The 139,139-nt window shown below is 50.6% G+C and overlaps 7 protein-coding genes across 9 annotated transcripts in view; 3 read left to right on the forward strand and 4 right to left on the reverse strand.

Moving 5' to 3' along the window:
- The window catches only part of Rasa4b (RAS p21 protein activator 4B), a 16,872-nt gene extending 6,389 nt beyond the window's left edge, over positions 1–10,483 (forward strand). Inside the window, exons 6-17 of the mRNA XM_035444188.1 lie at positions 1–23; positions 264–328; positions 578–690; positions 878–1,070; positions 1,185–1,322; positions 1,963–2,107; positions 2,590–2,759; positions 3,270–3,407; positions 4,494–4,629; positions 5,993–6,113; positions 9,842–9,906; positions 10,025–10,483. The exon at positions 1–23 is cut by the window's left edge and continues 128 nt beyond it. Of these exons, the coding sequence (XP_035300079.1) occupies positions 1–23; positions 264–328; positions 578–690; positions 878–1,070; positions 1,185–1,322; positions 1,963–2,107; positions 2,590–2,759; positions 3,270–3,407; positions 4,494–4,629; positions 5,993–6,113; positions 9,842–9,906; positions 10,025–10,140 (1,423 nt within the window). The 3' untranslated portion in view covers positions 10,141–10,483. The remainder of the gene's footprint in view (positions 24–263; positions 329–577; positions 691–877; positions 1,071–1,184; positions 1,323–1,962; positions 2,108–2,589; positions 2,760–3,269; positions 3,408–4,493; positions 4,630–5,992; positions 6,114–9,841; positions 9,907–10,024) is intronic.
- A 3,285-nt stretch (positions 10,484–13,768) lies between these two features.
- LOC100766101 (RNA polymerase II subunit J) lies at positions 13,769–18,400 on the forward strand. Its single transcript, XM_027416208.2, has 4 exons — positions 13,769–13,925; positions 15,524–15,613; positions 17,509–17,683; positions 18,203–18,400. Exons 1-4 carry the CDS (start codon positions 13,873–13,875, stop codon positions 18,236–18,238), a joined length of 354 nt encoding a protein of 117 aa, XP_027272009.1. The 5' UTR covers positions 13,769–13,872; the 3' UTR covers positions 18,239–18,400.
- Lrwd1 (leucine rich repeats and WD repeat domain containing 1) lies at positions 17,378–26,238 on the reverse strand. The gene is made up of 15 exons (XM_027416204.2): positions 26,063–26,238; positions 24,458–24,692; positions 23,896–24,012; positions 23,045–23,185; positions 22,691–22,795; positions 22,050–22,172; positions 21,855–21,969; positions 21,067–21,176; positions 20,642–20,849; positions 20,076–20,148; positions 19,844–19,984; positions 19,389–19,480; positions 19,096–19,251; positions 18,901–19,013; positions 17,378–18,806 (listed from the first exon to the last, which is right to left on the reverse strand). The coding sequence occupies exons 1-15, from the start codon at positions 26,140–26,142 to the stop codon at positions 18,666–18,668; spliced, it is 1,950 nt and encodes a 649-aa protein (XP_027272005.1). The 5' UTR covers positions 26,143–26,238; the 3' UTR covers positions 17,378–18,665.
- An 87-nt stretch (positions 26,239–26,325) lies between these two features.
- Positions 26,326–33,122, forward strand: Alkbh4 (alkB homolog 4, lysine demethylase). Of its 2 annotated transcripts, none has more exons than XM_027416205.2 (3): positions 26,326–26,496; positions 30,434–30,631; positions 31,478–33,122. In XM_027416205.2, the coding sequence occupies exons 1-3, from the start codon at positions 26,362–26,364 to the stop codon at positions 32,063–32,065; spliced, it is 921 nt and encodes a 306-aa protein (XP_027272006.1). In that variant the 5' UTR covers positions 26,326–26,361; the 3' UTR covers positions 32,066–33,122. The 2 variants fall into 2 exon arrangements, with proteins under 2 accessions (XP_027272006.1, XP_027272007.1); XM_027416206.2 differs by lacking the exon at positions 26,326–26,496 and adding an exon at positions 26,616–26,993.
- A 2,948-nt stretch (positions 33,123–36,070) lies between these two features.
- Positions 36,071–44,870, reverse strand: Orai2 (ORAI calcium release-activated calcium modulator 2). Its single transcript, XM_035443395.1, has 2 exons — positions 44,151–44,870; positions 36,071–38,921 (listed from the first exon to the last, which is right to left on the reverse strand). The coding sequence occupies exons 1-2, from the start codon at positions 44,373–44,375 to the stop codon at positions 38,394–38,396; spliced, it is 753 nt and encodes a 250-aa protein (XP_035299286.1). The 5' UTR covers positions 44,376–44,870; the 3' UTR covers positions 36,071–38,393.
- A 16,702-nt stretch (positions 44,871–61,572) lies between these two features.
- On the reverse strand, positions 61,573–79,723 carry Prkrip1 (PRKR interacting protein 1). The gene is made up of 6 exons (XM_027416210.2): positions 79,549–79,723; positions 78,403–78,481; positions 76,406–76,506; positions 73,688–73,773; positions 72,141–72,208; positions 61,573–62,621 (listed from the first exon to the last, which is right to left on the reverse strand). Exons 1-6 carry the CDS (start codon positions 79,672–79,674, stop codon positions 62,524–62,526), a joined length of 558 nt encoding a protein of 185 aa, XP_027272011.1. The 5' UTR covers positions 79,675–79,723; the 3' UTR covers positions 61,573–62,523.
- Positions 79,724–94,107: 14,384 nt separating this feature from the next.
- Sh2b2 (SH2B adaptor protein 2) lies at positions 94,108–119,335 on the reverse strand. 2 transcript variants are annotated; one of them, XM_035443396.1, is made up of 9 exons: positions 119,027–119,335; positions 106,974–107,707; positions 102,955–103,056; positions 101,245–101,336; positions 99,873–99,964; positions 99,617–99,784; positions 97,633–97,841; positions 95,522–95,693; positions 94,108–95,086 (listed from the first exon to the last, which is right to left on the reverse strand). In XM_035443396.1, the coding sequence occupies exons 2-9, from the start codon at positions 107,679–107,681 to the stop codon at positions 94,776–94,778; spliced, it is 1,854 nt and encodes a 617-aa protein (XP_035299287.1). In that variant the 5' UTR covers positions 107,682–107,707; positions 119,027–119,335; the 3' UTR covers positions 94,108–94,775. The 2 variants fall into 2 exon arrangements, with proteins under 2 accessions (XP_035299287.1, XP_027272012.1); XM_027416211.2 differs by having other exon boundaries at positions 99,617–99,787.
- Between the last annotated feature and the right edge of the window lie 19,804 nt (positions 119,336–139,139).

Genomic DNA, 139,139 nt, shown 5'->3' on the forward strand with positions numbered 1-139,139 from the left:
CCGGCTGGAGCTGGGCCGAACCAGTGAGGCCTGAGAGGACTTGCCCCAGGCAGGGTGGAGGAGACCCTCTTTAGCACATTGACTGCCCCCTCCCTAAAAAGAACACGTAGAAGGGTGGGGCAGGTGGGAAGTGCTGAAAAGTCCATTTACTGAGGGACCACTTAGAGACCCCACCCAGTGGTCCTTTGTTCTCCTGCCTGCGGGGGTGTAGGGGGGAGCTGGGACTTGCCGAGGTCTATACCCACTAGAACTTGTGCTTGCAGGTGAGGCCAACACCCTCTTCCGGAGCAATTCTCTGGCCTCAAAATCCATGGAGTCTTTTCTGAAGGTGAGGTTGCACGGTCATTTTAGAATGAAGACCATCAGATCCACAGAGGGTAGTTCTGTTTGTGGCTAGGCCTCGTGAAAGCCAGAAATTTCCATCATCTATTTATTAATTCATCTATACATGCATTTATTCATGCATGCATGAAATACATGAGTCACTCTAATTGTGCATCTGGCCTGAAGCTGAATCAATGCTCCTGTCAGATGGTACACAGGATGGTTAACTAGTGTGGTTTATGGTTGCCTCCAGGTGGCAGGGATGCGCTATCTGCATGGCATCCTGGGCCCAGTCATTGACAGAGTGTTCGAGGAGAAGAAGTACGTGGAGCTGGACCCCAGCAAAGTGGAAGTTAAGGATGTAGGGTGAGGCTGGGTTATTCGCTGGGCGCATAATTGTGTGGAATCAGGCCCTGTGTGCAAGGGTTTATAGTCCCTTCTGTCTGGGTTCACCTGTCCTTTCTCTGTGTCTGACGTCCGAGGGGGCCCCTGCTGCCACGTTTTCACAAGTGCTGACCATGATCCCTCTGTTGGTTAATTCCTGCCCATACAGGTGCTCTGGGCTGCACCGCCCACAGACGGAGGCTGAGGTGTTGGAGCAGAGCGCACGGACGCTGCGTGCCCACGTGGTGGCGCTGCTGAGCGCAATATGCCGCTCAGTTCGAGCATGTCCAGTTGTGGTTCGCGCCACTTTCCGGCAATTGTTCCAGCGTGTGCAGGAGCGCTTCCCCAGCGCCCAGCACCAGGTGCGCCCCCTGTGCAGATCGGAAGGCCGAGAGAGAAAGGGAATCCTGCAGGATGTAGGCCTTGGAAGACAGACCAGTCTTATAGACCAGTCTCTACTCTCTGCACCCTTCCAGAATGTACCATTCATCGCTGTCACGAGCTTCCTGTGCTTGCGTTTCTTCTCTCCTGCCATCATGTCGCCCAAGCTCTTCCATCTGCGAGAGCGGCACGCAGATGCCCGCACCAGCCGCACGCTACTTCTACTGGCCAAGGTGTGGACCTGCAGACTGGAGTGGGAAGGCCAGTTAGGTTGCTCCGCCAGTGCTGCACCAATTGGCACTAGGAAGGCTTTGGGCCAGGCCACAGCATTCCCATGACCCCCTCTTGAGAGTCCCAAACATACATAAGGAGACAAATCCCAGAGCCTGTCTAGTGAACTGGTATCTTCCAACGCAGGTTTTATCCCCAGGCCTGCATATATCTGCCTGCACTACAGCAGTCTGATATTACTATGAAACTCGAAGGGCCAGCAAGATGGCTCAGTAGGTAAGGTGCTTGCTGCCAAGCCTGATGTCCTGAGTTCCATCCTTGGAGCTCACATGATGGAAGGAGAGAAGCAACTCCCACAAGTCTTCAACTGACTTCCACACATGCCCAAGCACTCCCAACAAAAGCACAATGATAATAAAATTAAGCAGATGTGCAGACAAAAGCAGAAAGGTTGGTTTCAACTTACCAGGTGCCCAAAGTCTCAAAATGCTGTGACCCAGTCATCCCTCGTCCCCACATAGGACCGTGGTAAGGCCTCTGCCGCCTTGGCTTCCACTGCTGCTGCTAGGTTGAGGTAGGCAGCCATGGAAGAACTGTTGTCTCTTCTCCACAAAGCTCTGTTGTTTTTGCTGTCACCCCTAGGTGGTTCAGAATGTAGGCAATATGGACACGCCGGTCTCCAGGGCCAAAGAGGCATGGATGGAACCACTACAGCCCACTGTGCGCCAGGGTGTGGTGCAGCTGAAGGACTTCATCGCCAAGCTCGTGGACATAGAAGAGAAGGAAGGCAAGGACTTCCCCGCAGCACTGTGCCCAAGGCCTGCTACAACTTTCTTACTTGGCCCTCCCTCCTGCCCTGCCCACCGAAACTAAGCCAATTCTCTCCTCCCACCCACCTTTTTGTTGGTCTGTTTTAGAACAGGTTCCATGTAACCCAAGGCTGGCCTCGAATGCACTTCCAAGGATAACCTTAAACCTCTTACCTCTACCTCCCAAGGGCTGAGATTACTGGCATGTGCCACCCCGCCGGGCCTTATGTGGTGCTGGGGATAGAACCCAGGGCCTTGTCCATGCTGTGCCAACCTCCCTGAATGTAGTTTCATCCCCAGCCCATTTTTACACATCCCTGCCCACTGCTAGTCACAGCATCCAGGTTGCCTTTGCTCCTCCCCCAGTTTAAAGCTACTCTAGTGGGTCTAAGCTCCTCCTCTAATCTCCCTGGCCACTTTGCTCCTAAAGCTCTCCTCCCACCGTTTTGCCTGCTTTCAGAGCTGGATCTGCAGCGGGCATTGAACTTGCAGGTGCAGCCTGTGAAGGAGGGCCCACTGTTCATCCACAGGACCAAAGGCAAAGGGCCGCTGGCGTCCTCCTCCTTCAAGAAACTCTACTTCTCCCTCACCACTGAAGCCCTTAGTTTCTCCAAGACATCCGGATCCAAGGTGGGTGAGGAGGGAGGCTGTCTAGGATGGTGCGTGGCCGGAATCCCAGCAAGTGGGGGTGGATGCAGAGAGCTTCAACTATGTAGGGAGTTCAAAGCAAGCTAACAACAAATAAGACTATAGCTTATTGGACAGAGTGCTTACAGGTACCGTGTTTTAGCGTACCGCCTACTTTGCAGTCTTCCTGGATACAAACCCTAAAAGCAGGTTTAGCCTCAACACCTGGGCCTTGGTCATCCACAGAAGGGGGTGTCTCCATGAAAGCCTGATGCTCAGCACCCCTCCCACTCCCGGGCATCAGGTGTCCTCCTCTCAGGGCCTTGGGGTTTGGTCACAGTCAACCCTGTGCTTGACTCTAGCTGGGATCCTGGGAATGGGAGCCGTGGGTTGTTCAGATCCCTCACTGGGAGTCCCAATGTCTCCTGTTGAAGGGGGTGTGGAGGGCAGAGAAGAAAGTAGATCACCCTGCCTTGTTGGGCCCATTCAGCCTCCTTTTTCTGGCTGCTCCAGAAAAGCGCCTTTATCAAGCTGGCCAGCATCCGGGCTGCGGAGAAGGTGGAGGAAAAAAGCTTCGGCAGCTCCCATGTCATGCAGGTCATCTATGCAGATGAGGCTGGCCGGGCCCAGACTGTCTACCTGCAGTGCAAGGTGCAGCCTGTGGAGGGAGCTCTGGGGAGGGGGCTGCAGGAGTGTGCTGCGTGCTGGATGTGGACTAAGTCTCTGGCTTCCCCTGTTGACCACATTAGGTTCTAGAGGCTGTGTGTGTATATTGTCCTGGGGGTCTCATGCCCATATAGACGGTCCATGTTTGCCTATGGGCCCCCATATGTAGGTATGTGGGTGGCTACATGGATAGACAGCCAGGTCCCTGTGGCTCAGAGCTTGCTGTTTCCTTTTCTGGTCTGGATTTTTTTTTTTTCCTAAAGATTTTCAGTGGTTAATATTTAAAATGTCAGGTGATATTCTGGGGAATGATTTGAGCAATGGAGCACACGCCTGGAGTCTCCTAATGAGGGCGCGGCTCAGAGGTAGAGCGTCTGCCTAGAATCCTCCATTGAGGGACTGCCGATTTGTGTCTTAGGTTTCTATGCTGTGATAAAGACTGTTACCAAGAGCAACTTGGGGAGGAAAGGGTTTACGTGCTTACAGCTTACAGTCGTCATCAGGGGAAGCCAGGCAGGATCCCAGGACAGGAACCTGGAGGCAGGAACTGCAGCAGAGCCCATAGAGAAATGCTGCTGTCCAAGCCGGGTGTTGGTGGCCCACGCCTTTAATCCCAGCACTCGGGAGGCAGAGGCAGGCAGATCTCTGTGAGTTCGAGACCAGCCTGGTCTACAAGAGCTAGTTCCAGGACAGCCTCCAAAGCCACAGAGAAACCCTGTCTCGAAAAACCAAAAAAAAAAAAAAAAAAAAAAGAAAGAAAAAGAAATGCTGCTGCCCTTGCTCCCGGGGTGGGGGGTGGGGTGGGGGGTGTGTGTGTGTCTGCTCCTCCTGCTTCCAGCGCATGGTTGGCTCCGCCCACAGTGGTTTGGGCCCAACCCCTTCACATCAGTCATCAGTTGAAAATGCCCCACAGGCTCCCTACAGGTTAATCTGACGGAGGCAGTTCCTCTTTTGACTTCCCTCTTGCCAGATTGCTCTAGTTTGGTGCCTGTGAGGGGCTAGGGAGGTGGCTCAAAAAAGGGTATCTGCCTACTACGGGGAAGAAGCAGCTGCCGAGCGCTGTCCCTGCAGTGTGTGAACGAGTTGAACCAGTGGCTGTCTGCACTGCGTAAAGTGAGCACCAACAACACTAGCCTCCTGGGATCCTACCACCCTGGCGTCTTCCGTGGGGACAAGTGGAGCTGCTGTCACCAGAAGGACAAGACAGGTGGGAGTGCTGCCCGGGTCCCTGCAGGTCACAGGGGGGAAGGGTTTCCTGAGACTTGCTGTGCCAGCCTGGCTGGGAAGCTGCCCAAGGGAAGGAAGGGAGCCCTGGAGATGCTCTGGGCACAGAAAGATCTGTGACCAGGTAGTTTGGTAAATGCCATGCAAACTGTGTGATACATGGGAGTGAGTTTATTGGCTATTCTGACAAAGCCTGAAAACTCATTAGTATCTCTAAAGATTTATAATTATTTTTAATAGAGATTTAGTTTATGTATAGATATGCACGTGTGTCTGTGTGAGTGCCACATGTGTGTGAGGGGGTCCCTGTAGAGGGTCAGAAGAGTTTGTTGGTCCCCTAGAACTGGAGTTATAGATGGTTGTGAGCCACCACGTGGGTGTTGGGAATCAAACCCTGATTTCTCTGGAAGAGCAGCCAGTGCTCTTGACTGTGGAGCCATTATCTTTCCAGCCCTCCTGAGTTGTGGTATTATAGTCATGTGACATGGTGTCCATTGATTCTGGAAATTTCAAGACCTTGCCCACTCACAGACTTGATGGAAAACTTGGACCCTCTGTCCTCAGGGCCTCAGCCCCTAGACCTGGCGTGGGAAAAGCCTTCCACCACGAATGCACTGACTGCACCTACTCTGCCCTGGCTTTACATTGATGGCTCTTTGTGGCCATTGAAGCTGTTCCCTCATTAAAGCTGACGTGGGGCTCACTGTGGTCCATGAGACAACCAGAGACCCCATTTTACTGGGAAGGACCTATGGCTTAGAGTGTGTGGCAGGCATATGGTGTGTGTGTGTGTGTGTGTGTGTGTGTGTGTGTGTGTGTCTACATATGGAACTCAGGTCTACATGCATGCTAGGTAAGCACTCTACCACCAAGTCACACCCAGCCTTCACTGGGGGATTCTAAGTGACAGCTCTACTGCTGAGTCACGCCCACCATCTACAAGTGAGGGTTACAGGAGGCAGGTAGTGGGCAAAGGTGGCAAGGCTGGGAAGTAGCAGGACCAGTTCATCCCAGTACAGGAAGCTCAGGCCCATCCTACCATGATCATGTAGTTCAGGGCAACCTCCAGACAGACCTTCCAGAAAGCCACCAGCTCCCCTGACCTGAATGCCGCAAAACATTCACACTCCACAGTATATACTCTGTGCTCTAGCAGTTGAAGCCAAGATGATCTACCACAACCAAAAGTGTGGCTAGTAACAGGCAGAACGAGGGCCATTTTACCACCCCTAGGGACCCCTTCATCAATCCTTCTCTCCCTCCCAGCCTCAATGCCCCTCTTTCTGTGCTACTGGGAAGATGGGCATAGCATTTCCCTTGTAACTCTGCCCTGTCTCTACCTCCAGATCTGGGCTGTGACAAGACCCACTCTCGGGTGACCCTGCAGGAATGGAATGACCCACTGGACCACGACCTCGAGGCTCAGCTCATCTACAGGCACCTGCTAGGTGTGGAGGCTGCACTTCGGTGAGGGGCCTCATGGAGGGGATGTGTGGGCTGGAGGGCTGCAACCGGATTGGACCTGAGGGTGGCTATGTAACTGCCCCTGTCTTTTGTTTCTGTTTTGCTTTGTTTGCCTTTGATTCTGTCTTTCTTTTTCTGCATGAGTGGGTGTGCACATGTGTGCAGAGGCCAAATGACAGCCTTAGGTGTCATTCCTCAAGTGCTGTCCACTTTCTTATGTTCTTTTTTTAATTTAAAAATTTTTTAAAGATTGTATTTAGTTATTATGTATACAGTCTTCTGCCTGCATGCCAGCAGAGAGCACCAGATTTCATTCAAGGTGGTTGTGAGCCACCATGTGGTGCTGGGAATTGAACTCAGGACCTCTGGAAGAACAGTCAGTGCTCTTAACCACTGAGCCATCTCTCCAGCCCTTAATTTAAATTTTTTAAAGATATACTTTTATCCAGGTATGGTGTGCACCCCTTTAATCCCAGCACTTGGGAGGCAGAGGCAGGAGGATTTCTATGAGTTGGAGGTCAACCTGGTCTACATGGCAAATTCTAGGCCAGCCAAGGCTTCACAGTGAGAACTTGTTTCAAACAAACAAAACACACTTTTATTTTCATGTATGTCTCTGGGTGTGCACATGTGTGCAGTGCCTGTGGAGGCCAGAGGAAGGCACCAGATACCCTGGAGCTGGAGTTTCAGGTGTTTGTGAGTCACCTCATAAGGGTGCTGGGACTACAACCTGGCCCTCTGCAAGAGAAGTACAGTTTATAACCACCGAGACGTCCCTCCTGTGTTTGTATTGTTGTGAGACTTCTCTGAATAGTCTTGAGCTCACTGCTTAGACAAAATTGCCTCCCCAGCTCTGGGATTACAAGCATGCACTATGGTGCCTGGCTCTTTTACATGGATCAAACTATGGTTACCCAGAGAGCTATCTCCCTGGTCCTTAGGATGGCTTTGAACTTGTGATCCTCCTGTCTCAGTCTCTGAAGTAGCTGAAGTGACAGGCCTGCATGATCCTTTATTACTGTTTTGTGCGTATATAATGGGTACATGGGGACGGGTGCTTCTACATCGTACACAGGGAGTTAGGACAACTTTGCCGAGTCAGTTCTCTCCTTATGTGACCTCAGGGATTGACTTGTACAGCAAGCTCCTTTTGTACCAGGCTTTTTCTTTTGGGCCACCATTAGTTTTGGATGCTCTACCTAGCTTAGGCATGTTTCTGGTTAGCTCTTTTGACTTAAAATAATGTTTCTCTTTGTCTATCTTTTGCCTTGGGGCTTGTTGCCTTTTTTACTTCTGTGTATCTTATATACACTGCTTCTCTATGGCTGGCGTCTTGTCCTAGGCGTCTCTCTTGTTGTCCCCTCCTCTTTCTCTCATTCTTCCCTTTTCTTTCCCAGTCTAGATTTCTCTTCCTATTTACTCTTTCTCCCTGCCAGCCCCACTTATCCTTTCTCTGCCTAACTATTGGCCGTTCAGCTCTTTATTAGACCAATCAGGTGCCTTAGGCAGGTGAGGTAAAACAGATGCAATACATCCTTACATCATGAAACACAAGTGCAGCATAAACAAAAGTGGCAACACACCTTTACACAGTTAAAGTCATCTTCTCCAGCATAAACAATGTAACACACCTTTACACAGTTAAAGTCATCTTCTCCAGCATAAACAAATGTAACACACCTTTACACAGTTAAAGTCGTCTTCTCCAGCATAAACAAATGTAACACACCTTTACACAGTTAAAGTCATCTTCTCCAGCATAAACAAATGTAACACATCTTTGCCTAGTTAAAATAATGTTCCATAATATCCTTTACTTACTGGGGCTAGAGAGATGGCTCAGAGGTTAAGAGCACCGACTGCTCTTCCAGAGGTCCTGAGTTCAATTCCCAGCAACCACATGGTGGCTCACAACCATCCATTATGAGATCTGGTGCCCTCTTCTGGTGTGCAGATAGATATACATGGAAGCAGAATTTTGTATACATAATAAATAAATAAGCCGAGCTATCTTGCTGGCCCTGCATTGCTGCATCACGAGGTCATCTCCTATTAGGGTGCTAGGGGTCATGGCCACACTGCTTCCTGTGCTAATTTGACCCCCATCTCCGCATTCGTCCAGCCTTCTGGAGATGGCATCAGAACATTGGCTTTGCCCTCAGCTAATGTCTTGCTAATTAAGGTTTTTAGACTTGACTAGGCCCTTAGAAAATGCCAGGCATGTTATGCATGCTCTTGCTTTTTTTTTTTTTTTTCCTTTGTTTTTGTTTTCCGGGACAGGGTTTCTCTGTGTAGACCTGGCTGTCCTGGAACCAGCTCTGTAGACCAGTCTGGCCTCCAACTCAGAGATCCACCTGCCTCTGGGTGTGCACCACCATGGCCAGGCTCCATGATGCTTTCTAAAACAATTTAGCAAAACAGGAAGTGTGGGCCCCCTCAGCTCTGAACAACTGGGTGGGGCAGGCTGGAGGATACTCCAAGGCCATCTTGGCTCCCTAGAGCCTTCTCCTGGGCCACACAAAAGGAACTGCATGACTGCATCACACAGCATTCTGGACCCCAGGCAGGAAATTAAAAGGTCCTTCTTGGTACTCGGTGATCTTCCAGGGTTTTGGTCTTCCCTCCAAAACCTGGCCAGGAGAGATGACTCAGCAGTTAAGAGCTGATGACTCACAACTGTTTCTCCAGTTCCAGGAGGTGTGGCCTGGCCTCTGTGGGTTCCCAGCACACATGTGGCACACAGATATGTACATGCATACAGACACTTACATGCATAAAATAAGTTTTTGAGATTTTTTTTAAAAACTGGGCATGATGGTGCATGACTTTAATCCCAGCATTTGGGAGGCAAAGGCAGTTTAAGGCTGGCCTGGTTCTTCAGAGCCAGTTACAAGACAGCCAAAGCTACACAATGAAACCCCATCTCAAAAAATAAAAACAAAAACAAACGAAAAAGCCCTGAGCTGGGCACAGTGCTCGTACTATAATCCCAGTATCCCAGAGGGGAAAGCAGGAGGGTGAGAGTTCTAGGTTTTTCTCTGTTGTATAGTGAATTTAAGACCAGCCTGGGCCACATAAGACTTTGTCTCAAACCAAAACAGCTAAGTGTGGTTGGTGGCTTATGCTTTTAACCCCAGAACTCAAAAGATAGAGGACATATAAGCATGGTCTGCATAGTGAGACCCCATAGCAAAAGAACCCCACAAAAACAAGAACAATACAAAAAAAGAAACATCAAAATGCCAAGGCAGTGTAGCACAGAATGAGTGTCCAGCCCAAGTAAGACTGGGTTCCGCCTTTGCGGCTCTGCCCCGAATCCCTCCCATAGCCTGCTGGCAGGGCAGAACTTCAGGGCCCAGCTGACTGATTTCCCATAGGCCCTGCAACACCAGAGGGACATGGTTTTGCTTGGTTTGCCACTGACCTTCTGTCCAGGCATGGTTCTCACACCTGTACCCCTAGCACGAGGGAGGCTGAGGCAGGAGGATTGCAATTTCAAGGTCGGCTTGGCAGTATGGTGAGAACAGCGTTGAAAGTGGGGGAGTGGGGTGGGGGACTTTGGTGTTGGAAGGGTGGGCTACACAGGATGAAGGCTGGAAGGGGGAAAGTGGACTGAAAGCATCTGTCTGGATCCCGAGCACCACCTCCAGGTCAGGGAGCCCACGTGACATCTCTAGCCTTCCCAGCAAGGTAGGTATGGCTGCTGGCCCTCATTCTGCCTTCCTCGGCAGGGAGAAGCACCGGCTACTGAGTGGGGAAACGGAAGCAGATATCTCACCCACAGGCAGTGGTGGAGGTAGGTCCCTCCTGTCTGGGACTCGGGTTTGGTGGCCTCCAGGGACGCATGGGTGGAGGCTGTCAGGTCCTTGAAGCCATACCTGCCCTCCCTGCAATGTTTCTGCATCTACCTCCAGAGGACACACTGGCCCAGCTGCTTTGTGTGCTGCAAAACCTCCAAGAAGCCCACAGCTCTATCCTGGCTGGCCCGCCGTCCAGAGAGCCCCATCACCTTCTAGAGCTACAGACGTGACCTGTACACAGGGCCCCTGACAGGTGTTTGGAGATCCCTGACATGCTGTCACAGTCATCCTTTCTGGGGAGGGCCATGGCCCAACATGGTCTTCTCTGTGTCTATGGGGGACAATGGTAGCTCCTGTTTCTTTGGGAGACCTGACTGCTCCTGTGGTCTCCACAGCCCAGATTCTTCACCCAGGCCAGACCCAACCCTGGGAAGCGTGGAACCAGGAGACCAGGTTGCCCACCTTGCACTGCCTCCCTGCCGGCCACCATATCAGCCCTGCCACTATCTGACCCCTCTGTGTTGGGTGTCTTGGTGCTCTGCTGTCATTAATAAACCTGCCGTGACTGCTGAGGCTCTGAGAAAGAGTGAATCCAGGGGACCCTTGATGGGGCTGGGGTTTGACCAAGGACTAGGGCCACCAGCATGTCCTCTCTGCAGTGCCTTCCCTTGTTAGTTGTTTAAACTCCCAACTGCAGCCCCAGTACTGCTCCCCACACTCCTCCATCCTATAAGCTTGGAGCCTGATGACTCTTTCCAGCTGGAAGCAGCCACCGCACAGAGCCCCTGTGCTTGGGTGTCCTTCCAGACCACACAGCAGAGCAGAGCTGGGTCACAGTGTCCCTGTCCATCTTCTAAGGGATAGCAGGTCACATTGCCTGTGACTCTGCTCAGGATTGGAGAGGGGTGTGGGACTGTGATGGGAAGTTGATTGGGAGTGGGGTGAGTAGGACGTGAGTGGGTAGCCCTCCTGTCACGTCCTTCCTTTCCTCAGGACACCCAGGCCACATGTTGTGTTTCCATGGCTGAAGCTTTCGGGTGTAGCGTGGGCAGGGCCTTCAGGCTTTTGAAGAAAGAGCCTAGGAGGTATTTATCTAGACTAGCAGCTCTCAAACTATGGGTGGCGACCTCTGGGGGTTGAATGACACCTTCACAGGGGTCTCCTAAGACCATCGGAAATATCAGATATTTACATTATGATTCGTAATAGTAGAAAAATTAGTTATGAAATAGCAATGAAAATAATTTTACAGTTGGGGGGTCACCACAACATGAGGAACTGTGTTAAAGGGTCCAGCATCTGGAAGGTGGTTGAGAACCACTGGTCTAGACAGATTCAACCGAGGTCTTCACTCCCAGGATGCATCTAAATGAGAATCCTCTCCACAGCCACGCCCCCTGGCTGCAGTTCTGCTCTTGCCACACAGGGAAGAACAGAGGGCATTCAGCTCCTAATTCAAGCTGTGTGTAATTCGTATTTTTCCCCGGAAGAGTTAAGACAGGATTTGTCTTATAGCCTCAAATTCATTATATAGCCAAGGATGACCTTAAAATCTTGATTTTAGCCGGGTGTTGGTGGCGCACGCCTTTAATCCCAGCACTTGGGAGGCAGAGGCAGGCAGATCTCTGTGAGTTCGAGGCCAGCCTGGTCTCCAGAGCAAGTGCCAGGATAGGCTCCAAAGCTACACAGAGAAACCTTATCTCAACCCCCCCCCCAAAAAAAAGGAGAAGAAAAAAAAGAAAGAAATCCTGATCTTCCTGCCTCCACCTCCAAGTTCTGGGGTTACAGGTATGAGCCCTGCAGAGTTTGTGTAGAGGTGGGCATTAAACCTAAGGCTCCATGTGGATGCAGCAAGCACTTTGCAAGAGAGCCACACCTCTAGCCCCTTTATTTCTGAGACAGTGTCTCTTGTGGTCCAGGCTGGCCTCAAACTCAACTCTCTAGCTGAGGATGGCCTTGAACTCCTGATCCTCCTGACTCCATCCCCACAGTGTTGACATTACAGGTCTGAGCCACCACACCTGAATTTAAAGCATATGCTCAAAATTGCACTTGGGCTGGCGGTGCAGTTCAGTGGTAGGACACTTGCCTGGCTGGCGGTGCAGTTCAGTGGTAGGACACTTGCCTGGCATACATAAGGCCCTACGTCATAAACGGTTCGACCAACACAAACAATAATTAAGTGGTACTGGTCAAGGCATGGCCTGATTTCTCATTGTCTCAGCTCTGGTTTGAAGAGTCAAGCTCCTTCCCATGAGATAACTCCTCCTCCTCATGGGGTAATCTGCCTTCAAAGCTCTGCTTTTCCTAGAATCAAAGGTGACTACAAGCTTAGGGCTGTGACTGGAGAACCTTGGATGACTTCCTGCTCTTCCTCCCCCTTCTTCTTCTGAGTTTGAAAGGAGACATAAAAGCCGAGGAAGATGCCTGCATTATCTTTGTGCCTTCTGCCTTGAAGGAGGATGAGCTGGGCTAGGTATCAATGGTCCTTAGGTAGACACTCCAGGGATAACAAGTCAATATGCAGAGCAAGGGGGAGCATGATGTGATTGGTGTTTGAAGGGTTCCAAAGCCCTCTGGCACCTGGCATTGTCTTCACTTGTCCCCTGGTGGCACTGCCATCTTCCATGTTATACAGTGAAGTTTTAGTGCTCATGTACCAATGGCTAGGCTGGCTCATACCTGTTACTCCAAAGACTAGGAGACTGAGTTATTGTTCCTGTTGCTGTGTCTACAAACCCGACAGAAGCATCCTCAGGAAGGGTTGGGATGTCATAGCAACAGGAGTGCCAGGCAGCTGATCACATTGCCACCTGCATCCAGGAAGCAGAACAAGATGGTTTCCTTTCCTCTTTTATTCAGTCTGAGGGCTTAGCCTCTAGGATGGCATCATGCACGTGGTGAGTCCTTAATGGTGAGTCCTTAATGGTGAGTCCTTCCTTCCTCAGTTAAACCTGTCTAGAATCTCACCAACACACTCAGAAGTTTTTGTTTTGTTTTGTTTGTATATACATTGTGTGTACACAGGGAGGTCAGAGGAATTGGTTCTCAACTTCTCCCACATGGGTCCTGGGGATTGAACTCATGTAGTCAGGCTTGGTGACACTATCTTTACCCACTGGACTGTCCTGCTGGCCCACTTGTCTGTTTCCACAATGATACTAAATCTCATCAGGTTGACAAAATGAACCATCATGGAGGCTGGAGAAATAGCTCAGCAGTTAAAGACTGACTACTCTTTCAGGACTAGAGTTGGGTTCCCAGCACCTCCAAGGCTGGTCTCCAAAGGCTCCTGTATGTACGTTCTGCACAGACAGGCAGATAGAAATCTTTAAAAATAGGAAAAATAGCCACAATAGCCACAAAGACGGCTGAAAAGCAGAGAGGTGCCAGGCTGTCATTGTTTTTTGGTTACCTGTGTGTCCAACAGAGGATCCGCTGGCACCCTGTCACTTTTACACACCTTCCTGCTCCTCATCCAGCCAGCCGGGGTCCTGCAGCAGCAGCTCATACACATACACAGCTTGGATTCCAGCTCAGTGAGCCAGTTGCAGGTGGCCCAGCCTTCCCTCGCTGGAATATGCGCCAAAGAGCCGCCTGGTGAAAGCCACTTTTTTTTTTTTCTTTTTGTTTGTTTTGTTTTCAAGACAGGGTTTCTCTGTGTTGTTTTGAAGCCTATCCTGGCACTCACTCTGTAGACTAGGCTGTCCTCGAAACCACAGAGATCCGCTTGGCTCTGCCTCCTGTGCTGGGAGGTGCTGCCCCTGGGGTTTGGACAGGATTTCTAACCTGCTCCGCCTCGCCTGCTCGTGCCTGCCGAAGGTCATCCGGTCCACCAGGGGGCGCGGGGCCAGGGGCTTTGATTGGCTGTGTCCTCGTGACCCGGAAGTGGTCGCGGTCCGGAGCTCAGTGTGGTAACGGCGGCTGCGGCTTGAGTCTGGGAGCCGGAGCGCACCTCTAGGATGAACGCTCCTCCGGCCTTCGAGTCGTTCTTGCTCTTCGAGGGCGAGAAGAAGTAAGTGGAGGCCGTTAGCTCTGGCGCGGTGAGCACTGTGCTTCGTGCGCGTCTGCCGAACTTCAGGCGGTGGTGCGATGTACGCCTGTGTTACAGCGGGGAAACTGAGGCCGGGGCACGTCGAGCCCTTGCTCCAGACACTTAGGAAGTGTCGGGGACTGTATTCGAACTCAGAGTGTCAGGCTCCCTTTTCACTGGTCTGCAGCCCCATTATCCATGCTGCGCAGCGATGGCTTTAGAGCTCACCCCCCTGCATAGGGTGCGATCGCCTGTGATTCCAGGACTTGGCGACTGAGGCAGGAGGATAATGATGGTAGCGGTGAAGGGACCGAGACACAGCTACCCTCTCACACTCCTCAGCAGCCTGAGGATTTCCTCTAGATTTTCAGGGATCTCGGCCAAACTCAGGTTCGTGGCTTCAACACTAGAAAGAATTTCAGGACTCGACGGTTTAATGACGCACTCAGGAGGCACAGGCAGACGGATCTCTGAGTTCAAGGCCAGCCTGGTCTATAGAGGTAGTTCCAGGACCAAGAGAAATCCCGTTCTGAAAAAGAAAAAAGGAGCAATCCTGTGTGGGAAAGGGTCCTTGGTGTGTATAGATAAGGTGCCATCACGGAGTAGAGAAGGTTCCTTGTTTTTTTGTTTTGGTCATGCTGGGGACTGGACCCAGGGTCTGGCCCATGCTAGGTTACTGCTCTATCAATAAGCTACACTCGAGCTTTTTTTTTTTTTTTGTAGTTTTCTTTTGGTTTTTCAAAACAGGGTTTCCTCTGTGTTGCTCTGGCTGTCCTGGAACTCGCTCTGTAGTGCAGGCTGGCTTCGAAGTCACAGAGATCCTCCTGCCTCTGCCTCCCAAGCGCTGGATCAAAGGTGTGCTCCACCACTGCCTGGCTCACTCCAGCTCCCCCTGCCCAACATTTGCTAGGCTGGGGAGATGGCTCAGTGGGTCACAGCTCAAAGCATTTGCTGAGGATTGGTGTGGATCTCCAGAAGCCGTGTCAAAGCTGTGCAATGTGCCTACTTCATTGCTCCTCCAGGGACGTGGAAGTGTAGATAGGAGTCAGCCAGCATGGTCTGTCAAGGAAGGCAAGGATGACAGTGTTTTTCTCTGCCCTCCTGCCCCCGTCACTGGGATTACTAGTCCCAGTGACTAGTCCCAGCAGGCCTACCTTGCTTGTTTTGTTTGGAGGGGGAGTGAGTGGTAGGATGAAACCCAGAGCCTTAAAAATTTGAGATAAATGGTGACCCATTGAACCATGCCAGAGCTCTCAGAGAGCCCTTTGGGGCGAGCAGACTGGGGATAGTGGGACTTGCAGAATGATGGCCTCCCTTGAATTGTTAGGGGGTTTGGAGACAAGCTGTTTTCTGTCTTCTAGGAAAGAATTTAGTCAAGAGCTAGTTTAAGACAACCAATTTGTATGAGGGAAAGAGCTGGATGTTTTTGTTTCTGGGGTAGTGGGAACAGCCCAACTGCAGTTTCTAGAATGTTTGATCACAAAGGGGACACCGATTTGAGAATCAGTGTCAGCATCACAAGAGCTGGATGTGGGGCCAGGGAAAGCTATCACCCTCAGCCTTTGCCTGTCTCATTGTAGAATCACCATTAACAAGGACACAAAGGTGCCCAATGCTTGCCTGTTCACCATCAACAAAGAAGACCACACTCTGGGGAACATCATCAAATCGTAAGTCCCAGGCCAGAGGCCTCGAGTGTCACCAGAGCTCTGTAGGCTGAGCACATGCCCTGGGACGGTTCCTTCCGTCTCTCCGCAGCTTGCTGGCACTTTAACCTGTCACTGACAGGTCTGTTCACATGCGGCTTGCTTTTGTTGGCTTTTTGATGTAGGGGTTCATGTAGTGTAGACTGGACTCAAACTGACTCACCTTACCATGGTTGCCGGGATCCTGGCCACGTAACACGTAACACATCAGCTTCCTGTTGGCTCATTCATGTAGTGTATAAGTTTGCAGTTGCCTCTTGGTCTTTTGGCCAAGATCAAGTTCAGGGGACTCCAGCAAAGCAGGTTTTCATTTTAGTGGGCATCAAGATGCTAAGAGGTGATGGGTATGGTGGTACACACCTGTAATTCCAGCACTCGGGAGGCAGAGGCAGATGGAGTACTTGTGAGTTCAGAGCCAGCCTGGTCTACATAGTAAGCTCTAGGACAGCCAGTTACATACAGTATCTCAAAAAGATAAAGCAAAGGGGGCCAGCAGTGTCACCTCACTTACCCCTACATTTGATAGAAAGCTGCAGGCATCGGCAGATTACCAAACTTTTGTTACTGGGTGATTGCCAGTGCTTTCAGAGCTGGGGGGGTGACAGACGGTCCCCACCTGACATGAGTGCTGGGAATTGACTCTGGCTCCTCTCCAAGAGCAATACTTTCTTTAAATTTAAAACACCTTTTGCCTATGTATGTCTACCGTGTGTCTGTTACCCATGAAGGTCAGAAAGAACTAGATCCCTTGGAGCTGGAGGTACAGGTGGTTAGATGCCACATGGGTGCTGGAAACCTTTTAACTAATCCAGTTCTCCAGCCTTCCCTGCATGTAATGTGCTGGGTCTGGTGGTTTGTGCCTTTAACCACAGCAGGCAGATCTCTGTAAGTTCAAAGCCAGCTTGGCCTACATTGAGTTCCAGGATAGCCAGGACTGTTAAGGAAACCCTGTCTGGAAAAACCAAAAAATATATTGTGAATGTAGTGTCTGAGTAGGGCTAGAAGAGGGTGTTGGATCCGTGGAGCTGGAGTTGTGAATTGTGTGCCACCTGCCGGAGGCACTGGAAACCAAATGCAGATTCTCTAAGGAGCAATAGGTGCTCCACCACTGTGCTGTTTTTCTCTAGCCCAACCTGTAACTCTTGTATGGGTATGTTTTTCTACACATGTCTGTATAACATATGGTGCCCTTGCATGCCATAAGAGGATGTTGGAGACCCCAGGACTGGAGTTGTGAGCCACCATGTGGCTGCTGGGAATTAGATCAAGGTCCTTTAGAGAAACAGCCAGTTCTCTTAACTGCTGAGCCATCGCGCCGACCTCCCATCCTACAACTCTTCAGTTATATAAGGCAGGGGCCAGTTAGAGCCCATGACGTTAGGCTCTCCACTTCCCTCAGCTTTGTGGAAAGGGGCCCTGTATATGAACAGCCACCTGGGGACTGTCAAGAGCCTGGCCCTGTTCTTCTTCCCACTGCTACCTGCTTGCTGTACCTAGAAATGGGGCCTTGTATTCTGGCTACTTCAACCCTGGCCAGATGTTTTGGCCTAGGTACAGTCCACAGCCACTGTCATAGGTTCTCAACTTCTATGAAGGATGCCACCCCAGCTAGGGTCCTTGATCTTGTAGTCAGCAGGGTTCCTTCCCATATGGTCTTAGGTCCCCTTAACTTGATTCCCTCCCCCAGTGCTGGGAGGAACCTCTAGCATGTAGACACGCACTCTACCATTAAGCTGCATCCCCAGTCCTTTATTTTTTAAATTGTTCTCACTAAATTGGGTAGGCTGGCCTTGAACTTAGTATTCCTGAGCAGCTGGATTGCCAGGCCTGATCTCCCTCACAGTACACCTGTTTCTCAGCCAGCTGTTGAAGGACCCACAGGTGCTGTTTGCTGGCTACAAAGTCCCCCACCCCTTGGAGCACAAGATCATCATTCGTGTGCAGACCACTCCAGACTACAGTCCTCAGGAGGCCTTCACCAATGCCATCACAGACCTCATCAGTGAGCTCTCTCTGCTGGAGGAACGATTCCGGGTAAGCAGCTGGGCAGGGACTTGTGAATTGTGTTGATTCAGCAGCAGAGCTGGCCCCGTCCCCAACTAGCATCCCCCAATCAGGGTCCGAGACATAACTTAGTGGTACATTGTTTGCCTAGCACAATCAAGGCCTTAGGTACCATCTTCAGCATCAAAAACCATAACCAAAATCTCTCCCCTTTGCCACTGGCTCTTCTGGCTCATAAGGCTTCTGAGACTCCTGAGGGAATCTTCATCCCAGGATGGGAGTCGCAGTTATTGGTCAGGGACCCTCACCTTTTGAGATTTTCATCTCACTTGGCTCCATCCCTAGCCCTCAGCAAACAGGTGCCTCAGAGCAGGGAAGGTGGAACCTGCTGAAGCACCTGCACCCTGGAGCCTTTGGGTACTGGTCTGCCTTGTGTGATAGTCTCTGGAGAACTTCTAGAAGGACTGCAGTGCCAGGTTCCTGGTGCCACACAAGCAGGGGATACTGGGGTCATTCCATGTAGTCACTGCCATTGTCCTTCCTCTTCAGGTGGCCATCAAGGACAAGCAAGAAGGAATTGAGTAGCAGCTAAAAGGAGCATTGCTTAATGGCTGGAAGGCTGGTGCACACACCCTCAGGCTCCTTTCAGTATTCTCGATAACAGCCACCCTCTCCTCTCTGTAGCTGGATGTTGCCCTGTTCTGTATATAGATTGCTATTTTCCTAATAAAGTACAGCAGGAAAAGACCCATATGCAGCAGGACAGCAGCATGTGGGTTACCTGTGCACAGCAGGTGGCCTGTCACACAAGAGACCTAACCACAGACTGCGGCAGACCCTGGGGCTGCTGGGGAGGGAGGTCCTTGTCCTTGGATCTCTGTTTGCAAGCTGCTGCTTCTACTGGCCTCTTAGTCCACAGTAGAGAATTTAATAAAAATACTCACTGGTACAAAAACCTCTACCATTAGCCCCAAGCTGATACGCTGTGACCCTGATACCCTGCCTGTGCAAGCTAGCAACTCCTCCAGATGGACACGATGTTGGAGTCAGTCAGAGCAGTGAGGTACGTAAAAGCTGCATTGGCCACAACCGTGTTTACCATGGTCTTGGTCACTGGTTGGCCCTGTGCTACTGGCTGAGGCCATTTCAGGATCTAAGGAGGGAAAAAGAAGGTGCTAGGCTCCTACCAACCAAAGAGCAGCCCAAGGATATCAAGGATGCACAGGGGGCCCATGTGGCAATAGTACCTGAGTTGGGGCCTGCGGAGTTGCTGCCAGTGGAGGCGGCTGCTTTAGCAGGTGTCCAACATCATAGATCCATACGCTGCCCTCCTCATCACCACACAGCACAAGGTTCTTGTCTGCCAGGACAAGCGGGGGTCTAAGATAGGGCCAGGGTGGGGGGTAGGGGTGGAAAGGGTGTGATGGGGTGGGCAGGCTCACCAGGACAGGTGCTGAGTGAGAAGTAAGCCAAATTGGTGGGTGACCACTGCAGCCGGGCCAGGATGACCACAGGCAACACAGACCGGCTGTCCCGGCCTGCCCACGTCTGGCTCCAGCTCCACAGGTAGATAACGCCCTGTCCACTCCCTTTAGAGGCTGCAGGGAGAGAGATGAGCTCAGGCTGATTGCACATCTAAGCTGGCTGTTGCCACAACCTCCCTGGTCCCCAATAGTTGCCTCAGTACCCTTAGAGCTAAATTCCAGCCCAGGCTATCCCAGCTGGGGTCACTCACCCACAACATCGTCACTCACAAATGCCAGCCCGTCCACTCTCTGCCCTGACATCTTGGAGTCTTCAGAGAAGATTAATTCCACTTCACACACCCTGCAGAAGACATTCCCCTTCCCATGCTGAGCAGTCTCAGGGTTTCCCACATGGACAGATGAGCCACAAAAGTTCCTCAGAGCTGCTTCCCTGGTATGGATATCCTATTTCTACCCTCCACGTGCCCTGGGATATACCTCATTGCCCTTCCTCACAGGCGTGGACACCAAGCTAGGGCAGGAGGGTCACACTGCTGGGTGACAGGACCAGGGGCTCAGGAGCTTGCAGTGTGGTGATTAAAGGCAAAGAGGACAGTCCCTGGACAGGGCTTCCAAGGCAGCCCAAGCAACATTGTGGTGTGCCCAGGGCCCAGGCAAACCCAGCTTTGGGGTCCAGCTGTCCAGGCATCCCCGGCATCCTTACCTTTGCTTTTTGGGCTGGTCTAGCCGCACATCCCAGCAGCAGCAGCCTCCCTCACAGCCAGCTATCAGGAAGTCATCCGGACAGGGGGCAACAGGGCAGAGGCGCAAGGGGACAGAGCTGCAGTTGAGCATGAGTAGCTGGCTGCCAACACGGGTGTGGGAAACCATGAGCTGTGGGCCATGAACATCACCCTTAGCAGTCCGCCCCTCTCCAGCCTGGTCCACAGCCTCACCTAGCCTGGAACTGGTATTCATGGTTGGGCACCCCAATGTCCCAGAGGATGATCCGTTTGTCGTAAGAGGCAGCTGTGGGGGGGGGGGTTGGGGGATGGAGGGAAGAGGGTAGCCCTCAGAAGATCCCGCCCCCTCTTGCAGGTTGAATCTGTGAGTTGGGTCCCTCAACTAGCTTAATCAGAAGCAGGCAGAAAGGGCAGCAGACTGCGGCTAGGACAAGAACTCGGGGCCACAATCCCCAGTCCTGTCTGAGCCCAGTGTGCACAGCATCATAGCCGTCTTTGTAGCACATCTGGCTCCTTCGTTGGGCTCACCATACCCAAGGGGCAGGGTTATCTCCCTTGGTCCCAGGCAGAGTAGAAGCAAGGAGCCCAAGTTGCTAGGAAACGTCAAGGCTGCATAGCATGCTGGAATGGAGATCCTGGTTGGTCAAGAAGCTACCTCACTTCTGACTAAAGCCATCTGGGCCCAGCATCCTGTGAGCCTTGTCACCCCAGAAAAGAGACCCAGGACAGCAGGGCAGAAAGACTACAGTGCTGATAAAGTTCAGAGGTGAGGGTCTTACTGAAGAGGTGGGTCTCGTGGGTGGGGCTGAAGCAGAGGGTGGCAATGGCCTTCTTATGGGCTCGGATGACGCTGCAGCAAAAGCCTGCACGCACATGGAGCAGCCGGATCATGCCCCGGAGGCCTGCAGCTGCCAGCATGTTCCAGCGCTTCTTGTGTCCTGCCTGGGTGACCACCGTCAGGGCTGTCCAGGCCACCGAGAAGAACTCCTGAAGGGTGGGAAGGAGGAAATGGTCGTGAGCAGGAACAAGTGGCAGCCTGCTTGGAGGGCTAGCCTGGGGCAGTAAGGCCCAACAAAGAAAAGCCCCCAGGAGGGCTGTGGGTGGCTGCGGAGCCAGGGAAAGGGCTCAGAGGCAGAGCAGTTGCAGGAAATAGAGAGCTTAGCTTGGACCCAGCAGTCTTCAGGAAGAGGACCCTGGCACTCACCTCGCCTGGTACCTTGTATTTATGGAGAACGATGCCTGTCTGGCAGTCTATCACGCAAACAGCCTCTCCACCACATGTGGCCACAGTCTGTGATGTGGCCCCCGAGTGTCCTGTTTTATGGTATCAGCCACATAAACAACTTTTCTGTAAAGTGCTTCCCTATAGTCTCTCTTCCAGGCCTCCATGACATTTATTAATAAAAATTATAACAGTATTATTTGTTGGACAGGGGATAGAACCCAGGGCCTCACACGATAGACAAGTGCTCTACCACTGTACTACTCCCATGGCCTTTTTACCTTTTAAACAAATAGTGCATGGTTATGTATGTGTGTCACGTGGGGTGTATGCACATAAGTGCAGGTACTCATGGAGGCCGGAAGAGGGCATTAAATTCCTGGGAGCTGGCGTTACTGGCAATTGTGAGCTGTCCATGGTAGAAGCTGGGAACCAAACTTCAGCCCTCTACAAAAGCAGCAAGCACTCTTAGCCAGTCAGCTGTCTCCAACCCTTGATTTGTTTTTGTTTTTTTGAGACAAGGTTTCTCTGTGGAGCCTTTGGCTGTCCTGGAACTCGCTCTGTAGACCATGCTGGCCTTGAACTCAGAGATTCTCCTGCATCTGCTCCAGAGTGCTGGGATTAAAGGCGTGCGCCACCGCCACCCACTTCCATCCCTTTCTACCCTAAAAACAATCTCACTGAATTCCTCAAGGATCTTTTAATCTGACTGCCACTGAGTACCACTGTGTGACCCAAGCCTCCCACTGCCCGTGGGCCCCAGTGTGTACCCTCCTCCCTGGCAGGCTCAAAGGCACAGGCCCACAGCTGGGTCTCCAGGTCCTTAGGGCTGTTGTTTCTGCTATGGCACTGCAGGAAGTGCAGGGGTTCCAGGTGTAGGGCAGCCTGTGGGGGCACAGGTGGTTATAGTTGCCCCTGGCTTGCTCCCTCTCTGGCACACTCCCCCTGCCATCTGGGGAGCTTACCTGCCCTCCATCAGAGTCCACAGGTTTGTCCTCTGTCTTGGCTGCTGGGGAGGAACACACTCGCTTGATGGAAGGGAGGTCGAGTGGGACATTATCTGGCCGCTTGGAGGCCACCGCTCTGCACTGTGGAAGGAGGGAACGTGCGCCCGTGCCCCAGAGGGTTTCTCCCGTGGCTACAGGCTTAACTACACCCTCAAAAGTATGTAAAGCAAGAACTGAGCTACTGTCACAGGGGGAACTTGGTCTGTGTTAGGGCTGAACATTTAAAATGTTCTCCAAGGGCCCAAAGTTTAAAAAGCTGGGTCACCAGTCTATGGGGCTACTCAAAAGTACAGTGTAGGTGAAGGGACTTAGGTCACTGGGAGGCTTCCCTTTGAAGGGGACACTGGGATACCAGCTATCATGAGATTCACAGACATCCTTGCTGTGTGAGCTCACAATACAAACAGCCTTGGGCCAAGCAACTATGGACTGAAACCACAAACCCAAACTAACCTTTCCTTCCAGTAGGCTAGTTACTCTGGGTATTTTGTCACAGCGAGGGCAGGCTGACTACCATCACCTGAGTTCATGTGGAGGCCCCTCTCTGGTCTAGCTCAGAAAGGCCTGTGGCCCTCACAGCCCTGTGGAAACACACTCACCCTGGGCTTGGAGGCAGCTGCAGCCTGTGGCGGCTCCTTTCGTATGTCAGCTTCCTGCACCTGGGCCCCACCTGAGGCCACCAGTTTCTCAGCGATCATCTGCACCTGGGTAGGGCCAGGCCGTCAGCAGGCTGAGCACAGTCTCAGGTGCCCTTATCCTCTCCCCAGACACCTTGCCACCAGGAGCTTGTGCCTCTCAAAGTAGGAAAAGGGCCTCCCTAGGCACAAGGGCCACCATTCCCTGACCCATCCCATTCACCACTGTCCCCCAATCCATAGAGCCAGGGACTTCTCTAGGACAACCTAGAGCCAGGGAAGCCAACTCCCGCATAGTGTCCCTCATTAGTGACATACCCGCCACTGGGTGAACTCGCTGAGAGACTCAGGGCCATAATGCACGTCCCTGATGGCAGATGTCACGAAGTCAGTCTGGAATTTGTCAGCTTCCTCTTCAGGGTTCACGGTGGCCATGAACTTCTCCCAGTGAGCTGTGACCTGCCAAAAAGGGACCAGATCCAGACCCAGCCCCAGTCCCCTGGCCATACACAGTACCTTCACCCTACATCCTTCTGAGCACAAGTTGTCCTTCTGAGCACCTATCTGAGCTTCTGAGAACATAGCCTCTTATTCTCTACTAGCATAGCCTAAGTCACATAAATTGAAACCAGTCTGATTCACCTAGGTGGAGTGGTAATCCCAGCACTTGGGAGGCTGAGGCAGAAGTTTCCCAGGCCATCTGGGCTATATAAGACCCTGTCTCAAAAAACAAGTTCATGGGCTGGAGAGATGGCTCAGCCGTTTAAGAGCACTGACTGCTCTTCCAGAGGACCTGGCTTTAAATCCCAGCATTCACATGGCAGCTCACAACTGTCTCTTAACTTTTCAAGATCTGACACCCTTACACACACATTTCATGCAGGTAAAATACCGATGCACATAAAATAAAATAAGTAAATTATTAAAACAAAAAACACAAACCAAAAACAGCTCACTGCAGTTGTAGCCTCCCTGCTGTACACCTTTGAGACAGGGCCTCCAAACATGGGAAGCAACAAAAAAACCACACTCAACACACCAGACTCAGAGTAACACCTCTGTTACACACGCCCCAAAAATCCACTTCCCCCACCAATACCTTGCTGACGTGACAAGGACCACCCCCCCCCACCCCCCCACCCCCGCCGTCAACTTCCCATCATCCTTACCCTGTAGGTCAGCTCCCGATCCAGGTTCTCCACCTGTGAGCAGGCAGAGGCTGCTTCCTTCCCGTTGACCTTACGTAGCTTGGGCAGGAGAAAGCAGACTTTCAGGTTGTCATTGACCTAAAAGATGAAGGGATAACTGAAAGCCAGGAATAGTGGAGAATGCCTGTAACCCCAAAATTCGGGGAGAGTATGGTGGGGATGTTTCATGTTTGATGCCAGTCTGGGATACGCAGTGAGGTGGAGGCCAGTCTGAGTTACAAAGCAAGAGTGTCTCAAACTAGCAAAACAACAAAAACCCAGTTAAGAGATTGCTTTCTTAGCATGCATAAAGACCTGAGTTTGATCCCCAGGACTGCATAAAACAGGCTTGGTGGAGCGCGACTCAAGAGGTCACAGGAAGGAAGATCAGAAAGGAGCTCAAGGCCATCCTTGGCTACACAGTTCATTTGAAACCAGCCTGAGCAACATGAGACCCCATCTCAAAGAAAACAGAACCCAACAAAATAGTGAACCTGGAGTCCCAGTCCTTAGCACTGAATTGGTCAGACCTCCTCCCTCTCACCGTCAGGAAGGGGTTGCCTTCAAGGCTGAGCTCCTCCAGGTCCGGAAATTGGTGCAAAGCAGTAACATCCCCCAGCTGGTTGTTGGTGCAGCGAAGGATGAGCAGACGGGACAGGCCCAGGTTGGCAGGCAGCGTCTCCAGCAGGTTGTTAGACAGGTCAAGTTCCTTCAGCTGCTTCAGGCGCCCCAGGAGATTGGGGTCCAAGTGCTCTGACCGCAGCTCCAGCCCCGAGAGACTGGGGTGAGGGCAGAGATCAAGAAAGCTCAGGAGGCTGGGCAGACCCTTTCACTAATCACCCCCACCCCTGCCCCCACCTGCCCCACAGGGATTTGCACCAAGCAATTCTCATGGTGAAGAATAAGCATGGGCTTATTTATTTTTTAACTTTGCTAGCCTGAACTCACCATGTAGACTAGGCTGGCCTCAAAACTCAAAGATCCAATACACAACTCACTGTGTAGTCTAGGAAACCCTTGAACGTACTCTCCTGTACTCTCCGGCCTCTACCTTCGTTGGGATGACAGGCCACCACTAGGGAGAAGTTCGGAGGGCAATAGTGATGGAACCCTGTGGAAACTCCTCCTTGCATGTCCCACAAGCACAAACAGAGCTACATCTGAGGCTCAAGCCCCCATTTTTTTTTAAGTTTTATTTATTATGTATACAACATTCTGCTTCCATGTATATCTGCACACCAGAAGGCACCAGATCTCATAACAGATGGTTGTGAGCCATCATGTGGGTTCTGGGAATTGAACTCAGGACCTCTGGAAGAGCAGCCAGTGCTCTTAACCTCTGAGCCATCTCTCCAGCCTTCTAGCCCCCACTTCTAAAATTACATTTTTATTTATTACAGTATCTGTGCATGTGTGTTGGTGTGTGTGGATGGGCACAGTTCAAAGTGTGGCTAAGAAGGTCAGGTTTAGGAAACTAGTTCTCTCCTTCAACAGTCTGGGTCCAAGGGAGTGAACTCGGGCTTGGTGACAGGCACCTTTACCCGAGGGACCATTCCTCTGGTCCGCTTTCCCTCCTTTAAAGAACTGTTTGTTATTGGGCATGGTGGCACACGCCTTTAATCCCAGCAATTGGGAGGCAGAGAGGCAGGAGGATAGCTGTGCGTTCGAGGCCAGCCTGGTCTATAAAGCGAGTTCCTGGACAACCAGGGATGTTTCACAGAGAACCCTGTTTCGAATAAAAAAGTTATCTTTTTGAGACAGGGTCGCAGACCGTAGCTCAGGCTGGCTTCCAAGACACAACATTCGTCTTGCGCCAGGCCCTCGAGCGCTAGATCTCTCAACAACTTTAGAACCTAAGGCCTCCAAGTTCCCGCTGGAATGCTTTGCCTCGTTCCGGCAGGCTCCTCCCGCGCTACTCTGGCTTGCTCAACAGTCTTTGCACCCTCCGTAAACAAGCTCCTGACTCCGGGCTGGGGCTGCAATTAACTCCGCCACCTCCGTTAGGCGGGAGGTGCCGGCTCGACGCGGCCCGAGCCCCGCTAACAGAATAGCTTGGGCAGGCGGGGCTGGGGAGGGTCTGAGACTTGCACCCCTGCCCGCCAGGCGACCCGGGAGGGGACAGGACCCCGCGCACCCCGCCAGCTCTTACTCCAGACTCCGGATCTTTCCCAGGTTGTTGGTCTTGGGTCGCCCGCGTTGAAAGAGCAGCCGCCGCGTGAGGGGAGCCATGGGTGTCCAACCCGCGCCTCCACCAAGTCCGGCCACTAACGCCCGCCCGCAGCCCAGGAGCCCAGGAGATGGCGCACAGCAAACCCTCTAAAAGTCCGTGCGACCGGAAGGAAACAGAACGCTGGCGGTGCGCCCCGCAGGGTGACTCCGCGTACGAGGACTGCAACTCCCAGCAGCCCCTGCGCCGTGCGCCTGCGCTGTGACGGCTTGGAGGGCGCCATGGCGGCGGCTGCGGCCGTTGCCGGGGCGGCTGAAACTACTCGTTTGCAGGCTTGCGGCTGCAAGGGCATCCGGACCTGTCTTATTTGCGAGAGGCAGCGCCACGGGTCCCCTCCCCGGCAGATCTCCCCTCAGGTACGAGCTGAGAGAAGATTTAAACCCGGAAAATCTATTCCTCTTAATGGGAAACTGAGGCCCGAGCTTGCCCGTGAAACGGGAGCTGCTTGGAGCGCTCATAGCTTTGTCATTCACAGGAACCCAAAAGTGGACGCTCCCTAAGTGCCATCATCAGAAAATGAATGGGATAGCGGGCGGGGAGCGCTGGTGTGCGCCAGATTCCTGCATTTGAAAGGCAGAGAGGCAGGGCCAGCCTCGGCCGCAGCGAGTTTGCGAGTTTGCGGAGAGGTCTTGGAAGCAGGAAGTGGCTGTCACCTCTGTGGCTTTTAGTGGCGCCAAACTTGGACTTAATACCTGGGCCGGTATATTCTGAAGAGTTTTAAAAGAACTTTAAATTCAAGTACTAGAAGGATCCTTGGGTGAGGAGTCTCTGTTGGTGCTAAAATGCCCAACATCTTGTGAAAAACGGTGTGCAGGGCCTCATGGACCGATCACATGATCCACCATGTTCCTGGGTCAGTATGCAAAAGAAAGTTATTTTGTTTTGTTTTGTTTTTCTTACTCTAGTTAGAGGCCCAGGTCTCCCCTTTCAAATGCTACGATTACAGGCATGTGTCACCATGTCTGGCTCATAGTAGCCTCCACAGTAATCAAAGGGTGGATGCTACCCAAGTGTGACTTGAAGAGTGGGCAGTGGTGGGGCTGGCCTGTGATCTCACAACTGGGGAGCTGGAAGCAGGAGGCTTGGGAGTTCATACATAGCTGCAGCTACATAGCAAGTTTAAAACCAGACCAACCTAATTAAGACTTTGTCTCAAAAGAACAAAGACAGAGACACACAATAAACTGATGAATGGACAAAAAAAAAAAATCTGGGATATCTAAACAGTAGGTTGTTACATAACTTGGAAAGGAAGGAGATTCAGACATATTTACACATGGATTAACCTTGAGGGCATGATGCTCAGTGAAAGAAGCTAATCACTGGCTGGGGTGTGGCTCAGTGGTGGAGCCCTGCCTAGAATTCCCCAGTGAGGGGCTGGGGTGTGGCTCAGTGGTGGAGCCCCTGCCTAGAATTCCCCAGTGAAGGGGCTGGGGTGTGGCTCAGCGGTGGAGCCCCTGCCTAGAATCCCCCAGTGAGGGGCTGGGGTGTGGCTCAGTGGTGGAGTGCTTGCCTAATGTGCTAGTCCCCTGGGTTCTGTCTCCAGCTCTCACACATGTCCGTCACAGCAGGACAGATACTGTGCAGTCTATCTTGTAAGGTATCTAAAATAGAATCATAGACACAGAAAGTAGAGTGGTGGGAGAAGAAAATGGGGAAATAATGTTTAATGGGTGTCTGGTGTCAGTTCTAGAAGTGAATAAGCATGGTGGTTATATACCAGTGTCCATGTACTCGGCTCCCTGAACTGGACAGAGAGAATGGTTAAGACACTAAATGTGGTATGTATGTCCTACAAGTTAAGCATTTGATGGTGGTGGGGGTACTTGGGACTGGTCTCATGTAGCCCATGTTTACTATATAGTGCAAGATGATCATGAGCTCTGACCATCTTGCTCCTAACACCTGTACACGAGAATTACATGTATTTTGCTGGTGATGAAACCCAGGCTTCATGCATGCTAGTCAGGGACTCTGCTATCTGAGCTACCCCCTTCCTTTTTAAAATAATCTATATTATTTTACAGTCATTGGTGTTATAATAAAAGCTATGATAAAGCTTGTGGGGGACCTTGGTGGATTCCATGGCAGGCAAGGGTGACTGACTGCGTCGGGGGACAAACATGCCAGGCAGACAGATTCTAAGTTTTATTAGAAAGGGTAAGTGGGGGAAGGAAAGAGAAAAGAGGTAAAGAGACACAGAGACAGAGAGATGACAGGAGAGAAGAGGGAGACAGGAAAAGTCCTGTCTGCCCCAGAGGAATAGCATGAAAGAGTGAAAGACAGCATAAGTGGGGGAGGGGGTCTTTCTTTTAAAGGGGTCCTTGGAACTCTGGGTTGACCAGGGTACTGCCTGAGTGCATTCTGCCAGGTGACAGGCAGGCCAGCCTAATGCCTGACTTCTAATAATCGGTGTTTTGCTTGCATATATGTCTGTGTGAGGGTCTCGAATCCCCTGGAACTGGAGTTAACAGACAGGTGTGAGCTGCCATGTGGGTGCTGGGAATTGAGCCGCAGTCTTCTGGAAAAGTATCCAGTGCTCTTAACCCCTGAGCCATCCCTCCAGCCCCTAAGCTGACCCTTTTTGAATGAGTTTCTACTGCTACTGAAGGAACCAGCTTCCCTTTTGGCAGCCATAATGGCCGAACACGTGCTTCTATGACCTTGTCCCAGACAATAGAAAGTCAGATGCCTGTCTCGTGACAAGGAACCAATCGGAAGTTAGCTGGTTGCGCTATGCTTTACGACCCTGGGTGTGCTTTACGGACAAGCACACAGCAATGACGTAGTAGAGAGCATAGCAACCACCCTGGGAGGGTCTATGGGCCATAACAATCAGTTGACCAATCAACACAGGGCAAGCCCTCCAAGCCTGGAGGCACACCAATCCTGAGCCTGTGCGTACCCCTAGACACTCCCCTTATGCTGCCCTATAAGATCTTTCGGGGAGCCCCTAGGAGCTTTTCTAGCCATCCACCATGGCAGGTGGGTGAAAGACCCGAGCTAACATGTGGTTAGCTCGTTAAATTACAATAAAGCCTCGTGCAGTTTGCAGCACGAATCCGCCTGGTGATTGGGATGACCGAGAACGTGGCCTGGGACCCCGGATACTTGAGTTTTCGGGGGTCTAACACTACCTACACCTCTCCGTCTCAGAAGAGGCAGGAGTTGGGCTGAGGAAAATGTGAATCTATGGCTTCCAACAAGCATTGCCCAACCCCTGGCCCCCCAGACCACAGCCTCAGGGTTAGCCGACTTCTCAGACTCCTGATACAGCCTTCTACCCTTTGCTCCTCATGACCCTGAGGGGTCAGGTGATAGGAACAGTGCCCACATCCCGGCCTAGGGCCAATTCCTTGTAGAGCAAAGAAATGAATTCGAGCTGGGCTGTGATGGCTCACGCCTTTAATCCCAGCACTTGGGAGGCAGAGGCAGGCAGATCTCTGTGAGTTTGAGGCCAGCCTGGTCTACAAGAGCTAGTTCCACGACAGCCTCCAAAGCCACAGAGAAACTCTGTCTGAAAAACCAAAAACAAAAAAACAAACAAAAATTAAAAAAAAGAAAGAAATGAATTTGAGGATGGGAATTCATATTTGCTTCAGAGGGCTGCATGGAGCTCCATTCTGTCTTCGTCCCCCCAGGGCCTCCAGACACCTCTCCAAATGGCTTCAGTCCCAAGAACATTGGAACCCCAGAGGCCAGAAGCTCCTGGGGACCTAGGGCACATGTGGGTATAGTGAGAAATTACCAATACGGAGCCAAGTGGAAATATAAGGGTATTTAATAGGGAAAAGCCTTACTTACAGAGGGACCTTGCCAGCGGCGTGGCAGCGGTGTGTACGCAAGCTGAAAAGGGGAAACGAAACTGAAACGAAGCCCTGACCCTCTCCCTCTACGTCACCCTGACCACACTCTCTTTTCAGGCTGGTCAGGCAGACCTGTAGCCAGCCCCTAAGCAGGCGTGGCTACAAGTTCACCTACATGTGGGTATTGCGGGTCTTTGGTGGTTCTATGGTGCTTCTGTTTAGGTGTGTGTATATAGGTACATATGTACACACGGAGGCCAGAGAACAACCTCAGATACCCAACTTGTGTTTTGACACAGCGTCTCTCACTGGCCTAGAACTTGCCCAGTAGGCCACAATAGCTTGTCCTTCGTCTTCTTGTCTCTGCCTCCCCAGCTCTGGGATTGTAAGCATGCATGATCACACCTGGCTTTTTTCGTGTGGGTTTTTGCAAGGTAAGCACTTCATCAACTGAGCCATCACTCCATCCCATCTCTGTCTTTTACAGAAAAAATACCATTTTCTTTACTGCCCGGACACAGGCTGGGCCATGGGGCCTGAGGACTCTGAGTTTGAGGGTTGGGCCTTCCCCTTCCCAGGAGTGACATTGATAAAGGACTTCGTGACCCCAGAGGAAGAGGCTGAGATGGTGTGTATGATGGACAGTGACCCCTGGAAGCTCTCTCAGTCTGGGCGAAGGAAACAGGTATGGTGGCCCTAGCTGGGCCAAGGGGCAGTCTGTTTGTCAGAGGCCCCTGGCTATCTCCTGTGGCCACACCCTAGGGATGTTTGGTAGGGAGTGGGCGAGTAGTCACAGGGGTGTGGGCTTCCTCATCGAGCAGGGCTGCCGCTGTCTCTATGCTACTGTCTCATTGGTTGGGAGACGATAAGTTCTAAATAGGATCTCCATCCTGCATGGCTACTGGAGGCTGCCAGGCATCGCCCATCTCATCACATCCCTTATCAGCTCGCTCGTTCTGTGTCAGGACCATGGTCCTCCTCTTCCTGTTCTTCCCCCTTCACCCAGTTCACACTTTAGTCAGTTCCTACCGCAGCTTCAAAGGTACCCTTCACTCTTTGTCCCTGGCACCGGAGTGTCTGGTTAAATCAGCCATAGGAGGTCCCTTCAAGTTTCTTCCTGTGCTGGGACCACCCCAGCCACCAACTCTGCTCCTGACCCTCAGGACAGACTGTGGCTTCCGTGGGTACTCCCACCTTGGACTCCTGTCCCTTCTCACTCCAAGAAGCCCCTCCCCCACAACATGGTCTCATGGAACTCAAGCTGTTCTTAGACTTGCTATATAGGTGAGTTTCCAATCCTCCTGCCTCCACTTCACAAATGCTAGGATTGTAGGCATTACTACACTGGCATTTTCCCCCTTCCCCTTCAAGACAAGGTTTCATTTTAGCCCAGCTGGCCTTGAACTGTAGGCAGTTTTCCTACCTGAGCTTCCCAGGTGCTGGGATTCCACGCATGCACCAGCCATGCCCAGTTCATAGTTGGCATTTCTTAAGCTGAGCCCCTCCTCCATTCTTCCTGTCTCCACTCCAGGACTATGGCCCAAAAGTCAATTTTCGGAAGCAGAAACTGAAGATGGCTGGCTTCCAGGGTCTCCCCAGCTTCAGCCAGAAGGTGGTCCAGAGAATGGGCGTCTACCCAGGGCTGGAGGACTTCCAGCCTGTGGAACAGTGTAATCTGGATTACAGCCCAGAGCGGGGCTCAGCCATCGACCCCCACCTGGATGATGCCTGGCTGTGGGGCGAGCGCCTGGTGAGCCTCAACCTGCTATCTGCCACCGTGGTGTCCATGTCCTGTGAGGCCCCTGGCAGCCTGCTGCTCTGCTCAGCCCTCTCCATTGGACCTGATGTTTTTGATGGCAGCATCGTGGCCCCTAGCAGGTCTGTCCCTTGCCAGGAGGTGGAGGTAGCCATCTGTGTGCCCTGCCGCTCCCTGCTGGTGCTCACAGGGGCTGCCCGGCATCAGTGGACACATGCCATCCACCGCAGACACATCGTGGCCCGTCGTGTCTGCGCCACCTTCAGAGAGCTGTCCAATGAGTTCCTGCCTGGAGGGAAGCGGCAACAACTGGGGCAGGAGCTGCTGCAGGCTGCCCTCTCCTTCCAGGGAAGGCCTGTGTGAGCGAGCACACCCCAGAGCACAGGGAAGGCCTATGTGTGTGTGTGTGAGCACACCCGAGCACAGGGAAGGCCCATGTGTGTGTGTATGTGAACACACCCCTGAGCACAGGGAAGGCCTGTGTGTGTGTGTGTGAGCACACCCCTGAGCACAAGGAAGGCCCGTGTATGTGTGTGAGCACACCCCTGAGGCCTTTCCACAAATCATTAGATTCATGTGATTTTTTTTTTTTGAGACAAGGTCTCATGTACCTAGGCTGCCTTCAAGTGTATTCTGTAGTTGAAGATGACCTGGAACTCTTGATCCTTATGCCTCCACTCCCCAGTACTAGGATTACAGGTGTGCACACCAGGCCTGGCTTTATCAAGTTGTTTTGTTTTGTTTTTCTTTTTGAACAGAGTCTCTGGCCTAAACTGGCCTACAGCCGATATACAGCCAAGGGTGATTTTGAACTCCTGATCTACTGCCTCTGTCTCCGGAATGCTGGGATAGTCAGTGTGCACCACAGTGCTTGGGGTTTTTTGTTGTTGTTGTTGTTTAGGTACTGGGATGGAACCCAGGGCTTCCTGCTTGCTAAGCAAGTGTTCTGCCAACTAAGCTATACCCTTACCCTGTTGGGATTTTGAGACAAGGTCTCGTATGGACCAGACTGGCCTGGAACTCACTATGTAGCCTGGCTTTGAACTCCCAATCCTCCTTCCTCAGCCTCCCAAGTGCTGGGATGACAGCCCACTGATTAGGTTTTCTGAGAAGCACGTGACCTCTGATCATGACATACCCTGCCCAGGCTGGTTCTGATGGGCCTGGCTCTTGGCTGCTCTCTGAGTTATTTAATTTGTCACAGTTTGGAGGAATTCAATCTTTAAAAACCTTAGTATTTGGGAGAAGCAAGATGGCTCAGTGGTAAAGTGCCATCAAGCTGGACTACCTAAGTTCAGTCTTTGGAACCTTCATGGTGGATGAGTGGACCAACTCCTGCAAGTGGTCCTCAGACTTCCACACATACATTGCCTCTCTGATAAAATTTATAATAAAAGAAAACCCGTGTTCCCATGTGAAATGGTTTTCTCCTCCCATCTCTGTGTGAAGGAATTATAATTATTTTGTTTTTGTTTTAAGATACGGTCTCACTGTGTAGCCTTGGCTGGCTTGGAACTTTGTAAACCAGACTGGCCATGAACTCACAAAGATTCTTCTGCCTCTGCTTCTGAGTGAGAGGCTGGAGTGTGGCTCAGTGGTAGAGCACCTGCCTAGAATCCCCCAGTGAGGGGCTGGGGAGTAGCCCAGTGGTAGGACACCTGCCTAGAATCCCCAGTGAGGGGTTGGGGAGTGTAGCTGAGCTATAACAGATTGCTGGTCTTGTACGAGGTGGGGCCCCGAGAAGAGAGGCTTGAATCTCACCTGTGTGGCCCTTTGCTGCAAACATAATTAAACAGTCCTCCCCAGCCCAGCCTGGTGCTTACCAGCGCTGGGTAGGTCCCCTTCTGGCAATGACACAACTTACCTTATTTAGGGAACACTGCTACAGACAGGCTGGATATGACACAGAGACATTCCAGAGGCAGGAGGATCACATGTTGCAAGCTAATCTGGGCTAAGCACTGCTGACTTCCACTTTACACCTCCACCATGGCTGTTCACATCAGGCATTAGGCTGTAGATCACAGATGGCTCTGGAGCCCAGGGTCCTATGTGCTACAGAAAGGCTGGCCTCCGTTAGCCACCACAGAAAGGGTGACAGCATGCTTGTGCTTCTTAGTGCCTTAAGCCGTCATCCCTGAGTCCCTTCAAGATTTCTCAAGCTTTCTGGTCCAGCTCCTGTGGCCTTGGCCACCTATTCTGATCCTCTGCATCAGCCTTGAACCAGGAGAGCCTGTGTGTGTGTGTGCACACTGTACTAACTTGGAAGTGTCTGCTCCATGGGCAGTTTCCTGTGGCTTCCTGTTCGGAGTAAGAAAGACTGGCTATCAGGGGTGGGACACTCGTATATGATCCCAACACTTGGGAGGCAGAAGCAGGAGGACTGACTTCCAGGCCAACCTGGGATGCATGGCAAATTCAAGGCCAGTCTGAGGGACATGGTGTCTCGAAGGAAGGAAGGAACGATCGAAAGAACGAATGAACCAGGTTTCATTTTAAGCGCTGACCTGCTCAGGGCTAGCAAACTGTGTCTTGGCTGGCTGTACACTGAGCCCAGTTCCTGTTCAGCTGCCCTTGGCCTGTGGAGCTGTTCCCCATATGTTGGTGCTCTGTACACCCGGCTCCCAGGATCCTCTGGGCTGAGGGCGTAGGGGAGTAGTAACAGTAAAAGACAAAAACCATTCGAGGACTTGCTGGGGCAGTGGCTCCAAAGTGACAGGAGGACATGAATTGCATCCCCACATTAAAAAAACAAACTAGTTGGTGGCACATGCTTGTCCTAGCACTGGGGAGGCAGGGACAGGAAGATTCCCTGGGCTTCCCGAGACACACAAGCTAGCCCCACTGCCAAGTTCCCAGTCATGTCTCAACCAAAGATGATGTTTGAGGAATGGCACCTGGAATTGACCTCTGCCCTCCACAACAGGTATATATATGCATCACACACACACACACACACACACACACACACACCAAGAAAAAAATTTCTCCTAGGAGGGACCCCCATGTCTGGACAGCTTTTCCAGAGTGTCCTGGGTGTCTTGTTTGTTGGTGGCCCCAGTGGGTGACCTGGGTGGTGGCTCCCGAGCCACAGGAACCAGAGGGATCAACAACCTCCGGGGTCCTTTTCTAGAAGCCTGAGAAATCTAGCTGACCTCAGCCATCCACATCGGGCCTATCTTTTCCCCATCTTCAGAAAGGAGGCATCTGCTGCCAAGTGCAAGGTTCTCTCCGGTCCAGTCAACAGGGACCTCACTCAACGTATGCCTGGCTGTCCATCCTAGGAGCAGCAGTGACCAACAAGAGATGATGCATAGACTCCAGGTAAAGAGCCAGGATTGAGGGTCAGCAGGGTAGCAGGCCCTGGGATGGAGCCCCGAACCATGGCACACACTTCTCAAAAGCACAGAGTTTTGAAAAGCTTTATCAGTTTATTCAGTTCAATCCAGGGCAACTGCTAAAAAAATCCACACACAGGCCTGTCCTGCAGAAATAGTGGCACAGTCAGTCTTGAGCCCTCTGGGCTCCTGTAGTTTGTTCTCAGTAGACCTTCCTGGAAGACACTAATCACATTCTGCCTTTAAAGTTTCTTAAATAGAAACACTTGAATTTGGAAACTGTGGTCAAGGGTATGGGAGGCTGTATGCCATGTCGGGAAGGGCCTTGGTGTGTGTGAGGACACCGATCCCTTGAGCACCAGAAAGGGCTGCATCTTGGATGGAGGAAATTAGGGCAAGCCTGTGCAGGCCCTGTGGGGCCACTGTGGTTCCAGCCACGTGGCTGTGGTTGGAACGAGACTTGAAATCAGGTTATGCCTCCAGAAAGCAAACTTCCAGCCTTCAGCCTGTTCTGCTGGCTTCTGTCACTGTTCACAGTGAAGGCTTATCCTCCAGTTCCTGACAAAGCTCTGGGATGGCCCTGGGACTTATGCCCACCAGGGACCTCATGGGCAGTCACCTCTGTTTACACACTGATGACTGTCCCAAGGGAAGACTAAAAGGCAGAACATGAGGGATTACAGGAGTTACACACCAAGAGCTGAAGCACCAAATGGTCTCAGAAAATGGGTGGAAGTAATGGGTTCAATGTCCTACAGGAGCTCCTCCTTTTTACTTTGTGTTTATATGTACACGTGTGGGTGCCTGCAGAGACCAGAAGAGGGCACTGGATCCTCTGGAATGAGAGTTAACAGGTAGTTGTGAGCTGCCTATGTGGATGCTGGGAATTGAACTCTGGTCTTTTGCAAGAGCAGTAGGTGCTCCTAACCACTGAGCCATCTGCTGGCACCCTCCCTCTCTTCCCACTCCCCCCCCCCCCAGACAGGGTTTCTCTGTGGCTTTGGAGCCTATCCTGGCACTCGCTCTGTAGACCAGGCTGGCTTTGAACTCACAGAGATCCTCCTGCCTCTGCCTCCCCAGTGCCCGGCCTCCTCCCACCTTTTTGATAGAGTCTGAACAGCCCAGGCTGGCCCTGAACTAGTCATGACCTTGAACTCCTGATCCTCCAGCCTCCGTCACCTGAATGCTGCAATTCCAGATGCATCCCACCGTGTTTGCTTTATGTGATACAGAATCTCATCCAGGGGCCTTCATGTATGACAGGCAAACACAACCCACTGAGCTACATCCTCCACCTTCAACATGGCTTCAAGAGGTGTACAGCAGTGGGAGCCACTCATTCCAAAACGTCACCCTGTCTTTTCCCTGATGGGACACATGTGCCATCTTACCATGTAATATTAAATCCATTTTCTTACTATATTTATTTGTGTGTAGGTCAGAGGATGGGGATTGAACTTAGGTTTCCACGTTTGGTGGCAAGTGCCTTTACCCACTGAGCCATCTTGCCCACCCATGATTCTAGCACCCTTCAGCAAAACAAACAAATCAAACTAAGCTAGCCTTCCCAAAGACCCCAGGAAAGCACAGAGGTCTGAGATCTCAAGGGTCTCACGACAGATGTCTTCAGGGGTGGAGGGGTGTTGAAGGACATGCCTTTGAAAAACAGAGGGCAGTTTCCTGGGTTCACAGGACACCATGTCCTAGTTCCCCAAAGATGTCACAGTTTACAAGGAAGATGCTCCAAAAGGCTCCCCCGGGCCCTCTGTGTGTCGAAGTTTATGCTCAACAGTGTGACCCATTTCCAGAGACTCCAGGCGGCCCCTCCAGGATCCTACAGCACCAAACTCCAGAGACAAGCTGTTGTAAGAAACAGAAGTGGCACTTGCAGGAGCCCAGTGACCATTTATAGAGTAAGAGATCAAAACCCCGTCTGGGTGATGCCGCAGAAATGCGTAAACACAGTGTTCCCATGCAAACTGGTGCTGGACTGCAGGGTATGGACGGTAACACCAGCTGGGTGGCCAGATGCCCATAGCGACAATGCCAAACTCATGCACAGCTGTGCAAATACAGGGGCAGGAACCTACACAGAGTCCTGGCAGGGCCAGCAACAGGGTGTTGAGGTCCCTCCCCTCTTCTCTGCAGTTGACTGGGCCTATCATAAGAAATACCTGTGTATGTTAGGCTGGGACAGGCCCCTGCCGCAGCCATAGGCCAGACCAGGCTAACCACTGTGCTAAAACAGGAAGTCCCTCCAGTTTATCCTCTCAACATCTGGGGGCCACAGGCAACAGGGAGCTGAGCTGGCTGGTCTGAGGTGGTGCCCCTGCCTGCGTTGACACAGTCCACAGGGGTGGCTGGCTCAGGCCCATTTTGTGGTTAAGAGGTGAACACCTCTGCATGGGAATCTGCTGCATGTGGTATGTCCATCTCTGACCTCAGCGAGCCCATGGTGGAGGGCTCTGGGACATTTCTTCTCAACCCTGCCAAGCCTCCCACACTGGGTCATCTCTCTAGGACCAGGCAACTCTGATTCCAATAATGGTATCCGTTACCCTTGTCGAGCTGCTGTGTGCCCCTGGATCCTAAACACCCCATGATACCCTCCAGAGTTGGAGGAAAGCACCAAGATGAACCACAGGTCAGTCACCACATCCTTGTGTGTCATTATGAGCCATGTTACCCTGTGCCAGCCCTGGGCTCATCTCTGCCCTCTCCAGCAGCCTAGTCTTCATGTGTGTATGTATGTGTGTGCTCACATGCATGCATGCACGTCTTTGACGGTGTCTCACGTAGCCTCAAACTCACCATGTAGCAGAGGACAACTTCGAACTCCTGATTCTTCCTCCACCTCCCTAGAACTGGGATGACCACATCTGGTTTATGTAGTGCTGGGGTTCAAAACCCAGGGCTTCCTGCACACTAGGCAAGCTACTAACTGAGCCCCAGCCCTTTAGCTGGCTTTAGGAATTCAGTCCTGCCCTGCCAGTCACAAGGTCCAGAAATCTGAGATCTATCATGACCTCTGGGACCCCTTCCCAGGACAAAGTGTTTTCAGCTTGTCCCTGATCCAGGAAGTCCCCAGGGCCATGTGATCATGTTTCCTCCTCTGGCTTCTGATAAAATGGCATTCTCACTCCTTTATTCATCCGAGGAGTCTGGGAGTATTGGGCAGCATCTCTGCAGTCTTAGCAATCCCCACTGTGGCTCTTGTGACGCCGTGGTGGTTCTCACAAATCCAGGGTTTGTCTGACAACCCCTTAGCTACTCCTACCAGCGTAATGGCGTGACGGCTAACACCACCTGAGGGTCACTCTCCTGCAGGCTGTGCCAAACCGTGCAGGCCCCATTCACACCACCTGCAGGCTTCTCTCCTGCCCATCCAGCTGCACCTTGAGTTTATGCAACTCCTCGATCTCACGGTTGTGGCGTTCGGTCTTATGCCGCACCAGGGAGCGGTAGAAGTGGATGGTGAAGACCACGAAGATAAGACCCACGGGTACCATGATGATGGTGGACACCAGCGCGGCCTGCCAGCCCGTGTGGCTATGGGAGCCTGGCTGGCCCCTGGCATCAACCGGGAGGAACTTGATCCAGCAGAGCAGCACCACCTCAGCCAGGAAGAGCAGGATGCCCAGGACGGTTGAGAAGCCCCAGGCAAGCTCGATGTAGGGGTGCATGCGCTCATGGGGTGACTCGCTGATGGAGTTGAGGTTGTGGATGTTGCTCACAGCTTCCACGTTGGGCAGGATGCACGTGCTGATGAGCAGAGCGAACAGGTGCACTGCCACCAGCACCGTGGTGCAGGCACTGAAGGCGATGAGCAGGGGCTGTGGGTACTGGTACTGTGTCTCCAGCTGCACCTCCACCATGGCCACCTGTGGGCACAGGAGGGGTCCGGTCAGGTGGGCAGGCATGCATCCCGCCATGACCATCAGTGGAGGAACAGTGGGGTGGGGTGGGCATGCTAGGCAAGGGCTGTATTTGGGAGACACGCCTCCAGCCTTAGCCATCAGTTTCCCCCAGCGGTCCCAAAGTCTGAGTGACAGCTGACTTAATGGTGGTAGATGAAGAAAATCCACTAGGCTCACAGCCCACTTTTGGTTTTCTTTCTTCATTTATTTAATTGTTTGTTTTTCGAGACAGGGTTTCTCTGTGGCTTTGGAGCCTATCCTGGAACTTGCTCTATAGACCAGGCTGGCCTCGAACTCACAGAGATCTGCCTGCCTCTGCCTCCTGAGTGCTGGGATTAAAGGTGAGCGCCACTACTGCCTGGGTACTAGGAAGCTTCTTAAATGTATCTCCAAATTGCTTCTAGAAGTGTCTAAAGTAAATAAGTAGCTGAGGGTTGGTGGCGCACGCCTTCAATCCCAGCACTTAGGAGGCAGGGGCAAGTGGATCTTTGTGAGTTCAAGACCAGCCTGGTCTACAGAGTGAGTTCTAGGACAGCCAGGGCTACATAGACAAACCCTGTGTTGAAAAACAAACAAAAAAGTATCTACCAGGACTGGAGGATTGCACAAACACAGTAGAAATGAGTTATTACTATAAAGCATGGCCGCCATAGCCAAGCTGTGGTCACATGGTATCTGAGCCATCAGGATGACTTCCCCTCCAGGCCTGTCAATGCACTCAAGACTGCCATGAAGTAGACTGACCTCCAGAATGCACACTCCCTGTCTGATCATTCTTGGAACCTGTCTGGAAATCTCACAAGTGGCTTAAGCTTTCGTTTGGGTGAGTGTTTCATGGTGGGTGAGATGCTATAAATTCTTACAAAGTTTGGGAAGCCAAATGGTCTCAAGGCCTGGGTCCAAAACTGACAGCTGCTGATGGAGTGAGTTCCAAGCCCGTGCTGCACAAAGAAAGGGAGCCATCTGTCTGGGAGGCGTGGCTCGGGGGTACAGTGCTTGCCTGGCAGACATATACAAGTCCCTGAGCTCCATCCTCAGCAACACACATGCACACGCACACACACGCACACACACACACACACACACACACACACACACACGCACACACACACACGCACACACGCACACACACACGCACACACACACACACACACACACACACACACACACGCACACACACACACGCACACACACACACACACACACACACACACACACACACCACACACACACACACACACACACACACACACGCACACACACACACACACACACACACACACACACACACACACGCACACACATGCACTCATACACTGCCCCCTGGGGGTGGGGGTTGAGTGGTGTGCTCCTTTAATCCAAACACTGGGGGAGGAAGAGGATCTGAGTTGGAGTTCAGCCTGGTCTACACAGTGAGTTCAAGGACAGCCTGTCTACACAGTGAGGCCCTGTCTGAAAATAAAAAAGTAAAAAGGAAAGGAAATAAGCACATTGTATTAAAGTCCTGTAAAATATCTCAAGTTTCCACAACTAAAACAAACAAAAAGCAGGGCAGAAAATGCAGTTCTGCACAACTCTGGCAGCAAGAACAAGTCCCGGCTGTAAAGATAGGACTGAGGCCTCACACACTTCTTCCAAGTGAGCTTGAAAGTCAAGTCTGCTGTGGCAGCCCACACCTTTAATCCCAGCACTCAGGAGTCAGAGGCAGGCAGATCCCTGTGAGTTCAAGTCAGTCTGGTCTACACACAGTTCCAAGATAGTTAGGGCCTTGAACATTCAACCCTGCTGTTCCTTCCTTGATAGTGCTGCGATGACAGGTGTGTGACGGCATACCTGTGCATGCTGGGCAGCAGTCTACCACAGCCCCTCCCCCCACTGCCAAACCCAGGCTCTTTCTGACTATGACAGTTCCCTGTCCCTTGAAGACAGTGCCAGTCAGAGGAGTCAGGGGGCTAAAATTCAAACTCTGAATTCTAGTCACACAAATTTTGATTCATCCCGAGTATCAGGAGAGTGGTGGATCCAACTTACAGCTTGGCCATGGCCTAACACTGCATGCCTGTCCCTCCTCTTTTGCAGAGGGTCCCTTTGGACCCCCATGTCTCTACATGAACTGTAACCAGTAGGCCCTGGGAAGATTAAATTATCTTTGAATCCAAGCATGGTGGTGTAGATAGTTGCTTTAACTGCAGCAATCGAGGCTGAGGCAGGAGGATCATGAATTTGAGGCTACACATTGACAACACACTTGATAACAGCTGTCACACCAGCATGGTCTGATGGCAGGTCAAACTGAACTTAATTTGTAACTGAGGGTGACTTTGAACTTCTGATCCTCCTGTCTCTTCCTCCTGAGTTCTGGAGTTGCAGATGTGCTCCACCCGGCCTGGTGTGTGCAGGGCTGGGGCTTTGTGTATGCTAGGCAAGCACTCTATTCGCTGAGATACACCCTCGGCATGATGAAACCCCGGGGGAAATGATAACTGCACTGGGGAAATAACTAGTAGCACAGCAATGGTCTGGCATGCTCAAGGCTGTAGTTTTAGGGGATGAGAACTAGCTCAGCAGTTAAGAAAAGTGTTTGCCACACAATCATGAGAATATTTGTTTGGATCCCAACACCCATGGTAAAGCTGGACTCCAGCCTAGCAGAGCGAACTCGAGCCCTGCGTTTGGGAAAGGACTGTCTTTCTGTGCAAGTGATGGAAGACACTCTGATGCCCTTTTCTGGCCTCCTGGTGCACATGCATGTGTGCACATATTCACACACACACACAAACATATACATACAAGTAAATATTCTTAAAAGGCCTTAGGGCTGGGGCGATCCCTTAGGGGTTAAAATGATTGCCCAGGAAGCTTAAGAATTAGAGTTTGGAGCCCCAGAACCCATGTAATTGCGGGGTGGGTGTGGTGACTCACCTGCAATGCCTGGGAAGGGGAAACAGGATCTGCAGCTGGTTAGACTAACTGCCCAGCACTCGGGAGACAAAGGCAGGGGGATCTCTGTGAGTTCGAGACCAGCCTGGTCTAATGAGAGCTAGTTCTAGGACAGCCTCCAAAGCCACAGAGAAATCCGCTCCCTCCCCCCAAAAAAGACTAACTGCATTGGTGGGCTCTGGGTTTGATTGGAAGACCCCTCTGCCTCTGGGGGCTGGAGTGATAACTCGGTGGTTAAGAGCAGTGTCTGCTCTTCCAAAGGACCCAGGTTCAGTTGCCAGCACCCACATGGTGGCTTCCAACCACCTGTAACTCTACTTCCAGGGATCTGAAGCCCTCTTCCAGCCTCCTGGAGCACCAGGCACACATGTGGTGCACAGACATACTTATAGGCAAACATCCACACAAAAGCAGAGAGAGACTCTGCCTCAGTATGTGTGGTAGAGAACATGGGTAATTCTCAATCCCAGTCTTGGGCTTCTGTGTGCACATGCTCATACATACATATGCGTCCACACACAAACAAAACGTGCACGCATGCACGCACGCACGCACGCACACACACACACGCAGCCATAGACACAGAAAAGGAAAAATCAAAATGAAAAAGGCCCTAGAGAACAAGACAAGGGAGGAAATGGAAAATAAAAAGGTCTAGACCTGATCTCCAGTAACAAACAAACAACACAGAAAAAAAGAAGAAAAGAAAAGAAATAAAAGGTCCAAGTATTTCTCAGAGGCGGGTGGCTTCTGCCCACCCTGTGTGGTCTGGTCTTCTAGCTAGGAGGGCTTAACTCTCCCAGCATGTTTAACTCTTTCGCCACAGTGGCTTTCCATGTAGGATGTTTATTTTGTATTGCTCTGCCAGTTTGATAACAGAGGCTGTGGAAACAAACTACTATTTGACTTAAAGAAATAAATCACTCGTGATCCTGTGGTACCCAGCATGGAGCAGCAAGGGAGTGCCGAACCTTACGCCTGTCCTCTGGCCAATTCCCTGCCTGTGGGGTGTGGGGCAGACTTAACTGACTCTCGTCCTGGGATGACTCAGAGAGATGGCAGCAGCCAGGAGCCAGGCTAGAAGCATCGGCCACATTGTCACCAAGGGAAAGCCACATTTGGACAGCGTCTACAGCTCCAGCTGGGCTGGCTACCTGCCATAGTTCCCTGAGTCCCTATTCGAGTTCCTCAGATTCCCAGACTCATGGGTGATGCCTGAGATGAGGCAACCAAAACACAAACTTTTCCAGTAAACCGTATTCACTGAAGCTGTTTTGTTTATTTATTTTGTTTTTTGAGAATGGGTTTCTCAATGTAGCTCTGGCTATCAGGGAACTTGCTCTGTAGACCAGGCTGGCCTCAAACTCACAGAGATCTGCTTGCCTCTGCCTCCTGAGTGCTGGGATTAAAGGCATGTGCCACCACTGGACTGTGTTTGCCTCTTAAGTGTTGGTTATTTTATTTGTTTGTTCATTTTGTATGTGTGCTCATGTGGGTGTTCATGTGGAGGCCACAAATAAACTTTGGGATTTTTTCCTCAGGTGCTATCTACCCTGCTGTGTGTGTATGAGTGCGTGTGTGTGGTGTATGTGAGTTATGCATGTTTGTGTTTGTACACATGTATGTGTGTGTGTGTGTGTGTGTGTGTGTGTGCATGCATGAGGAGGCATGAGGTTGACATTAGGAATCACCTCAACCACTCTTCCAAATTCTTCATTGAGGCCGGGGCTCTCAGCCAAACCCAGAGTTTACCAACAAGCCTAGTCCTGCTGCCAGTTTGCTCGGAGGCTCTCCTTCGTCCCGGCCTCCTAAGACTGGAATTACTGACAGCCACCATGCTTGCCCACATTTACATGGGGTTCTGGGATCTGAACCCTGGTCCTCAAGCTTGTTCTACAAATGCTGTTAACTATTCAGCCACCTCCCAGCTCTCTGCTTTTTAATTTATTTAGTGTGTATGTGTGTGTGTGTGTGTGTGTGTGTGTGTGTGTGTGTGTGTGTGTGGGTACACATGTGCTGTGGAGGTCAGAGGATGACTTTCCACTCTGATCTCTCCTTCCACTGTGAATTCTAGGGACTGAACTCAGGTCCTCATATTTGTGTGGTTAGTACCGCTAAGCTGTCTCCATCTTCTTCCCAGTGCTGGGTTTATAGTCAGGGCTTGGAGAAGAAGTGCTCCCTGGAGCACTGAAAGACCTCAGTAAACTCATTTGCTGGGACTATGTTTGCCCAGCCCCCCACCCTTGCACTCACCATGGCGAAGCCAGAGAGCAGGGCGGAGGTCCGGCTGGAGGCTTTTAGCTTGGCCCTGCTCAGGTACAGCTTTCTCCAGGACAGGGCCTGCACTGAGTGGTGGTTGGAAGTGACCAGTTCCAGGTAGCTTCGTCGGACCCAGTCTCGGTAATCCATGCCCTTGTGGCCCGGTTCGGGGCAGGCAGGGGTGGAAGGGTCCATGGGCACGTTGAGCTCTGCACTCATGGTGGGAACCAGGCTGGGGGAGGGAGAGAGACAACATGTTGGAGCATCGTAGATGATTCTTGTGCAAAAACCAGGGTCTGAGGCCTTTGGTGGTCTTTGTTTTTTTTAATGTGTATTACCATGCCTTTATGTGTGTGCCTGTGTGAGTGTGTGTGCCTGTGTGTGGTGGCACATGTGCCTGTACACGTGTGGAGGCCAGAAGAGGGCACGGGGTGTCCTTCTCTATCACTCTGCCTATTCTTTGGAGGGTCTCTTTTTGAATTAAGGGTTCACCTTCTCCTGCTAAGCTGGAACCCGGCAATCACCAGTGTTCCTTCTGGCTCTGCCCTCCTCAAAGCTGTGGTCACAGACACATACAGGATGCCCAGCTTGTTAGGTCGGTGCTGGGATCTGAACTCCACTCCTCATGATTGAGCAGCAAGCATTCTTAATGGCTGGGACCTCTCACCAGCCCCATGCTTTGTTTTTAATTGTATCTACCTTTTTAAGGGGAAAAAAGAGGTTTATTCATTAGCTGGGTGTTGGTGGCACACACCTTTATACTCCCAGCACTCGGGAGGCAGAGGCAGGCGGATCACAGAGTTCGAGGCCAGCCTGGTCTATAGAGCTAGTTCTAGTATAGCCAGGGCTACACAGAGAAACCATATCTCAACAAAACAAAACAAAACAAAACAAAAAACAAAAATCCAAGCCTACAAACCTACAAGTGTGTGCATATGTGTGCTTGTGTATTTATTAGTGTGTGTACAAGCAAATTTGAGTAGTACATGCATACGAAAGCCAGGATTGACACTGGGTGTCTTCAATTACTCTTACACTTTTTTTTCGGGGGGGGGGGAGGCCCACTTACTGTATCTAGAGTTCACCAGTGTGGCTAAAGTGGCTGTCCACCTGGCCTGGGGACCCCCTGCCTCCACCTCCCCAGCACAGGGTTACAGTGCATGCTGCCTTGCACAGCTTTACATGGGTGAACTAGACTCGGGCACTCATGCTTACATGGCAAGCACTGTGTGACTGAGCCATGTCCCCAGCCCAGCGCTCTATTATAAGATAATGACTCGCTATGTAGGCTAGGCTAGCCCCAGACTCACGGTCCTGTCTCAGCATTTTGAGTGCGGAATCCTAGGTCCACAGCACTGTGCTTGGCTTTCAAGTCCAAATGTAGAGGCATGAGGTCTAAAGGTAGCTTGGGTGTGGGGTCTCTAAGGCAGTCTGCAAGATAGAACACAGGGCCCTCTGCACAAGACAAGGGTCAGCATGCAATGGCCAAGCTGTTGCTCTGTAAAGCTGATCCACCTCTTTCCTGATACTCAGGAGAGCAACTATTTGTGTGACTAGAATTCAGAGTTTGGCAGAAAGCGCCCTCTGACTCCCCTGACTGGCACTGTGTTCAAGGACCGGGGAACTGTCACAGTCAGAAAGAGCCAGGGGTGGCGGTGGGGAAGGGGCTCTGTGGTAGACTGCAGCCCAGAATCCACATGGATTAGTGGTAGATCCTAAACAAGTGCCCTCCCCAAGCCACACCCCAGCCCCTCACTGGGGGATTCTAGGCAGGGGCTCTATCACTGAGCCACACCCCAGCCCCTCACTGGGGGATTCTAGGCAGGGGCTCTATCACTGAGTCACAACCCAGCCCCCCCCCCCACTGGGGGATTCTAAGCAAGCATGAGCTATACTTTCTACTCAAACTCTCCTCTCTGACTTTGTCTCACACGAGCATTTGCTAGCATGTGTGTCTGTGCATCATATGCATACATGGTACCCACGGAAGCCAGAAGAGGACAGATGGCTGTGAGCTGCCATGTGGGTGCTGAGAATCAAACCAGATCCTCTGGAAGAGCAGCCAGTGCTCTTTCCTGAACCATCTCTCCAGTCCCTTCTGCTCTCTTTTTTACTTTTTATTTTCAGACAGTTTTGCTAAGCTACTCAGGTTGATTCTGCTGCCTCAGCTTCTGTAGCACATGGGATCGCAGGCCTTCCCACTACTTGCTGGATGCTTGAACACAGTGTCCCTGAAGACCCAAAGCTGCCTGCAGTGAGAGTGTGGGGCATTTCTCAGCAGCTACCAGCTTCTCAAATCTAATCTTAAACACAATAAATCACCTCCAAAACCTATAGTTACTTTCTAAATTGAGTCACACCCAGGCTGCAATGGGAACCTTTAGCAAAAGGAAAAATCAGAGTGAGCTGAGGCAGGAGGATATAACGTTGACAGCCATGCTGTGCTATGAGATGTGGTTGTGTGTGTGCGTGCACATGTGTGTATGTGTGTGTGCATGTATGGGTGTGTGCATGTATGTGTATGCACATGTATGTATGTGTGTGTGCATGTATGTGCATGCACATGTGTGTATGTGTGTGCATGTGTGTGTGCACATGTGTGTATGTGTGTATGTGTGCAAGTATGTGTATGCACATGTGTGTATGTGTGTGTATGTGTGTGCATGTGTGTGCACATGTGTGTATGTGTGTGTGCATGTATGTGTATGCACATGTGTATATGTGTGTGTATGTGTGTGTGTGCGTGTGTGTGTGTGTGTGTGTGTGTGTATGCACATGTGTGTATGTGTGTGTACATGTATGTGTATGTGCATGTGTGTATGTGTGTGTGCATGTGTGTATGCACATGTGTGTATGTGTGTGCGTGCGTGTGTGTGTGTGTGTGTGTGTATGCACATGTGTGTATGTGTGTGTGCATGTGTGTATGCACATGTGTATGTGTGTGTGCATGTGTGTATGCACATGTGTGTATGTGTGTGGCTGCAGGAGGGTGTAAAGTGTCTTCCTCTATTGTTTTTCACCTTAATTTTTGAGACAGACTCAAGTTCCTAGGATACTCCCGTCTCTGCCCACACAGCTGGGATTACAGGCAGTGCTCATGTCCAGATTTTAAAAGGCCCTGGGGATTTGAATATAGGTCTTCTTGCTTTTGTAGCAAGTGCTCTTATTAACTTAACTATCTCTTTAGCTCCTGAACTGGGCTGTATGGGAAACTCTGTATCAAAGTGACACAGTGAGGGCCAGAGACACTGCTCTGCAGCCTTGCCACCAATCCCCATGACCTGAGTTGGATCCCTGGAGTCTACACTGTGGAAGGAGAGAATGGACTCCCACAGGTTGTCCTCTGACCTCCACACATGCACTATGGAATATGTAATTTTACACCTCCACAGAAGAAAGAAGTGTAAAAGAATTGTGGTTTAAGAGGAGCCCAGCCAGGGCTACATATAGAGACCCTGTCTCAAAATAAAAAGTGGAAGGAAAGGGGTGGAAGAAGGAAGGGGTGGAAAAGAGAGAGGGAGAATCCATCAACTAACATAACTAACATTTATGTTGAGACAGGGTCTCTCTATGTTCCCATCTGTCCTGGAACTCACTAGGTAGCCCAGGCTAGCTCCAAACTCACAGGGAGATCTGCCTGCCTGTCTCCTGAGGGCTGGGATTAAAGGTGTGCACCACCACACTCTGCAGGCTTTATAGAGACACACAAATTAAAGATATCTGGGCTCACTCCTAGTAGACTTTGGATCTGACGAAGCTCAGGTGTGATCTGTTAAGATGCATGACAGGCCGGAGAGATGGTGCAGTGGTTAAGAGCACATACCGCTCTTCCTGGGGACCTGAGTTTGACTCCTAGCATTCACATCTGGTGGCTTACAACTACTTTTAAGCCCAGGGGTATCTGACCTCTGTGGGCACCTGCATCCCATGTGCATACCCCCCCAACAGATACATAATTAAAATAATAATCTTTTTAAAAAGATGCATGATTCTAACCTCAAATCCCCACTAATTCTAAATAAGTATTGGCAGTCTATTCTCTTTCACTCAGGGTAGCCTATGGCAGCACACTCCAGGTGGTTAATCTCTTCAGGACGAGCCTGAAGGGCAAAGGCACCTTGTGGCTGGGTTAGCATCAGACAACTCTGGTGTTCAGAGCCACCAGGCCCCACAAAACCCTACCTAAGGCCATGAGAACACAGCCAGGCAGGCTGTGGTACAGGCTTGTCATCCCAGCACTGTAGAGACTGAGTCAGGGAGAGTGAGAGCTTCAGGTCAGTGTGGGCTGCAGAGTGAGACTCGTGTGTGTGTGTGTGTGTGTGTGTGTGTGTGTGTGTGTGTGTCTGTTCGTGCACGTGCGTGCGCAGAGAGAGGGGGAGGAAGGAGAGACAGAAGAAGGGAGAAGGAAAGAGAAAGAATACACACCAGTGAGATGGCTCAGTGGGGCCCACACAGTGGAAGGAGAGCTGACTCCTGCAATTGTCCTTGGAGCCTGACAGGGATGCTATGGCATAAACCAAAATAAATAAAATATGATTTAAGAGAGGGAAGACAGTGAAAGAGAGACAGAGAGACAAGAAACAACACATTAGGACAGGGGCCCATGAGATGCTGGGGTGTTTGTGAGGGTCATCTGTGAAGGAAGTGCCCCCCCCATGTCAGTACCTAGGAGGACCACAGGGAAGACAGTAGTTGGTGAGGGCCCCTTTGTCTTGCCTTCCTGCTTGTTCTTTTGTTCTTAGGGAAGTCGAAGAGCCTCAGCTATTATTTGCCGACCAAAAGGGTCCCCAGGAAACAGTTCTGTGTTCTTGTCCCTCTAGGGAACCAGCAAATGACAATACCTTTACTTGCCCTCTCTTCCTCTCTTCCTCTCTTCCTCTCTCTCTCTCTCTCTCTCTCTCTCTCTCTCTCTCTCTCTCTCTCTCTCTGTGTGTGTGTGTGTGTGTGTGTGTGTGTAAGAGACTAACTCTGGCTAGCCTAGCCTAGTCCTTACTATGTAGACCACAAAGATCTGCCTATCTCTGCCCCTGAGTGCTGGGATGACAGTCTGGTGCCACCACACCTGGCTTCTGGACCTGTTTATAGGAATGACAACTTGAAGACTAGGATCACATGTCACCCACACCTGCAGCTAGCAGAATTGTGACCAATTTCCTCCTCAAGGGATGGCTCCTCTTTTGGAGGAGATTCAGATAAATACTCACCACTCCATGGGTTAGCTCCAAATGACTGAACATGTCACAATTTGGAAATGAACTCCCCTCCCCCACCCTACACCGATACAGCACAGAATGAAGCCTGAAGTCTGGGGGAAATAGTACAGAGAGAGTTGTGAAAAGCAACCTTTGCTCTGAGTACCTACAGATGCTCACACAACTGTTCTTATGCATCAGAGATGAAGGAGAGCCTGGCATGTGGCTCAACGGTAGAGCACCTGCCTAGCATCCTCCAGTGAGGGCCGGTGGTGTGGCTCAGCGGTAGAGCCCCTGCCTAGCATCCTCCAGTGAGGGCCGGCGGTGTGGCTCAGAGGTAAAAGGCTTTACCTGCCTTAGGTGGGATCCCCAGCATGGTGTAAAACTGGGCAGAATGGTGCACACCTGAAATCCCAGCACTGGGAAGATAGAGGCAGGGAGATTAGGAGTTCAAGGCCATATTCTGCTATAACTTCAAGCTCAGTCTGGGCTGTAGGAGGTTCTGTCTCAAAATAAAAAAACTGCAAAACAAAGCTCAAGCAAACTAAAATTATGGGGATCCAAGGAAGCCTTGAATGAACATGTGATGAAGTCCTGGGTGAACACATTTTATCGACAAGGGCCAAGGCCTCAGAGCCGTGGGAATTGGCAAAGCCTTCCTCCAGGTGAAGCTCAGAGGCATGGTAAGGCTTCCCTCTGGTATAAGTAGTGTTTATAAATGGTTGACTAGTGTGCAAAAAACTGGCAACTGTAGCTTCCTCCTCCAGGATGACTGCAACTTGGGAGGTGGCCAGGTGACCCCAATCCCTCAACACCCTTGGTAGGATGCAGTGTCAGAGGACTCAAAGGCTGGGGCTGCCAGCCACTTCCCAGGTCCTGCAGCTTCAGGAACTTCCCTAAGGTAGGGGACAGAGATACACGCAGTTGCAGCCCTAAGGAGACATCTTACTAAGACCAACCCCTCTCCTTGTACTATACATAATAAACTCACTGAGGTTTCAGGTTGCTGTGTAGCTGACACTGCTTCGTCAGAGTAAGCATGGCCCGACTAATCCTAGCTTTTCTGTTCCTGTGTCTATGTGTCTGTCTTTTCTTCATTCCCTTGTTGCTCTAGTCAGGTTTGCAGGACCAGCCCATGTAGGATGAGGTGAAAAACCAAGCCAAACAGAAACCCCACAAGAAAACGAATCTCTACCTTCAAAGATTCAAAGAACTCACTGCCCAGTAGGGAAGCCAGACAAACAGAAAACGCTCTTACCCAGTTAGCTACCTGCTTAGTGGTCAGCTGCCTGTCACATGCAGACCCACGTTAGGGCATACAGACATGGGTAGAAAAGACAATGTGGTGTGGACAGACCCTCTGGGCACTGGAGAGATGGCTCAGGGCATAAAAGCATATACTGCTCTTCCTGAGGACCAGGGTTAGCTTTCCAGCTCTGAGTCAGATAGCTCACAGCTACCTGTAAATCCAGCTCCAGGAGATCTGATGCCCTCTAGTGGCCTCCACAGGTACCTTCACTCATGTGCACATGCCCCCACACAGACACACACATATAAGCAAACATAAAAATAAAATCTCAAGCAAACAAACAAAACCAAAAACAAACCCTCCACCCAGGACAAGATGCTGCCCACATGGAAGGTTCTGAGAGGCAGGATGATGAAGCCATGGTTAGGAAGAATACCGTATTCCATAGAATGGGGCAGGAAGGTTGGTTGCTTGAAGGACAAGGATATGGAAGAGTCTTGAGGTCTGGGGCAGCACCACAGGGCTAGTTGCAGACACACAGTAGGACTATAGTGGACTTCCTCCAGCAATGTGAGGGCATGGGGGCGTGGGGGGAGACAAGGATGGGAACAGTCACTATCTACAGTCACAGCTAAGTCTCTCCGGACTAGACTACCTTTCACCCAGTGAAATGGCTTGTGGAGGGGCTGGAGAGATGGCTCGGCCCTTCAGAGCACCAGCTGTTCTTCCAGAGGACCGGGTTCCATTCCCAGCTCCTACTTGGTAGCTCACAACCATGTGTGACTCCAGTCCCAGGAGATCCAAGAATGGGAAGGATTCATGAGGGAAGACAGCTACCCAGGGGACTGCAAATGAGGACGGGCCCCTGGGCTCCAGTTTGAGAGTGTGGCTGACCTAGAGTATGCAGACAGTCCCAGGATGGTTAGGGGTGGGCTTGAAGAGCTGCCTGCCTCCAGCTGAGTCTTGAGACACTCCTGCAGGTCCTATAAGGAGATGAGCCACCCTCCACTGTCATTAGCCCAGGGGGTTCTTTTCTCTCTTTCTCGCTTCCTTCCTTCCTTTCTATCTTTCTTTTCTCTCTCTCTTTTCTTTTCTCTTTTTTTTTTTTTTTTTTAGATAGGGTCTTATGTAGTCCAAGTTGGCCTCCAACCCAAAATGTAAACAAAGATAGCTTTGAACTCTGGATGCTTCTGTCTCTGCCTCCAAATGCTACAATTACATGCTTGGCTTACATGGTGCTGGGGATTGAAGCAGGCAAATATTCTGCTAACGGAGCTACATCTGCAGCCCCCACCTGACCCCGTTTCTACTGGGTTTTGTTTTGAGGTAGGGTCTTGCTGTGTAGTCCAGGCTGACTTGGCACTTGGGACTGTCCTGCCTCATCTCCTAAGTACTGGGATCACAGGCATGTACCATCGGCCCCAACTCAACCCATTCCATATACTCCTAGGGCCTATCTTGGTCCCCCATGGGGTGGAGCAGAGTCTGGCCTACTCACTCCAGCCAGGCTCAGACTGGAGGGGGAGCAGTGAGACAAGATGGAGCCCACATGTCTGTCACACAGCACCGTCTCTAAGAATTGCTAGGCAGACTGAGGGTGGTTTTTGTTTGTTTGTTTTTGTTTGTTTGTTTGTTTTTAATAAAGAGCAGAAGAAAAATGAGGTCTTGTAGAAAAAGACGGTGAGACTGCTAACAAGCCATTCTCATGTCAGGGTTGTTTTACGCAGTTCATGCAGCAGGTTATGGAGTCTGCCTGTTTTAACTTCCTCTAAACATTGGTGGCACGGGAAATGTCTCTTGTCACCCACACACATGAGAGGTGCAGCGGCCTGCCAGGACCAGCCACCTGCACCCCTGTCCCTTTACTCTAGGGAAGTCCCTCCTACTGCAGGACCTGAGAACTGGCTGGCAGCCCCAAGCTCCGAGTCCTCTGACACTGCGCCCTACCAAGGGTGGCAGGGATTGGGGTCACGGGACCGCCCCTCGATCATCCTGTCCCTTCTTCTCCATCCCATGCCTACCCATGAAGCTCAGTCTCCTCCCTGTTCAGTATCCCCGATCCAATAGCTGGGAGGGGGACCCGCTCCTGTCCCCGGGACGCAAGGATGAACGCGTCCCCCACACCCCAAGCACTCACCCTGGCTCCCAAGCCCTCAGTGCTTAGCTCCGGCTCCCGCTCGGCTCGCTCGTGCCTGGCGCTCGTGCCTGGCAGCGTCTGTGTTGCGGTGGCCCTGAGGCCGGGCCAGGGCGGAGGACCGGCCCCCTCCTTCTTTCCGCCTGCAGCGGCTGCCTAGGCAACGTCGCGCCGCCATCACGTGACCCACCCTGGGTCCCGCCGCGGACCATGTGACCTGAAGAGCTGGGTGGGGACCTACCTCTCCAAGATCTAGGTGGTCTTCGCCCTAGCAGAGTGCTGTCATCCCCGTGGGGCCCAGGTGGGTGGGTCAGAGCGTGGGAGAACGCGGCTCCTAGCAGAGTATCGCTAGGGGATGCCCAACATCTGTCGTAGGCAGCACGGTGGGGACAGGGTGAGTGCACTACAGTGGAAGAGGGGTACAACGAAGGCTCAGCTCGACTACATCCTGGTTTACCCAGGTCTGCAGTGACACCGTGCACAACTGTGGCCACCCAGGTGGCTCCTGGTTCTAGCAAGACTGTGAAAACCAAGGAGCGCCTGTGTAAGGGGCCTGCACTAACCGCTGAGCTCCGCGCACTTCGTGGATGGCACGAAGGGTGGTTTGGGCGCTGCGGTGGGTGCGGCACGCCCTTCCACTCCCTGCCGCAGCCACCCCCCTGCTCTTAACCAGTGAAGTCTGGGGTTTTACAACCCAGAAACTCAAACAGGAACGGTCTTAACAGGAAGTGCACGCCAGGTAACTCTGAGAAACAAGAAGGGATCGCATCAGCCCCGGGTGGGTGCCTCGTGGCCCCTCAGAGTGCTTCCTATTAGTCTAGGGGGCTGTTGCTGCGCGCTCTATATAGGATTTTTCCATCTGTCGCAGCAGTATTGGACTGTGACACATTTACCCAAAGGAAGGAAAAAGTCCATTCGTGTCCAAGTTTCCTGACAGCTGGGCGAGTAGAGATGTTGACTGCAGTTTGGACATGAGTCTCCGCGCTCATTCACTTAGGACAGGTGAAACCCTCCCTCCCGGCAGCCCCAGGCCGCACAGGATCTGCTACCGCCCCAGCTCCACTTGTTTCTCAACTTGCCGACCTGAGGTTTGAGCAAATGAAAACAGGAAGGAGACATTTGGTAAACTCCAGCCATTGCATCACGGATGACATTCTTTCGACAAGGGGTTTTTGCTTATTGCGGTTATTAGGAACCCTGGCCTTGGAGTAGGATGTTCCAGTGCCAGGCAGCAAGGCTCCTCCACCACCAGCACAATTATCTGGCATGTCTGGACAAAAATGAAATGCCAACTGTAATTACCAGTCCTCCAAGGAGCCATTTTGATAACCAAACACAGGCAACAAACAGCACTTAGTGTTATTCGGTTTACTCTGTCCCCAGAATGAAGGGAGACAGCCATGGTGTCAGGTTGAAAGGAGAGCCCTGGCAGTTGGAGGGTCCCCCATTTCAGGGTCCCAGGGAGCTGATGAGGGGTTACACAGAAGGAAGGAGGCTCAGGATGCAAGGTCTCTTCTTGGGACATTGCAGCATTATCTGGGCTGTTTGCCTGAAGTTGGTTTGTCTTGACAAGTTACTTCCTTTACTTAAAAAAACTTAATTACATTTTATTTACTTAGTGGGGGTGGTGTTGTGTGCCAAACACCACGTGGAGGTCAGAGGACAACTTGTGGGAGTCAGTTCTCTCCTTCCACCATGTGGGTTGAACTCAGGGGTCAGGCTTGCCAGCCAATGCTGTGTAGTCAGAGCCATCTTGCTGGCTCCTGTACTTTTACTTTTCCTAAAGCTTCAGTCAGCTGTCAAAGACATCAGTTCAAAAAACATCAATTCTTGGACACACATAATGAAAGCATACAGCATATCCTCCTCAATCAATGAATACTGTTCCTGTCTTATTACACAGCATCACCCCAGTTTCTGTGGTCAGCATGTCCAGTCCACTGGCTCTTTACTCTGTCCCTGTCACTCATGGTCTACCTGGTGTGTTCCCCAACACAGTTTAGAACTTACTATCAAACATCCTAGCACATGTTAGACTTCTGCAGTTAACAGAATACCTGAGGCTATGTTACAAAGACAAGAAATTTATTTTGGTTTGCACTTGTGGAGACAGAGGTTCTGGCAGCATGGTGGGAGCCCCCCACCCTCACCCCAGACTGCCTCATATGGTAGGGATGTGCAGCGATCATGCTGTGGTCTCTCTTCCTTATAAAGCCACCAGCATTCAACTGCAGTGGCCCCACCCTAATGACCTAATCACTTTCCAAAGGCCACACCCCTGAACACACAGGTAGATTACATCCCCACCCTCGTTATTTAACATCTGGGGGATTAAACTGCATATGGGGTGGCAGCAAATCACAGTACTTACTCTGACCTTTCTTGCTCACTTTCTTCCTGGGTCTTGCTGAGAGCCAAGCCTTTTCTGCCGCCTTTTGTCCTCGCTGGAGACCTTTCAGCCATCTTTTTTTTCCAAGACAGGGTTTCTTTGTGCAACATCCCTGACTGTCCTGGAATTCACTTTGTAGACCAGGCTGGCCTCAAACTCAAGAGATCCACCTGTCTCTGCCCCCCCCCCCCATGCTGGGATTAAGAATGTGGGCCACCAGCACCTGGCCCAGCTATCTTCTTAACTTCTGACCTTCACCTTTCCCCACCTCATTTCTTAGCAGAGCTGGCATCCCTTCCTTCCCCACCCTCAGCAGTCCACCGGAAGGCTGTTCAAATTGAGGAGGTAATCTCAGTGATGCCATGCAGAGTTTTTGTGTTTTGAGACAGGTTCTCTCATGTAGCCCAGGCTAGCTTCAAACTTGCTATGTAGTTAAAGGATGGCTTTGAATTCCTGACCTTCATCTCACATGCCAGGCTTTATAGGCATGCCCTGCCATGGCTGGTTTGTTTGCTGCTGGGGATGGAGGCCAGGGCTTCATGTAGGCTACCAAGTAAATCACAACATCCTCAGACCCTTTGTTGTTCCCCCTTTAAGACAGGGTTTCTCTGTGTAGCTTTGGCTGTCCTGGCACTCCCTCTGGAGACCAGGCTGGCCTTGAACTCACAGAGATCTGCCTGCCTCTGCCTCCTGAGTGCACCATCACTGTCCAGCCCCCCCCTTTTTTTAAATGATTTTCAAATTTGTGTGCTCGTGCAATCTCCTTCTCCCCCTCTCCCTTTCTCTCTCTTATGCCTGTGTGAGGATGCCTGAAGAGGAAGTTAGATCCTCTGGAGCTGGAGTCACAGGCAGTTGGCTGTGAGCTGCCTGATGTGGGGGCTCACAACTCCGTCCTTTTTAAGGACAGCAACTCCTCATAGCCACTGAGTCGTCTCTCCAGCCCCTACGACCCACTTTACATCATTCTGGACTCTTGTCCTCCCTGGCCAGCCCAGTCCTTCTGTCAGAAGTCTCTGGGCTCTCCCCAACACCCCTGTCCCTAAGTCAGGATGCCGACCCCTCTGGGGGCATCACTGCCACGGCCTTCCTCCTAACTCCCTTCCAGTCCACACTCCATGGTAATAGATCTTAGAGGCCCTTGAAGCCCCCATACCCCAGCCTCTCATTGAGCACTTGCTTGGCTTTCAGTAAACATTTACTATACTCTATGGAATGAGGAAGCTGAAAAGGGCCTCTCTGGACTCCCTCCAGGTTGATTTCTAAGAGTGTTCTCTTTATGGAAATACATGCTAATATATGGTAATTACAGCTCACTTTAGTGGAGGACGCCAGAGAGTAAACAGAAATTAAGTTCCAAAGGGGAGAAGGAAAAAGACTGCTTGGTTCTTGGGCCAGGAGGGAAAGCAGTCTCTACACAACCTCCTGTGCTGCCTTGGGAAACAGCCAAGGCCCTGGTCCTACAAAGCCAGGCTTGGCTCTCCAAGTCCCAGAAATGCCACTCCTTGTCATGGTTCATTTTAATTGTTAGGGCTGGAGAGATGGCTCAGTGGTTAAGAGCATTTGCTGTTCTACCAGAGGACATGAGCTCTGTTCCCAACTCCCACATGGTGGCTCACAACTACCTGTAACTCCAGTTCCCAGGGCCCCAATGCCCTCTTATTGTCCCATGGGCACTGAGGCATTTGGTGCATATACATACATGCAGGTAAAACATACACACACACACAAAAAAAACTTGTCAAAAAAAGTCTTGGGGCTGAAGAGATGGCTCACTGACTGCTCTTCCAGAGGACCCGGGTTCAATTCCCAGCACCCAGATGGCAGCTAACAACTGTCTGTAATTCCAAGATCTGACAGCCTCACACAGACATACATGTTGGCAAAACACAAATACACATTAAAAAAAAAAGTCTTGCCAACTTGACACAACTTAGAATCACCAGGGAAGTCTCAATGAATGACTGTCTACTTTAGTTTGGCTTGTGGTCACATATGTGGGAAGCTGTCTTTTTTTTCTTTTTCTTTCTTTCTTTTTTTTTTTTTTTTAAAGCCCTGGCTGTCCTGAAACTCACTCTGTAAACCAGGCTAGCCTCGAACTCACAATGATCCCCCTGCCTCTGCCACCCAAGTGCTTGGATTAAAGATATCCAAGGCAACTTATAAAAGAAGACATTTAATTGGGATTTTCTTAGTTTCAGAGGGTTAGTCCATGGCCATCATGGTGGAAACATGGCGGCAGGCAGGCAGGGTGCTGGAGCAGTATCGAGAGCTTACATCTTATCCACAAGATGGAAGCAGAGAGAGCAGAGACTGGGAATAGTGTGGGTTTTTGAAACCTTAAAGCTCACCCCCAGCAACACAACTCCTCCAACAAGGCCACATCTCTTAATCCTTCCTAAATAGTCCCCTGGATAGGAACTGAACATTCAAACATTGAGGGGGGAGCTATGGGGAGTCATTCTTATTCACACCACCATGTATTATGTTTGCCTGAATGTATGTTTGTGTACCATGTGCATGCCAGGCTTCAGACACAAGGAGGCATGAGATTCCCTGGAACTAGAGTCAGACAGTTGTGCGCCAACATGTCGGTGCTGGAAATCGAACCCAAGTCCTCTGAAAGAGCCTTCTCCAGTCCCAAATTGTTTTTAAGTTAACTGATGTGGGAAGACCCATCCCACTGTGAGTGGGATCATTCCCTAGGCAGGGGGAGAAGCTGAGCTCAGCACAGGTGAGCAAGCATGCGTTCATTTCTTCCTATGTTCTTGACTGTAGATGTGAAGAGATAGCTCTCTTCAGTCCCTGCCTTGACAACTCTACGATGATGGACTGTAACACAAACTGTAAGGTAAATGGACACTTCATGTTTAATTTGTTTTTTTTCTCAGGTTTTTAAATACTCATAGTATCAGGCTGGGCGGTGGTGGCACACGCCTTTAGTCCCAGCACTTGGGAGGCAGAGGCAGACGGATCTCTGTGAGTTCCAGGACAGCCTGGTCTACAAAACTACACAGAGAAACCCTGTCTCTAGAACAAAACAAAACAAAAAACCCAAAAAACAAAACATATCAGAAACAAAACAAAAGTACTCATTTAAATCAATTTGACAATTTATCTAAAAGATTAAGGCTGTAAACAAGTAAATTTAAAATACCCATGGCTCTTTGCAGGGTGTCCATGGTGGCACAGCTTCCTTCCATGGCAAGAACATGCCTAGACTGATTCCTTTTCTTACAGTAAGCTTTAGATATCGGTCATACACCCCTGGGACACCATTAAGTGACCCTGGAACACAGATATGTGGGAATCTTAGTGGGGAAGAGACCCCAGCCTCAGAATGTACCAGTTAACTTGACACTCAAAGACAGGCTCTCTTGGGACTTGGTGTGGACAGAGGACAGCAGGGTCACCTAACTCATGGGCACTTGAGCAAGGAAGACAAGACAGGAAGCAGACAGGCATTGTCAGGAATGTTGATTGTACACAACTGTGGATAAGGTCACTGAGGCCAACTTGGCAAGGAAGATCCCAGTGGCCAGTGACATGGGGGGAAGTGAAGGGGCCAGGTCCTTGCTTCTCTGCTGCCATGATAAACATGGACCTTCCCCGGGGGGACAGTGACATGGGGGGAAATGAAGGGGCCAGGTCCTTGCTTTTCTGCTGCCTTGACAAACACTGACCCTCCCGGGGGACAGTGACATGGGGGGAAGTGAAGGAGCAGGTCCTGCTTCTCTGCTGCCGTGATAAACACTGACCTTCCTGGGTTGCTCTCACCTGAGAAGGAACGGTTTATTTGGCTCACAGCTCATAGCCCATCATCAAGGAAAACCAAGGCAGGGATTGAAGCAGAGACCATGGAGGGACGCTGCTTACTGGCTCATCCAGCTTCTTTTCTTACACAGCCCAGGCCCATGTGCCCAGGGATGGCACTGCCCACAGTGGAGTGGGCCCTTCAACATCAGTCATCAGTCAAGAAAATGCTCCACAGATGTCCCCAGGCCAACCAGATGGAGGCGATTCTCCACTTCTGCTCCTTCTTCCCAGGCATGTCATTTGCGTCATGTTGACAAATACTATTATAGGGAGAAAACCAAGGGCCCTGGCTCTAAGGAACCCTACTCAGCATCCTAACACAACACTTGGAGAGATCTTGTAAACAGCAATGCCGCCAAGAGAACCAACAGGCACACAACCCTGGCCGTTAGGCAGACCGATTATATGAGCTGAAACAAGGAGTGGGGTTGCTTCTTTCTGCCTCATCTGGACACATGCTGACAGGTACTGCAAAAGCACTCCAAGTATGGATTTGTGGGCTACAAACACAGGTTAGCGAACAGGCAATTCACAATAGGAAACCCTGAATGAGGGTCAGCTCTACTCAAATCTATTTTTTTTTAAAGCATTTCACTGCTTTCTTTCTTTCTTTTTTTTTTTTTAAAGATTTTATTTATTTATTAGGTATACAACATTCTGCTTCCATGTATATCTCCACACCAGAAGAGGGCACCAGATCTCATTACTGATGGTTGTGAGCCACCATGTGGTTGCTGGGAATTGAACTCAGGACCTCTGGAAGAGCAGTCAGGGCTCTTAACCTCTGAGCCATCTCTCCAGCCCTCAAATCTATTTTTTAACTTGTTTAGATTTTATGTATTTTGTCTGCCTACATGTATGTATGTGTATAACATGCCTAGTGCTCATGGAACTCAGAAAAGGGCACCAGATCCTTAAGAACTGGAGTTAATGGATGGTTACAAGTTACTATGTGGGTGCTAGGAACCAAATTCAGGTCCTCTGCAAGAGCAGTCAGTGCTATTAACTGCTGAGCCATCTCCCAGCGCCTTACTCAACTCTATTTTATGAAAGCTGAGGAGACGGCTCAGTAAGAGGGCTTGGTGTGCAAGCATGAGGACCTGAATTCAAATACCCCCCCCCCCACACACACACACTAAAAAGCTGGGTGTGCATGCCTGTAACCCCACTGCTGTGGAGGTCAAAGAAGATGACTGCTGGGGCCTACCAGCCACCAGCCTCGGAGACCCTGTCTCAGGGAGCAGGATGTCCCATGACAGTGATGCTCTCTGGCATCTAGAGTATGCACATAGGCTCATGAACCACATGCTGTCACACACAAAAAAGCAATCTTTTATGAAGATTAATCACAAACACCAAGGAGGGCTGTACATTCTCAGCCCTGGCAGAACCAGGTACCCTCCTCTGCTGAAGTGCTGCTACCAGACAACTCTCCCCAGGACACCATATCCACAATGGTCCTAGCCACACTGGCTGGTTCAACCCTGGACCCACCATTTTCAACAAGAGAAATCTTATTTGGGGAAATTCCAAAAGAAATCTAATGGAAGGGCAAAGAACATTCTACTCTAAATGACTAGGTTGCCACACACAGTGCTTAGCACATGTCTGTCAAGAGAGTGAATGAAAAGGCCTACCTTGTAGGTAAAACAGGATCTTCAGAGACAAGGTTTGCTCCGCCTGAGGAGACCAGGACAAGCGTGCTTAGCTTCTGAGGGGGAGACTAGGCATGTTTGGGGTGAGATGGCCACACTCACCAGGCTTTCTGAGACACTTATGCTATATATGGCCTGGGGTTCATTGCCAGGATTCTCTCAACCCATGAGCCCTCAACAAGCATATAATGGCAGGATCCTCCTCTTTGTGGCTTTGGGGGAGGCTGGCAGTATCAGCCACCCGCCTCAGTGACGCCACCTACTTGCTCTATTTCCCCAAACAAATAACAGTCTGAAGATAGACCGAGAGTCAGCTAACCTAGAGAACTGATAACCCCTTAGCCAGGAATGTCTCTCCAGATGCTTCCTCCTGGAATCCTTTTGTTTAGTCATTTCCAAGCTGCCAGACACGTGTTGAGTGCGGCTCTAGGCCAGGCAAACTAAACTGGCAGAGGCAGGAAGGGACTTGTCCCTGGCTCTGAGGCAGCAGAGGGAAAGACTTTTAGGTCCAGCCCCCCTCCTCAGCAGCCCTCGCCCAGCAGAGCAAAAGCCCATGAGGTCTAGGCTGCAGGTTCAAAGCAAGAGCCTTGATACAGATGGGTAAAATCATAAAACCACAGGCTAGTCCTAACTCACATGAAGATCTCATGTGACTCAAACTGCTACAGGGACAGGGGTTATCACAGATGTCACATGGTTCAGAGTGGGTCCAGGGAATCTGTTACAGAAGTAAAAGAAAGGGGGAGGGAGCCATTTCCTTTGGTGGCACAGCCACTGGGGAGGTTCCCATGTTTTGGTAAATTACCCACCACCCAAGCCTATTCAGGCGATCCTAACAAAAGTCAGCATGCCATGCCAAAAGCAAGACATGAAAGCAGGTGGGGAGTCTCTGGGCTAAGAGAATGGAGTAAAGGTGATCAAAGCACATTACAAACATGTATGAGCTGCCAAAGAACAGCAACAAAAAATCAAAAAGTGCAAGACATTCTTAATCTCCCTTTTACTCAGACAGTCCAGACACAGAGCCAGGGCTCTACAAAAACTGTCCATTGCCCCACTGGCCTGATGGCTGAGGACCAAGGCGGTCCTGGGTCACCCCCCTTCTCCCTGACAGGTGCTGGTGCATTCTGAACCAGTATACACAGCAGGTCTGGACCATAGTCACTCAAGGACACTCAGTGGGAGAACTGGCTGCCTCCAAACCCTGGTGACAGGAGGGTTTCCCATCTCTAAGAGCCCCACCCTCTCCAGTCCTCCTCAGCTTAGATCTCCTCTGACTTAAGGATGAGAGGAAGGCTTTTGGCCGATACCTGTCTCATCTCCCTCATCTCTCTGGTCACTCCCTGCTTTTTATCCATCACCTGTTTCTTCCTGGGGCCTCTCTTCTGCCCAGCCTCCTACTGAGGGCCCTGGTTGGCTCACAAACATTTTGGGAGCTGCTGGGCAGGCACAGTTCTTCAGTGCTGAAGTCTGCTGCTCCACAAAGGGACAGGGCTGGGCACCCAAAGTGCAGGCCTTTCCCAGGGCCAAGACCATGTGTCTGGGTAGATCTGGAAGGAGGTCTGCAAAAGAGGACCTGCCAAACCTCAAGGCCCAGTCTCTGTCATTTCATGGTTTCTCTGAGGCTTTGGTAATTAACATCTTGCATGTGTGGACAAAACCTACAGGTTTTCTGCTCTTTACTAGATAAATATTCCCATCACAGAAACCAGCCCAGAGCTCATCACTGTTCAAGCAGAAGGGAACAAACACCGGGGGAAGGTGAGGCATTCCCCTTTAGCAAGAGCAGCAAGGCAGGACATAGTAGGCAATCTGCAAATGTCTAGGGGATGGTCCCCCTGCTCCCTAGGCAAGCAGGGATGCAGGAGCCAGTCTGGCAGCTGGGCCACTGCCTCTTTTCTTTTCCAAGGTTGGTCAAAAAATGGGCTCACATCCTCATCGCCCCATGATGACACTGGACTCCTCTTCCTCCTCCTCTGTTCCAGATGTCTCCTCAGAACTGGTGGCATGCTGTTCTTGGCTCTGATTGCATTCTGTAACCACACAATATTCAGATTATAATCAGACAGATCCGATATAGTGATAAGGGTGTTTAAATAAGGAAGAGAGCCAGGCAGTGGTGGCTCACACCTTTAATTCCAGCACTTGGGAGGCAGAGGCAGGTGGATCTCTGTGAGTTCGAGACCAGCCTGGTCTACAAGAGCTAGTTCCAGGACAACCTCCAAAACCACAGGGAAACCCTGTCACGAAAAACCAAAAAATAAAATAAAAATTAAAAAAAAAAAAATAAGGAAGAGAGTCTAGGTATAGAAGCTGTATTTATAATTCCAGGACTTTCAAAATGGAGGCAGATGATGGCAAGTTCAAGGGTATCCTCAGCTACACAGTGAGTTTGAGGTTAGCCCGGGTAGTAAACCGTGTCTCAAAAAGAGGAAGAGAGCTGAGGGTATACTTGTTCTTGGGCAGAAAAAGCTGGGAGCCAGAGGTAGCGTTTGTGACCATAAGTGCCCAATTCCACTGTTTAGAAGGTCTGCCACAAAAGCAATCTGCATTGCTCTGAGAGAGGCATCTCAGCCTCACCAGAAAGATCTGGGTGTACACATCAGAACCTGACACCCACAAGCTGGGCCTGCTGTGTATAAGGCCTCTACCGTCTACATCACCACTAACATGGGGCGCCATGAAAGATACCCAGGTGTTCCTCATCTTTTACTGGGCTGCCAGCCTCCCCTGCCTGAGCCTCAGGTTCTCGATGCAGATGGAAAGAGCATCTTCAAGACCACGTACAAACAAAACCCAATAAACAAAGGGGCTGTGCCGGCCTCCTGGCTTTCCCCAAACATAGCCCAGGGACCCTCTCCTATTACTCTACAGGCAGCTCTTAAGCCTCTAGCATATTCTAATACTGCTGCTAGCACTGTGGTACAGCTAAGCTGGCCCAGAAAACAGCACAGAGGCAACTTGTTCCCAGCCCTTCCTCCTGTCCTGAGAGCAGGGGAGTGGGCGGGAGCTGGCTGGAAAGAGGCGGGGGAGGTCCTCAGCACAGGGGCCCCAGCTGACTCACCAGGGACTTTTCAGGGCAGGGAAACTACTTGGTCTATTTTCTCAGAGGACTCACAATACTATGCACTGGACAAAGTCCACGCACTGAGGCTGGAGAGATGGTATAGTTCAGAGCACTGGATGCTGTTGCAGAGAACCCAGGTGGGTTTCCCAGCACCCACATGGTGGGTCACAACCACCTATAACTCTAGTTCCAGGGGACCTGACATTCTCTTTGGACCTCTGCAGGCACCAGGCACACATGTGATGCACATATATTCACACAGGCAAAACACACATAAAATTGAAAAATCTTAAGAAAGAAACAGTTAACTCCAACAACTCCAGTGGATCTGATGCCCTCCCGTGGCCTTCATAGGGTCTACATATACTTAGATATACATAAGTGTGACATATATAAATTTAAAAAATACATCTTTAAAGTCACTTTGGTCAGGGATTAGGATGGAAGGCAGAGTCCAACTGACTTGCAAATGTGTCTGGGAAAGGTAGGTGACCAGGCAGTGTTGAAAACCAGGGATCTACAGCTATAGGCAAAGGGCCTCTGTGCTGCTTCCCACAAGGGAGCAGAAACTCTCAACCAGTATAACACGTGCTGAGAGTGAACAGGGTGATGGATGTGGGCTAGAAAGGTGGACAGAGCAAAAAAGACCCGCTGATGATGAACAGAAGCTGGGGGCATCAAGATTCATTATTAACTTACGGTGGACAGATGGGCGTGCCCAGGCACTGGGCGTGCTCAGGACACACACACCTCCACATGCTGCACAGTGGTCTCTATCAACTGACAGACTATACTGTACGATCGTGGGCCCACTGGATGACATCACCTAGCAATGTCACAGCCACAGATGATGGGCATACTTAGGACACTTGCAGAACTGCCTACCACCACTTTCTCCACCAGACAAAGATGATGACACCATCCACCCCCAACCCCATGATCTTGCTTTCTACATTAAGCCAACAAAAGATAGCAGATGTCTTGGACCAACACCCAGTGTTAGGACCTCTGGAAGAACAGTCAGTGCTCTTAACTGCTGAGGCATCTCTCCAGCCCCAAGACTGGAGTATCTTATAGTACCAAAAAGTAAGGAAGTGTTGAACACTCGTGGTAGGCAGGGACAAATGATGGAACTTTATCACAGGGACAACAGACAGTTCCAGCAACGAGGCCAAGAAAGACCAGATCACACACAGGTTTGTCTTCATGGATAAACGCTTATGTAGATGGAGGGACCATCTCCTAACCAGAGGTCTATAGATATCTGCCTTCAGATTGAAGGGGCCTGACTGGACCTCAGTCCTTAGGTATGGGCTGCACATGGTGACTTGCTTCCAAAAAGTAAGTTATTTGGGGGAAGGCGGTGAATTTGAAGCCGGAAAACCTGATGAACACTACTCTGTTGTGTGGCCAACACCAACATTAACAGCTGTAAGTGGGGATGCAGCTTCACCAGGCAAGGCTTACCCCAGCACGAGAGGCTCGACTTCCATCCCAGCACAAAAACAAAACACACAGAACCCAACAACCAGGGCCACAACCCTGAAAAACAGTGGTAAGTCATGTTAATCACCACACTGTCCAGCCTGGATGTGCAGGAGCATGACAGTGGCTCACTGTCCGATCCCTACCGATGCCAGCTCAAGAAAAGCCTGAGGAACTCTCGGTCAGTGGAGGCCAAGGCCATGTGATGACTGAACACGCTGTGGGGCTCTGTCCTGAATCTGACAGGAGGAAGGGAGGGAATGAAAGGCAGGCACCCTGGGTAAGGGAGGGAAATTAGCTACTGACAGTAGACAGATCAGGGTGTTAAACAGGGGAAATGGGGTACATGAGAACTCGACATCCCATCCCCACTTTCTGTGAGTCTAAAACCATTGTTGGGGCTAAAGATGCAGCTAAGTGTACAGGGCTTGCCTTGCATGTGCAAGCCCCTAGGTTGAAACCTAGCAAACCTTTAAAACAAAGCATATTTAAAGACAGCTGGAAAGCCGGCCAGTGGTGATGCACACCTTTAATCCCAGTACTGGGAGGCAGAGGCAGGAGATCTCTGAGTTAGAGTCCAGCCTGGTCTACAGAGTGAGTTCCACGACAGCCAGGGCTACACAGAGAAACCCCGTCTCAAAAAAAACCACAACAAATAAAACAGAAAGAAAGCAGACCGGGAGAGATGGCTCAGCAGCTAAGAGCATTTATTATTCTTCCAAACAACCTGAGTTCAAGCCGGGCATTGGTGGCACACGCCTTTAATCCCAGCACTCGGGAGGCAGAGGCAGGCGGATCTCTGTGAGTTCGAGACCATCCTGGTCTGCAAGAGCCAGTTCCAGGATAGACTCCAAAGCTCCACAGAGAAACCCTGTCTCGAAAAACAAAAACAAAAATAAAAACAAAAACAAACAAACAAAAAAACAACCTGAGTTCTGTTCCCAGCACCTGTTGCAATTTCTTTACACTGTATGAAGATGGGTCACTGTGATTGGTTTAATAAAGAGCTGAATGGCCAATAGTTAGGCAGGAGAGAATAAGGCAGACTTCTGGGGAGAGAGAGAACTCTGGGAAGAAGAGAGGCAGGGACACCAGGAGACTCTGAAGAAGTGGGGCATGTAGAGCAAAGACAACAGATTAATAGAGGCAGATTAATTTAAGTTATAAGGGCTAGTTGGAAAACACCCTAAGCTAGGGCCAAGCTTTTGTAATCAATAAGTCTCCATGTCATTACTGGGGAGCCAGAAGTCCCACAAAAAAAAGCCCCACTGCATTTGAGGGAGCTTCTTATAAGCACCCCCAGCAGACAGCTCACAATAGTCTAACTCTACACACACCTACACCCATTATCTACCCACCAACAAATACACATAATTAAAAATAAAATTCATCTTAAAAAAAAAAGGAAGAGAGCACCCCAAGCAAAAAAGCCTAAAATCATAAATATGCACAAACCCCTAGGTCTGACAGCACGCACCTGGGAAGTGGAGGCAGAAGGATTGTAAGTTCAAAACCATTCTTAGCAGCTACACAGTGAGTCTGAAACCCTATCTAAAAAAAGAGCACGGTGGCATATGCATTTAATCCCAGCACTAGGAACTAGAGGCAAGCAGACCACTGTGAGTTCAAGGTCAACCCGGGCTCCACAGTGAGACCCCCATCTTAGCTATGGAGAGATGCCATGACCAAGTCAACTCTTACAAAGGAAAGCATTTAACTGGGGTTTGCTTACAGTTCAGAGGCTTAGTCCATTACCACTGTGGCAGGGAGCATGCTAGCATGCAGGCAGGGATGGCTCCAGATAAGTAGCTGAGGCTTTACATCCTGATCCTCAGGTAACAGGCAAGAGAGTTAGATCCACTGGGTCTGGCTTGGACTTTTGAAACCTCAAAGCCCATCTCCAGCAACACACTTACCCTAACAAGGTCATACCTCCTAATCCTTTTTAAATAGTACCAACTGATGAATGACTATGCATTTAAATATATGAGCCGATAGACCACTTTCATTCAAACCACCACAGACTACCTGTCCGGAAAAAAAAAAAAATCTTCCCCACAAAACACAAAGAAGGAATGGTAATCTTCTTGGAGGAGGGCATTTTGACATTTGGGATTTGTTTATTGGAGACAGGATCTTTTAATATCTACACTTTCCTCAAACTCCCTAAGTGCTGGAATTCCAGCGCCAAGCGTGGCCTGATTTATTTTCCTTTTTAATTACTTTTCCTTCCATTACTTTTTGTTGTTGTTTTTCAAGACAGGGTTTCTCTGTGAACTCACTCTGTAGACCAGGCTGGCCTCGAACTCACAGAGATCCACCTGCCTCTGCTCCCCGAGTGCTGGGATTAAAGGCATGAGTCAACACCTCCAGGTGAAGATGACAAGGTTTTGAATTTTGTTTTTCCCCAAATGAATTAGACAAACACAGAAAAAGAAAACAAAACAAAACAAAACAAAACAAAAAAAACCAACAAAGAAACCTACCCTCAAGCCCTAGTACTATGAAATTGCAAGGTCATGGGAAATGCCTATGATACAAAGTTCTGTGGTAAAATTAGACCAGTCTGGTGTTAACATGAATAGGGCACACGCATAAAAAAACTGAAAGCAAGAAAAAACGAACATGTAAGCTATTATTTTTAGTAAGGATTATAGTCACTATCATTTTTCACTTTGCCTCTTCAATGTACCCTAAAGGTTCCCAAGCAGGGAGTACAGTGGCTTCATGATCAAAGTACACAAAGGTTAGGGTAGCTTCCCAGTCCACTACACTTAAGTCTGTGGTTCTGAACGTTGGTCCAGAGCACACGCTAATACCATCCGGACAGAGTGCCTCTAATGGATATCTCTAACTCAAAGGGAGTTCTGTGTCCTTCTGATTAGGGCACATCTAGCAGCGCCAGGAGACACTTTTAATGCAGTGGCCAAGAGGAAGCAGCTGTCTCTGATGTACTAGGCAGTGGCTGATCCCTACAAAGAGAGCCCTGCCCCAGATGTAGCCAGCACTGAGGCTGTGTCCACTAACAGAGGCACCTCTGGTTCTCTTGGAGGGCAGTGTGTTAGAGAAGGGAAACCGTCGTGAGGACGCACACTGGGGAGCTCAGGGACTCAGAAGGATCCAACCCAGTGCTGTCACTCAGATACAAGTCCCACGCTGCAGGATGGTGACTGTTACTACACAGCACAGAATATAGTCTTGGGCAGCTGCCCTTCCCTTAAGAACTAAAGACTGTCACGGATGGGGCCAACGCAGCAGGAGCCTCATGGTGTGCTGGGGCCACCTTGTGGCACACCCTGCAACACTACATTAAATTCTATTCATTTCACCAGAGCAACCAGAAAATCTTCTCTTCACAAATGAAAAATAAGGAAATGACGGGAAGTGGCAAGGAGAAAGGCATGTAAGTCACTGCTGCTGGTCCCCAGACTTATCTCTGCTCTGTCCAACACAAAGCAGGCACTTCTGATATGCACAGGTGATGCACACACTGTACCAGTGACAGCATTTGTTCAACACAGCTCTGAGGATGACCTTGAACGTCTGAGCCTCCTGCTTCTATATCCCGAGTGTGGCTTAGAGGCCCATATCCAAGCCTAATTTTGTGCAGTGGTGGGATGGAAGCCAGGTAAGACTCAAATGAGTACATCCTTAGCCCAAGCATGGCTTTTTTCCCCACACAACATCTTTCTAGGTAGCTCTAGTTGATCAGAGATTTGCTGAATCACCCCCCACTTCACCTGTTCCTCAAGTGCTAGGAACAAAGGCATGTGACATCATGGCCAGCCCAAGTTTTATTGATTTACTTTTTTTTTTTTTTTTTTTTGGAGGTAAGGTCTCACTGTGTACCTCTGGCTGGCCTAAAACTTACTATGTAGACCAGGCTGGCCTTGAACTAACAGAGGTGGGTTTGCCTTTGCCTCCTGAGTGCTGAGATTAGTGGTGAGTACCACCATGTCTCACCTAAGTAATTTCTTGTTGGTTTTTTTGTTTTGTTTTGTTTTTCGAGACAGTAATTTCTTAATATTGTCCTACTTCCATCACAACCACACGGCAATGAACCCATTAAACTTCCCATCATCTGTCTCTCAAATCTGTGCAACCATCATTGTGTCTCTAAATTTGGTACACTGAGGTCCTCACACAGGTGGAGCACAAAATTCCACAAAAAGTAGAGTTTCCCTCCTTTTTTTGTGTGTATCACAAGGTCTCACTGTAGTCCATGCTGGCCTTGATGCTGTACAGAGGCAGAGGGTGGAAGGCAAGAACCAGCTCCTTTTGAAGGCTGTCCTTTGACCACCATGTGGAGCCTGTGAGCGCGCGCGTGCGCACACACACACACACACGCACACGCACACGCACACGCACACGCACACGCACACACACACACACACGCACACACGCGTGCCATAATAGATAAAAACAAAGTAGCCATGTTTGTTTATAGAGTTCAGGCCCACTAGGTTCAGAGCAAATCCCTGACTAGCACACATACAGCAGCAACAGCGGCAGCAACAACAAAATACCACCACCACCACAACTACAATAGTCAAACTTATATTTCCCTGGCACTTCACAGTTCAACCAAAAGGATAGACCTTAGTATGCATGCTCTACCATGACAGCACAGTTTTAACACTGAGGTCCTTTATTTTAGCTACTGAACTAAAAAAAACTAACTTAGGTTGGCCACTGGGTGGCACTCCTGGGTCATACCTGGAGAGTACAGCAAATACTCTTTAAGTATCTTGGAGGCAGCATCACAACCCACAGGAGGGCCAGAACCTATTTGCTGAACACAGCCAAGTTAATGACCTACTAGAAATAGAAACAAGACCAAAGCCTTGAGAGATACCATTCGAAAAGCCCAGGATACACTAGAAAATGACTTGGCTTCTGAAGAGCCAGAAAGCTCAACTGGTATAAGAAAACAACAAAAGACAAGACCTGCACAGACCAGGGACCAAGGCCCAGACAGACCAGTACCACCCCTGGGCAGGTAGTCCTGACTGTATAAGAAAGCAGGCTAAGCAAGCCACAGATAGGAAGCCAATGAGATATGCTCCTCCATGACCTTTGCATCAGCTCCCACTTAGTTCCAATTCTGATTCCTTTCATGATGGAGTACAACTGTAAATGAAATAAACCCAAGTTGCTTTGGAACATGGTGTCTTATCACAACTACAGAAAGCAAACTAAGACAGAATCTGTTTTAAACTTTTTCCAGAATGTAAGAGTGGCCCAGTCTGGAAGTAAATGGGAAGGCAGCCACACACGACTGCCACACTCCTTTAGTCCTAGCACTCAGGTGGATCTCTGTGAGCTCAAAAGCCAGCCTGGTCTATGAGTTCCAGGAAAGCCAGGGATATATACAGAGAGACCGTGTCGCAAAGTAACAAAACAAAAACAAAACAAAAAAAAATTTTTTTTAAAAAATGAATGGGGGTGCCGGGCGTTGGTGGCGCATGCTTTTAATCCCAGCACTCAGGAGGCAGAGGCAGGAGGATCTCTGTGAGTTCGGGGCCAGCCTGGTCTACAGAGGGAGTGCCAGGATAAGCTCTAAAGCTACACAGAGAAACCCTGTCCTGAAAAACAAAAACAAACACAAACAAACAAACAAATAAAAAATGAATGGGGTGGTAAAAGAGCAGCAAAGAAATGGAAAGCATGAATCAGAACCTAATGGGAGCGTTTAGAACTTCCTTAGTACCATGCCACTGGAACAGATTTACAGGACAGGCTCAGCCACAGTAGACACCACAGGAGAGGACAGCCTAAGGGCGGATGACTAGGAACTACCAAATGAACAGAGAGAGATACGCAAGAGTGAAGGAACACCTAAGGTGAGCTGCTCCCACTTATGCTGTAAGGTGCTAAGACAGAGCAGACCATGAAAACAGCCTGTACAGGAATCCCTACAACAGCAGCTTAAAGAGACAAAGAGAACTAAAAATACAAGCCTCACGTAACAGTGCAGTTCAGTCATCACAGAACTCAGGAGACAGAGTGCAAGGCCAGCCTGGGCTACATGAGACTCTGCCTCAAGAAAAACAAACAAAACCAAAACCACAACAGACAGTGTTGGTAAGATAGCTCAGTCAGCGAAGGCTCTTGCTGTCATGCTGGACGACCTCAGTTTGACCTGTCTCCAAACTAACAAACAAGAGGGTTAGCATGAGGACCCGAGTCTGGACCCTAGCTCCCATGGAAGAGTAGGCATGGCAGTGTGTGCTTGAAATCCCAGCTCTAGGGAGACAGAGAGAGGAGGATCCCGGGGGCTTGTCAGCCAGCCAGCCGAGCGCAATCTGCCAACTGCAGCTTTAGTGAGACTGTGTCACAACAAATCAGGTGGAGAGCAATGGAAGAGGAGCCTGACATTGGCTTCTGGTTTCCATGGGCACACATGTACATGTATACACATGTACAAAGACGTGTGTGTGTGTGTGTGTGTGTGTGTGTGTGTGTGTGTGTGTGTACACATAACTACAAAACAAAAGGCTTCCAATGCTAAGACAGTACTTCAATCCTTCCTTCTGGGAAAGAAAATGAGGCAAAGTAGAGATAGAACAACTGGAGGGCAGCTGGGGTACGAGAAGAGCACAGCAGTGTGAGGACGGGTACAGGAGGTAACACTGGTAACCAGGAATCCATTAAGCCACCCCAACAACCCTACTGTGAGCTTTCCTTTCTGTTTAAGCCAGTCTTTCTTTCTTTCTTCCTCCTCCTCCTCTTTTTTTTTTTTTTGAGACAGGGTTTCTCTGTAGCTTTGGAGGCTGTCCTGGAATTAGCTCTTGTAGACCAAGCTGGCCTTGAAATCACAGAGATCCGCCTGCCTCTGCCTCCCAAGTGCTGGGATTACAGGTGTGTGCCACCATGCCTGGCTCAGTCATATGGCTTTCTGACACAACATATACAATTAACAATGAGTCTTCACTACTACAGCTTAGCTGTCACCTCAGCAATGGCGATTGGTACTGAGAGAAATGTGGACACTCCTCACCTTCTTTCTGTTTCTTCTGTTCAAGTTTCATCTTCTTTGCCATTAACTTCTTCTCTTTTAACTTCTGGCTACACATGGAAACATACAGTGGTTAACTTAGTGGGTGTTTTGGAAAAACACTAACTTATGCTGTCTTTGTAACAATGCAAATGCTACAGTAACAGGCTGGGATGGAGAGACTGGAGTTTAGCTCCCAGTCATGAGTTGTCAGGCAGGCAACTCATAACTGCCTGCAACTCCAGCTTCTCTCCTGGCCCCAATCACATTCACACGCACAAACCACAAACAGACACTCAAAAAGTGATTCTTCTAGCCTGTCACTATCAACTGTTTTCACTTAAGTAAGCTGGGATCAAACTCCTCTGAGGAGTAGGCTGAGAGTAGTGGCTTATATCTATATTCCCAGAATTTGGTGAGGCTAACCAGAAAAATCAAAATCAAGAGTTTAAAAAAAAAAAAAAAGCTACACAGAAGACTATCTCAGAAGGCAAACAAAAACAAAATGCAGAAATGATGGGAGACATGGAAACCCACAGAGTCAAAGTTCAACCTGTATCTTTGATCTGTAATGGGATAAAGGAGCATGGCAGGGGTGTGGGTTCAAGGTATCGCTTATTCCTCTCAGTGTTACTCATCTTAGGACTCGACTACCCAGACTCCCGCAGGTTACACAAGTGAACTTTTTGTTTTGTTTTGAGGGTTTGTTTTTTTCTTTTTGGTTTCTGGAGATAGGATTTTGCTGTGTATCCCTGGTCACTCTGTAGACCAGGATGGCCTCGAACTCAGAGATCCACCCATCTCTGCCTCCCGAGTACTGGGATTAAAGGAGTGTGCCACCACCGCCTGCCGAGGGTTAATTTTTTTAAAGATTCATTTCATTGTGTGTATCTGAGTATGGGTGTGTACACTTAAGTTCAGTGTCCATGAAGGCCAGAAGGGCATCAGACCCTCTGGGGTCAGTTACAGGTGGTTGTGAGCTGCCCAACATCACAGCTGTGGGAACTGAACCCTAGACTCTGGAAGAGCAGCAGGAGTGGTAAGCTACTGAGCGGTCTATCCACACATTTGTTTGTGGAGTGTTGTGCATGATGTGTGTGTGACTGACAAATGTGTGGAGGTCAGAAAACAACTACTTTCATTTTTAGTGCCCCCAACCTCCAGATGGGGTTTCTCTGCGTAGCCTTGGCTGTCCTGGAACTCACTCTGAGAACCAGTCTGGAACTCACAGAGATCCACCTGCCTCTGCCACTGGAGTGCAGGGGTTAAAGGTGTGAGTCACCATGCCCAGCTTGAGGACAACTTTTGAGAACCACCATGTAGGTTCTAGGACTGTACCTCAGGGTTGGCAGCAAGCATCTTCACCTGTCGAGCCATGTCACCAATCCTTTTGCTCTTAATGGGGTCTTGAACTCCTGGCTCAAACAAGTATGCTCTTACCCTAACCCTGGCTGCTAGTGAACTTTGGCCTGTAAAAACCTGGCTCATTACCCACAATGTACTTTCCCACCTCCAGCCTGCAGGCCACGAGGATCTCAAAAAGCTCTTACCGCTTTTTCCGGCGCTTTGCAGTCTGCTCCTCTGCAGCAATTTTATTCTTTTCTAGTCTCTTCTGAAACTCTGCATCCAGTTTTTGCTGAAAAAAACAAAACAACACATCGCTCAGACCTACCCCGGACTGGACAGACTTTAGGAAGTGTAAGAGTTCAAGTTCCATAGCACACCACTAGGGGTGCCACAGATAACACCCAGGTCTCCAGCTTAAAAGATAACCCCAGGCTGAACAGGTAATTAACACAGAACTCTCTAATGGCAAAATAACACTGTTTACAGAGACACCACTTATATAAGACAAAACCTGCAAGAGAAATTAGGGAGGGAACTAGTATGGGTGCATACAATAAATGGGGAGGAGGGGAGAAAAGAGAGAGAGAGAATGAAAGTAGAAAACAGAGCAGGGAGTGGGAAAGGGAGACAGGGAGTAAGTGAGGGAGGGAGGAAAGAGAAAGGAGAAAGGGAGGGAGACAGAGGGAGGGGGTGGAGGTAGGTAAGTAGGTAGGTAGGTAGGTAGGTAGAGAGAATGAATGAATGAATGAATGAACGAGAATGAGACAGGAGACTCTTTGAGGGGAGGGGTGGCTCTGATGGCCTGCACTTGAGCCACTAACTAGAACTCAGCAGAAGGGAGAGTAGAGGATCAGAGCCCAGGAGTGAGTCCTAATGCCTTACGTAGAGTTATTAAAGGGCTAATTCTAGAGCAGTACAGTAAGGATGCGTGGCTCAGCAGGCAAAGCACTTGTCACACATCATAGCACTGTCCTTCAAGCCAATCAGCCACAACCTTGAGTTCATCTGTGCCTGCCTGTAAAAAATCACCACTGCTGGACCTGTTGCCATTCCCCATAGAAAGAGGGGACAGGAGGGTCAAAGGACCCTCACCTGAGTATCCAGCTCCCCCCCAACCAGATATATGTAATTCTGCCATAACTACACATAGCCTTGAGGTCAGAGACAGCTGGAGTATATAGGCTGGAAAGGCTAGAAAAAAAGAGGCTCCCTCTCTGCTGTCACAGGGAAGGAAGCCATCTTCCTGTCATGCAGGAAGAAGACTTTCCAGTGCAGTGCTTTTGGGTCACCCATCCCCCATCAGTAATCTCTCACCATGCTCTGTAAGCCCTAAAACTCATTGGTTCCCCAGGGAGAACTTTGGTTTGTCATTAGGACTTTGGAGGGAGGGGACTCGATACTGCCTACTCCCCTTTAACTTGAGAATTCTTAGACCACCACACAAGTGTAAGGACAAGAGTTTGGATCCACAGAACCCATGTAAGAGGTGGACATGACAGTCTAATTTTGGTGCTCTTAAGGCTAGAAAATGCTAGAGCAGACATGAGAATCCCCTGAAGCTCAAGAGCCAGCTAGCCTGGTGAAAGCAGCTCAGTAAAACCTATGCCCACACATACCAGAAAACCCAGAATGCTCAACACTGCACGCTCTCTCTCTCTCTCTGGTACTCTGTGACTCTGCAGTGCTAAGGATTAAATCTGAGCCCTCATACTTGCCAGGCAAATGCTTTACCACCAAGGCACACCCACAACATTTGCTTCACAGCTTCTGTGTGGTTGTGTGTGTTTACATATGTGCATGAACATGTGTTTGGATCACATGTATTCCAGATCACATACATAAGCCAGAGCACATGGCTTCAAAGCCCAAGGTCAACTTCAGGTGTCACTCCTAGGCTGCCACCTAGGGTGTCACCAGTTAGGCTCAGGTGGCTGGTAAATATTGCTCAAGGATCTGCCTGAATCCATCTCCTCGGTGATGAGATTACAAGCACCCACCACCACACCTAGCTCCCTGCCCCATACACACACCTGGGTTTTGGGGACTGAAGTCAGATCTTGTGCTTGCAAGACAAGCATTTTACTGACCCACCTCCCCTTCACTTTATTATTTTGAAACAAGACCTTACTATGTTGCTCAGGCTGACTCTGAACTTCTCTAGCCTGAGCTTGGAAGCTGGGAATACAGGCCCATGCCACTCTGTGCAGCTCCTAATGGTTCAGTTTCTATTTGTTTCTTTGAGACAGAATCACTATTCTGTAGCACTGGCTGGCCTGCACCTCCCGAGCGCTGGGACTAAAGTTGTCCACTGCCTGGCTCTTACTGGTTCTTAAAGCACAATTTCTAAAGCAATTATTAGAGAGAGAGAGAGAGAGAGAGAGAGAGAGAGAGAGAGAGAGAGAGAAAGTGTGTGTGTGTGTGTGTGTGTGTGTGTGTGTGTGTGTGTGTGTGTGTGTCCTTCCTTGGCTGTCCTAGAACTAGCTCTGTAGACTAGATTGGCCTCAAACTCACCTGCCTCTGCCTCCTGAGTGCTGGGATTAAAGGCATGTGCCACCACCACCTGGCCTAAAGCAATTCTTAAACTCTTATAATTATTTGTCACCTATCATGAGGAAATATAAGCACCAAGAAAACTAAAATCCTCTGAGAAACAGGCATTGAACACACACTACTATATACACCAACCACAGTGAGCTGCATGAGACAGCCCAACAGAGAGAGGACAGAGGAGGAAATCCCCAATGGTGTGGAAGCCTCCACTAGCTATCCCATTACATGACAAATGGCCTGGGGAAGGAGGAGAACGGGACTCTGTGGTGCCCTTTCATATACATGGAAGACTCCTACACATCACTTTTCTGGTGTGAACAGCTTGTAGTGCCCAGTCTGACCCGGAGCACAGGGTTCTGAAACTCACTAACCTTCTCAGCCATGGCATCCATGTAGTCCTGCCTCTGGTACTCTCTCCGCCGTAGGTGCCTATACACGTGGAACTCTCCACTGCCAGCCCCGGCACTGGAACCTAGAGTCAAAACAGTACAGAGTTCCAGTTGAAACTCAGTTACCAGGCCTAATGACAGAACACACTAGCAGAGCATTTGCCTGGCAGGCACAGGTCCTGAGTTTAATCTCCAGGACTACAAAATGGGGAGGGAGAAAAGAAGAAAAGAGGAACCCACTTACCAACATAAGCTGTACTTAACCCCTAAGACCAGAGACAAGAACTCAAACTGAAGGTACTGTATGTATTGGGTCTTTCTACTTGTAGTTTAGCAAGGACAGCACCCTTGTGGCACCCTGTAGGTATTAGTAAATGACTTGTATGAACACTGACTGTGAGGTCACTGGAAATCCCACTCTAACCAAGCAGTGGTAGTACAAGCCTATAATCCTAGTACTGGAGGCAGGAGGACTGAGAGTTCAGGACCAACTTAAGCTACACAGAAAACCCTTGGCTCAAAAAACTCCATTTCTATATGACAGTAAGAGGAGAATCAGACTATGGTTTAAAAACCAGACATCTAGAAAGGATTCAGCTTCCTCCATGATTTCACAAATGACGAGCTAGATTCCTAACAATTGAAAACTATGTCTGATACTGCAAGTGAAAAACAAGTGGGTTATAAAAACAGATGAATAACTATATAGAAACAGTTTATCTTAAACACAAGGTCTGATAGTTTGAAGGACAAAAGGAAGACAAATTAAGTCAACAAGAGAAGGGGAGCTGTGTCTTGTTTGTGTGGGTAAACTGCCATTTGAATATCAGACCTAGGCAGAGGACTGACTGACCATGTCTAGTCAGCTTGAGGTAAACTGAGGCATAGGGAGGGAGGGAACACTCACAAGTCAGCAACAAACCTGAGAAGCCAACCCTCTTCTCCACCTAGCTGCATTATGTCCTGTTGTTTATGTGTATATGTAGGTGTTTGTGTGTACACGTGGGTGGCAGGAGAGGCCAGAAGAGGGTTGATCATTGTGCTGGCTAGTTTTATGTCAACTTGACATAAGCTAGAGTTATCTGAAAGGAGGGAACTTCATTTGAGAAAATGCATCCATAAAATCTGGCTGTAGGGCATTTTCTTAGTGATTGATGGGGACTGGAGAGATGGCTCACAACCATCTGTAATGAGATCTTGTGCCCTCTTCTGGCCTGCAGGCAAAACACTGAATACACAATTAATAAATAAATCTTTAAAAAAATTAGTGATTGATGGAGGGCCCAGCCCTTTGTGAGTGGTGTCATCTCTGGGCTGGTGGTCTTGGATTCTATAAAAAAGCAGGGTGGGCAAACCATAATCATCAATCCAGTAAGCAGCTCCCTCCATGGCCTCTGCATCAGCTCCTGTCTCCAGGTTCCTGCCCTGCTTGAGTTCCTGTCCTGACTTCCTTCAGTGATGGACAGCATTGTAGAAGTGCAAGCCAAATAAACTCTTTCTTCCCCAGCTTGCCTCTGTTCATGGTGTTTCGTCACCACAATAATAACTCTAGGGAAATGGTGAAAGCCTGTGATGTCAGTACTTAGGAAGAAGAGGCTTAAGGATTATGAGTTCAAGTATAGCCTGGGATACATAGTGAGACTCTATCTCAGAAAATAAACACCTTTAGCATACAGGAAGCCTGGAGATCTTCCCTGACTACTTTGTCTGATCATGTGGGCCTCCAGTCTACACCAACTTTTTAAGGCCTCTGAATAAAATGGTTTAACCACAAGAAACAAAACTACCTAAGAATAACCGGACAGCCATTACCTAGTGCCAAACCATAAAACCCAGCACTTCTTCACTGTAAAAACATCAAAAAAATTTTTTTCCTATCAAAAATTTAGTTGGCAAGCATCAACAATAAGTGTTTCATATTTCCCCTTAAAAAGTATTATCTGCCCCCACCCCTCCCCCACGAAGACAAAAGACAGTACCCATGACATCTCGGACAAACTCTGGAGGAGGCCGAGGCGCCCATTCATTCATCTTGTCTGGAATTGGAACTGCTTTGTCCTGCAACAGTGAAACAGAAAAGCATTTGTAAGCATACACCTGCTGAGGAAGTTACAGCTCTTTGTGACCCAACACAAATGAGCAGGCTTCTCAAACCCAGAGCTGACTGAATGTTCATCTTCTACACTGTGCTTGCTTCATCCTGTAAACCATGGGGTCTAACATGGGCCACAAGTCTCCCACCATACACACGACTGGAATCTAAGTCATGAAAGGAGAGCCAACCTCTTCTTAGCAAAGATATGAGACTTTCTCAACTGTTTATACGAAGCCCGGTTGGGCGTTAATGAGTGATGTGTTCCAAATTTGTGGCCAATGCCTCTTTAATAATGGGCGTTATTTAGAGGAGTTGAACACTTTCCCTAAGGCCTAGATTCTTTTTTTTTTTTTTTTTTTTTTTTTTTGGTTTTTCAAGACAGGGTTTCTCTGTGGCTTTGGAGCCTGTCCTGGAACTAGCTCTTGTAGACCAGGCTGGTCTCGAACTCACAGAGATCCACCTGCCTCTGCCTCCCGAGTGCTGGGACTAAAGGCGCGCGCCACCAACGCCTAGCTCTTGTTTTTGTTGTTGTTGTTGTTGTTTTTTGAGATAGGTCTCACTGTGTCGCTGGCCTGAAACAGGCTATGTAGACCAGGCTTGCCTGGAGTTTGCGGCAACCTTCTGTATCAGTCACCAGAGTGCCGGGATTATACAGGTGTGCACCATCATGCCCAGCTTCTACAGCTTTTATTCGTATTAAAGTTGAAATAGAAAGGGCTGTGAAGCAACCTGGAATCGTGGTGTAGGGCTAGTTAGGGACATAAGGCAGGAGGACCCCAAATTTGAGGACTGCCTGTACTACCGAGCCGATTCAGCAGGGGTGTGGAGACAATGAGCAACGCCACAGTACCGCAGAAAGAAACTTAAGACAAAGCAGGGCACGGAGGTCGGACAGCACCCTTCACGCAGCTGCGCTGCAGGACAAGGTCAGCCACCAGGCTCTCTCCACCGGGCAGCCTCCTCTGGGGTAGTGAGCGAAGTGGTGCCGAGGTCCGAGGGTGAAGGGGCCGCAGAGCCCACTCCGACTCACCGGGTTCTTCATGAGCCGCTCCAGCTTAAGCTTCTGCTCCTCGGCTGCATTCTTGGGGATGACGAGTGTCTGCGGCTCTTTCTTGGGCCTGGGCGGTCTCACAGAGGCGGCCACAGGACTCGCCATAGCCGCGTTCTTACTCCCTCGCAAGTGCCACCGGCGGCTGCGGGTCTTGATGACGACAGAATTACGCGCCAGCCGCGCACGCGCACTCCTAGAGCTGGGCGCTCTCAGCGGCGCACGCGCACTCTCTCTGCAGGGGCCGAGAGGCGGTGTCGCAAGCCTAACCCGTTTGCTTGAATATTCATGGGTGCGAGGCCAGTGTGGCTTAATTTTGGTCATAGCAGCGTAATTTCATTTCTTGTTTCAAAACAAATCAGGGCTGCCTGACTCTCATATTCCGAGGGGAAGAAGCGGCCTTTCGTGTTGAGTGGCCTGGCCCCAGGCGACCTCTCGGATCCCCAAGGGCTTCGCGCAGCTTCCCTCCTGGCTTTGCGGGCTTTGTTGGCCCTGGGCTTTGTCTTGGAGAGATATTTGATTTGGCGCTCTCTCTCTCTCTCTCTCTCTCTCTCTCTCTCTCTCTCTCTCTCTCTCTCTCTCTCTCTCTCTCTCGCCCCTGCCCTGCCCCCACCCCTGCCCCTCTCCCCCTCCTCACTCTCTCTCCTCTCTCTCCTCCTGAGATAGTGTGTAACTCATGACAGTCAATCCTCTTGCCTCTGTAGGGACCAGTATAGGACACCCCAAGACCAAATTATCAGCACAAATGACATGCTTTTGCCCCAGAGGGACAGAGGGCAGGGAATAAGAGACAAAGATAGGATATAGAGGGAAGGGAGAAGGGGAAAGGGATATTTGGGGACCACGGCAATGACAAAGGACTGTCCCTGGATAGAGAGGAGAGAGGTGTGACCCATAGGCAAATGGTGGTTTATAAAGGAAAAGGGGGAACCCCGTGTTAGGATGAGGTATTTAACTTTAATTGAGCATGTGAATTAGGTGAGCCAAAGGGGGATTTTGATTGCTGGACTTCAATACTTTGATAGCTGGACCTTGGTAGTTAGCCTCAGGAAGAGGAAGAAGCCAAATAGGGTAACAGATCTTGGTGGCTAGCTTTAGGGATGTAATCTAATGGTTCTTAGCAAGGCAGAGGAAATGGGGAGAAGGGCAAGGCCTGCCAGAGCCATGTTTGCCATGTTTGCCTCCGTAATTCTTGGATTAGAAAATTAGCCTCTGTGTCTAGCCTCACACCCCATTTCTTATACTCTTTTATAACATAGCACAAAAACATAAGTGAACTCCTGAGACAGACCCTTGGCCACTCTGAAAGCACAGGGCCACCAGTTGAGGCTGAGTATATGAATCTTTCTTACAATAAAGAAAACTGCCACTCCAGTCTAGGAGCTGGCCAGGAATTCACTCCAAAGCTTTCAGGTGAAGGTGACCATACAGCTGGGGCTGTCCAGGGGCAGAGTATTCTTTGGACCATATGTGAGGCACTGTGCTAGCCCCAGATAATAAAAGGTGAGGCGATAAAGCAATAGCTTGTATTAAGGAAGCTGAAACAAGTCCTTCCAAGAGGCTTATTATAAGGAAAGGACCGTGAAGCTGACTGGGCCTGCGGATAGGAAGGAGAGCAGAGCGTTAGACAGAAGCCATACAGTATATGGAGCTCTGAACACCATGGCATCTTAAAGGGAGTGAGAGGGTTCCTTTGGAGCCTGGAGAGGAGCATCACTAAAACTGGGAATAAGAGAAAGATGGGAAGAGGGAGGAAGGTCATGAGGAGGGGTAGTGTGTGTGTGTGTGTGTGTGTGTGTGTGTGTGTGTGTGTGTAGGAGCCTCATTAGAAAGAAGCATTCAAAGTAATCTTTCCTAGCAACCTCCCCCCCCCACACACACAGGAGTGACCAAATTACCAGAACCAGGGAATGATCTTGTTTTATAATCTTTTAGGGGCAGCAGGAAGGTTAGCATCATGTGACTTAGTTCAGCGCAGAAGAGCACGGTAGCATACATTGGGAGCTGCCAAGTCACAGCACCAACTGATTCTGAACTCTGCCTCAGAGAGAGCTGCTGGAGGCTGCCTGACTCAGGTTATGGAGTCTGGACTAAAGGCACAGGCCAATACTCTAATACTCCCCGGTACCACTAGAAACAAAACCCCCAAACCAAAATGCCCAGCCGAGTACAGTAGTACAAGCCATAATCTTAGTATTGGGGAAGCAGAGGCAGGAAGATAGAAAATTCAAGGCCAGCCAGGACTGCATAGTAAGACTCTGTCTCAAAAAATTAAGGACATCGGTCATGATGGCAGACACCTTTAATCCCAGCACTCAGGTGGTGGAGGCAGGTGGATCTCTGTGAGTTCAAGGCCAGCGTGATCTACAGAGTAAGTTCCATATCAAGCCATGTTCAAGGCCAGCCATCTCTACACATCAAGTTCAGTGGTAGAGCACTTGCCTAGAATCCACTAGTCGGGGGCTGGGACATCACTTATAGCAAAGTCTGCTTGCCTAGCATGCAGAAGTCCTAGGGTCCAATTCCTACACTGTGGCTTTGGAGCATGTCCTGGAACTAGCTCTTGTAGACCAGGCTGGTCTTGAACTCACAGAGATCAGCCTGCCTCTACCTCCCGAGTGCTGGGATTAAAGGCGTGCCCAACCACATGCAGCTCCTGCTCCTCTTCTTTAACGCTGATTAAGCAGATAAGAACCAATGCCCATGGGAAAGCTGCTGGGGTCAGGGTCACAGACTCAAATCTCGTGGTCTGTCCCTTGATCTTTGGGGGCCTGAGCCCTGACAGGAGTCATGGCAGATGGGATGGGATCCTGGTAGGGCTGTTTGCATGGTGTCTCCTCAAGGCTGAAGCCAGATTTGAAGTTCTGATCCTGGCTGTGAGCCTGCCTTTTTTTTTTTTTTTTTTTTTTTTACCTCTGGATTCTCCTACAGAATTTGAACCTAGAGTATACACACTGTCGCCAGAGGGCAGCAAAGTGCCACCAGACCCCACTGGAAATCCATCCACAACGCTGCTTTTGGATGCAGAAGCAGAAGGATCAGGCATTCAAGGCCAACTTCACCTACAAAGTGAGCTTCAGGCCATAATGGACTACAAGAGACCCTGTCTCATGGGGCTGAAGGGATGGCTCAGTGGTCAAGAGCACTGGCTGTGCTTCTCTTCTAAAGGATCCAGGTTCAATTCCCAGCACCCACATGGCAGCTCACAACTGTCTGTAACTCCCAGATCTGATACCCTCACACAGACATAAATGCAGGGAAGGCAACAATGAACATTAAAAACAACAACAATAATAAAAACCTTTCTTTAAAAAAAAGAGAGACCCTGTCTCAAAAAAATAAAATAAAAGGCAGAGGGAAGTTGTGTGTAGGCTTGGAAGGGAGCGTCGTGGTAGAGGTGCTGAGAAACGAACATTTTTGGATATGTTTGACTGCAAGGCTCGAGTGTCTCCAGGCACTCCCTTCCACTCTGAGGCCTGCCCAGCTATGAAGGATTTCTTCATCCACAAGTATCAATGACACCTATTACCCAGTAGGGAATATGCCACCTAGAGAAGACCTGAGGTCTTTGCTGGATACCAAAACTGGAAGAGGTAACTTTGGAACAATCAATGGAAAGAGTGTGGTTTTTGTTGTTTGTTTGTTTTTTGCTTTTGTGTTTTTGAGACACAGTTTCTCTGTGTAACCCTAGCTGTCCTAGAACTGTAGACTAGGTTGTAGTTTGTAGACTAGGTTGGCTTTAAACTCAGAGATCTGACTGCCTCTTCCTCTGCTAGGATTAAAGGCACCACTGCCTGGCAGGAAAAGGGTTTTGTTTTGTTTTGTTTTGTTTTTTGTTTGTTTATTTGAGACAAGTTTTCTCTATATAACAGTCCTGTCTGTCCTGAAACTCGCTCTGTAGACCAAGCCTGCCTCTGCTTCCTGAGTGCTGGACTAAAGACAAACGCCACCATCGAGAAGCAGGAGAAGCAGGAGAAAGTATTTAAAACTGACCAGATACAGGGCTGTAGAGATGCATGGTGATTAAGCTCATGTTTCTCAGTACCACTTGGCAGCTCACAACTGTAATTCCACTCCCAGGGGTCTGTTCTCCACTTCTAGGAGATCTGATTCCAAAAAAAAAAAAAAAAAAGATTATTTAGCCAGGCAGTGGTAGCACATGCCTTAAATCGCAGCACTTGGGAGAGGTAGGCGGATCTCTGTGAGTTCGAGACTAGTCTGGTCTACAAGAGCTAGTTCTAAGACAGCCTCCAAAGCCACAGAGAAACCCTGTCTCGAAAAACCAAAAATAAAATAAAAATAAAAAAGATTATTTAAAAATGTGTATGAATGTTGTTCACACATATGTATGTGTGCATAATGGTGTGAAAAGAGGTTGAAAGCCTTGGAACAGAGGTTACAGATGTTTGTGAGCTATTATGTGGGAGCCCTGCAACAATGTTCTAAACTGCTGAGATATCTTTCCAAGACCTTTCTCTGGCCTTGGAAGGTACAATGCATGTATATGACATACATATGTACATGTATGCAGACAAAAACATCTGTATACATTTAAAATTGCTTTCTGGACCAGCAGAGAGTAAAGGTGCCAACAAGCCTGAGGGCCTGAGTTCAAGTCCTGAGACTCCATACATTGGCGGCCTGAGTTCAAGTCCTGGGACTCCATATATTGGCCTCTGACCCTCAAGTGTGGCTTCTTTCTTAGCCACTTTTTTTTTCAAAATGGATTTTTTTTCAGATACAAGGGTTCATGTAGCTCAAGCTAGTCTGGAACACCCTATGTAGCTAAGGATGAACCTGAACTCCAGATCCTCTTGCCTCCAAAGTGCTGGGATGACAGGCATGCGCTACCACCGTGACTTGTGCCTCCTATGGCTGCACAGGGCTCTGGGCATGCTAGGAAAATGCTTTATTATCTGAGCTATAATCCCTGTCCAACCTTCTCATCAGCCCTTTCCAAATGGCAGAAGTTTCTGGGAGTAGTAAAAAAACGAATCTAATACCAACCAAAACAATTAAAAAGGAACATAGAGGAGGACTTGGTGGTTCAGACCTATAATCTCTGCTACTTTGGAGGCTGAGGCAGGAGGATCATGAGTTTGGGGCCTGTGCTGGGAATATACTTCAGTCAAAGTTCACTTAGCATATGTAAAGTTCTAACTTTGATCCCAGGCAACACACTCAAGCACACATGCACACACACACATGCACACACACACACACACACACACACACACACACACACACACACACACACACACCTCTAGTTCCAGGGGATCTGACACCCTTTTCTGACCCGTTAACATATAGCAGGTATAACATCTATACACATAAAACTTTAAAAATACATATTTATTATTCTCATTATTAATTATGTGTCTCTGTGTGGGTGTGTACACATTAGTGCGGGTGCCAGTGGGGGCTACAGGTGTTGGATCTCTTGGAGCTGGAGTTACAGGCAAATGTGAGCATCCTGACCTGGGTGTTTGGAACTGAAGTTGGGTCCTCCCCAAGCACAGCCCACAAGCTTCTCTGCTAAATGATCTCTCTGGTCGGCCTGCTCTTTGTTCTTAGTCACTGTGTTCTAACAGCTCTAGATAGTCCTATGCCTTTCCTAAACTTTATGCCCTGGGTTCAATGTCCTCCCTGCAGCTGCCTTCATCTCTCCTTTCTCAGTGTCCTAGGGGCAAACACAAGCCATTTGTGAGTCTTTGCCTCTTGTCATTCAGCTTTGTGCAGGTCTCTCTCCCCAGGGACCATTCTGCAGAAAGCAGAAATTTACATTGGTCAGAGCACTGTGAGATGGGCCCAGGGTAGGGCATCTTCTCTGCTCTATTGTTGGAGCTGTAAGGGGACGTGTGTGTGTTTGTGTGTGTGTGTGTGTGTGTGTGTGTGTGTGTGTGTGTGTGTGTGTGTTTCTTTTTTGTTTTTTGTTAGTACCAGGGGTTGAACCCAGAGCCTAACATATGTCATGCAAGAGCTCTGCTACTGAGGCAACACCTAGCTCCTCCTTGGGGGATAGGTAGGTGTTCTGATAGAGACAGAGGGTGTGGCTCAGTGGTAGAGCCCCTGCCTAGAATCCCCCAGTGAGAGGCTGGGGTGTGGCTCAGTGGTAGAGCTCCTGCCTAGAATCCCCCAGTGAGAGGCTGGGGTGTGGCTCAGTGGTAGAGCCCTGAATAGAATCCCCCAGTGAGGGGCTGGAGTGTGGCTCTGCTTAAGAGCCCCTGCCTACCATGTATAAGCCACTGGGCTCCATATCCAACACCAAACAGCAAACGATGAGCACATGCAGAAGAGGGAGGCTATGGTCAGGCTGAGCTACTTCAGCATGGCAGGCAGAGCTTGTGCACTGTGTTGGAAAGACACACTCCTGTGGCCTCGGAAGAGGACTGCTCTCTGTTTTGTCTGAAAAATCCAAGGTCACCTACAAACTCAGGATAGGAAGGGCTGCATTAGAAGAGGCTAACTTAAGGGTTCCCTGTGGGTCCCATTACTAGAAATTCCTCAGAGAGACCTAGCACAGTGTCCCTACAGATACAGTCCTGGCAAATGAGGGAACCAGCTCTAGCATTCAGCAGGACCCAGGGACCAAGTGAGGTACCATCTCACACCTCTCCCTGCATCCTCCCTCCTGCCCCTACTGCAGCCAATAGAGAGGGGTGCCAGGAAGGAAGAGAAGTGAAGTCTTAGCCCTTGTATGGGAAATGGTTCCCCGGACACACCAGGCCACCATGCTGATCTCTACACTGGCCTTTGCAGGTGGGGCTTAAACAAGGAGGGCCAGAGGTTCAGCAGAGAGCCCTGGCTTTGCCAGCTGCAGAAACTCTCTCGCAGTGTCCCTCCTCCTCCTCCTCCTCCTCCTCTCCTCCTCCTCCTCCTCCTCCTCTTCCTCCTGCCTCCATCCCTCTCTCTCTCTCTCTCTCTCTCTCTCTCATTTTGACACAGGGCCTCAAGAAGCATAGGCTGATCTTGACCTCACTATGTATCTGGGATGACCTTGAACTTCTGAGCCTTTTGGCTTCTACCTCCCCAGGGCCCAGCCCCTTGTGCAGGTTCTCCTGTCTTCCTGTTCACCCTCCTGTTTCGGATCTTACTTCTGCCCTTATGTAAATAACAAACAGCCTGAATCTAAAAAGAGTTGTTTATCTCATCACCAGGCAAATCTGTGGGTCTTACTGGACACTCTTGAATAACTCTTGAGTCACAAGTGGATCTGAGGGTTGGGTATGGTGGTGTACCCACATAACCCCAGCATTTAGGAGACAATAGGGTCATGAGTTCCAGACCAGCCTGAGCTACATTTGAAAAAAAAATGACAGAGGACACAAATTCCCCATCACTTGTGGCATTGTGTCCACCATGGGGGCACAGTCAACATGAAGGCCATCACCAATGGGGCCTCTAGACCTCCCAACCTTCAACCAAGAAGTCAAACGAACCTTTCTTCCTTCTCCTATCCTCTCTCTCTCTGTTTGATATAGGGTGTCATATAGCTTGGCCTTCAACTTCCTATGCAGCATAAGTACCTTAAACTACTGATCCTCCTGCCTGTACATCCCGAGTGCCGATTACAGCTGCATGCCTCCTTGTCTGGGGCATCCAACCCAGGACCCTAAGCATACTTGACCAGTATGAATCAACTGAGCTATGTCTCCAGCCTCTTATTTTATTTGGCTGGGTGTTTGTTTGTTTGGGAGTGTGGATTTTTTTTACATACAATAAAATGTTTTATTTATAGGTTGTGGTTACATTAAAGCTTAAAAACACTGATAGATTATTTCTAAAGGTATCACAAAAGGGTTATAGTATATTAAAATAAAATTAAAACATGCTAGTATATAAATAGCAAAGGCAGGTCATGTCATATTCTTAAACTTCATGTTGCCATGTCCAGTCATGGTTGAAAGGATGGATGAAAAGGTCTTTGAAGGGAATAATTCCTCATACTATGAAAATGTGTTGAGTGATTCCTCATCTTACAAAAAGGTGTTGATCTCTTAAGTGGGCATAGTTACAAAAAGTGCAGAGTCTCTGCTGTACCAGGAACCAGTATTCAGCAGGAGGGGACATTTGTAGGTCATCCACGACATAAGGGCTTCTGGGAACCATACACTGCAGTCAAAGTTCAGCAGAAACATATAAATTTATAGGTGAGCCAGGTATTAAAGATAGTTCTGTCAGGTACTATCTCTATAACAATCCCACAGAGCCTGACAGAATAATAAAATTCAAATTCATCTGGTTGGATGTAAGTCACCATGCAGCCTGTCCCTAGGAATAATTCATTAGGGTGTACAAGTTCATCTGGATAAAACAGTGCCCTTTTAGCTATAACATGGAGCATAAGATAACTGCATTCCACTGATACCGGCTGTTGCCCAAAACACCTCCATATCCAAGCTATGAGCAGCAGCAGCAGTCCTGATGTAACGAAAGCCTTCATTATGCTGGACCTTGAGCTGGGACCTCCTTTGATATCAGGTAGTTGAGTTCGGGGGTGGATTTTTTTGTGTGTGTGTATGTGTGTGTTTCTTGTTTTTTGTTTTTGTTTTGCTTTGTTTCTGCTTTTTTAAGACAAGGTCTCACTATGTACCCTTATGTCCCACTATGTCCTGGAACTCACTATGTAAACCAGGGTGGCCTCAAACTCACAGAGCTATGCCTACTTCTGCCTTTTTAGTGATGGGATTAAAAACGTGTGTCATGTCACCACACCCAGCTGGCTTGATTTTGAGAGGAGATTTTACATAGCCAAGGCTGGTTTTGACCTCCTGACCTTCCCCTTTTGATCTTCCCAGTGCTGGGATTATAATAACACGCCACCACTCCTGGCACTGTTTTTCATTTTTTCTTTTATTTTTTAAAATTACATTTAACATGCATGCATGTGTGTGTGTGTGTGTGTGTACCATTGCAAACAGAAGATAGCTTTTAGAAGATGTCAGGTCTCTCCTCCCATAGTGTAGAGCCTGGGGATGGAACGCAGTTGAATAGTCTTGGCAGCAAGTCCTTTAACCCATTAAGTCATCTTGCTGGCTCCTCTTTTTTTTTTTTTTAACTGTTTTTTGTTGTTGGTTTGGTTTGGATTTCAAGACAAGGTTTCTCTGTGTAGCCTTGGTTGTCCTAGAACTCTCTCTGTAGACCAGGGTGGCTTCAAACTTACAGAGATCCACTTGCCAAGTGTTGGGATTAAAGGCATTTACCACCACCACTCAGGTTTTTTGTTTGTTTTTTAAGGGTGCAGTAGTGTGTTTGAAAGGCTCCTACCAGCCAAAACTGCAACCATCTGGACTCAAATGGAATAATGACAGCAATAAATGAAAACATCAAATGTACTACAGTCTAATGAAAAGGAAGCTATCAGACATACCCCTAGGGATACACTGCAAACCTTTCGACCAGCATTCCTCAGTGCTGTACAAGGCATCACAGTCAAAGAGAGTCGGTGAAACCATCACAGCTAAGACAAGCTATGGCACTGAACTGTCAGGCGGTACCCTGATGTCACATCACATCAGAACACGCCTGTCAGAGTGCACTAAAATAGAGGCCATATGGGTTGGCTTGTCCACTGTGGTCCACGTACAAACTCTATGAGTCTGTTTTGCCCATTTTCCTCCTGTTTTCTTTGCAATGCAGGGAAAGGAACCCAGGACCTTGCATATAGTAGAACACAAGCACCTTGTCTCTAAGCCGCACCCCCAGCCCCTCACTGGGGGATTCTAGGCAGATGCTCTACCACTGAGCCACACCCCAGCCTCTCACTGGGGAATTCTAGGCAGGGCCTCTACCACTGAGCCACACCCCAACCCCTCACTGGGGAATTCTAGGCAGGTGTTCTATCACTGGGCCACACCCCAGCTCCTCACTGGGGGATTCTAGGCAGGTGTTGCACTGCTGAGACACGAGCTTAGCTTTTGCCTTTTTTCACTCTTTTATGTACTTAAAGTAAGCCAGGTGGATGCTGGTAATGCCAGATCAGCCTAGAGCCCTCTTGGTGAAGTCCTGTACTTGTTGACTTGGGTCTGTAACTTATCATTATAAAGTGTTCTCCTCTATTTCCCTCCCTGGCTTCATTGAGACAAGATCTTGATATATAGTTCAGGCTAGCCTGGAGCTTGAGAGCCTTCTCTAGCCTAGAGTACTGATTGGGCCACTGTGTGCATTTTCAACTGTCTTCTTGACTGCATTATTTACAGTGAGAAAAATCCATTGTCTCCCTTCTTTGTTCCCAGCCAGCTCTTTGTTGTTTGCTTATTTGAGAGCAGTTCTCATCAAGTCCAGGCTGTTCTCAAATTCTCTACGCAGCTGAGAATGATCCTAAGTCCTTCCAAACCCCAAAGTGCCGGATTTACTGCTTCAGCCTTCCCATAGCAGCTGGAGCTGCAGTGTATAACGGTTCCTAGGTTCCACTTTAGTCACTGAAAAGTGTGCAGTAGAGATGACTCAAGGGTTAAAATCTCTTGCTGCTCAAGTATGAGGACCTGAGTTCAGATCCTACTGGAGCATCAGATGATTTACAAATTCTTATAACTCCAGGTCCAAGGGATCTGTCATGCCATCCTCTGGCCTCTGCCATCATCTGCAGGAATTTACAGGCACACATTTACACAGACACATGCACACACACACACACATAAATAAAATGAAAAAGAGGAGAGTTGAGCCAGGCCTTTAATCCTAGCATTTGAAAGGCAGAGGCAGGTGAATCTCTGTGAGTTCAAGACCAACCTGGTCTCAGAGAGGGAATGAGAGAGAGGCAGAGACAGAGAGAGAATAACTTCTATTTTGATCATTTGAGACAGGGTTTCTCTGTGGCTTTGGCGCCTGTCCTGGAACTCGCTCTGTAGACCAGGCTGGTCTCAGACTCACAGAGATCTGCCTGCTTCTGCCTCCTGAGTGCTAGGATTAAAGGAGTGCACCACCAAGGCCTGGTGAGAATAACTTTTATTATAGCAATATACCATGTTTCTATTTTATTATTAATTACTGTTTATCTTTCATTATGCCTAAATAAATTTTTATTACATTTAATTTATTTAGTTTGTGTGCCTCTGTGTGTGAGTGAAGGGTGCCTTATGCCACAGGAAACCTGTAAAGGACAGAGGATAACAGGAATCGGTTCTCCCCTTCCACCATGTGGGTCCCAGGGATAGAACTCAGGCCGTTGGGTTTGGCAGCAAGCACCTTTTCCTGCTGAACCATCTTGCCAGCCCTCATTACTCATGATTTATAAGTTAAATTTACCATATGTACATTTGTATGCATAGGAAATATGTGCTATATCAAGGTTCAGGAGGTTTTCAGGCACGTGTCCCCAGGGACAAAGAGGACAGTACAACCAGTGACATTAATGACATTTATGATGTTGTGTAACAGTCCCCATGGCCATTTCAAAACCGTTTCATCACCCCAGGCAGAAGCCCAGGAACCATTAAGCAATAACTGCCTTCCCAGGAGCCTCATAACCTCTCACCAGTTTTCTTCTTCGTTTGTTTTTTATGTATAAAAATCACTTGATTGTAAAGAACTTGCAAATAAAAAATATCGTGCAGCTTGATTAACATAGCCACTCAGCCGACGTTTGGTGGCGCACTTCTTTAATCCCAGCATTCGGGAGGCAGAGGCAGGTGGATCTCTGTGAGTTTGAGTCCAGCCTGATCTACAGGGTGAGTTTCAGGACATCCAAGGCTACACATAGAGAAACACTGTTTCGAAAAACAAACAAACAAACAAAAAGAAGTTACTGGTCATTTGTGTTTTTTTTTCTTTCAGGAGCCAGTTCTCTTTGTTTGATTGTTTGACTTAGGGTCTCCTGTGTCCCAGGCTGCTCTCCAATTGCTGTGTGGCCAAGGATGACTTTGAACCTCCAATCCCTTTGCCTCTACCTCCCAACCAAGTGCTAGGGTCTCAGACCTTTGCCACCCTGATAGAGCTCTCCTCCGGCGTCTGTCTGTCTGCGTCTGGCTCTCTGTTAAAAATATTTATTTTTATGTGTATTCTGCCTGCATGTATACCTGTGTGCCATGTACACGAAGTGCCTGAGGAGGCCAGAAGAGGGCACCGGATCCTCTGTAACTGTAATTACACATGGTTGTGAGCTGCTATGCGGGTGCTGGAATCAAGCCTGGATCCTCTGGGAAAGCAACCAGTGCTCTTAAGCACTTGGCATCTCTCAAGCAACATCCCTCTTTTCGAGATAGCATCTAGATAAGTAGCTCAGGCTGGCCTTGAACCTGTGATCTTTTTGACTCCTGAGTGTTCCAGTTACATACATGCCTTACTTATCTTCCCCGCCCCTCATTTGCTTGCTCACTCTCCCCTTTCTGCAATATATCTAAAGTAGCCCAGGCTGGCCTCAAACTCACTATGTAGCTAAGGCTAACCCTGAACTTCTGATCTTCCTGCCTCCAGTTCCAAGTGCTAAGATCACAGGCATTTGCCACCACATCCAGTGTACATGGTGCTGTGGCCAGACCCAAGGCTTTGTGTGTGGTACACAAAGTCCTCTACCAACTGAAATACATCTCTCCCTAGCCATCAGCTCCCATTTCTAATTGGCACAGACACTCTGACTGCCTTCTCTTTCAAACCAAACTCTCTGGCCTGGCATTCAGGGCCCTCTCCACCTGCTGCCCCTTGAACTTGCAGCCTTCACCTCCCAGCCCCAGTACCATTAGGCAGAGCACATGTGGTCCCAGGGCTCAGCCTAGCCCTCTGTGGTTGACCGCCACGCTGCAATGGCTGGGTCTGGCTGTCTGCCCAGTTGTCCCATGAGCCTTGCCTGGCACACAGCCAGGATCTGAAATGCTCATTGAGGGACAAACGAAGACACCGTAGAGATGCTACTGCCAGCTGTGCCAGCACTGTAGTCCCAGAAAGCAGCACCGTGAGTGACAGGCCTCCGTGTCACACTGCATTAGAGTCCTGTACTGCTTGTACTATTCCTATTATGACCTTTGGGAGAGCCGAGGACCACCTCATTATCTCCCACACATAGATTCCTGGATCCAGTTTAACCCAAGAACATCACAGGGGGCTGCAGAGACGGAGAGAGATCTTCCAGCTCTTGAGGAGGAACTGAGTTCAGTTTCTAGCATAGAGGATTTTATGCCATCTTTTGGTCCTGCACATATGAACATACCCTCCTCCACATACACTTAAAAAAAATACATCTTGGAGAAAAAAAAAGGCCACAGGAAAAAGGGCCCAATTTGTTCTCTCCTCATTCTCTTCTTTTTGCAGGGCTGGGGTACATGGTAGTGCCCTACTGAGTCACGCCCCCAGTCCCTCACTGGGGATTCTAGGCAGGAGCTCTACCACTGAGCCACACTCCCAACCCCTCACTGGGGAATTCTAGGCAGGTGCTCTACCACTGAGCCACACCCGAGCCCCTCACTGGGGGATTCTAGGCAGGGGCTCTACCACTGAACTATATCCCTAGCCCTACACTGCTTTAAGGCAGGTGCTCTCTCTCTCTCTCTCTCTCTCTCTCTCTCTCTCTCTCTCTCTCTCTATATTCTTGGTCCCAATTCTGAAAAGATGACATTTCTCCCTACATTTGCTCCAGACCCCTTCTTCTCTCAAGGAAGATGGAGACTTACAATTGGCTTAGCACTATGGGGCTCCAGCCACAACCAAATGGAGGCTCTGAAAGCTGACTCAGCATTGTGCTTGCATTACCCCATGTCTGTGCTTGGCTGTATGCTCTGTCATTTCCTGACAGCTGCACCAGCAAAACTCTTGGAGCCACCCTAGGGTACTCACGCACCCCTTATGGGGAAGCAGCTATGGGTGCCTCAGCTGCCACTATGGAGTCTTTAGCTGTTTGAGATCTGTGATGTACATTTCTGGCCTGCAAGGTCTGTGGGTCTGGCTGGGGAAGGAGACATAACCCTTGGCTCTGGAGGACAAGGGTCTTTCTCATAGGAGGCTATGTGAGCAAGCTGGGGGTGTCATCTGTGGCTCTGCTTGTGGGTAGACCCGGGAGGTCACTCTAAGTCATTTCTCAATCATCTGCATCAGAGCCAGGACACCCAGTGTCTCCTATAGGGTGGGGAATTCCTGTCACAGCACCCAGTCCACCCTGGAAGGCCTTTGTGGACCTACCCAATGACACCCTTACTATCCTAACCAGGACCCAACTCCTCACCTTGGCATTCAAGTCATCCATCGCTGCAACTGTGGTGTCTTGTCTTCTCTCCTTGCCCTCCATTTTTGAGACAGGGACTCACGTAGCTCGGACCAGCCTCAAGTTTGCTAGTTAGCTGAGGGTGGCCTTGAACGTCTGACCTTCGTACTTCCTTCTTGGAAGTGCTGGAATTGCAGGTATGCACTACCACATCCTGTTCATGGGGTGTTGGGGATGGAACCCTGCACGCTAGGTACAGCACTCAGTGACTCACTGAGCCCCCTCTCCAGGCCATGCCCTGCCCCCAGCCGACCCTCTTTATCCAGTGCTTCTCCTAAGATCTACCTGAGAGACCACTCCCTTCCCCGTGATGATGGATGGTATAGCAAAGAGAAAACAGGAAAGCAGGGTGTAGTCCCTAAAACAGGCTGTTTAATAATGTTTGTCTTCACTGAAGAGCTTGGCTTTCCCCCCAGCATTGGGCTGGAGCTGGTGGGCGTGGCAGGCTGCCCAGGGCTGGGGAACCACCGGCAGGCCTGGCTTGATGGGAGTGGCTGGCCATCACTGACCAGTTAGGCTGTTGGTGCAAGTGACCCAACTCTGGTGGGCTGGGCCTGAGGTTGTTAGGAATTGGTAAGTAGGCCTTCATGGGCGAGGTGAGCTGTCAATGGTTGTCACTGTGGGAGTGACCACCATCAGTGCCCAGGGCCTGAAACCACCAAATGGGGTTAGTTGTCAGTGAGCTGCCTGCCGTGTATTTGATCAGCCTTATAGACATATCTGTGGTGGGCGTGGCTAACCAACAGTGGGAGGAGCTTGAAATCATGGGTTTGATCAACCATGGACAGGCTTGGCCTGCCATAGATGGTCTTAGTGGGCCCCTTGAAGCTGAAGTTGTTAAGTGTTGCTAGCTGGCCAGCTGTCTTGGGCTTGATAGAGCATGGTTAGCTGTCTCCAGCCACTGCTAGGTGTTGCTTGACCATCATGGGCTGGCCAGGCTGTTGTTGGGCGGGACAGACCACAGGTGTTCTTGGCCTGCTGTGATGAGCATGGCACCGGTGGGTAATGGGCACAGCTGCTAGTAAAAGGAGTACTGGTTCTCCACTGCACGAGCGCGGCCCAGCGTGGCCTCCGTGGGCTCTTCGGTGGCTCCAGACGCAGCCTCCAGCAGGTGCTCTGCGCTGTTGCTGCGGCTGCGCACACTGAGTGGGCGCGGGGGCATGGATGTGGCCGAGGATGATGACCCAGATGACGACGATGCTCCAGCGCCATTAGAAGGTGAGGTGGGTGGGCAGGTGGCTGTGGCCAGGCTGGAGAAGTAGTGCTGGCCAGCCGGCTCTGTCCAGCAGGAGGGGGCTGGTGCCACCGTGCTGGGCGCTGGTCCTGGGTCTGTAATGAGAGGTCATGTTGGTCAGCATTTAGCCCTAGGCACCTGAACTTCATCCTCCAAAGCCAGCCAGATGAGGGGGACCCAGGACACAGTATGCAAGCAGACATGCCTTTCCAGCCTAAGCTAGGCACCCCACCAGTGTACCCTCAAAATCTGGTGCTGAACTCTAACCTTACAGGGCTTCCAGAACCCACCCCAGGTGTCTGTGTGTCCAGGTGAAGGGTTTTGAGTCTGGGTCTAACATATCCAGTGACCTTTAAATCACCATGTTGCAGAGAATGGTTTTGAACTCCTGATCCTCTTGCTTTCTCCTCCAGAGGACTGAGATTACAGCCAGTTTATGAAGTGCTGGGGATCAAACCCAGGCCTTGAGCATACGAGGCAAACCTTCTATATATGAGCCACATATCAAGCTCCAGATGGTGGCATCTTACCAGGAGGCCGGCCTTGGGCACGCACATAGCTTCTTAGGGTGATGCCAGCAGATCCCCCTGACTCCAGGGGTATGGGGTGGGTGTGGAAGTGTCGAAGCATGTCAAACACAGACTGGAACCACAGATGCTGGACATGGCACTGGCCATGACCATTCAGAGACAGGCGAAGGTGCTGTGGGCACAGATGTATGGTCAGTAGTGGGGTCCCGGGCTGGCTACCTGCTTCCCAAATGGTTAGAGGAGTACACATCAGTCACACTGAGGCCTTAGGGTACTGTGTTGTGTTGGGGGTCCTCATCCTGAGTCCTATCTGGGGTAGGTCACTCCTGTGGTAGGTACGGGAGATGGTCATAACAGAACTAGGCTGGGGCTGAGGGCTGCAGACATCTGTCCTCACACTGGAATCAATCTGTCTTTTTGAATATTTGTTTTGGCTTGGAGAGAGGATCTCAGGTGACCCAGCGGTGTGCAATGATGGCACGTGACTCTAAGCAATGATCCTCTTTAGATCTCCTGGGTTTACCTGAGGCAGGAGGCTCAGTGTGAAGAGCCATAGACCAATAGTCTTTAGTATTGGACCACAGGTCTCTGGTGTCAGGCCTCCTTTGCTCACTTTGAGACAATAGCAGCCAGGCTAGAAGAGAGCCCAGGTTAAAGGTCATCTCATGCCTGTCCTGCTTACCTCTCCATGGGCCCTGGTAGACAGGGCACCATCCTGTCTCAGCTCGGGATGTTTGCTTGAGATCAAGCCCTCTATGGTTAGTAGTGCTGGCCAAGATGTCAATTACCAGCCACCAGGAGTGACATTAAGTGCCTGGTTGTCAGAGGAATTGACAAGGTAGGGAGACTTAGCCTCCTCCACACATACCCAGCTGGCCAGCACTGCTAAGAGTAGGCCTGAGGGCTGCTGGAGGTCCAGTCAGAAGTGAGGGTGGCTATGACCTTCAGCTGCAGGCCACGGGCAGGAAACTTGAGGTGCTATGGGGCTGCTGGGAAATGATACCCTGGAAGGATATAAGGCTGGGTCTATTTCCTTATTGGAAACATGGGGTGAGTGTGAGGGGCACAGTGACCCTGCCCACACCTGCCACACTGTCATGCCCCAAACCGCTTGACCTTTGTCCTCTTTTTCATTTTTATTGATTTTTAAAAAACTCATCTATCATCTATGTTTGCATGCATGCATGTATGTATGTATGTATCTATCTATCATCATCTTTATGTGTACATATGTGCAAATGTCACACTGCATTTTGGAAGTCAGAGGACAACCTACAAAAGTCAGTTCTCTCCTTCCATCGTGGGCTCTGGGGATTAAACTCAGGCAGTGAAACTTGGCTGCAAGTGCCTTTACTGGTGAGCCTTCTTGCTGGCCCTTTACTTAATTCTTTATTCATTTATTTATTGAGACAGGGTCTCACGAGCACAGGCTGTCCTTGAATTCACTATGTAGCCAAGGATGACCTTAAACTCCAGATCCCCCTGCCTCTGCTACCTGGGTGCTGGGTTTCCAGATGTACACCACCAAGTCCTGATGTGGAGATTTGTTGTTGTTGTTGTTGTTGTAGACTTCATTACAGATGTTTTATACAGGTTATAAGCATCAGGATTAGTAGACAATGGTGCCTCAGAGCAAAGTAAGATAGATAGCAAGTGTAGGTACAGGCTGCTCATGGCAGATTTTTGAGACAGGGACTTGTTATGTAGCCCAAGCTGGTTTCTCACTCCTGACAATCCTCCTGCCCCAGCTTCTGAAGTGCTGGGACTACAGGCATGTAAATCTGACTGTTAAGCTAACTTCTCAGAGAGACTTGCTGTTTTTTTGTTTGTTTGTTTGTTTTTGTTTTTTGTTTTTTGGTTTTTCGAGACAGGGTTTCTCTGTGGCTTTGGGGGCTGTCCTGGAGCTAGCTCTTGTAGAATCACAGAGATCTGCCTGCCTCTGCCTCCTGAGTGCTGGTACTAAAGGTGTGTGCCACCACTGCCCGGCAAGAATTGCTTTTTGAGTGGACTTGGTCATGAGCTGGTGATGAGCCTTAGGACCTGGGCTACCTCAGTCCAACTCCCCCAGAACAGGCTACTCCCCCTGTCACCCCCAGGCCACACACACTTGCCTTGGCCTTGCCCTGGAAGTTGAAGGTCAGCACACACTCCCCAGGTCGAGTCTCACTTTGGCGGATCACAAAGAGGCCATGGCTCCGGGGCCCACCAGCCAGCACCAGCTGAGCAGCCTTCACTCGGGACAATGTCCCATGGAACCAGGGGTAGTCGGAGAGTTCCAGCTCAGCCTCAGCATCAGTGTCTAGCTCAGCTGCTTCATCCCCTGGGTTCGTTGTAATAGCACGGAGGACAAAAGGAAGACAAATTAAGTCAACAAGAGAAGGGGAGCTGTATCTTGTTTGTGTGGGTAAACTGCCATTTGAATATCAGACCTAGGCAGAGAAATGACTGACCATGTCTAGTCAGCCTTGAGGTAAACTGAGGCATAGGGAGGGAAGGGAGCACTCGCAAGTCAGCAACAAACCTGGGAAGAAGCCAAGCCTCTTCTCCACCTGGCTCTGTTATGTCCTTTTGTTTATGTGTGTATGTAGGTGTTTGTGTATGCATTTGGGTGCCGGGAGAGGTCAGAAGTGGGCATCAGATCCCCTGGAGCTGGATTTACAGGCAGGTGTGAGCTGTCCTACATGGGTGCTGGGAACCAAACTCAGGTATGTAGCACCTTTCTCTTGGGCCACCAACTAGCTGCCAAATCATGATATGGAGACTTATTATTAGTTATGAATGCTTGGCCTTAGTTTAGGCTTGTTTCTTGCTAGCTCTTTTTTGTTTGGTTTGGTTTGGTTTGGTTTTTAGTTTCTCTAGATACGGTTTCTCTGTGAGCACCACTACGGCCTGGCTAGCTCTTTTAATTTATATTAACCTATTTCTCTTCGTCTACACTTTGTCTCAGTGTTTTTATCTTTCTTTCATTCTCTATGTCTTACTCTGTGTCTGTCTGGCAGTTGCCTGCCTGGTTGGCCCCAGGTGTCTCCCTCTTTCTTCCTTGCTCTCTTCTACTTGCTCTCTGCCTATCCCTGTCCTGCCTAGCTATTGGCCATTTGGCTTTTTATGAGACCAATCAGGTGCCTTAGGCAGGCAAGGTGAAACAGCAACACATATTTACATGATTAAACAAATTCACCATAAACAAATATAACACACCTTTACATAGTTAACTTAATAGTCCACTACATGGACTCTCTGGAAGAACAGCAATCACTACTCACCACCTCTCTAGACATCTCTCACACCTCTCTAGACACCGCTCCAGCCTCGACAACCTAAGTGCTGGGTTACAGGCTTGTGCCACCAAAGCTGCCTTTTGAGTCCCGCATTGGTGACACACACCTTTAATCCCAGCACTCGGGAAGCAGAGGCAGGTGGATCTCTGTGAGTTTGAAACCAGCCTGGTCTACAGAGCAAGTCCCAGGACAGGCTCCAAAACAACACAGAGAAACCCTGTCTCAAAAAACCAAAAACCAACCAACCAACCAACCAAACAAACAAAAAACTCTGCCTTTTGTGCCTCTATCTATATGAACAACTTACTTCCCTCCCTTTGTCTGTCTGTCTGTCTGTCTCTCTCTCTTATTTTTGTTGGGTCTCACTATGTAGCCCAAGGTAGCCTGGAACGTAGGCAGCCTCTTTGCTCCAGCCTTCTGAGTGCTGGGATGACAGGCGTGCGACTCTTCCCCCATGTCTGTGAGACTCTATAAAAACCAGCCACGCTGGGTGGTGGTCACACACGCCTTTAATCCCAGCATTCGGGAGGCAGAGGCAGGAGGATCTCTGTGAGTTCGAGACCAGCCTGGTCTACAGAGTGAGTTCCAAGATAGCCTCCAAAATCACAGAAAAACCCTGTCTCAAAAAACCAAAACCAAAACCAAAACCAAAACAAACAAACAAACAAAACAAAACAAAACCAGTCACAGTGGGAAAGGCCAGGTGCCCATTTTGGCTTGTAAAAGCCAGAACCACTGTAGACACAATTGGTTGAAATGTCACCACTTCTGAGGACCCACATGGGTCCCTATAGAGGGGTGGGGACCCCAGGTGTACCTGTGTTATTGCTGTCACTGACACCACCTCCTGAAGACTCCAGGGTTTGAAGGAAAGTCTCCAGGGGAACATGGGCCAGGGACTCTCCCACGGTGTCACAAGTTCTGCTGTGTGGGGCTGTCACCACGGCACTCACTGCTGTCGTTGTCTCTGGGGGCCGGGGCATGTCTGCTGCAGGGGACACATGGGAAAAGCACATCTCTCATTTGCCCTCCAACACTGTCCCCCAACTCCAGCCAGCTCTACCCCCACCTACCTTCTGTTAGGAACTCACAGCTGCAGGAAGTCACACGGCTGGCCAGACAGCCTCCCCGAGCACAGGACAGCCCTGTGTCTTCCTCACTGTCCCTATGGAGTAGAGAAGACACAGCACACCTCACCATGGGGCCTGGGCAGGGGTCTAGGGCTGCTTACTGAGCAGCGAGTCCTTTCCACTTCCTTACCCTCTGTGGCCACTGTGTGAGTGACCCACCACCAAGGCCACCGTGAACATAGTGTTCCCTGAGGTTGTGGCTCATTCCTGGGATCCCATGGACACTCTCCAGTGGGGGATGGTGTGGTGATCACTGGAGCCTGGGCAGCCCCTTGAGGCCATCCCAGCTCTAAAAAGGGTCCGACCCCAGGGGAAGTCTTTGGAGCAGATGGCCATTAGATGGGCATGCACCTTGGGGATGACGGCTTTAAGGCACTCAGGACTCTAATTGAGCTTTATTTAAATGAATCTGTTAATTAGAAAGCAGCACCCCTCATCCTATTAGCCAGAGAAATCGATGCCAAGTACTCAGCTGGGTGATGCCCCCTCCCCGCCCCACCAGGGGTGTCTCTTCTGGACAGTGGAGTCATCCTTTCTGACCATAACTGACCAGATGTGCCAACCACACCACCAAACATGACTCCAAAGTGACCTCAGTCTGCCAGTTTCCTCATCAAAATCCAACTCTTTTCTATAAAATGATGTGTACAAGTGTGTGCCCACGGGTGGATAGGTGTGTGTGGGTGTAGGTGCTGGGAGTGACCAGAGGTTGCCGATCCGCTGGAGCTAGAATTACAGGCCATTGTGACCTGCCTGACATGGGTGCCGGGGACTGAACTCATCCCCTGGAGGAATAGTACTGCTGGGCCTTCTCTCCAGCTCCAAATCCTATTTATGATAAAAGGCGTGGTTGGCAGAGCACACGCATAGCATGCACAAAGCCTGGGTTAGACACCATGGAGGCCTTGATATCCTCCATCTGTCTGGCTCTGGCCTAGCCATTTTGTTGTTATTTGGGGGTGTTGTTTGCTTGTTTTTTGGTTTTTTAGAGACAGGATTGGTTTCTCTGTGGCTTTGGAGGCTGTCCTGGAGATCAGGCTGGTCTTGAACTCACAGAGATCTGCCTGCCTCTGCCTCCTGAGTGCTGGGATTAAAGGTTTTGTTTTGTTTTGTTTCTTTTAGAAGGGGCTCATGTAGCTCAGGATAGCCCAAGCTAGCTATGTAGTGGAGGCTCCTGATCCTCCTACCCATCTTGGGAATAACTGATGCTGGCTCTAGGTTAGTACTTGCTGTCTGGTAGCCCAGTCACTGGGAAGGAGGGGACGAGACACACCTCCACCTGTCTACCCCACATCCTCGGGGCCAGAATACTCACCCAGGATCCACACAGCCCTGGATGTCAGCTACCCACGAGTGCTTCTGCAGTGAGTCTATTGTCTCCAGAATGTACTCTGCTCCGTTCTCCACCTGGATGAGAGTGGCCCTGGTAAAGCCTTCTCCACTGCAGGGTGGGGGCAGAGCATCCCAGGACCAATGAGCAAAGGGTTCATGTGGCTTCATCACCCCTTTGTTAGGCCCCATGGGTACGAACAGAAAGGAGGGCAGTGGGGGATCACCCAAGTCAGGAGTAAGGCTGCATGCAGCCTGAAGCCCACACAGGGGAGGAGATGCCAGACTCTGACACTTATTTTATAGACAAGAAGCCTTGTGTTCAGAGAGGGAGAAACTTGCTCAAAGGTCCCACAGCAGCCAGCAGCAGCTGAGACCTGGACACAGGGCCACCAGGTGCCCAGTCTTCCTGTTCTTGGTTCCCTGTCCTATGCATTCTGTCACAATGTAGCACTGGGGGGCTAAGAGAGCCTTGACATCCTTCCTTTTCCAATGGGGAAATGGGCTCACAGTGGGGCTGGCAGGGGAGTCCTTCTGCCTCAGGAGTGCCAGAGGACCACCCAGCAGTTGAGAATACCAGATGGACAGTGGCTGTGTCCCCAGCTACCAGTCTTGAGGGGACAACTCAGGACATAGAGTTGGCACACATTTACCCAATGAATAAAAGAATCTGTGGCTTGTATAAACACAAGCTCAATAAGAGCTTGCCAAAGAGGGTGGGGGTTGTGTACAGCTTCAGGCAGGAGGAACTGGCCTCCTGGAGGGACTCTGCTTCACAGTCAAGTTCCTTCCGGGAAGCCCTGACCACAACCTAGCAGCCTGGACACATGTCCTCAGCAGCCCCCGCAGGCCATCCCAGTGCTGTGGACCTGGAGAAGGACAGGTAGCTCCCAGACCCACTAGGGTGCCTCCCACCCACCCTCCATGTCTTTGTGCCTTCTATAGGGACCAGGGCTGGTTCCCACACTCCACTTCCTGTGCCTATGGACATTTATATATTCAACAAGCTGGTCACCAGTAGCTGTGAGGTGGGTGTGTCTGGCTCCAGAGGGGGCCGAGGGGAAGGAGCTCTAATGACCTTTACTCAGACCCAGGAAGAAATGGGGAACAGGGGTGGGCTGGTGAGATGATTCAGTGGATAGAGATGCCTGCTGCTGGGCTTGAAAAGCTGGGTTTGATTTCCAGGGGAGGAACCCACAGGTGATGGGGAAGAGTTCTCTCATTGACTCCTGAAAGTTATCCTCTGACCTTCATAGCCACACTGTGGCATGCACATGCAGGCAAACACCAGGCAAATAAACGTAGGTAGGTGGTGGTGCACTCCTTTAACCCCAGCACTCAGGAGGCAGGGGCAGGCAGATCTCCAGGAGTTCAAGGCCAGCCTGGTCTTCCAGGACATCCAGGGCTACACATAGAGAAACCCTGTCTCGAAAAACCAATAATAATAATAATAAATGTAATTAAAAAATAAGAAATGGAAGGAGATCCAGGTGGCCAACCATGTCGGGATGTATGACTCTAGAATGCAAACCAGATCCAAGCCCTACCTAGGTGATGGACCTGTTGTGGGTCTATCATGGGAATCCCCTCCTTATTATCCCCTTTGATGGTCTAACTTGCACCCCTGTAATGAGCTCATGCTGTGTAACCCACTAGGGCTGTGGTCCCAGACTTGGGGGCTGCAGTGGGCTCTTACCTTGAGCACAAAGGTGTTGTCCTTCTCAGGCATTTCCAGGGGCATGGTTGTTCGGACCTCAATGATGGCCGACAGGGGGATGCTGACCTTGGGTCTGGAAGCCTGGGAGATCAGAGGAAGGAACAGTGGGAGGAGCCCCTTGGGGGCCTTAGGAGACCCTCTCCACACCTCCCACCCTACTTTAGAGATGGGGACATTGAGATCAAGAACTTGCCTGCTATGGTCACGGCAAGCTGGAGACTGGTTGGTACTGCTGTGTTCCTAATCCCTGAACCCCAGCCCTGTGAGCTGAGTGCTCCCTGGCCCACCCTCCACCCAGCACACCTCCTTCATATGCTGTCCCCCTTCTCTTCTCACCATCCTTCATTCCCTTTCTTTCCTTCCTCTTTCTTTTTATTTTGGTATTGGGAATTTTGCCCAGGGCAAGCTCTCTACCGCAGAGCTCCTCACAGGGGATTCTAGGCAGATGCTCTGCCACTGAGCCACACCCCAGCCCCTCACTGGGGGGATTCTAGGCAGGTGCTCCACCACTGAGCCACACTCCAAGCCCTTGGTTTTTGGAAATAGGATCTCAATCTATAGCACCGACTGACCTAGTACCCACTATGAAGCCCTGGTTGGCTTGAGCTTGGGCAATCCTTCCTGAGTTTCCTGAGTTTTGGGGTTGTACATGTGGAGCACTGCATTTGGCATTAAAAATTATTTATTTAATTTTCTTTTTGAGGCAGGGTCTCATATATAGCTCTGACTGGCTTGCATTCAGTATATAAATCACAGCACAGAAACCTACACTGTGAATCCAGGCCAGCTTGGGTTATGTGAGATACTGTATCAAATGACCTCCAGTGAGAGGCTGGGGTGTGGCTCAGTGGTAGAGCACCTGCCTAGAATCCCCCAGTGAGGGGTTAGGGGTGGGGTGGGCATGGCTCCCAGAATAAGGTGGTTTCCTGCTTTGGATGAGATGTTCTGGAGCACAGATCTCATCTCAAAATGGGGCTCTGGAGCTGGGTGTGGCCTGTCTCCAGGCATGGGGAGAAGGGAACTAGCATGCCAATGCTGCCATCACAGGTTTAAACCAGGGAGTTAGCAGGGATCCTTAGGAGGGTTGCTCTGAGCAGGCCCCTTTGTGCTCTGCTCCACAGCTCGGGCCTGTGCCCCTGCACCTCCTTGGACTTGCCTGAGGCTGACATTCCCGGCAGGACTTGGGCTCTGGGACAGGGACTTTCTGAAGAGGAAAGGGAAGGGCCTCATATCTGGTGCATAGGAATGCTTGGCCACTCTGGACACTGTCCAGCGGGCCCTGGGCTGGGCTTCTAGCAGTGACTGATGGGCTTAGCTTATTGCCTCTTCACACCAGCCTATGGCTGGGGTTGGCCACCTGGGGAAGAGAGCATGGGAAGAGTTATAATGGTGCCTTCAGCAGGGCTCCCTCTGGCTGGAGGTGCTGTGTTCCTGTAACCCTCCTCTCAGCTTGATGTCTGAGGCCATCTGTCTTGATGTAGTTGTAGTTGCCCCTTGCCCCCAGTGCTGGGGTAGAATCTCATGTTTACTAGGCAAGGACTCTAACACTGACTTATATCTGTGCCCCTCACTGGGGGATTCTAGGCAGGGGCTCTACCACTGAGCCACACCCCCAGCCAGCCCCTCACTGGGGGATTCTAGGCAGGGGCTCTACCACTGAGCCACACCCCCAGCCCCTCACTGGGGGATTCTAGGCAGGGGCTCTACCACTGAGCCACACCCCCAGCCCCTCACTGGGGGATTCTAGGCAGGGGCTCTACCACTGAGCCACACCCCCAGCCCCTCACTGGGGGATTCTAGGCAGGGGCTCTACCACTGAGCCACCCCCCCAGCCCCTCACTGGGGGATTCTAGGCAGGGGCTCTACCACTGAGCCACACCCCCAGCCCCTCACTGGGGGGATTCTAGGCAGGGGATCTACCACTGAGCCACATCCCCAGCCAGCCCCTCACTGGGGGGATTCTAGGCAGGGGATCTACCACTGAGCCACACCCCCAGCCAGCCCCTCACTGGGGGGATTCTAGGCAGGGGCTCTACCACTGAGTCACACCCCAGTTTTACCTGCTTCTCCCTATTTTCTTTTCTGTTTGTTCTTTTCTTTTCCTTTTTCCCTTCAGTTTTTGTTTGTTTGTTTGTTTGTTTGTTTGTTTGTTTTTGGACAGGGTTTCTCTGTGTAGCTTTGGAGCCAGTCTTGGAAGTAGCTCTGTAGAAGGATGAAGGTAGAAGTAGCTCTGTAGAAGGTAGAAGGATGGGGCTTCCTGATCTTGGACATGCAGCTTCTAAAACCCTGTTAAACTGATCTCTCTCTCTCTCTCTCTCCCTCTCTCTCTTTCTCTCTCTTCCCTTTTTGTTTGAGATAATGTAGCTCAGACAGGCCTTGAACTTGCTATGTAGCCAAGGATGACATTGAACTCCTGATCCACCTGCCTCTACTTGGATCATAGGCAGTTACCATGCCCAATTCCTTCCTTCCTTCCTTCCTTCCTTCCTTCCTTCCTTCCTTCCTTCCTTCCTCCCTCCCTCTCTTCCTTTCTTCCTTTTTAATATACTATCTATCCTCTGGTATTTTGTTACAGAGACAGAAAATGGACTAATACACTCTAGAATGATCCACACATCCACGGATCACTCCCGAGTATTCTACTATGCTCTGATATCCTGAAAGTCTGAAGCAAGATCAGGGGCTAGGAACCTGTTGTAGTCATTGAGTTGAGGAAGGAAGGGCTCAGCGACCCCTCAGGAACACTTCCTTCTGCCAGCAGTAAGATCGGAGGGCTCTGTGGGGATCAAAGGAAAGATGGGAGTGTCCTCTCCCCCAGGCAATGGGGACAGCTATTTAGAGAGCAGCAGCTGGGGCTGCCAATCACAGCAGGACACAGTGAAACCTTGGGCCTCTGCTCCTGCCCTTTGGGTGACCCTGGGAAAGCCACCCCATCACCAGGCTTTGGTATCTCTGTCTGTAGGTTCGAGTTTAGTGGCATTTTTCTCAGGGGCTGAAGGTGGGTATGGGTAAAACCCCCTTGGGAAAGTATCCCCTGGGGATACTGGGAGTTAGGTGAGTGCTGGTCACCACTGTGCTCTGGGAGTCCCTGCAGCATCTTGCTTTGGGCAGCTCTTGCTTTGGCACCTTGAGGGGAGGCTGGGAGGGGAAGCCTCCAGTGCATTGACTCAAGGTGTCCAGGAGGGCACTGGGGAGACTGAGCCCTGGGGTGGTCAGGTCTTGGTGTGTGACCAGCTGCCAAGAGACTCCACCCCTCCCTTCATTCTGGTGACCATCTGAATGGTGATGTACAATCAGTCTGCTTCTGCCACCCACTATGACTACAGGTAGGCCATACCCCTCTTCTAAGTATCAACTCTGTTCCCTTCTTCCCAGATAGTCTCATGCAGCCCAGGCTAGCTTCTAACTTGCTATGTAGCCAAGAATAACCTTGAACTTCTGATCCTCCTGTTTCCAAGGACACTACCACTCAGGGATTACGGGGTGTTGGGGCTGGAACTCTGGCTTTGTGAGTGCCAGGCAAGCACTCTACCTACTGAGCTACACCCCCCAGAACCCCTACTTTTCAAGCAAGTTAATTTTTTCCCCTGAAGCAGATCATGGGAGGGCTTTGGTGACCAATGGGGCGGGCCCGTGGACTCAAAGTGGCATGAAAAGATAGTAGCAGGCAAAGACCCTCTGTTTCTCCTGATGGGAGGAAGTGGCCACCTGGCAGGGCTCAGCTGGAGCCTGGCAGGGACAGCAGATGTATGATTGCCATGGACCAGGACACAGGCCTCTGGGAAACATATCTGAGTGCACCTTGTTAATCCCCACCTTCATATGATGCATTTTGTCTCTGGGGGTGCCCCCTGTGACAAAACCTGTGTCAATCAGACCAGGCCACACAATCCCCAGATCAGTCCCAGGCACCCACCTGCCACAGACCTGCAGATCCCTTAGGCTGTGCAGGGGACTGGGTCCCCATGAGTGATGGTGACATGCACCAAGATACGAACCTTGGGTGGCACGAAGAACTCCAGGCGGAAGCGCTCCCCAGCCACAGCCCTTCTCAGAAGCAGGCGACACTTCTGCCACTGTGCAGTGCCCCCAGGGCCCGAGGCCGCATCATCTGCCACCATGAAGCGCAGTGCGCCCTCGCGCTGGATGTCCACTAACTCCACCTTGGCCGCCAGGGTCCGCGCCAGCCTCAGGCGTCGTGTCCACTTGTCTCGAGGCTCGGATGCAGGCTCGGCGGTCTTGGGGGTGGCTCCAGCATCGGGCTCTGGGGACGAGCGCCGGTGCCACAGGTCACGTACTCCGTCCACCACGCACAGGCTCATGTTACGTAGTGAGAAGCCCTTGCGGACACGGGCCTTGGTGGCCGCGTGGGCAGACACGTCCTCGGAGCTGCGTGAGTGGCCATAAGCTGCAGCCTTGAGCGCTGATGTCACCGAGGTCACAGCAGGCTCGGGCTCCATGGTGTCCGCTGCTGTCCCCAGCACACGGCGCACCTCCTCGCTGAAGACTGCCAAGAAATTGGCTGCAAAGTGGCGGGAGAATGAGGTCCCCGCGTCAGGCGTGTCGTAGGTGGGGTTGTCACGAAGGAAGCGGCAGAACTTGTGAGCAAAGTCCACAGCAGCCACCTGTGCGTGCAGCTCGCAGAAGTGCCGCCAGTCAGGGACTGGGGCGGGGGCGGCGGCCGAGCCGGGGGTGGTACCATTCATGGCTTTGGTCCCATGGCAGCCTCAGGCTGAGGGGGGGAAAGTAGGTAAGTGTTTCTTTTTTGTCTTCTCTTTCTTTCTTTCCCCCCCTCCTTCCGAGCAGAGTCTCATGTAGCACAGGCTAGCCTCAGACTCCCTATGTAGCAGAGGGTGACCTTGAGTTTCTGATCCTCGTGGCCCATATGCAGCCCTCCCTGGGGATCTAGCGCATCATCCGGGCTCTATTCGAGCTGCTCCCACCCACTGAAGCTAGAGGGGCAGGATGCTGACCAAACGGATTGCATGTGACAGATGGGGAGGTAGGAGATGGGTTCTAGAGGTGGGGGTGTCTCAAATAGCATTCTTGGGGATCCCCAGGGTCATTCATTCCTGGGGCTGGTCAAGGGGGCTGAGGGGACAGACACTTTCAACCACGATGCCCCGATAAGGTTTTGGGTGACCTTATGATCTTCAGTAACCTCTTTAAGGTCCCCAAGTCCTGAGGAACAGGTTGCTGGACTTCCTGGAGCAGGAGTTAAAGGCAGGGGTGAGCCACTGTGTGGGTGTTGGGCACCTAGCTCGTTCCTCCACAAGAGCAACCAGTGTTCTTAACCTCTGAGCCATCTATGCAGCCCCTGTGGACTCTGCCTTAACTAGTCTCTTCCTTCATTTTGGTCATCACGACCTGAGCGGTTTCTTCCTTGCTTCCACCATATTCTGCCTGAGTTGAGGCACTAAGGAGCCAGCTGATCACAGCCTTCAACCTTTGAAGCTGTGCTACAGAGTAAGCCCTCCTTCCTACGATGCTCCTGGGTTATCTATCTGTTATAATGACAGCGGCTTACACTCAGTTTCAGGATCTTTACTCAGCTTTCTGGTCCTGGGACTTTGGGGGTCATCTTCCTATCTGGCCCAAAGATGACCCTTTTTATTATTGACACTGAAGGCCCAGCCTCCTTAGGACACCCCCCCCATGGTAGTCTGTCTGTTGTTCCTTCCAGAGCTCCCATCCCCACTGGACCAATCTAGAAATCCCAGCTGTCTCTTCATTCCAGCTTCTTCCACTCTGTTGCTAGGCAACTCCATCTTTTACCACTTAGGATGGGTAAACTGCAGAGTGCATATTAGATAGTCATTGCTTCCTGTCCCCTGTTGTGGTAAACCTTCCTGGGAACACAAACCCAGCCATGTTCTGCCTCCCTCATCCATTTTCTTTCTTAGATTGTACCCAGTACCTCCTTCCTGCAGATTACTCAATGGCTCTACCACTGAGCCACGCCCCCAGCTCCTCACTGGGAGATTTTAGACAGGTGCTCTACCTCTGAGCCACACCCCCAGCCATTCCATCCATTTTCCTTTGGTAACTTTGACCTTAAGTTAGTGGGGGAAAAAAAAAAAACCAAGGATATTAAGTAGGGAAACTCAGGTCTCCCCTGGCAACCCCCACTGGAAAGGTCAGTTCAGTGTTGAGGGGCAGCACCCGTCCTTCAGAGGCACAGAAGCTCATGCTCTTACCTGTCCTCCCAGGATCCCCATGGCTCTGGGCTTGCCCCTCCCCCACAGCCCTAGGGAACCCCATCTCAGATCTCCCCTGTTGTCTAAACCCTATAATTAAACGCTAGGTAAAAATAGCTGTTCTACTTTTCAACAGCATCCTTGGGACCTCGGGGCCAGAGGGCACAAGGGAATCCCTTCCCTCCTTAGGGCAGCTTTGGGCACAGCAGCAGTCATTCAGTACAGGGTTCACCCAGGGCAGAAGGGCCTGGGACACATTTCCTGAAGCCTGTGCCAGGCTTCACACCTATAGATGGCACCTCAGAATGAGCAATGACTACTGCAGGACTTATCAGGACTTTTGGAAATCAGAGAGTGGTGTGCAAAGCCCATGGAGGTGGAGAAAGATGGGTGCTGGGGCCTGGCCCTCATGTGCATAACTCAGGCCAGCCCCTTACTGTATCTTGCTTGTCAGCTCCTCTTCACCCTTCCATAATAAATTCTCTCCTCCAGGAAGCCTTCCTTGACCTTCTCTGCTCAGGCTGGCACAAGTGTCTCCTCTGAGTACCCACGGTCCCCTCTTGAGTGTACTTCTAGCAAGCTACCACTTGCACTGTGTTCTGTGTATGCTTTTAAGTCTATCTCCCCAGCTGGCATTAGGCATTCCTGGGGGCAGAGGCTGACTGTACCCACCAGGCCACCACCACCACCACCACAGCCTCCAAGTATGGAGCCATTGCTAACCCCAGGAGGCCTGCCCCAAGTCCATGCACTTATCCAGCAAGCCATCCTCTGATCTATGCACAATGTTCTTCTCTCTCTCCTCTCTCTCCTCTCTCCCTCTCTCTCTCTCTCTCTCTCTCTCTCTCTCTCTCTCTCTCTCTCTCTCTCTCTCGGCTGTCCTGGAACTTGCTCTGTAGACCAGGCTGGCCTTGAACTCAGAGATTACCTGCCTCTCCCTCCCAAGTGCAGGGATTAAAGGTGTGTGCCACCATCACCAAATGGTTTTTTGTCCCTCTCAGCTTGCTGTAAAAGCCTTTGAAGGGAGGAAGAGTCACGGGGAACAGGACTTAGTAGGGTCCCACCTAAGCCAGATTGAAACTGGACTCTGCCAAGATTTGGGTGGGTATGTTGTGTTCTAAGCCCTTTCCTGACCTCCCTGACACACCAGCCTGACAGGTCAGCAGTGTATGGGCCCAGGCGTCAGTGCAGATACCTGTGTCCCAGGCTACACAATACAGGGGCAGAGGGTTGGTGGCACATGCCTATAATCCTAGCATTGGGAGCTAAGGCAGGAGGTTGGAAGTTTTAGGTTACTCTGAGCTACACAGAAAATTCCAGAGAGGCTGGAGAGATGGCTCAGAGGTTAAGAGCTCTGACTGCTCTTCCAGAGGTCCTGAGTTCAATTCCCAGCAACCACATGGTGGCTCACAACCATCTGTTATGAGACCTGGTGCCCTTTTCTGGTGTGCAGATATACACGGAAGCAGAATGTTGTATACATAATACATAAATAAAATCTTTAAAAAAAAAAAAGAAAATTCCAGGCCAGTTTGGGCTATATAGCAAGACTTTTATCTCAAAATAAAAATGAAGAAACAAATGTAATCAAGAGAGGCCACCAAGCACCCTACAACTTGTTACAGATAGGGAGCCCAGGACTCACAGGTGGGAAAGACAGAAAGGAGGGTGTACACCACAGACCCATAGACCCAGCCAAGGAAGTGCTGTTCCCAACAGTCCCTGGGGCTGGATCGGGGGAGGAAATGATGTCCTTGACCTTGGTTGACCTTCCTGAATTCTGGGCATCACTTGGGGAAAGGCTTACCGCTCCCTGGAAGGACAGATAGGCCAGGAAGTGGGTTCCATAGTCAGGGCTGGGCCTGGCTCTGTCCACCTCTGGGTAGAGCCTAGAGGTGTTTCTACTCACTGCAGAGACCAGCCAGTGTGTGACAATCAATACTGTGCAGATGATTGTGGGTTCAGAGAGTGGGAAAGCAGCGTCAGAGAGCAGATCCCAGAGATACTAGAAGCGGGGCGGACTGTGTGTGCCATCCTGCCCCCACCATATGGGCTGGCTTAGAAAGTTTATGATATGAAGCCCCTGGCCTTCAGGTGGGCGGGCGTGCGTGCACATGTCACAGCCATGTGTGGGAGTTGGATGATAGTTTATGGGAAGTGGTCCTCTCCTTGCACCAGTGGATCCTGGGATTTAAACTCAGGTTCTCATGCTTTCAAAGCAAGTGCTATAACCACTGAGTCATCTCCCCAGCCTCCAGCCCTCTTTTCCTGGAAGTTTCTCTCTATCCTAGACAGGAATTCAAATGTCCTTTTGGCCCTTGACCCTCTGCTGCCTGTGGTTATGTCACAACTCTCCTCATGCGGCCCCACTCAGCCCTGGAAGGACTATGCTCTACCCTGACCCAACCCCCTAGTCCCGGGAGCCCCAGTTCCCTATCAGTAGAAAAGAGGGCTGGAGCAGGGACCCAATTAAGACAGTAAGTATGGTCCCTGGAGACCGGGGACCAGCTGCCACACCCTACTAGGACTAGGGACAGGTAAAGGGTGACTTTTATCTTCACAAGCACCTTGAGGCTTGGGTAGAGCTAAAGACAAAGCCTTCCAGCCAAGGGTTGAGGGAGGTGGTAGGTCCCCAGGTACTGGGTAGGTCCACCATCCTCCACTACATGGGATCTGTCTGGGCTTAGCTGCCTTGACTAGCTTCTCAGCCTGGAAAAATGCTGGTTTTTATTGTTTTTGAAGAAGTCTCTTATGTAGTTAAGGCTGGCCTCGAACTCACTATATTGCCAAGAAAGACCTTGATCTCTTCATCTTCAGGCTCGGGATTACAGGTGTGCACCATCTAGTTTATTGGCGGCCCGGGTTGGGGGCGGGGCACCCAGATCTCCATGGACTGCCAGGTAGGTACCCCAGCGCCTGTTTTTTTACTTTGTTATTCTTAAGTGGGATGGGGCTTCAGAAAGGTGGTGGAGGGCAGGGCCGGGCAGAGGTAGCTTGACCGAGTCACCCCTGCTCACGGTCTTGCAAAACCACCGCCTTGATTAACCTCAAGGCCAGACACCCAGACTGAGCACCGCGCAGACAGGGGCAGTAGAGGGGGTGGACGGCTTTCCGGTAGTAAAAATAGCGTTGACAATCGGAAAGAGGGGGTTTAGAAAAAAACCCGTCTTCAACCCCCGCCAGCGGCGAGCATTTCCGGACCCCAAGGCCTGGTCATTCCTTAAAATATTGATGAGGCCGCCTCGCCGCAGAGCACTAATCGATCCAGCGCTCGGTGGGCGGGGAGATGAGACGGCCCGCCCCCTGCCCAGGAGGCTCAGGTTTCTGGGAAACCCTTGCTGTAGCGACAACATCCTTAAGTACTCCTCCTGCTCAGGAGTCTACAGTTGCTCCCCCGCCCCCCGGGGAGGGGAAAGGTGGGGAGTCTGAAGTCCCTCAGGGTGCAATCTACCTGCTACCCAGGGTGCCCACATGTGATGTGCGATATGGTGGATGCAGGCAGCAATAGGCAAAATGCCCCTTTCTGTGAGGACCACCAAGCACATGAGAGGAAGAATGGTCCGAATGAAGGGTCATCTGTTTCAGGCGAGACAGTGCTCTCCTTCAATGAGCCATTCACCTTACCCCTACCCCCACCCCTCCACCGCAACACAAGAACAGTCTGCCTACAGGACTTTCCTGGAAGCCAGTCCCAGCCATGATTGCTCATGTCCTCCCTTCCCAGTACTGACCCTGCTTGGCCGGTGCCACTCAGCCTCCCATTGACAGCAGAGGTTGACTGCAGCCTCCGGTGGTTCCAGCTGCACCTATTATTGAATCTCTCCCCATGCAGCCCACCCACGTTCCTCCAGCCCCGAGTGGCTCTCACCAGCAATGTTAGGTGCCTGGCAGTGCTTCTCAGGGTTACCTCACCTCAGCGAAGACCACATGGACGGGGCAGGCTCTGAACCAGCCCCTCATGCTAGAGGGAGGGTGTGGCCGGTACTCCCATCTTCCCCACCCCATGATGCTGGCATTGGGCAGCAGTTAGCTTGACTTCTGGTCTTCCCATTCTTGAACCTGCTGGGACTATATAGATTAAGAATCTATGGTGGCTAGCTGATAGGGCGCTTGTTTGCCTAACTCTCCAAAGCTCTGGGCTCCATGCCCAGCACAGCATATGTGGGTACGCTGGCGAACAAGTGTCATCCCAGCACTCATAAGGTGGGGAGAAGGATCAGTTCAAGGCCAGCTTGGGCTGCATAACAAGTTGGAGGCTACCGTGGGCTACTTGAGTTTGAGCCACTTGTCTCAAAACAAAAATGTTTGGGTGGAGTCCTTGCCTAGCATTCAAGACGCTTTGGGTTCTGTCTCAGCATCAAGTAAACCTGGCAATGGTGACTCATGCCTGTAATCCCAGCACTTGGAAAGCAGAGGCAGAGAGATCAGGAGTTTGAGGTTATACATGGCTATGGGAGACCCTCCTTTGCCTCAAAAGATAAAAAAAAAAAAAAAAAAAAAAAAAAGGCACTGGTTCTGTGGCTTTACAGGTGGGTGTTGGGGGTCTCCTGGTTTTTCTGTGATGCCATGCTTCCCCACCGAGCACCCAGAGATCTCTTCCTAGACCATGGTCTGCCTGGAAAAGCGTGTTTGGAATGCATCTGTTAGAACAGTCTAGAACACTTCCATGCCCCTCATAACTAGGCTGAAGCATTTCCCTCCATCCATTTGGGACAGAGGAGAGGCCAAATGGACCAGGCCTGAATCCAACTTCTCTGCTTCTTAGCCCTTACATCCAGTGGGGCCTCAGTTCCCCATCTATTAAGGGCCCAGGCACACTAACTTCACAGTTTGTAGCCATGTGGGATGATGCATGCCTGTAATCCTAGAAGGTGGAAGTAGGAAAACCGTAAGTTAAAGGCCATCCTTGGCAACATAACAAGCTGAAGGCCAGCTTGGTTTAGGTGAGAGTGTCTCAAAAATAAACAGTGCCAGTGAGATGGCTCTGAGTTTGGGACCCAAGTGGAAGAAAAGGAAAACTGATTCTTCCAAGTTGTCGGCTGACAGCACAACTGCAAGGTGCTGTGCATGGAAGCAGATGAAAATAAATAACATAATTGTAAAAACTAAAAATAAGTGCAGATGAGAAGGCAGCTTGTTCTGGGGCTGGAGAGATGGCTCCAAGGTTACCATATGCTCTTCCAGAGGTCCTGAGTTCAATTCCCAGCAACCACATGGTGGCTCACAACCATCCTTTATGAGATCTGGTGCCCTCTTCTGGTGTGCAGATATACATGGAAGCAGGATGTTGTATACATAATAAATAAATAAAATCTTTTTTTAAAAGTAGCTTGTTTAGAAATAAAGTTCTCCCCACTTCTGTTTCCTAAATGTTTTTTCTAAGTCCCCTCTTGTGTTTGAGCTCTCTGGCACCTGGCCACGTGACCTTTTCCCTACTCTCCCCATTTCCTACTTGCCTGGCCCCCACTCAAGTCTCTATAAATGGAGGGTCCACACTGGCCCAGTTGTGAGTTTTAGAAACCCATATCTGACTGGGCCACCTTTCTCTTACAGCATCTCCCCTGTAACAAAGGCCTCTCCCACCATCCTAGACAGAGAAATGGGGTTCTGGCAAGGGAGGGGCCCAGACTCTCACAATGTGTGGTGACCCAGTGTTCAAAATGAGCCAAGTTCCAGGCCTGATCCTTCCTGTAGTTCTCATTCCTAGCAGAATCCCTTCAAGGGCACAGAAGTGGGGACCCAGTACCTGCTTTTTGGGAAAGAGCAGGGGGATCCACAGCTGGGACCTGCAGAAAGTAAGAGCCAGAGGGTAGGAACTGGGACCACACATGAAGCTGGGGTGGAGGATGTTTAAAATGGCCAGTCTATGTTTTCTCAGGAGCACCCAGTGCTGGACAGCTCCCCAGCACTAGGCTGGCTCCACACACACACACACACACACACACACACACACACACACACACACACACACACACACGCACCCTGCTCTTACCCTGCCCTTACGTTGAGGGGTGGGGTGGCGGCTGCAGAGCAGAAGCAGCCCTTCCCCTTCCCCAGCTTGGGCTCAGCAGTCTCTTCCCCTTCCAGTGTTGTATGGTTCACTTGGGTCCTGACCCAGCCCCCTCCCCAAACCTGCAAGGTGTTCCCCTCTGCCCGCCATTCAGTTTATTTCTCTGTGTGCGCTTATGTGTGTGTGATCTCATGTGTGTGTGTATGTGCTCTCATGCATGTCTGTGTGTGTGTGTGTGTGTGTGTGTGTGCATCTGTGTGTGTACACATACGAATCAGAAATTGACATCAGACATATTCCTCATTCTACCTTAGTTTTTGAGAGAGGGGTCTTTAAGATTTGGCCTGGTTGGCTGGCCAACAAGCCCTAGGGATCATCCTGGCTGCCCTTCCCCAGATCTGGGATTACAGGCATGTATAACTGAGCATGGGTTCTGGGGTGGATGTGACTCGGCTCCTCATACCTGTAACAAACACTCTAACATCTGAGCCATCTCCCTAGCTGTTCTACATACAATATGAGTGATTCCTGAGACCTTTCTGTGACCCTCAGTCGAGCAAAACAGAACTCTGGGTGCCGCTGGTGTTAAGTACAGTGCCCTGGGCTTCACTCTGATCTCCTCTGACACTGGGCACCTAGCCTGGCATCATCTCATCCATCCCACTCTGTCCAAGTAGCTGGCAAGTCTGCAGTCTCAATGGACTAGAGAGCCCCTCTCTTCTCCTGGACTGACTCTACCCTTGCCCTGTTATAACACCTGTGGTTTGTGACCTGTTTCCTCCATCAGACTGTGACTTCAGAGGACTTGTTCCTTATCCTCAAAGGGTTGCAAGCATCTGCAGAGTGAAGCCCCAACTTACTTCACTCAGAGGAAGAAAACAGCGCCCTCCCACATACCATGCCCTGCTCACTGTGCCCAAAGAGGTGTGGGCTTGAATTTGTGTTGAGGGCACACATGCTGTCCCTGGGGGCAGAACACAGCCATAAAAAGACTCAGCTAGGTTAGAGGGGAAGAGACTTTACTAGAAGCAGGGACTGTGGCAGTCAAAGATAGACAATGAGGTAGGCTCTCAGACTAACCAAATCCCACGGGGGCTGCAGTCCAGAGGCTCACAGCACCTGAAAGCCCTCCCTCATACTTTACCAGGGTGCAGGGAACAGTGCAAGAAATAAGAATCAGGTTTGGGTATAGCAGTGCATACCTGTGATCCCAGCATTTAGGAGTTGGAGGCAAGAGGATTAGGAGTTCAAGGCCAGCCTTGGTAAAACAGTGAGATGGAGGCCATCCTGTGTTGCATGAGACTCTGTCTCCAAACAAAATAAGGGCACCAGGTGGTGGTGGCTCATGTTTTTCATGATAACACTGAGGAGGCAGAAGCTCTGAGTTCAAAGCCAGCCTGGTCTACAGACTGAGTTCTAGGGCAGCCAGGGTTACACAGAGAAACCCTGTCTCAAAACAAAAACTGAAACAAACCAAAACAAAAAACCAAGGGCTATCAAAATGACTTGGTAGGTAAAGGCGCTTGCTGCCAGTTATTCCCAGGACCCACAAAGTTGTCTTCTGTTTTCTGACTCCCAAAGTTGTCTTCTCTTCTCCCAGCAGGATACCCCCACCCCCAAATAAGTGAAATAAAAGTTTAAAAACAAAAAATCAAAGCCAAGCTCTTGCCACAGAGAAGTGGCTTGGAGGTCTCTGTCTTATAGGTTGGGTGACTTTGAGCAAATCATTTCACTTCCTCTAAATTTGCTTTGTGACAATGCTCAGAGCCTGGCATGGGTCATCTGAGACCAAAGGCTTAGCCCCTGGAGGCCCAGTAGCCACTGGCTGAATATCCCTGCCTTCAGTGCTGGGGGGTGGGGTATCCTAAGTGTATGTTCCAAATCCTCCTAGTAAGTAGGTAAGAGGGACTATGGAGAGTCATTTTTGTTTTTCACAAGTGGGGGAGAGAAGAAAAGTGTGTGTTAACTCTCTGTTCCCCAGAACTGTTCAATTATCAAGTGCCACAGTCCTTACCATCAGCACTCACACTTTCCAGGGTGGCTGTAAAGCTACTTACAGGGAGGGAGAGCGGCACAAGCAAGCAGCAGTTTCCTAACTCTGCCCGGAGCCCCTGCCCTCATCAAACCAACCCTGCCTCAGAAGCCCACGTAAAGGTGGGAGACCCAAGTTGACAGGACTGTTCTCTGATCTTCTTCACATGTGTTCTGAGGCACACGTGCCCACACACATCACACACAAACAACAGTAATAAATATAATTGACGAATCAATTAATTACAGGCAGATCTCTGTGAGTTCAAGCCAACCTGGTCTACATAGAGAGTTCCAGTCCAGCCAGTGAGACTGTCTCAAACAACAAACAAACAAACAAAACCTCACACTGACTTAATGGGATTTTGTAGGACTTTTTTTTTTTTTTTTTTTTTTAAGATCTTGAAAGCCAAAAGACATACACTGAAGATGAGACAGTGTAGGGGCTTCAGATCCCACACACACCATAGCCTCCTGGGGAAACCACTTATCTTGGCTGCTGCCCAAGTAGGAGTGCTACTCCCTGCATGGGACAATCCCAGCAGGCCACCCCCCCCCCAGCAGAAATCAGGTTGATGAGATCGCTCAGTGGGTAATGGCTCTTGCTGCCAAGCATAAGGACTGAGTTTGGTTCCTAGAACCCATATGGTGTAAAGAAAGAACTGACTGACTCTTGCAAGTTGTCCTCTGATGCGCGCGCACGCACGCGCGCGCACACGGACACACTTTAAAACATTTACAAAGGGGCAGAAATGAAGTTCAACACGCCCTGACAGCCCACCCCCCTGCACCACCTCGGGTGAACTAGACTCAGGCTTATTCACTTTCACAGCCTCTGGGGTACCGCGACGCCCTGGTCACTGCAGACTTCTCACCCTGAGAACCTCACAGAGGGGACTACGTGAGAATGGAGGGGTAGGAAAGCCCTGGAGTCCAGCCCCTGTCTGTCTTGGGCCCCGCAGCCGTGGCACGGTTCCTACGCGCGCCAAGCCGCCGAGCCGCGCGCAGCTCTCGGGTTCATCAATGGCCTAGGCCGAGGGGCTGAATGGAGGGCGCTAACCCGCCCCTTCTTAAAGGCACCGGCCTGTCACCCTGGGCGATCCTCCCCTCAAACCCAGGGCTGCTCCAGAGTGGGCGGGTCACGAGTGGTGGCAGTGGGAAGGGGCCCTGGGCCGGAAGGAGGGCCGCCCTGTGGGGTAACCGTCGCCCCACAGCGTCCCCCCAAACCCCAGCGTGTAGCCACCACCCTCACAGTGGGTTGATCCACCTCCTCCTAGACCCGGGAAGAGACCTTAGCGTCCCCTCCCCCAGCCTCAGATCCCTTCCTGTAGGGACCAGCTGCGCTCGTCCCTCCAACCGGCCAGCGTTCGCGGAGGGGACAGGACTCAGCTGCTCCGGAGGTAGCTGCTTCCCCCGCCCCGGCTTCCCGTCACTGTCCACCTCGCTTGGGCTTTGGGTCCCCGATCCGATCCCAGTGGGGCTCATCCCCTCGGTCGCGCGTCCTCCCTCCCACCGGTGCACACAAAGACGACACGCTCGGACCCGGGCGCGGGCGGCCCTGGGGGGGTGAGCACACCACACACACACACACACACACACACACACACACACCACACGCATACACACAACACACACACACACACACACACATGCATACACATACCACACACGCATACACACAACACACTCACATACACACACATGCACGCACACACACACACCACACACACGCCCGCCTTCAGGGACAGCCGGGCACCCGGGTGGGGTAGAGAAAGAACCATGGGGACAGGAGCTAAGGACAAGCAGGCCGTACCTACAGGCGCGCAGCTCCGGCCGCGCGGGCCGGGGCGCGGGAGGAGCGCTGCCCCGACCGCGGGCGGGATCCCGGGACCCGGCGGCGCATAAGCCCTCCGGGCACGAGTTCGGCCCTTGGTGGCCGGCGGTGACGGCGGCGGCGGTGGCACCCGCTTCTCCGGCCTGCAGTCTGCAAGGCTCGTGCGCTCTCGGCGTTCCCGGCTCAACCCCCTTGAGGCTCTCTCCCTTCTCGGGCTCCCGAGCTCGGCGCGCTCTGAGCCCAGACTCGCGCGCCGCGCGCCCTTCTGCTCGCTCCGCGCCCCCGGCCCTCCTCCCAGCCCGAGCCGCGCGCGCCTCCGGGCCCCGCCCCACCGCTAGCCCCGCCTCCACTACCCGCCCTCCCTGCTCAGGCCCCGCCCTTGCCGCGCCCCGCCCACGAGGCGAGAGCCTCTGACCACGCCCCCTGCTCCCCGCCCCGCCTTCGCGCCCTCTCCGGAGCCCCAGTGGCGCCGGCTGAGCCGCCTGTCTTCCTCCGGACCCGGGTGTCCAGGTCTCGTGGCCGGCACTGGGAAGCCTCCCACGCCGGGGCGTCTCCCGGAGCCTGTAGGGTCACTTCGTCCGTGGACACCCTGGAAACGTCCTTGGGTTATGAGAATCAGGCAGGGCGGGCTCTATAGGCCGACCCTCCGCCGCGAGGACAATGCGAGCCTCGAGGAGGTCCAGATGTTGCAACCCAGGAAATGTCTGTCTGGGTCTCAGGAATCCCGAGGTCGAGAGCCACGCCCCCTGCCTCCCTCTGGTCCTCCGGGTGCGGGAAATTGCCCGGGATTTCACGGCCGGGAAGAGCCCCTTGCACACAGGTCCTAGCTTCCCCACCAGGTGACGTGTCTGAGGTCGCCGGGACGCCGAGGAGAAGTTCTCTAGGTTGAGTAAGAACTAGAAGTAAGCTTTACTGGTCTGACTCCTGTGGTGGCGTTCTGGAGCCTTCGGGGGTGGGGGTGGGGGTAGGAGGCCAGACAACAGGCTTGGAAGGAGCCAGATGGGTTGACATATGCTTAAAATTCCAGCGCTGGGGAAGGTGAGGACGGAGGCCAGCCTGGGCTACATAGACCCTGTCTCAACCAAAAGCTCGCAGGTGTGTGTGTTAGGGTGCTCAGAGACATGGTCCCTTGGTCTGCTCCCTCCTCCTGGTTCTCGGGCTGTGATCTTCCTGGAGTATCTCCCTCTGCTGCCCTCCTCCCACTCGCAGTGGCCTCTGACCTTTGTAAAGTCCTTTCACTCACAGGGAGTCAGATTCGCTGATTACTTCCCTAGAAGAATCGGGTGGCACGGGAGAGGTGGGGTGTGTTGAGAACATGGAAACTGACTTGCTTGAACCTCTCACCTGTCAGCAGGAATCCTTGGTGCTGTCCTCCACAGGAGTGGGGTCACAGAAACCAGCCAGACCTCTGTTGAGGCCCGGGTACCTGTCCCTTCGCTGCTACACACGGACCAGCAGCTGCTCTGTCTCTAGACCTGGCCAACAAACACTTAATGAAAGCTTAGGCTGTAATCCAGCCATTGATCAGACTTGTGCACAGGTCAAGTTGCCTGGCGGGGAACCAGGAGACCTATGAATGAAGTCAGGAAGGGTGGGATGGAGGTGGGAGAGAAATTGTATCCCTGGGTAGTCTGCCTATGGAACCCCCCTCCCCCCGTCTGGGGATAGGGGATGCTGGAGCATGAAAGAGGACTCACTTGTGGCTTGAATTTGACGGTGGGCTGTCAGTGGCTGGAGAGGATTCTGGGAAACAAGACAGCGGTTCTGATTCCCCAGAGGAGGAAGTGAGAAGTGAGTGTAATCCATATGAGGAACCATCAAGAGACATTGGGGTGGGGGTGGGGGCCCCGCAGTGGCAGTGATTAGCTGAGAGCAACGTCCTGGAGATTGGAATGAGGGTCAGGGCGACAGGTGCATCCAAAGAAGGCTTTGGGGCTTTGAGGATCAGATAGGACAGATGATAAGGGGGTGCTGGTGGTGGGCATGAAGGAGGGGCCTCCCTGGATGCAGAGGCCATCGAGAGCTCAGGAACACACCTGATCAGCACAGAGATAGCCCAGTGAGTCTTGGCTTTGTGAATGGAACTGTGGTGAAAGCTGACTCTCAGGGCCCTGGACGGTGATATGGCTTTGGTGTACTTGGCAAACAGGGACCCAAGAGGAAGAGGCTTCAAACTTGGCTCTGGGGCACCCCAGGAGCTGACAGGGAGGTGACAGGAGTCCACTGGGACATGTCAGGCCCTTGGCCATGGCTGGTCTAACTGAGTACTCCATTACATGTAGTTTTATGAGACACTGTTGCTGTTATAGCTCAGGCTGGCCATGGAGTAATAATGGTTCTCTCACTCAGGCATCCTGACTGCTGGGGATATATGTATATGTACATGCATGTATGTATAAGGTGTCATTTATCTTTTGGGTGGGGATTGAACTCAGGGCCTTGTGCATGATACCTAACACTGAGCCACACCCCAGCCCCTCATTGGGGGATTCTAGGCAGGTGCTCTACCACTGAGCCACACCCCAGTCCCTCACTGGGGGATTCTAGGCAGGTGTTCTACCACTGAGCCACACCCCAGCCCCTCACTGGAGGATTCTAGCCAGGGGCTCTAGCGCTGAGCCACACCTCCAGCCCCTCACTGGAGGATTCTAGGCAGGGGCTCTACCACTGAGTTAGATCCAACAGGTTGTTTGGGAATAAAAGAATAGATTTCTGGTTTGGGTAGGGCTATATTCAACAGACTCTGGACACTCTGATCTGGGTTCCAACAAAACTCTGGACACATTCATAGCGTTCTTGGGGGGGTAGGAAGAATGGGAGAGATCCTAGCTACATGCCAGGTAAGCTCCAGGAGATGGGGCTGCAGGCACCCACCAGCCTCTTGACACCCAGTATCAAACTGAGGAGTCACAGAATACAAGACCCCACTGTGGCTGTGATGAGTCTTTATTTCAAACATGCAAAGCTAAAGAAAGAGATCAAACCCAACTGAGGAAGCTCTGCCTGTGGCCATGAGAGGTGGCCGTGCCATCATGGCCCAGGATTAGTTTTTCTGGGGCCCCTCAGACTGTGGTCTTAAGTGCCTGAGGCACAGGAGCCCTGTTGGAGAGACGTCCTCTTCTAGAAACCAGAATATTTGGCTAAAGAAGCAAGCAGAACTCAAATCATGGACTGGGTGCAGGGAAGGGTAGTGGAAACCATCCCGCCCTCTGTGGGGCTCCCTGTCTTGGGGATGGCAGTGAGGTTGTGTCAATCCTCTGCCCCCATCCTCCCTGGAGAATAGGACAGATGAAAAGCCTGCATGCCTACAAGAGTTTCCCACCTATTTTGGGGTGTGGGTAGGGTCCTAAGGGAGCCTATAGGAAAGCCAGAATGGGTGGTGACAATTTGTAACACAGTCAGGAAACTCTGCCACCAGGGCTAGAGGTTCTGATTGGTGGAGCCTAGGTCAGGTGACTACACTGAGCCTCAGAGACCCCAGCTTAGCTGGGTGCTAGTGGTTGTTTGGACCTGGGGCTCCAATGGGGCTGTGACACACTTTAATGGTGCTCTAGGGGCTCTGGGGTATCTGGCAGCTGTTGGCTGAGGACAGAGACAGTTTCCGTGGGGGATTATTTTTTTTCCGGGGGTGGGGGGGTGGGGAGGGGGGAGGTTATGTCATTAGAAGCAGCTGATCAAGCAGGGGTGGGGGATGCAGCCCATGCTTCTGGGGTGAGCCTGGGTGTCACTGCCATAAGTCACCAGCTGCTGCCCCGTTGTCACTCTCGTGGAATTTGTGCAGATGATCAGCAAACCTGAGGGAACAGGAACCAAGCTGAGGCTGAGCACAGAAGACGGGTAGGCACAGGGTTAGGGACACTGGGAGAGGAGCTGTGCTGCAGGGCGGGGAGAGTAGCAAAATCATGGAGCTTGGAGCTGGTGCTGGGGGCTACGGAGGCTCTGGGGGCGTGGTCTGTGTCTGGGGAGGACCAGGGGACAGTCTTACTTCTTGGCGCAGGTGGCAGCACAGTCTCTCTCCACACTTTCACTCCATGCCAGCTTGTACAGCACCTGGTCAGGCAGAGGCACCATGAGCTATCTGCCCGGCCTCACATCAATTCCCATTGCCCCCTACAGCAGTCAGGTCTGGTCTGCCAGGCAGAAAGGTTCCCATGGCCCAGGTCCTCAGGTGGGTGGCCCTGGAGGTACTCCTGAGCCAACCTACTTTATAGATGCTTAGAAGCAGGCAGAGTTATTTGAATTATTCTCCTACCACTGTGGGCAAATTCAATAAGAGTACCAGACTTGGAACCCAGGCTAGCCCTGGGGCTATCTTCTACTATGCTTAGTTGGGGGCAGTGGTTCCTGATGCTGGAAACTTCTGTGCATACAGTCCATACCTATGCTGCCTCTATCTGGTGTATGGAGGCATCACTCAGCCCACTAACTGTCTCTGTACCTGGGCACAGTTGCACATGGGCCTTCTCCTCTGTGCAGCCCACTGTCTGTTCCCTGGGGGGGTCTAGCTAGGCCTGCTCTTTTCTTAACCTCCCACCAATGCTGAGAATAGAGCCCAGGGCCCCTCACATGCTAGGAAGGGGCTCTACCACCGAGCCACACCCCAGCCCCTCACTGGGGGATTCTAAACAGGGGCTCTACCACTGAGCCACACCCCAGCCCCTCACTGGGGAATTCTAGGCAGATGCTCTACCACCAAGCCACACCTCAGCCTCTCACTGGGGGATTCTAGGCAGGTGCCCTACTGCTAAACAATATCCCCAGTACTCTTTTTATTTTTTGAGAGAAGGTCTCATTAAGTTGTCCAGACTGTCCTTGAACATGCTATGTAGCCCAGGCAGGGCTTGAACTTGTGATCTTCCTACTTCAGCCTCCTGAGTAGCTAGGATGACAGGCCCCCTTCCAGGACTGGGTCCCTGATCTCCTCTCCAAAGTGGCTCAGCTGTGTTCCAGCCAAGGGGCCTGATGTTGGAATGTTCCTTATTTCTAAAATGAGTTGAAGTCCTTGGAGTTGTGGAGGAGGCAGGAGTGACAGACCAGAGCCGAGGGTGTAGCATTGCGGAGGCTCTGGACGTCCTCCACACAATAACAGTGTCCTGCTGCCCAGAAGAGTTTGGAGACATCCCTGGCCGATGTGCGCATGCTCACCAGAAAGACCAGGCAGTGCAGGAACAAGGTGTAGAAGAAGCCGATGGTGCGAGCCATTTTGTTGGAAAGAATCAGACGCCCCTGCAGGCAAACAAGGGGGTAGGTAGAGCGGAGTTGCTCTGTGCTCCTTCTCTCAGAATTGTGCAGGTAGGGGATGGGATGGAAGGGCAACAGGGACCCACTTGTCCCCTGTGACAAATGGGGTACTTAGACTACAGAGGTAATTTCTTTGTGTGTGTTCATGTGCACACACCTGTGGAAGCCAGAAATAGACTTGGCCTTAACCACAGAGATCCACCTGCGTCTGCCTCCCAAGTGCTGCCAGTATGCCTAGATCAACTTCTTCTTCTTCTTTTTTTTAAAGACAGGGTCTTTTGGAGAACTTGGAGCACAGATTTGGCTAGGTTGGCTAGCCAGCAAGCCCCACATTTCCACCACAACCCGAGTGCTGGGTTTCAGATGCTTGCCACAGCACCAGACACTTTTACGTGGGTACTGTGACTCGAACTCAGGTCGTCTGCTCAGCAAATCCTTTATCTGCAGAGCCACTAACCCAGCCCTGGATACAGAGTTTTGGGTGAATGGTGCCTCCTGCAGGCACCAGGAACGATGGGCACCAATGCTACCTGCGGAGCTGTGCCAGAAGTCATGGTCTAGAGGTGGACCACCTAGAAGAGGGTCTGTGTGATCCAGGGGCTTCTTCAGAAAGGGTTAAGGGCCTAAGACATAGGCACATCACAGGTGGATAGAAGGACATGACTCACCATGCCAAGTGTGGCCTTGTCCCAGGGGCTCAGGCCCAGGTACTTCCTCTGCCGCTCCTGGAGACAGAGACATGAAGAAAGAGAGGGATGCCTACTTGTGCAAGACTGCCTGAATATTGATGTTACCTTACCACTCGGGGAGCTGCTGGGGATTCCCTGGGTGTCTAATCTGGTGTCACACTCAATCTGACAGCCTGGGCTGTCCCCAGTCTAGGAGCAGCTTCTACCTACAGGGAAGTTCTTCCTGGGCATGGCTTCTATTGTCTAGGAGAGAGGGAGCCTGGGGTGGCTCTTGTCACCTGTCACCTGTCACAGGGAGTTGTGACCCTTTGCTGATCTGCTTGTCCCTGCAGGTATACTCTGGGTTAGCATGCTCACCAGTGGCTCTTACTGGTGGGTCACAACTCCTTTGGGGTGGAATGACCCTTTTCCGAAGGTTGTCTAAGACCATCCTGCATATTAGACATTTACATTTGTGATTTGTGATAGTAGCAAAGTGACAGTTATAAAGTAGCAACAAAAGTAATTTTGTGGTCGAGGGTCACCACAGCATGAGGAGCCGTGTCAAAGGGTCGCAGGTTAGGAAGGTTGAGAAGCCCTGCTGTTCACTGACACACACCTTAGATGACCATTTGAGCCTTGCATGGAGGTTACACCTGGGATGGGCAGAGGTCTGGGGTGGGAGAGGAGTGGTATGCTCGAGTAGATGGCACATGGAGCAGAGGATGCTGTTTGTGGATGGGACCCAGGGCCTTGCCCACAGCAGATGAGGGCTCTGTGGCTGAGTCATGCCTGCAGACCCTCACTGGAGGACTCTAGAAAGTCACTACCCCGGAGCTACATCCCCAGCCCCAGAGTCCCTACTCACGAACCCTTTTGCTGAAGGAGGAGAAAGGGTCCAGGCGTTCTTCATACTGGGAGGAGTACCTCAGCTCAGTGTCATCACTGCCACCACCCTGCACGGGGGAGGAGCAGACAGACCCAGTCAGTTACCCCGGTCTGGGAATCTGGGCTGCAGGAAAGGAGGTTAGAGTGAGAGACGGTGCCAGCAGGACAGTGCTAATGTGGCCAGTGGCTTGCATGTTACGGCATGGCTGGGGGTAGCAGGACCTCTGGGGAGCTCCCAGTGCACGGGTGCATGTGCGTGTGTATATGTGTTTTGGGGAACCTTGAACTTCTGGCCTCAAGTGATCCTCCTGTCTCAGTCTCCCAACAGGTGAGTGTCACTAATCCACTGAATGGCACCAGGCTTGCAGGAAGTTATCATCAGGGAGTCAAAGGAGCAGCCAGTACCCTGGAGCAGAGGCAGATTGATTTGCAGAGCCTGGGTGCCCCCTAGTGGCTTAAAAGGGTTCTTGCTTCGATTGAGTGGGAATGGTGCTGTTGGGCTAAGAGTCTTAGGACCAGGGACATCTCAGCTTCCTCCCTCCATTTTTTTTTTTATTTTTATTTTTTTTTATTTTTTATTTCACGTGTCTGTGTGTGTGCCCATGGAGGCCCTGAGGTCAGCAGTCTTCCTCTTTATACTCCACTTATTCACTGAGGCAGGATCTCTCACTTGAGTTAAAGCTTGTCTATATGGCTAGTCTAGCCTGAGCTTGCTTCTTTGCCTTCTCAATTCTGGGATTCCAGGCAGGCTGCCACACCTGCATGGCCCTGAGCTCTAGTCCTCAGGCTTGCATGGCAAACACACTGAGCCACCTCTCCAGTCCTTTCATTTCACTCTGTCCTTTCCTGGGCTACCGAGTGGGTTTCCGTGTACATGGTAGACCCTGCCCGGGAGGCCCGGGGGCTAAGAAGCCCCCACAATAAATAGATTTCTAGTCTTTTCTGTTCATTTTTTTTGGGGGGGGGTGCACATTATGGGCGATCTTTTCATTTTTTTGTTTTTCTAAAATTTATTTTTATGTATATTGCTTACATGTATGTGTGTTTATCACATGTGTGCAGTGTCCATAGAGGTCAGAAAAGGGTTTCTCCCCGTTTTAGACAGAGTCTCATTAGGTAGTCTAGTCCTCAAATTGGTGGGCCTCTCGAATCAGTCTTCCGCCATTGCCAGGCACTACTATGCTTGGTCAAAAAAAAAAAAAAAATTGTGAGCCAGGTGTGGTGGTACATGCCTTTAATCCTAGCATTTAGGAGGCAGAGGCAGTTGGATTTCTGTAAGTTTGAGGCCAAAGTGGTCTACAAAGTAAATTCCAGGACAACCAGGGCTACACAGAAACCCTGTCTTTCTTTCTTTCTTTCTTTCTTTCTTTCTTTCTTTCTTTCTTTCTTTCTTTCTTTCTTTCTTTTTGTATGTTTTTTGAGACAGGGTTTCTCTGTGTAGCTTTGGAGCCTATCCTGGTCGCGCTGGAGACCAGGCTGGCCTCGAACTCACAGAGATCCTCCTGCCTCCCTCCTAAGTGCTGGGATTAAAGGCATGAGCCACCAACGCCCGTGGAGAAACCCTGTCTTAACACCCCCCCCTCCAAAAAAATTGTGAGGGAGTTGGAGAGATGGCTCAGTGGTTAAGAAAACCAGCTACTCTTCCAGAGGACCTGAGTTCAATTCCCAACACCTACACAGAGGCTTACAACCGTCTGAAACTCCAGTTCCAGGGGATCAAATGCCCTCTTCTGGTCTCCTTGGGCACCAGACACACATGCAGCGTACAGACATACATGGAAGCAAGACACCCATAAACATAAAATACAAAAAAATCTTTAAAATTTTGTTTTTTGTTTTAAACACACCAGTAAGCCAGGCATGGTGACATATGCCTGTAATCCCAGCACTTGGCAGGTGGAGGCAGGAGGCTTGCACGTTCAAGGCCAGCCTCAGCTACACAGTAACTCTGAGGCAGCCGGAGATACATATAACCCTGTCTAAGACACAAACAGTGCCCTTCACACCCCCAGGCCCCAGGGCCTGGCTCACTTGTGTAGCATACAGGTATTAACCTCAGGAGGTCTGGGATGAGCTAGAAGACCATCCCTGTATCATAGAGGGGTGTCTGGAGCTAGCGGGGTCTTGGTGAAGACCTTGGACTTGTGTGTCCTGACTTGTGCGGTAGCTTGCACCTCCTGGCTGGTTCTGAATGAACCTCTATAGGGTTTCTTTCTAGTGGCTTGTTCCACACACAGAGTAGCTATCTGACAGGTGTGTGTGGGGTGCTGGCCACCCAGTGAACCACCACCCAACCCTCCCCAATCTCACCTCAGGTGCTCCAACAGCCCCGCCCCCCACCTGGTCTCTCTGGGGCTATCAGGGGCTTACCCGGCCAGGGTAATTCTGCAAGAACTTGATCTTCTCAAAAAGCTTGATGTTGTCAGCACGCAGACTGTCCAGCTCGCTCTGCAGGGCCTGGATGGTGTGCTGGGCCATGCGGCTCTCCTGTGAACCAAGGAGAGAGATGAGGTCTCCATCTGTCTGGGGCCCTTTCTGTGCCATGGCCTTGGTGTGTGGTATTTGTGGTATAGTATAGTATGTATGTGTGTCTCTGTGTACGAGTGGTATGTGTGAGTATCTGTGTGTGCATGCCTGTGCAGGCCAGAGTGGGTTCTGGGGATTGAACTCAGGCCCTCATGTTTGCACACCGAGCATGTGACCCATTGAGTTTCTCCCCAGCTTCCCATGATTTTGAGGTGACTCTGCTCACAGACTCCCTCACCCCAGAAAAATCTCTTCACAGAAAGGACAGTTTCTTTGTGTTTGATTTTGCTATTTGTTATGGTTTGGATTTTTTAAAATAAAAATTTAGAAAGATTTACTTTCATTTTATGTGTGTGAGGTTTTGTTGACATGAGCACATGTGTGTGCTCCATGCGCTATGTGCTTGCCTGGTGCACACGGAGGCCAGAATAGGGTGCCAGATCCCCTGGAGCTAGAGTTACAGACAGTTGTGAGTTGCTATGCTGGTGTTGGGAACCAAACCTGGGTCCTCCGCAAGAGCAACAAGTGCTCTTAACCCCTGAGCCACCTCTCCAGCCTTGTGGTTTGCATCTTATGTCCTTCAAAGATTATGGGCAGAAGGCTTAGTCTCCAGCCTTGGATGCTATTCAGAGGTGGGGCCTTATGGAAGCAAGCTATGCCATTGGAGGTGTGCCCCTGGAGAGAATACTGACACTCAAATCCTTCTGATTTCTTTGCTTCCTGGCAGCTATGAAGTAAGCAGCTTGCCTTGGCCATAGAGTTCACCATGATGTGCTGCCAGGCCACTGGTCCAAGGCAACAGTGCCAAGCCATCACAGACTGAAAAGTCTGAAACCATGGACCCCTAAGCCTCCATCCTCTACACCTACCTTCTTTTTCTTGCTTGCAGTCCTGGGGATAGAACCTAGGGCCTGTGTATGCCAGGTAAGTGTTCTGCCCTTGAGCCACAGCTCACTGGGGGATTCTAGGCAGGGGCTCTACCACTGAGCCACACCCCAGCCCCTCACTGGGGGATTCTAGGCAGGTGCTCTACCACTGAGCCACACCCCAGTCCCTCACTGGGGGATTCTAGGCAGGTGCTCTCCTGCTGAGTCACACCCCTAGCTCTACCACTGACTTACATCTTCAGCCCTTTCTTTTCTTGAAACAGTGTCTTGCTAAATTCCTCAGGCTGGCTCTGAATTTAAGACATTAAATCCTCCTGTCTCAACATCATTAGAAAATGAGATTATAGATCTGTGCCACTAGACCTGGTATACAGTTAATTTTTATGGGGGTCAGCCCCACTGTTTCCCATCCATTGTGCTCCCCATTCTCCAATGTGCTATAGATAGTCCTCCATGGGCGTTTGTACCCAGGAGCTTTCTGCCTGAGTGACCATGTACTCTCCACTCTTGTAGTGCCTCACTCCTGCTCAAGGCCTTTGAGGGTATTCCAGTCTGGTACCCGCCTTTGTGTCTTATGTCTTATGTTCTATGTCTCCTGCCTCCAACCCTGAAAAATTCTCATGTTCTTTACTTTGAGCTCGCGAATATTTCTCAAGGTCCAAAGTGGCACAGCCTCCTCCAGGAAGTCTCAGCTGCACAGACCACATCTCATCTTGCTGCTGTTTAAGAATCAATTGTTTTCCCCAAGCCTATGCTTCCCACATATGTGCCCTCAGATTTGAGGCCTCTGAGGGGACAGGAAGTAGGTTGGGACTCACAGCCTCCAGCTCTTGGTTCCGGGTGCGGAAACGTTCCCTCTGGCTGGAGATGATGGAGAGTAGGGAGTCCACCTGACCTTCTGGAAGGGTCCCACTGGTTGGCACTGAGGGTCCTAGGAGGTATCAGAAAATGGCACTGCTCACCATCTGCACCACCAGAGGGTCAGGTCCCAGTGTTGCCTTCTCAGTGACTCTTGTACTTGAACAGAAGAGCCTTTGCATCCATCGGACGAGGTGAAGTAGGGGTGCTCCATCTTTGGAACTGACCCCAGATCTTTGTGGCCCGCTCCTACAACAGGCTCCAAATGCAATGGTGGAGATGGTGACAGCGGTGGTAGTAGAGTGTCACTAAAGTATGGGACCATTGAGGGAACTGGGGGAACAGGAGCAACCTACATCACTGGTTGGCCAGGAAGCCTTGGGTTCTGGCCTGGATGCTGCAGAAGGTGGCTTTCCCTGTGTGGCTGGAAGCCTTCCCACTGTATCTCTTCCCTGAGGTCACTGATAAGCCATGGGGATAGTGGACACTGTTGGGGTGGGCCCCCTTCTTTCTTTGAGGGAGAACATACACTTTGGGGATCTGAGTTCTCAACATGCTGCAAGTGCTTTCCCTGGGCTCTAACTCTTTAGACGGGTGTTAGTCAGCCAGTCCTTCCTCACCATAGAACAGGGCTGTGGCCTCTTTGATGGGTTCTGGAATCTTCTCTAGGCCTTGCTCAGAAGCTCCCTGCAAGACAAAAAGGGAAAGATGAGATTTACTTGCCACATTCTGGGAGTTTCCAAGGGTGGGCAAGCTAAATGTGGGTCTTTCAGCATGTGAGTCAGGCTGCCTGCTTCAGACACTGGTGTGGGTCAGGCCCCAGCTGCCCCAGCAGACCAGCTCCCACCTGGCACAGACTGTGCCCTGGTGTGTATCAGGCTGACCCTGGCTTGTAGCCTACTCTTGTGACCTAGGGTCTCCCAGATTTTTTCTCTAGCATGGTTCTTCATCCCTGAAATGACAGGTGGCAGGCCAGCAAGGTGACTTAGCACGGCCAGCTAATCTCTGATCTGAGTTCAGTCTCCAGAATTACACTGTGGAAGAAGAACTGACTCCTGCAAGTTGTCTTCTGGTCTCCACAGACACCCTGTGACAGTTATATTCTCTCTCTCCTCTCTCTCTCATCCACGCGTGCGTGCGTGCGCGCGCGCGCGCGCGCACACACACACACACACACACACACACACACACACACACACACACGGATGAATGAATAATAAATAAATACATTTAATAAAAATTAAAATGAGGGGGCTGAAGAGATGGTTCAGAAGCGCAGTAGCTGCTCTTCCAGAGGACCCAGGTTTTATTCCCAGCACCCACAAGGCAGCTCACAACTGTCTGCAATGCTTGTTCCAGGGGATCCAGCACCCTCTTCTGGAATCTGCAGGTACTGCATGCACATGCTGCACAGACATCCAAACAGGCCAAACACCCATACACATAAAATAAAAATAAATCTCAAAAACTTAAAGTGACAGGTGGCTCCTTTAGGGTGCCAGTGTTCGCCAGTACCTGGAGCCATCAGCTGTGCAGTAGGTCCATGTGACCTTGCTTTGCCTTTGACCGGAGCTTTTGGTGCCTGGACACAAGCTAGCACCAGACCTCAGGGTATTCTCTGCCAGCTAGAGTAAGATACATGGCATCTGTCTGGGGTGGGAATGAGGGTGGTCTGTGTGGCCCAGTGAAACCTCTATGGGGAGGCCTGAGAAGCGGCTGCTGACGGGAGGCAGAGGCTCACCTCGGCATCAGGTCGTTGGATGGACTGGATGGTGCTCAGGTCCTGCTCCAGGCGGGCGATCAGCTCCTTCTGCTCAACAGTCTTGGCTGTGGCCTCGGTGAGGCGGATCTGCAGCTCCGCACAGCGCCCTGTAGTGAAAGGAAGAGGCAGCCATCAAGAGAAGTCTGGGGCACAGGGATCCTTGGTACCTTCCAGACAACCCCAGACTGAAAGCATGAATTCCCAAGAGCTCTGGTTGCCTTCTCCACACCTGCACTGACCCACAGGCTAGAGCACTGGGACACTCAGAGGGAGTGAGGTGCAGTGGGGGTAGGCAGGGAGCTGTCCCAATGCAGAAACCGACCAAAGACACAAGTAGTCTCCACTGCATTAGGCTTCAGATGCAATGGTGGAAACAGGTAGTGGGGTGGCCACTCGATGTCCCCTGACCTGTAACCCTGTTCTTTTCCTATCCAAGAGATAGGGGTTTTAGCAAGAAGGCAAACCCAGTGATTTTTAACCCCATCCCTGGGGTTAATGATGCTAGAAATAGAACCCAAGGCCTTGAACATTTAAATATGATAGAAAAGCTCTCTGCTGCTGAGCCATGCCTTTAGTGCCTCATAGGAGATTCTAGGCAGTGCTCTACAACTGAGCCACACCCCAGCCCCTCACTGGGGGATTCTAGGTAGGAGCTCTGTCATCGAGTGTTCCCTGTACCTCAATTTTTGGTAGAGGAATCACCCTTTCTGTCTTTCATTTGCAATACCTGTTATAGTAGGGGGCAGAGGGATGGCCCAGCCTTTAAGAATTCTTGCAGATGGTCTAGGTTTGGTTCCCACCATCTACATGATAGCACCTGTAACTCCAGTTCCAGGGAATCCAACACCCTCATCTGACTTTCACATATGCACATGCAGGTAAGCGTTTAAACATATGGAAGGAAGGAAGGAAGGAAGGAAGGAAGGAAACTGTGACAATAAACTTTACTTAATTTTCTGCCCGTGGCCACTAGGGAGCACTGTGGCCTCAGAAGTTCAGAGGCTCCCATGAGCCCTGTCAGGAAAATGGCTCAAGTACTGGCCAGTCTTAGTGTCTCTCTGCCAACTCACAGGCTGGCAAGCAAGTGTGCCTGAGCATGATTGCCGGGCTCTGAGGCATGGACTGAGGGAGGCTCTGTAACCCAGTGCACACCAGGCCTCCTCTGCACTTCAATGTTCTGAGCAGTTGGAGAGAGACACTCACAGGACACTCTTAGCCTGTCCCCACAGCAGCTCCTGCTGCGCAGCCTGTACACTTGCCACTGCACAGACTGTTGATGGCTGCCATTCATTTGGATCACTAGGCTAGGGGGTCTTGATGGAAATAAGGTGACAAGGCAGAGAGGGTAGACCCCAGGGCAAGACCAGGCCATGGAGGGACAGCTGTGGATAGCAAGGCTGAGTTCAAGCCCTGGTGACCTCCATGGAAGAGGGTACAATGTCCTGGCCTGCTGACCTGGTGCAGAGTCCTTTGACCCAGGCTAGAAGAGGGACTGCAGAACTCATTTCCTCGCTGTTCAATGCAAACTCAGGAGAGTGGATAGACAGGAGCATTGAGACAGAGGGAAAGAGAGCCACAGAAAGCTGCCAGGGCTCTGGGTATCATTTACAGAGGAAAAAGATACCCTTGCCCACTTATCCGATCTGTCATCAGTGTGTGGCCACTTCACTGTGGGAGCAACCTGAGGCTCTCAGAGCTGCCCATGGACACAGAGAAGGTGTGGGGTGTGCAGCAAGGTTACTGGGAGTAGAAAGAAGGCAGGTCCTTGTCTGTGCATACCAGTGACATTCTGGGCATATGTGATGCACTCTGAGTGCAAACCCTCAGGCCTTAAGTTGGCCAGGTCTTCTGGAGGCACAGCCAGTTCATTCATGGACAGTGTGTTCAAATGGCCAGAGACCTTGTCACTACGGTAGTAAATGCTCTCAGACACTGCAGCAGCAGTGAGGGGATCTGGGTTGGGGTTGAGGGCCTGGGGAGGGGGATGCTGAGTGGCCAGCGTGAATGTGCTGTTGACACTGGGCACGGAGGAGAGGCTGCAGAATCTGAGCAGGGAGGCCATGGGGGTAAGGCTGAAGGGACAGGGTCCGGGACACTCTGTGCTGGAACCTATCACTCCACACTGGCATGAGAAGCCTCAAGTCTGTGGTGGCTAATAACAACTGTCAACTTGACAGGATCTGTAAGCATCTAGCAAGCCTCTGGGTGTGTCTGTGGGAGTTTCTAGACTGTTGACTAAAGAAAAGGAAGATTCACCCTGAGTGTGAGCAGTGACATCCCGTGGCTGGTGTCTCAGGCTGGACAAAAAGGAGACAGTGAGCTGAGCACCAGCATCCATCTCTCACTGCTTCCTGATGTGGTTGCCATGCAACTAGCCATGCCATGCTCCTGCTGCCACGCCTTCTCTGCTATGAAGGACTGGATTCTCAGAGTCTGCGCCCAAATGAAGCCTTCCTCCCTTAAGTTCTTTTTGTCTGGCATTTTGTAACTGATACGATACCCTGCTGAAGGGGCCTCAGCTACACATCTTATGTACAGGGAATGCTGCCTTGTTGGTTGGAGGTATGGCCATGCACACCAGCGTGTTTTGGTCATGTCTCTAGATGGCCATGTGGTAAGAAGGGAAAGTCCTGAGCTGGAATTTTCCAGAATTGAGCCTGAATTCTAGGCCTGCTTTTTAGGGAGTTCATGGTCTTGGGCAAGCCATCTGACTTGGGGGGCTTAGATATACTTTGGGGTGGCAGTGGGAGGGGGAGGTGTGAGTTAAAGCCTGTTTGAACCCAGGAGAGGAGGTATGAGCTTGGGCATGGAACTGTCACATGGGACAGGGCTGGGCAGTAGCTCGGTGTGGCTCTTGAAATATGAAGATGAAGATGTAAATGGTTAGGGTACTTGGATCTGAGATTGGACATGGGGGCTGGACAGACTCCAGTCTAGGAATTGCTGAAGGCAGGGGTCAGGGAAAGGCCAAGGCTCTGAGAAATGATAGCTGAGGTGTGAAACCCTTGGGGGAAGTGTTTTCAGGGCCAAGTGATGGAGGGACAGCCCACAAATAAGGAGGGGCATGGTGCCCTGAGCTGAAGGCTGAGATCTGCTGGCAAGATGAATAGAAGAGTCAAGGCACAAAGAGGCTGCAGATAGGCCAAGGGCAACTTATCCCAGTAGAGAGGCCTAAGGTGCTGTAGTCACCAGCTTTTCTGATGGCAGGAGACCCTGCTGTAGTACATTAGCTTCTTGCAGTCTAGGTAGGGGTTGAGGGCTAGTTAGTCAAGGCACCCTGAATCTACAAGGCCTCACAGGCACCAAGAAATGCTTACCAAGTTGTTTTGCTTGCAAATGCTCCAATGTGCCCATGTGGGTGTCCTTAACAAATTGCCCCTCTTGGTCCCACTGCAGAATGTGCCTGCTTTCTAGTGCCTAACTCCTTAAGACCATCAGTTGGGCTCTGTGTTCCACTATACAAACTGGACTTGTCTAGATCACTCACAACCTCTGCGTATTGCTAAGTCCGGAATTTAGCATCCCCAGTGAGCACCAGGTACTCAACCCTGCCAGGCACCCCTCAGTTGGCCTGGTTGCTATTTCTCTCCACTAAATTCTGAGTGCTGCTTGGGACCAGGGTCCCACACACTATTTTCTTATCAGTGCTGGCTACCTTAGACATTATCTATATGCCCAGGACTCTCTGCTACGTATCTCACTTGTCTGTTCATTTGTCTCTCTGAGACAAGGGTCTCACTGATCTCAAACTCATATCAGGCTTCCTTGATGCTGGGTTGGTAGATGTGCACCATCATGCCTCTCAAACTAACTGTGTTTGGTATCTAATATTCACCTTGGCTTTAGAGGGTCTGAGTTTAAACTTGCTTCTCCTTCCTCCCAGGATCTACTTTCCCCAATGCCACCCACTGCTCCCTTCGCCTGAGTGTCTTGGTCAGTTCTTTGTAGATGCTGAGTTATCTAGCAATGGCTCAGACTAAGCTTTAGTCATTGTTGCTGTCTTCTATTACATCTTAGGTTGGGAATTGAATGCAGGGCTTCACATGCTCCAGACAAGCATTCTACCACTGACACACCTTCAACCCCTCATTGGGGGATTCTAGGCAGGGCTCTACCACTGAGCTACGCCCCCAGCCCCTCACTGAAGAATCCTAGGGAAGTGCTCTGCTGCTGAGTTACAGCTGCAGCCCCTCCATTTCTGGTACTGCATGCGCTTAGAATGTTCTAGCAGGGTGAGACCCAGCTCTCTACTGCTTTATGGGAACCATGGTGAGCAGAAGAGACTAACATGTTTTGTCCTCTCACCAGTACTGGCCAGCCACTGAGATGTTCTGTGAGCACAGGCAGCTCTCTTGTTCCAATATACTGTCCAATCCCACAGTCCCACCCTCTAACTGTGCTTTCTCAGAGCATCTTATTTAATGCTGTGAGCCTTTAATACAGTTCATGTTGCGGAGACCCCCCATCATAAAATTATTTTGTTGCTACTTTGCAACTGTAATATTGCTATGAATTGTGATGTAAACATCTGATATGTAGGAGATCTGATGTTACAATTCCAAAGGGATGGAGGTCACAGGTTGAGAACCTGTCTTAAGGTCTCTAATTCATTTAGACCTACTTGTCCTTAGGGAAGGCACTACAGCCTATCCCTGGAGGTTGGCAGTGTGCCTAAGGGTGTGAGTCTCCCAGCTGCAGCCTGAAAACTTTCTATCCATTTTTTGCCTCCTAAGTTGGCAGTTTATAAAACAGCTCTGCAAAACCATGTGCAAAGTTGGGTGTTGTGGCACAGGCCAGGAGGCAGGAATCCTAGCACACGGGAGGTTCAGGCAGGAGGATCTATCCTCACCCATATAGCAAGTTCCATACTAGCCTGGGCTATATATGGCTACTATATACCAGCCTTAAAACAAACAAACAAAAAGTAGTACTTAGTTGGTAAAGTGCCTGCCATCCTTAGGACCCACATTAAGAAAAAAAAAAAAAAGCCAGGCATGGGGCTGGAGCAATAGCTCAGTGGTTAATAGCACTAGTTGCTCTTCCAGAGGAACCAGGTTCAATTCTTAGTAACCACATGGTGACTTACAAACATCTATAACTCCAGTTCCAACGCCCTCTTCTGGCCATGTTGGGCACCTGGCACGCACAGGGTGCATAGGCATACATATGCAGGCAAAACACTTACATAAAAAAGTAAAGAATAGCCAGGTACAGTGATGAGCTTGTGAGCCAATCCCTGAGGCTCCCTGGCCAGCCAGTTTAGCTCCAGGCCAGTAAGAGACTACTTTAAAAGCACTTGGGAAGGCTTTCTAGGTAAAAAGAGATTCTGTGTTGTCTGTTGTATAATTCAATTCAGTTAATAGATGCTTTGGTTCTCAGACAGAACCTTACAGACATGGCTGGTCTTGTACTATACAGCCAAAGGCAATGTTAAAACTCTTGACCCTCTTGCCCTAGCCTTGCAAGTGTGGGATTACAGGCATGTACTGCCACCATGGCTTTGGATAACATATATTTAGAAGGTGGGAAGCTGGGGCTAGAGAAATGGCTCAGCAGTGAAGAACACTGGCTACCTTTGAGAGGATATGAGCTGAGTTTGTATCCACATGGTAGCTCACAACCATCGGTAAGTCCAGTTCCAGGAGATCTGAGACACTTTTCTATCTTCCTTGGGCACCAGGTGCACATCCTAAACACATCCCTAAACTCAGAAACAGATAGTGGCTTGAGTTGGACAAGCTAGCCCTAAGTGTATCCGATACCACCTTGTAGGGCTCTGGTGGTTTCACAATGTTTTCATTGGGAGGGGCTGGTGTTTGGAGACAATGATAGTGATAACTGTGTCCCCTGAGTATCTGAATGAAGCTTGGGGGCTCCTGGGGAGGGGAGGAGAGCTCACAGGTATACACATAGGCAAGACATACACATAAATAAAGACATCTTAAAGGATTTCAGTACTGTTGTGGAGTATTTAACTTTGTAAAAGTGTGCTACATTTGCTTCTGCTTCCTTTGTTTAACTATGTAAAGATGTGTTGCTGTTTCACCTTGCCTGCCTAAGACACAGGACTGGTCTCATAAAAAGCTGAATGGCCAATAGCTAGGCAGTAGAGGTATAGGCAGGACTGGAGAGCAGAGAGAACAAGGAGGAGGAGGAACCTGGGCTTGGGAGAGAATGAGAGGGAGATGCCTGGGGCAGCCAGGCAGGCAGCTGACAGCAAGCCAGACACCAGCCAGATACAGAGTAGGACATACAGAATGAAAGAAAGGTAAAAAGCCCTGAAGCAAAACACAGATGAAGAGTAACAGGTTGGTTAAATTAAGTTATAAGAGCTAGTGGGACAAGCATAAGTCTCCATGTCATGCTTTGGGGGCTGGATGGCATCCCAGAGAAAGCCTGCTACACAATACAACTAACATTTGCTGTGAAGGCTCCCAGTATGGAGATAATATTCTTCTTGTATGTACGTATTTTATGTTAAAATCACAGGCTTAAGGCCTGAATGTATGTGACCTTGGGTAAGGCTTTACTCTTCTCCCAGACAGGACCAGTAACTTTGACTAAAGATATCCCACCTTCCTGCAGAGTTCTCCTCCTAACCCCATCATGTGCCTCGCAGGAAATACCCTGTGATGTCATTCAAATCCCTTAGCAACTCCTGACAGATGATACCTTCAGCATCCACAAGTTCCCGAAGGTGACTATTATAAAGACGGAAAGAGTGACGCTCTTAAAGGAGGCCACCCTATGCTCACTGGCTTCCCACACACCTCTTTTTCTGTTAATCTTTGTGCTTAATATTTGAACTGACAATGTTGGTGCCAGCAAGATGGCTCCGTGGGTAAAGATGCTTGCCACCAAGCCTGATGACCCAAGTTTGATCCATGGGTGGAAGGAGAGAAATGACTCCCATAAGTTGCCCCAACTTCCATGGGTGACACCCATGTACTTACATAATACATACATACATACATACATACATACATACATACATATTAAATACAAATAAAATATTCAGTAAACCTTAGCTCTGCTCATACTGTCCTATCCTGCATTCTTTTCTGCAGGAAAGCCAAGGATCTGGTTTTACCTGAGTTGAGGTCCCTAAAGAAAACACAATTCTTTAGGCTAATAAGGATGACAATTGTATCTCTGTCCTTATCATCCCTGACAGTACCCTGAGGTGAGGGCTGCAGCAGCAGCAGCAGAGGCCAGTGGTCCCTCATAACATGCCTGCAGGACAGGTCACGGTGTCCCCTCAG

The sequence above is a fragment of the Cricetulus griseus genome, chromosome 4, assembly GCF_003668045.3.
Source record: "Cricetulus griseus strain 17A/GY chromosome 4, alternate assembly CriGri-PICRH-1.0, whole genome shotgun sequence".
Classification (NCBI taxonomy): domain Eukaryota; kingdom Metazoa; phylum Chordata; class Mammalia; order Rodentia; family Cricetidae; genus Cricetulus; species Cricetulus griseus.

Coding starts and splice junctions, on each gene's coding strand:
- Lrwd1 (XM_027416204.2), bottom strand. CDS start 26,142: ATGGCTCCCCTCACGCGGCGGCTGCTCTTTCAACGCGGGCGACCCAAG. Junction 23,186..23,895: donor ATCGGGAGCTGACCTACAGG/GTAAGGATGATG, acceptor CCTTTTTGGCAG/GTCACAGCTCACTGGGAGAA. Junction 20,149..20,641: donor CCACGAGACCCACCTCTTCA/GTAAGACCCTCA, acceptor CCCCCCCCACAG/CTGCCTCTTACGACAAACGG.
- LOC100766101 (XM_027416208.2), top strand. CDS start 13,873: ATGAACGCTCCTCCGGCCTTCGAGTCGTTCTTGCTCTTCGAGGGCGAG. Junction 13,926..15,523: donor CTCTTCGAGGGCGAGAAGAA/GTAAGTGGAGGC, acceptor GTCTCATTGTAG/AATCACCATTAACAAGGACA. Junction 15,614..17,508: donor CTGGGGAACATCATCAAATC/GTAAGTCCCAGG, acceptor CCTGTTTCTCAG/CCAGCTGTTGAAGGACCCAC.
- Alkbh4 (XM_027416205.2), top strand. CDS start 26,362: ATGGCGGCGGCTGCGGCCGTTGCCGGGGCGGCTGAAACTACTCGTTTG. Junction 26,497..30,433: donor CCCGGCAGATCTCCCCTCAG/GTACGAGCTGAG, acceptor TGTCTTTTACAG/AAAAAATACCATTTTCTTTA. Junction 30,632..31,477: donor AGTCTGGGCGAAGGAAACAG/GTATGGTGGCCC, acceptor TCTCCACTCCAG/GACTATGGCCCAAAAGTCAA.
- Orai2 (XM_035443395.1), bottom strand. CDS start 44,375: ATGAGTGCAGAGCTCAACGTGCCCATGGACCCTTCCACCCCTGCCTGC. Junction 38,922..44,150: donor TGCTCTCTGGCTTCGCCATG/GTGAGTGCAAGG, acceptor CTGTGCCCACAG/GTGGCCATGGTGGAGGTGCA.
- Prkrip1 (XM_027416210.2), bottom strand. CDS start 79,674: ATGGCGAGTCCTGTGGCCGCCTCTGTGAGACCGCCCAGGCCCAAGAAA. Junction 78,482..79,548: donor AGCGGCTCATGAAGAACCCG/GTGAGTCGGAGT, acceptor TCACTGTTGCAG/GACAAAGCAGTTCCAATTCC. Junction 76,507..78,402: donor GTTTGTCCGAGATGTCATGG/GTACTGTCTTTT, acceptor TTTTGACTCTAG/GTTCCAGTGCCGGGGCTGGC.
- Sh2b2 (XM_027416211.2), bottom strand. CDS start 107,681: ATGAATGGTACCACCCCCGGCTCGGCCGCCGCCCCCGCCCCAGTCCCT. Junction 101,337..102,954: donor ACAACACCTTTGTGCTCAAG/GTAAGAGCCCAC, acceptor ACTCTCATCCAG/GTGGAGAACGGAGCAGAGTA. Junction 95,087..95,521: donor TGCCCAAGGCCGGCCTCCTG/GTAAGATGCCAC, acceptor CTCTCATTACAG/ACCCAGGACCAGCGCCCAGC.